Source organism: Anguilla anguilla, chromosome 2 (assembly GCF_013347855.1).
Source record: "Anguilla anguilla isolate fAngAng1 chromosome 2, fAngAng1.pri, whole genome shotgun sequence".
In the NCBI taxonomy this organism is placed as follows: domain Eukaryota; kingdom Metazoa; phylum Chordata; class Actinopteri; order Anguilliformes; family Anguillidae; genus Anguilla; species Anguilla anguilla.
Window position 1 is genome coordinate 72,356,604 of NC_049202.1, and position 144,179 is coordinate 72,500,782.

Genomic DNA, 144,179 nt, shown 5'->3' on the forward strand with positions numbered 1-144,179 from the left:
CAGTGTGGATTCTGATCCCCTGCAGGAGACATCACTCATCCATATTCTCCCAGACCCTGGGTCAAAGTGAGCATTTCCTGGTGCATCTACAGCATCTCCACAGCCCAGCAGTCTACACACCACCCCTGCATCTGGCATGTCCCAGCCCCAATGACACACTGTCCCCCACTCTCCCTGATGGTAAACCTCCACTCTCCCAGCACAGGGGCTGCCTCCATTCACCAGCCTCACATCCTCACTGCCTGAGAGAGAGAGAGAGAGAGAGAGAGAGAGAGAGAGAGAGAGAGAGAGAGAGAGAGAGAGAGAGAGAGAGAGAGAGAGAGAGAGAGAGAGAGAGAGAGAGAGAGAGAGAGAGAGAGAGAGAGAGAGAGAGAGAGAGAGAGAGAGAGAGAGAGAGAGAGAGAGAGAGAGAGAGAGATTAAACTCACTGACACTGGGAGATGCCGCTGCTCAGAAATGCCTGTATGTGAATTCCTGCAGCTCACAGGAAGGCTGTGATAGCTCTGTGTGCTTCCTCTTCCTGTGTGTCTATGGTACATATGGTGTGCTTCCCCTATCAGAGGGTTATGGGCTGCACATCCCCACCCTCTATAGTGTTCACTGCATTTTACAGATTATATCTGCATCACAATATCCAGCATTACAGCCCCTGACATGCAACATTTCACAGTATAATGAATAAATATCTTGATCTTCTTAAATATAAATGCATACAATCTGTTTAGGACTATATTAACCCAGTATCACTAAAACACATACGGTGCACAGAAGACTCTTACCAGAACACACCAGTCCCACATCGTTTCCATGGGAGCAGGATTGATTCTGTGAGGGTGCTTTGGGACAGAAGTAAATGCGAGATTCATTGCCTGAACACTGAATCTCCTCTGCCCACACCTGGCCCTCCCCCTGGCCAAATACAGCTGCCCCCCGAAGCTCTTTAGGAACTCCACAGCCCAGCTCCCTGCACACAACCTCTGCGTCCCGCTGGTCAAAGTCAGCATCACACACCGAGCCCCAGGAGCTCCCATAATGCATCTCTACTCTCCCAGAGCACAGGCCAGCCCCGCCCACCAGCCTGACGTTGCCTAGAGGTTAACAGGGAATAAAGAGAGAATCATCTGCAATGACTGGTACCTTATTCCAGAGACAACAGTGAGCACAGCTGCATGAATGCAGGACTGCACAGCTATTATACATGGAATACAGCAGTGTGATATGAGCCAATCTCACGTCCACGGCAGTGTGAGATGAGAGAATCACGTATGAACTGCAGCGTGTGATGAGCCAATCACATGTGAACTTCTGCTACAGACTTAAACTTTAAATGAATAAACATTCTGATAGCGTCAGAAAAAGAGAAATACATCAGAAACACAAAGATTCTGCTGTGACTGCGTAAGTGCTGAATTAGTTCAGTGAAAGGAGCAATACAGTAATTTACTTCATAACACCAGATTTTAAAATGTAATACTATCTTTTAGTTATGTAATAATATATGCATTTATGAAACTAATATATCCTCATTTAAATCCAAAGTCCTGTATTGGTATAAGAACATTGGTAAGAGCTGAATAACACTGAATCCTACCTGAGCAGATCACTCCAACATCATGTACATGATTACAGCCATGTATACCCCATCCTTGTGAGCGACACTTCTTCAATGTGGATTCTGATCCCCTGCAGGACACATCACTCATCCATATTCTCCCAGACCCTGGGCCAAAGTGAGCATCTCCTGGTGCATCTACAGCATCTCCACAGCCCAGCTGTCTACACACCACCCCTGCATCTGGCATCTCCCAGCCCCTATGACACACTGTCCCCCACTCTCCCTGATGGTAAACCTCCACTCTCCCAGCACAGGGGCTGCCTCCATTCACCAGCCTCACATCCTCACTGCCTGAGAGAGAGAGAGAGAGAGAGATATTAAACTCACACAGACACTGGGAGATCATGCAAACTCCACGCAGATTAAACTCACAGACACTGGGAGATCATGCAAACTCCACACAGATTAAACTCACAGACATTGGGAGATGCCACTGCTCAGAAATGCCTGTATGTAAATTCCTGCAGCTCACAGGAAGGCTGTGATAGCTCTGTGTGCTTCCTCTTCCTGTGTGTCTATGGTACATATGGTGTGCTTCCCCTATCACAGGGCTATGGGCTGCACATCCCCGCCCTCTATAGTGTTCACTGCATTTTACAGATTATATCTGCATCACAATATCCAGCATTACAGCTCCTGACATGCAACATTTCACAGTATAATGAATGAATATCTTGATCTTCTTAAATATAAATGCATACAATCTGTTTAGGACTATATTAACCCAGTGTCACTGAAACACACAGTATACAAATGACTCTTACCAGAACACACCAGTCCCACATTGTTTCCATGGGAGCAGGGTTCACTCTGTGAGGGTGCTCTGGGACAGAAGTAAATGTGAGATTCATTGCCTGAACACTGAATCTCCTCTGCCCACACCTGGCCCTCCCCCTGGCCAAACGCAGCTGCCCCCCGCAGCTCTTTAGGAACTCCACAGCCCAGCTCCCTGCACACAACCTCTGCGTCCCGCTGGTCAAAGTCAGCATCACACACCATGCCCCAGGAGCTCCCATGCTGCACCTCTACTCTCCCAGAGCACAGGTCAGCCCCGCCCACCAGCCTGACCATACGATGGGCTGCAGTTAAACAGGGAATAAAGAGAGAAGCATCTGCAATGACTGGTACCTTATTCCTGAGACAACAGTGAGCACAGCTGCATGAATACAGGACTGCACAGCTATTATACATGGAATACAGCAGTGTGATATGAGCCAATCTCACGTCTACGGCAGTGTGAGATGAGCCAATCCCGTATAAACTGCAGCGTGTGATGAGCCAATCACATGTAAACTTCTGCTACAGACTTAAACTTTAAAAGAATAAACGTTCTGATAGCGTCAGAAAAAGAGAAATACATCAGAAACACAAAGATTCTGCTGTGACTGTGTAAGTGCTGAATTAGTTCAGTGAAAGGAGCAATACAGTACTTTACTTCATAACACCAGATTTTAAAATGTAATACTATCTTTTAGTTATGTAATACTATATGCATTTATGAAACTAATATGTCCTCATTTAAATCCAAAGTCCTGTGTTGGTATAAGAACACTGGTAAGAGCTGAATAACACTGAGTCCTACCTGAGCAGATCACTCCAGCATCCCAATCATGATAACAGTCATGTACACCCCATCCTCCTGACCCACACTCCTTCAGTGTGGATTCTGATCCCCCGCAGGACACAAGACTCATCCATATTCTCCCAGACCCTGGGCCAAAGTGACCATATGGTGGTGCTTCTACAGCACCTCCACAGCCCACCTGTCTACACACCACCCCTGCATCTGTCATATCCCAGGCAATACCACACACTGTCCCCCACTCTCCCTGATGGTAAACCTCCACCCTCCCAGCACAGGGGCTGCCACCATTCACCAACCTCACATCCTCACTGCCTGAGAAAGAGAGAGAGAGAGAGAGAGAGAGATTAAACTCACACAGACACTGGGAGATCATACAAACTCCACACAGATTAAACTCACAGACACTGGGAGATCATACAGACTCCACACAGGTTAAACTCACAGACACTGGGAGATGCCGCTGCTCAGAAATGTCTGTATGTGAATTTCTGCAGCTCACAGGAAGGCTGTGATAGCTCCGTGTGCTTCCTCTTCCTGTGTGTCTATGGTACATATGGTGTGCTTCCCCTACCAGAGGGTTAGGGGCTGCACATCCCCGCCCTCTATAGTTTTCACTGCATTTTTCACTTGGGGGGGGGGGCAGAGTTTGAGTTTTAACAAACCTTTATTTCACAATACATACAGTCGTTTGGCAAAAATAAAAGCAGCTAAAATAAAGAAATCACCATATCAAAATGAACAACAATACCAAGACACAAAAAAACAAACAAAGATTAAATAGGGAAAAGGAAAAGAGAAATAAAAGTCGAACAAAGCAATGGAACGCAAGCTTCTAAAAAATAAACCTATTTGTGACACCCTCATCTTAGTATGTTGTTACATATTAAATCTCCACCCGCTAGACTACACTCAGCCTCCCCATGGCACCACCTATCCTGAGAAACCCCCAGGTCCTGTATCCTACTATTGCACTCAAAGTCAATAGAAACTTGATCTGAAGGAGGCACTGGAACCACCTATCAATCCACAACATGAGAGACAGGGCAACCTCCACTACAGCAGGGTTATGCAGCTATTGCTGCAACACCAAGGACCCTGGCCAGTTCTGAGATGGGAGAAATACGGCAACTCCTCAACATAATCAGCAGAATAACTGGCTAAGTATAAACGTATATGTATAATAAATATTCTATAATTATATTTTAATTATTGATTAAATATAATTAAATCAATAATTAAATTAGTTGATAGTTTGTCATTATGCCCCATTCTATGCAATTTATTGTTTATGTAATGAGATCACTTGCAATTAGCAGTTGGACCAATCAGGGCTTTTGTTCTTCAGTGTATGGGCTGAAGAGCACAAATCCAGATTGTATCAGTAGCATAAAATATATAGATATTTTAATCCGACAGGAGACGAGGTGCATAGAGATGTATCAACTTACTGTCCCTTAGGCTACAGAGAAATAGTATTGCCATCCCTCAAGCACAGCAATGTCCAGCATGCCAGAGGTTCTGGGGGCATTATAATATGGTACAAGTAGGAGCTTGCAGGTTCAATGAAAATAATCAAAATAGCAGACTTGCATATCTGGCTAAAAATAAGGAATGTCACATCCCTCCAAATCTCACCTATTCCTATGTACAGCATATATACACCCTCTGAATCCCTTTATTACTCAGAGGGCATGTTCCTAAATCTCTACACGGAAATCTGCAACTCCCAGGCCCAGGAGAAGGAACTCCTATGTGGAGATTTTAACTCCAGGACAAATAAACAACTTGACTTTAGTCCTTGGGAAATTGGGAATTTGTCATATATTTGGAGCAACTAATCCGTGTCACTCAATAAATTTATCCTTGCAAAAGAATTATGACAGAGCAATTAATAAAAATGGTAAGGCACTGTTGAATCTCTGTCAAAGTCTTGGTCTCTACATAATAAATGGCATGATCAGAGGGGACTCTTTAGGTAGATATACTGTACATTCAGTTCAGCTCTTGTTAACAGTGTAGTAAACTATGCCATCACGGACCTAAACCCTTCCATAAATGCATTTACTGTCAGACCACAAACACCCTTATCAGATCACAGTCAGATCACTGAGTTCATAAAGAGAACACAGCAGTCCAACACACATACATAACCTCAATCCTTTCTACAGATGGGCTCCAAACAGCACACAATTATACAAAGAGGTAATTGGCAGTGATTAAATAAAAGTTCTAATAGAAATATTTCAAAACACACAGTATCAACCCTCAAAATAAGGCGTAGACCTAGCCATAAATTACTTTAATATTTTTTTTAAGTAGCTAAAAAATCCAAGTTAAAAACCACAAATATGAAAAATGATAATAAGAATGTAATGAAAAATTGTTCGATGAAAAATGTAAAACTATGAGAAAAAAAAGCTGAGAACCAAAAACATAAAAATCCCAAAAACCAAGATTTACGCCTAAGATACTGTGAAACACTCAAACAATATAAACAAACAATTAAAAATAAAAGACTGGAACACATCAGCACGCAACTAAACAGAAATGAACAGTCAATAAACCAAACATGGAAAAAACTACGGCACACAGTGCTGTATATAAACATCTTATAGATAAACCTGGTTCTTATGTAGGACCACTGTTTATAGATTCTCAATAATGTTAAGCCTGGTTTACCATGAGTGTAAACCCCAAGTTCTTGCTGAGAATTGAAAAAGATACGCCCCCAGCAGTGTCTGCAGGAACACTGGCACACCACTAGGTTGTGCTCTATAAACCCTGGCTTTGTACGCTGTGACACAGGCTCTGTCAGTGAAGCCGATCACATGACTGAATAAGCAGATGGCACTTGTGTGACAGTGCTTATCAGAGGCGTCATAACACGCAATTCCTTGCGCCCACACCTGCCTGCACCCTGCACCTTGCACCCCCCCCCAACCCCCCCCCCCCCCCCCCCCATCGACAAAATCGGGTGACACCAACGGTCGGCCGCACTGGGTGTTACCAATCCTAATGACGCCACTGGTGCTTATCTCTCAGGGCCATTACGCCCCTACAGAATGCAGGTGCACACTTTGGCCACAAGGTGGAGAAAACCCTTCACTTTCTCAGACGTAAGAACTGTTTTGCTGCACTGAAAATAGGAAATGAGAATGCTGTAAGTGAGATGGTATTAAAAACCTGAGATTTGACATTTGCAGATATCTCAAGTGGAGTACAGATACAGATCTATTCAAAATGTAATCAGCCTTACCAGTGTCTACTTTCTACAGAAACTGAGAGCATTAGAAGTAGACTGGAACACCAAGCGTGTTTACTGCAGTTCAGTACTAAGACTTTTCACCTTCTGTTGCATTTCCTGGCTGAATGGTCACTCAGACATGAACCTCAGTAAACTCCTGTGCATCGTGAAACGCTGGCTGTGCAGAGTACGGCTCCTCAAAAGACACAGACGAGCAACAGGAGACCATTCTTCCTACCAAGCTCAGTGAATCTTTATAAGAACTCATTTATCAGTGAAAAATGAGATTTATCTGGAATGAATTTTAACCATTTAATGATATTATGTACAGCCCTGGGCGTATGTAGATGTATCATATCAGATCATACTGTTTTAATATTTTACATTAGTAACGGTGTTGTTATGCACTTATTGTACATTACTTTGAATAAAAGTGTCTTCCAATTAAATGTCATGTAATGTTTTCAGTGAAATGGTATGTTTCCACAATGAGGATTAAACATGAATTTGAATTGATAGCTTATATATATATTTATTTGACGTTAGTAGTTCAGCTCTACAAAATTCCTGTTTAACAATCACTTTTATACCTTTAGCGTTCATCCTATGGAGTACGTCCTCGTTAAATTTTTCCCGTGAAATTTCAATAATTATTTAATTTGAAAAATTTGCATGTTTTTAAATTGATAGTAAAATATTGCATGAAAAAGACCACATATTCAAACTTATGTGAGTTTCAAATAAAATAATATTTTCCATTTGCAGCCGTAAGCAGTGGTGGAGAATATTATCTGTTCAGAGTGTTATTTGAAAAGAATTACACAGGAAGTCTGACTCTGGATCAATGTTGCTTCAGTCCTGCTTTTGAAGTTGAGGTTTGAGCAGGTGTTACCACTGATGCGCTAACATGTGCCAAGTTTTTTTTCTTTTCTTTTTAAAGTTGCTGTAATAAGTTTCATGAGATGAGAGCATTTTAATAAGTGCAATATATTATTAATGTGCTGCCATAAAGGCATCAAATGTATCACTGAAGAGAGTACGTCACATTTCCTTTGTGTCTTCCGTTATAACGCACTAAAGACGGAAGAGTTCTTATAAAAATACACCAATAAAAAGCAACTTGCAACTACAAAAAGTGAAAATATTAATTAGGCCAACTTATGATATGAATTTCACGCAAAAATCAGGTATTTCTGGGAACGCCAACTAATACCTGGACTGTTTCATGACTATCAGGCGCCAAATTACATAGACACGGAAACGATAAAAACAATATTTGAAAAAGATCTTTATATTCACATATATTTATATTTACTAAAACACAAACATGATCAAACAAAAAACTTTATCTTGGCTGTATTATTCAAATATCATGTTTTATATACCAGTGAATCAAATAAAGAAACATTTCCTAAATAATTAATAATAAAATTTGTTTCATGAAAGCTTCATGAATGATGCAGAGAAATATTACTACAGTAAACTCTGGTGTTTAGAGACGGCCTGGAGCCCTGCCCTGGCCTGGAGAGCTGCCCCTCTGACCCCTTGGCCCTGACCCCCAGTCTCTGAGCCCTGACTGGGTGTGGAGAAGCTGGAGAGGAGGATAAAGCTGGTACTCACTGACTGTGGAGAGCAGGAGCAGGGAGGAGAGAGAGAGAAAGAACAGACATCTCTCCATCTTCAGCGCAAACGAACCAAACCTTCCTCAGAGCAGAGTGGATGCTCACACCTTCACCTCTGAGCTCTCAGAGAGACTGAGCCCTGTGCACACACCCGGCCCCCCTGTGAGAGAGAACACTCTTTCCCCCCCACCAATCACACTCACTGCTGCCTTATAAGAGCACTGCAGGAACACTTCAAACAGCCAAAGTGACAAATCAGCGCACGCCATTTACATTTTCTCCATATATTCCAACTCTGCGTCACTGCAGGCTGTCAGGACTCCTCCCACCAGAAGACCCCGCCCCAGTGACACACTGCGCTGACAGACACAGAAGAAGAAAGCGGCTCGTTTCTAAAAAGGATGGAGTATTCAGTGCAGTGTTTGGCTGTGCAGTCTGAAACCCAGTGCAGTCTTGGGCCTTCAGAAAAAACAAAAACCTGGTGAGAGAGAAATGGGGGGTGGACTATTGGAAAGAACTGATCATTTAGTCCACCCCCCAGAGAGACACCCATCCGTCACACATCCACCACATACAGTTGAAACAGCAAAGATTTAGATTTTCATTTGGACTTTTGCAAATTGATCATAACTGTTATTGTTTGGCTTATTTTCAGATTTTAATGTTTTTGTATGAGGCCTGTTCAGGTGATGATCTTTTAATGTGTAAGAATAATAATAAAAAAACAATGAAAGACAAAGTGCAGTCTGAACCCCTATGCAGCAAAGCCCTGATGCATTTTGTTAAAAAAATGATAATATTCCTGATACATTTTCAGTGTAAATGCAAATTACATTACATTTACATTACAGGCATTTAGCAGACGCTCTTATCTAGAGCGACGTACAACAAGTGCATCAGTTCAAGGTGCAGAGGTGCACAAAAACACACTAGAGTGAAGTAAAGATCGTAGTGCCAGAAGTGACCACAGAGATCAGGACTCCAACCCTGTAGTGTAACCTGTTCAGCAAACAAACACACAATCCTGCAAAACTAGCACTGAAATCACACTTGCCTAATCAGAATCAGACAAAACAATCCTGCCAAATACAAAACTAACGTGATCGCATTAGCCAAACTAGGTACATTGAGCTAAACTAGAGGCTAAGGAGGGGTGGGGAGAGGTGCAGCCTGAAGAGATGAGTCTTTAGTCTGCGCTTGAAGGTAGTCAGATTCTCTGCTGTTCTGACCGCCACGGGAAGGTCATTCCACCAGCGAGGGGCCAGGACAGACAGCAGACGCGAACGGGAAGTACAGACACGAAGAGGGGGAGGTGTCAAGCGTCCAGAGGTGGCAGAACGGAGGTCTAGCTGGTGTGTAGGGTCTGATGATTCTCTGGATGTATCCTGGTGCTGACCCCTTAGCTGCCTGGTATGCAAGCACCAATGTCTTAAATTTGATGCGAGCCATAACAGGCAGCCAGTGGAGGTCAGTGAGCAGGGGGGTGACATGGGAATGTCTGGGGAGGTTGTAGACCAGACAAGCTGCAGCATTCTGGATGAGCTGCAGGGGTCTGAAGGCGGATGCTGGCAGACCAGCCAGCAGCGAGTTGCAGTAGTCCAGGTGGGACAGGACCATCGCTTGAACCAGGAGCTGGGTTGCGTAGATGGTGAGGAAGGGATGGATTCTCCCGATGTTGTACAGGAAGAACCTGCACGTTCGACTCACCGCCGCAATGTTCTGCGAGAGGGACAGTCTGTTGTCCATCACCACTCCAAGGTTTTTGGCAGTGGGTGATGATGACACCACGGTGTCCCCTAGGGAAATAGAAAAGTCAAGGAGGTTAGAGGATGGAGCAGGGATGAAGATCATCTCTGTCTTACCTGGGTTCAGCTTAAGATGGTGGTTATCCATCCAGCTCTGGATGTCCCTCAGGCGAGCAGAGATACGAGCGGAGACTTGTGTGTCAGAGGGGGGGAAGGAGAGAAAGAGTTGGGTGTCATCGGCATAACAATGATAAGACAGACCATGGGCAGAGATTACAGGACCAAGAGATTGGGTGTACAGAGAGAACAGGAGGGGACCAAGGACTGAGCCCTGGGGGACTCCTGTGGCAAGGGGGCAAGGTGCCGATACTGCACCGGCCCAGGCAACTTGGAAGGAGTGACCGGAGAGGTAGGACTCGATCCAGTCTAGTGCTGTGCCACAGATCCCCATAGCTGCCAGGGAGGACAGGAGGATGGGGTGGTCGACTGTGTCAAAGGGAGCAGAAAGGTCTAGGAGTATCAGGACGGTCGAACGGGAGGCTGCTTGTGCGGCGTGAAGCGACTCACTGACCGAGAGGAGTGCAGTCTCTGTCGAGTGGCCAAGCAGCTCGTTCAATTGTTTTGGATAAAAAGGGGAGAAGAGAAGTAGGACGGTAGTTCTGGATGACGGAGGGATCCAGAGTGGGCTTCTTCAGCAGTGGGGTGATGTGGGCCAGCTTGAAGGAAGAGGGGAAACATCCAGAAGACAAGGAGGAGTTCACAAGGGAGGTGACAAACGGGAGGAAGTCAGGTGTGATAGTCTGGAGGAGAGAGGAAGGGATAGGGTCAAGAGCACAGGTGGTAGGGCGGTGGGAGAGTAGGAGCTGGGAAACATCAGAGTCAGTGAGGGGAGAGAAAGTGGAGAAACAAGGGGAGGGAACAGAGAGGGGGGAGTGGGGAAGGGGGGCGGTGGACATGAAGGAGCTGCAGATGTTGCAATCTTCTCATCAAAGAAAACCACAAAGTCATCTGCAGCGAGGGAGGACTGAGGTGGGGGAGGAGGAGTGCTTAGGTGAGAAGAGAAAATGGAGAACAGTTGATGAGGGTTAGAGGCAGATTTATGAATTTTTGTTTGATAATTCATTTTAGCAGAGGTTACAGCAATAGAAAATGCAGCTAGCAGAGACTGGTAGGCAGACAGGTCAGATTGAGCCATGGATTTCCTCCACTTCCTCTCCGCTGCACGTAGGCTGGCCCGGATGGTTCGGAGGGGGTCAAACATCCACGGACTGGGAGGGGACGAGCGTGCCGGCCTGGAGACTAGAGGACAGAGAGAATCAAGTGCTGAGGAGAGCGAGGAAGACAGAGCGGAGGATGCAGAGTCAGTGGGAAGGTTGGAGAAGGATTCAAGAGGGGGGAGTGAAGCAGTGACACTAGAAGCGAGAGAGGAGGGAGAGAGGGAGCGGAGGTTACGGCGGACCATGACAGTAGGAGTGGATGGAGGGGAGGGAGGGAGGGGAGCAAGAGGGAGGGAGAAGGAAATGAAGTGGTGGTCAGACTGGTGCAGAGGGGTCACCGTGGGATCAGAGGGGGAGCAATCCCTCAGGATGACCAGGTCTAGGAGGTGCATAAAGCAAGTAAAAGACATGAAAATAGGATGTAATAACACAGCGAAAGACTGAATTTTAGTGAAAATATGCATTTTTATTAAAGGTTTAAAAAGAATAATTATGACAATGATGGTCAAACAAAAAAGTAACAAGGTGGGCAACCCAGCAGACTGACCAACCTCTTGTTACGTCCTCTGCCTCTGCTGGTCTGGGTAGTGCAGGTGGAGGTAATTACCTAACTGCCTAATCGCTTGATTGCCTCCACCTGCCTGTGGCCCAATATAAGCCCAGTAGTATGAGGCAGGGGACAGTTTCTTTTGGGGCTTTTGTGTTTGTGGTTTGGGTAGAGAGTCTTGCTTTGAGATCTTCTTTCGTCTTTCTTTTGGGTGTGGTTTGTGGTTTGATTTGTGGTTTTGGGTTTGTAGTTTTTGTGAAGGTCGTCTTGTTTGAACTTTGTGGGTTTTCCTTTGTTTAGTTTGTGATTAGTTTGTTATTCTAATAAATGTCTGGGTTTGTGTTTTTAAATCAGTTTTTCATTGTGTTTTTGGGTAATTGGACTTGTTACGGCGTTTCGAGCCAGGCCGTAACACCTCTACACTCATTTTCACAGGAAAAATGAGGATTTTAGTTTTTCTTTCCATGGAGAAATGTACGTTCTACAACAAGACATTTGTTAATAGTGCAACATTTAACAAAATATAAGACTTTTATGGGTTCATAGTGAAACATTTAACACACAAAGCCAATGCTGTGTGTTAAAGTAATGAACTCGAAGATTTTCATTAAAATAAATGTCTGTTAAGTCACTATCTGCATTGCCGAATTAGGTAACACAATGGCGATTGAGCCTATTATTATATTAATTTATATTATTATTATTATTATTATTATTGTAATTTATGATTAAAGAACTGGGTGTCTGTGGCGACATTCCCGGGAAAAAATCACAAGCGGCGCATAGTTAGTGACGCGTTTTCCATCACCCATCAGTGGTTGGTCCGCCAGAGAGGGTAGACGGAGCTAACGCAACAGGCTTGCTCTTCAACTCACTTGTGTGTGAGCGGCGTACTGTTTTTTCCGGTGTCTGCTAGCGTTACAATAACAGAGAAAGGGGGGGTTATGGAACCCTAAAATGTTTTTGTGTAACATGAGAGGTCATATTATTTGTTGATGTAGATTTCGTATTACATTGGATGACAATGCAACGTTCTAAATTACATAGCCTAGCTATTTGCACAGCTAACGCTAGCTACCGGACCATGTCAAGAAAGGCAACATTAGTTCAGGCAAAGTTGCGCACAGTAGCCATCTCTCATATCAGGTAACGTTGCGTTAGCTAGCTAGCTAATGTAATTAACACAATCTAATGTCAGCTAACAATTAGAAAAAACGCTAGCTAATGCTACCGACTGGTACCGACCTCGCAAAACGTCTCTAAAATGCAATGCTACCTTGTTGCAACGTTGCAATGTAGCTAACTAAAGGTCAGTTTAGATTAATGATTCGCAACGAGACTGGATGCAACTTGCAAAATTCCAAGACGTCTGATTGTAAATGTTCTAACTGCACTTGGCGATTTGACAAGGTGGGTCTTTTGAGACCCCAGGCAACGGCTTCAGACGCTCTGCAACTAACCAGTTCACACCGCAGCACTTTTCTCTGCAACATTCTAAAACCGTTTTGTCTCGTTGCGAATCATTGATCTGAACTGGCCTTAACGTTACCGTTATTTACATTTCCATCAAGTTCATCAATATATTATAGGCTAATGATCGGAATAAAGCCGTCTTTACACAGAGCATTAACGCGGGGTATACGTGGTGCAGAGCTGGAACTGATTTCTGTATAAAGATGTCAAGTCAGAGAAAAGTAAATAAAAGAATACAGCAGTATGGAATAGCGTTGTTATTATTTTATTACGCTTCCTCATATGTTCCTTCAGCCTTGCCCTTTTTTGGTGAAATCTCCTCCATACAAACTCCTGTTTTTATTTTATTATTCTTTTTCTGATTGCTAATTTAACACCCAGCTCAGCTTTATTCTCGAACAGTTTAGCTAGCAAAACCAGAAACACCAGGGGCAACATTTTGCAAGGCAGTTGTTTCAAAAGTATCACAGAACAATCATTCATGAGAAAGACTGTTTATTGTGCATAAAATACATAATTGCACGAGCCACAGCGAATACCGCAAATTCTTCTCTGCAGTGTAAAGATTTTCATACCGGGCAAAAGGTGGATAAAGAACGTCTGTGGAAATTGATCATCACTAATTCTACCCCAGGTCTGCTACAGCATTGTAACCCAGCTCGGCAGTGTAAAGACAGCTTAAGTTAGCCTAATGTTAGACAATGAATGAGTATGTATATAACGTTACTTTTATAACAACCATATTTTATTCAGTAAATAGTGTGATAGTTGGCGTGGCCCAGGTGCAAACTGACTGACGTCACACAGGCGACACTGGTTGGATCCGGTTGGATCTCTGGGAAGTGAGGTGCAAAAACACACCTGCAATTACTGCTTTTCGCCATTGGTACCGCCAAAGAGAACGAAACGGAAATCTTCGAGATTGTAACTTTAACAGTGAAATCTTACCAGAGGGTCTGTCCCAGGTGGAGCAGCAGTGGCAGACTGCGGGGGAGTGCTTTGTTTGGTGGGGGTACTGGGGACAGGCCTCAGGGCTGCAGGGTGGGTGGGTGATTTACCTGATGGTGCTGCACGATGATGGGCCGTTGGGTCCCTGTCGTCCACATCTTCAAATCCCTCATCCTCCACGTGCAGCTCTTCCTCCTGAGGAGTCCAAGCTGGTCCCGCAGCACTCAGACTGAGAACGCGGCCACTCCCCCGTTCAGCTCCCCTGCAGCGCACTGACGCACAGCACGCGCATTATTCCGCTCGCCGCACTGTTCATCATACCGTTGCATCTTTCCAATGAGTAACATAAGCATCGTACCGACGGACGTTACCAATTCAGCTGATTTAATCAATTAATCCGCTTTTAATGTACGCTATTCTCTATTACTCACTCAGAGGAGGTCTCAGATACTTGACAGATAACAATCTGCGTGCTTCGTCACAATGCTTAATGAATGAGCTACAATAGCTTTTATATTTACACCCAAAAATCGTACGTATGGAAAAATAAATATTTATAGCCACTTAGCAGACATTCTAAATACATCACATTTTTCTTTAAAATACAATAAAGGTGGCTAACATTTAAGCTAATAACCGTTCCAGATGAGTTATTGTCAAGGACAACTTCAATTCAACAAGCTAACTTGAGCAGTAGGCATTTTATACTCATTATCCTTCTTCACCACGACGGCAAACGTGAACTTTCACCATAAAGAATATTTGCTGAAATACTTACGGATCAGTGGACATCGATTACTTGTATCGTTGCAAAATACATAATGAAAAAATTCATAAAATTTTGACACTAGCATCTCGGAGCTGCACTCACAGCCTTCCCGGAAGTCCTGTTCAACTTTACCGCCGTCGAACAGTAACGGCGTCATTGGGTAAATACAAGCTGAGCACCGATTGGCCAGGCCAGTGAAAGACACAGGGCCAAGTGACTTGAAAGAATTGAGGAAATATTGGGTAGCGTTGCTTTGGAATACATCTTAATTCATTTCGGTGAGGCAAGATAGCCTATATAGTTTGTAGTACCGTAACGGCGTCATTTTTATATCAATAGTTTTAATAGCAGGCCTATATTTTGGCAGTCTGAAGGAATGAGTTATAGCCGGTCTATGTCTTGTATGTGTGAGTAACTTGGCATTTTTGTACGTTGAAAACGTGTTGTTTTATGAGATATACATAGACGGCGCATTGGCCTTTGGGTCGTACGGCGACTTCGAGTCGTTTTTATATTCAATGGTTTATGGTCTACGTGGAGTACAAAAAAAAAGTTTTATCTCCAGTTACTTAGAATCTCGATAGTTAGGCAATAATCGCTGCTAGACGCTCAGGAGAGGAGTGTGTATCAACGGTTTACATGAACTGAATTACTTACGTGGTGGAAAATAATTAATTGTCATGAGGAATTGCCACAGTTAATTTTTACCTGGCAAGCTGGTAATAAATGCATTGCTAGCTAACTTGAGTAGGATTGTAAGCATCAAATAACCTTGATTGTAAGACTAGCTTTGCTTGTTAGCTGCCTACCAATGTTTTCTTGCCTGTCGTGTTTTGATTTTGAACGAATTAAACTGAACATAACCACAATCATTTTAACCTGAAAAGCTGGCTAGAAAGTAATTACTGTATTATTAACTTTAGCTGAAACGTTTTTCATTAGAACAAGCTTGATTTCTTGTTATTTGCTTGCTAGCTAACATGAGTAGGATTGCAAGCATCATTTATCATTTATGAAGGCTAGCTTTGCTTCCCTCGCGAGCGCGCGATCAAAGCACAGAAACCACGCGAGCGTCTCTTACCCGCAGCTCCTCTGCAGAGGAGAGAGAAGCTTGTCACTCAAATGCAGATAAATGAGACGTACACGATAACCAGTACAACTTCCGGCAGCTGTGTTTACGTTCGGATACTCTGCGATACTAGAGGGGGTTGAAGTCCCTCTGCAAGCTCCTCAGTGTCACAGTTAAATGTTTCACTTTGGCAGCTCTTCAGGTCAGGTTAGGTCATGTGGGCCTATCACAGTCATGCTGATTTCTCTCAGAAAGTACACCTGAGGCAACATATTCCGTGTGTAAATTATATTTCAGTTAATATTTCATACTTATTTAGGAGTTAGAGTTACAGCATCCACTTTGGGGGTTTCAGATATCTTCTTCAACACAAGATCTTTAAACAGTGTTTCGGAGAGGGAGCTGGTTGGTATCTGGGGGCCATTTTGTGCTTGATTATGAGACTTGTTGACCTCAAAATGCAACTAAACTCAAACTGTGATCACTGGGCTCTTCTTCCTCCCTCATCATCTTCTTCACTGTGTGGGGGTACCGCATGTGTCCCACCTTGTTTGAGAGGAAGGTTGCTGACATCTGCAATTCTTTCAAGATGGAGTCCTCAGACACATTAGGCAATCCTTTCCCCAGACAACTCTCCCCCTCTCCCCACTCCCCCCAATCACACAGACGAGACAAACAGCAGGAGGACTCGGTGACTCAAGCATGATGGCAGAGGAAAGGGAATACTCACACTGCATTTTGCTCCAGAGCTGAACCTCTCCGGGGTCAAACACCTATCATCTGGAGGCCTGGATGGGTGACCTCGCTCTTCTGAACCATGTATTAAATTAATATACACGGACAGTCTATTTGACCATAGTTTAATACCTCAGGCAATAATCTGCCCAAACACTGATTAATTGCTTTGACGGATCCCCCATTAGCTCCCTATTGCATTTAGCTCATCTTTAACTATTGATAGCAAGCTAGTCAGTGGAGGATGGGCACTTTCTCTGTGGACTGGTTCCACCTATGATGTTTTCACACTGGGAATCTTCTTATAATCATCGTTTCAGTCTTTTTCTTTTTTTGTTTTACCCCACTTGCTCTTAGTTTTGGCTGACAGTGAAACATGACCTCTGCTGACCTCATCTGGACACAGGTATGTACTGCATCAGCCAAGACAGGGCAGCCAACAGCAGGACATATCATGGTAAATGGTAAATCGACTGCATTTATATAGCGCTTTTATCCAAAGCGCTTTACAATTGATGCCTGTCATTCGCCAGAGCAGTTTAGGGGTTAGGTGTCTTGCTCAAGGACACTTCGACACACCCAGGGCGGGTTAGGGTTAGGGTTACCCTCCGACTGCCAGACAATCGGTCTTACCTCCTGAGCTATGTCGCCCCTGTTCATACAGACATAGAGACTTCAACATTAAAACCAGGAGAGGCGAGTTTAAGGTTATTCATCCGTGCAGTTTATTTATTTAATTAGTGGTCTCTCATTGCTCTCTTCTTGTAGGAGGGAATAGTTAAATGACAAAAGCCACACATTAACACAGACAGTGGTGGTATGGTCATTGGCCACAGGTGTCTCTCTCACCTGGAGGTCCAGGTGCCACAAACATCTGACCACCAACTCATCCTCTACATCTGAGTGATTACACACCTTTAAATCCCCACACGCTGATTCCCCAGGTTGTCACTGCAAAAGAGAACTCACCGAACTGTCTGATTAAATAAAGATTATTAGATTTTCAAAAGGGATAAGATGAGAACATCTGCATTATGGCATTGGGCCAATAGTGTATAGTGAAATTGGGACAGTTGGGGCAATATCCCTGTGACTGGGAATGGGAGATGCAGACAGGATGTGTTGGTGTTGTTAAGGTCTTGCATATTTTAACCACTAGGTGTCAGTAAAAATCCCAGTACAGTGAACATGTGGAAATGATGGCCATTGGGACAAAACCAGGCTTCTGTTGGCAAGCTCAGTATTAAAGCAGGTCAAGAGAATTTGTCCCATTAAATGCTGCAAATAATGATCAGAATAAACAAGAGTAGCGCTGTATTCTAGCTTTATTGGGCTGGAACGACAGGAGTAGCGAGTTGAACCGGGCGAGCGCGCGTGGAATGTTGAGCACGGAATTGAATATAAACCGCCAGAGATGCCGGAGTGTTCACTGAGAGAATTAATTGAGGGGAACGACTATAAAATAAAAGGGGGAAAGTACGATCTGTGAGGATAAAGAGATACGCCCAGAGGGATGGGACGGGGAGGGATTCTTAGAACGGCAATTAATTTAAATTTGGTTTAATTTTAAGAAACTTAGTTTTCCCCGGTGGTCTCCCACCCAAAGCCCACACTTGTGTAGCTTCAGCCATTCAGCAGGAGCAGGGTGCAGGGTGGTATGGCTGCTGTTCTGTTTCTCTTCCTCTATTTCAGCGTCATACATCTGCAAACAATCTAAACTGTGTACTATACCTATCCCTGCATATTTTCAAATGAATGAACAAATACATTAATGTAGAATAGAAATAAAAGGAAATGAGAGAGCAAAGTTCAATCAGTCTTTCAGCTTTATTAAAAAATATCTTATTGACACACAGCTGTTAAAAATATTGGTTATATTGCTTAAGAAGGCTAAGAAATACATTGTGAGCATTTTAGCAAAATATAATATTTCATTTTTATAAAATCTTGTCTATGAAAAACAGTATAATTCTCCAAGATCTAGCATCAACATACACATTTATATATATATATATATATATATATATAAGTAATTAAAAAAATATTTTTTGTTAAAAAAAATTAAACTAATTTGAGTAGTAATGAAAGCAGTATGAAATAAGTAGTACTGAAATAGTTTTGAATAGTAACAAAGCAGCCAGCGGAGACTTACTGCCTTGTTCATCTTCTGCTCAGATGGAAAGATGAACAAACTCATCAGCTATGTGCAATAAAAGCATATTTAAAAATGTGATCTTGCAAATGAGCATGTTGGGATGCTGGATAAGTGCTGTCTGGCTACCCTTCCATGTGTCAATCAGAGAGCCAACATGGACAGCTCTGACCTGCACATGATGAACACAGCAGCCAAAACTGAAAGGGTTTGATGTAAATACAAACAAATCTAAAGCTTAAGCTTACACAGGCTAAAGCAGAGTTTTCATTTTTACATTCCAAAAATTTTGATGCATTCATTTCATATTGAAGTGGCCAGTACTGACTTGATGTAGTTTGAGCTGTACATCATCATCTTGGTCAGAAAAAGTAACTGTCTCATTGTGTCAGTGAATGCAAGCTATTGTTCTTAATGTATAGTACCAGCATTTCCAGTGTCCTAATTTATGAATGAGCTAAGGAGTCCACAGTAAATAATTTCAGGTGAATTATTAATTCATGAATAACTGATCTAGTGGGATATGGTTTTATGACATCAAAACATTTTGCTTGAGATGTGTAGAATAAAGGAGTCCATGTAAGTTCTTCTATCCAAAATTGTGGGTGGACACTTCCAAAGTTAAAACTGTCAATCTCACAGTGCTCCTCCTCTTTCAGGAGGCCACTCCCCCACATCATCATAGTCCATCCCACTGGGAGCTGGAGGGCTTTCAGCCAGAACACTCTCCCCTACAGGGATGGATCAGGAGACAGACAGACACAGTCAGGGAAAGGCTCATTTTCAGCAAATACCTGCTGTGATCTTGTAATTCTATACTGAAAGAAAAAGTTTCAATCAAAATATTTTCATAGGGTCATGTCTACACTAAAATGTCTACTCTCAGAAACGAGTTTGCAGGTGGAATGGAATGTGCATATTCTCATAATTGCCCATGAAGCAATCTGGAAAAATGTCTTCCAAGAACCGGTATATTAAATATAATGGGATGGATTGATGAATTTTTATTAAACCATAAAAGCTTGTAGTTATTCATGTTATATAGAGTGATTCACTTTGTACCGACTCACCCACTTGAATCCAGTCCAGAGTCACGGCATCATCATAATTCTCCTCAGTGTCTGTCACATGATCCCCTGTAACAAACCACACAGACAGGAAGTAGCCCATGGCAATGATTTTCACAAATTACACAGACAGGAAGTAACGATTTTCAACACAGGATAGTGTCTTAATCTATAAAATTCATTGAACAGAATAATAAACATCATAATCTAAAATATAAATATTACATTAATAATGAATAAATCACATGATTGCAGCCAGACACACAGAAAAGCACCTGAGCAGAACACAGTGAATTCAGTGACAGACATTGTGTTTCACTCCAATATTCTGTAAAGAGAAACTCAACCTGGAAAAGCGTCTGGGCCCGGCTGCATAGTGATGACATCATCATAGTGCTCTGGTGCATCTCCCTCCACCAGCTCCCCTTAAACAGTCAGAGAGAAGCAGCAGCAGTGCTGGTTAAACTGGGCACACTGGTTATAGCGCTCATAATGGCTATATTGGTTTTGGTGGTCATACTGGTTACACTAATTATCAGGGCAACAACTTTAAATGTAATTTCCATGTCTAAGACTGAACAACAAAACAAGTCAACTGCAAGAAATGTTCTATGTAATGAAATAATTCCATTAATGTGCATGTTTTATTCATCTAAAAAGGGAGATTGGAAAATGAACACAAAAAACTAAGTACAGCATATAATAATGAATGCAATTAAATGTATTCATGAGGAGAAAATATTGAATCAACCCACCAACCAATCAAAACACTCACCTGGCACACTGTCTGGATGCTTATCCGCTGGGATGACATCATCATAGTTCTCCGGTGTGTCCTCCATCACCAGGTCCCCTGAAAGCAAGGAGACTTCTGGGGACTTGTGGCTGAATCTCAGGACTGTCAAACAGCAGGACAGTGGGGCCCTTCAGAGCAGCACTGAATAACACTTCAGCTAGCTGTGTTTGCACACTGCAGTCACGGCTGCCTGACGGTGTGGGGACAGTCTAACTGACCCCATATTTAAACCTTGGTATGTGGGTGCTGGGGAATCCACATCACTGAGTCCCACAGGAACCAACCTGACCCGGTGGTAACAGAGAGACAGAACACAGAGGAGCGCAGCACCACCTGCTGGAGGACGTCTGTAACTACCTAGAAATCTACGAGGCCTGAAGGGCACTATTTCAGTGCTCCTGAGGGGTAGAAGTAGCGGATTAACAGTCTATCCCCACGTACCCATAACGGCTGTTTAAATAAATATATGTCATGATTAAACACCATATCTACAATATGATTATATTACAGGCATTTACCAGACACTCTTATTCAGCTTTTTCATTACATAGTATCCATTTATACAGCTGGATGTATTGTGAAGCAATTCAGATTAAGTACCTTGCAGTGTCCTTTCAGGGAAATTGAACCTGCAAACTTGAGCCCAGTTCTCTCACCATTTTACTACACAGCTGTCCTGTTCAAAGCCAGTGATCCTGTTACACAAGCCACCGAAACTCTGAGGAGCACTCAGGAGTTCCACCCCTCCCAAAATCACCCTGGAGCCACAGCACCACCACCTACACCCACTGAGAGCTCCACAGTGCTCCGCCCCCTTACCTGAGAGGGAGTGTCCCTCGCCGTCCTCCACGTCTTCATACCCAGAGGGCGGGTCCTCTGATAGGCCACTCCCTGTGGACAGGAGAGAGGGTGTGTCCCGACCCCGCCCACACCACACATGCTCTGAGGAGGTCTTCTACAGAGTGTTTAAGACTTTACTGTGCAGCACGAGGAGGACAGATCTGATTCACTCACCCCACCGGGGGGCGCTGTAGGTTCCCCCTCTAGCTAGTTTGTACTCGATCTCCTCGTAGACAGCTTCATGCAGAGGGGCGTGGTCCCATTCAGACAGGGCTGTGTGAGCAGAGACAGAGAATCACAGAGTCAAAGTCTCCTCTCAGAGAGCACATTTCTCTCTGCATGAGCAGCAGAGGTACAGCACACAGCTACCGTCATACACCAGCCACCTGTCAGAGACCAGGGCCCTGTAGGACTGCTGATCTGAGATCAGTCCAACCTTTTATCACATAACGGATAACTGATTCAGGCAGACTGCAGGAATGTGATCGACGACAGGGGGGGCGCTGGTGCACAAAAAGACAAGGTCAGCATGCCAACCAAATCCCTCCCTCGGGAACACTGCAGCCAATCACGCATCACCCGGTTGTCTCCTTGCTTTCAGGGCAGCTGGTGATGGAGGACTCGGCCCCACACTGCGGGGCCCACCCACATGCACTGGCGCAGGGTCTTAACTGGGCGAGCCTCCCATCAGCCCCCATTCAGAGCTGCGTGGTTAACCCACTGAGCTGATCACTGGAGAGGCTTCTTCAGTCACACTCGGCGTGTGATGGCGGTTCACCCAGCGCCCGTCCACCCCCTACCTCTCTTCAGCGCTCTGTTCTGGAACAGCAGAACACCCAGCACTGCCAGCAGCAGGAACAACAGCGCCCCCATCACCAGGAAGGCCACTGCTGGGATAGACGGGCTGGGCGGAGCCTCCTTTGGTCCGGGCACTGGCTGTTTGGACACAACTGCCAAACGGGGAAGGCAAGGGGTTGGGCATCAGCAGAGAACATGGCACACTGCCTCTACCCTACTTACACTGACCACTGAGCTGTGTTTCCACCTACAGTACTGTACTTATACAGCCAGCCATCCAGCGACCTATTAAAGCAGAGCAACTGTCTGCATTAAGCAAACTGAGTCATTCCACAAGATACCCACTACAACATAAAAAGGTTAACTTTCCAGCGAGTAAACTTCAGTTAAGCCTGTGCTATCTGTACTAGAACGTGGGTGTTCTCTCTTCTCTGTTCAAGGACATTGGCTATTTAAATTAAGCAAACTGCTAGCTTGGTACCAGCATTCAGCAAGCTTAGAGAGCCACATCATGTTTATTGTTAGATAGAAACCTATAGGATTACATTCAGTCTTAAAGCATTAATGCAGAGGTACTGTTGCCAACAGGCAAAAAACTGCAAGAAGCAGTTGTGTGTTAACACTCAAATACTGAGTGTTACTTAGCAACCTACCCAGGCAAACAGCCACCACCATTTATATGGTAGAAATGCAAAACAGAGCATTCATGGAAAAGCTAGTCCCAACAGCTGAAATTAGTCGTGAGGTCCTCTTTTCACTGTGTAAATGACTCCTTGGGCAACTTTACCTGGCTGTGATTTTGGTTGTGTAGTCATTGCAGGAGTACCTAAAACAACAAAATTAAAATAAATTAAAATGCATTGTTTTCTTTATTGGGCATGAGAAAGGGTTTGTGTGATTGACAGGGCTCTGAGCTCAGCCTCAGGTTTTATCTCCCAAACTCTCTCCTACACCATCCAGAGGAGTCCGTACCTGCAGTGGAGCTGGACTCAGATAAAGGAACTGTAAAATAAAAATGAAGAGATTTGTTATTTATTCATTCAGTAGTTCCACTTCCTGTTCTTGCCCACTGATATTGGCTGTGACCCTGATGATGTCACATCCTCTCTGCTCATTCCACTTCTGTAAGCTGCGCTGGATACGAGCTTCTGATAAATGTAAATGTAGTTCCAAAGCATCATGTTTTCTACTTGCATTATTAGTGAGCGCATGAATAAAGTAATCATCGAGCTTTAATGCTGGGTGGATCTTTAAGCTGCTCCTGGGGTTTAGGGTGTGTGTTTCTGTCAGGGCTCCAGTGATTAATCTTCTCAGAAGCTGGCAGTCAGCCTGAGGTGATCTGGAGTCGCAGGCTCACCTGTGCAGGTGACCCCAGCCTGGTTCTGGTGTGGGCAGCGGCTGTGCTGGTGTGGGCAGTCCCACAGGTGCATCTCAGTGCCCCAGCAGTTCACCTCAGTCAGCCAGAGGGTGTCGTTCCCCGTCCCAAAAGTAGCATTACTATGAGCCTTTGCTGCTGACCCACAGCCCAGCTGTCTGCACACCACCTGGACGTCCATCATGTCCCAGGAGTCTCCACACACCTTCCACCAGGAGCCCCCGCGGAACACCTCCAGCATCCCAGAACACCCGCCTTCACCCCCCACCAGCCGGAGGGGCCAGTGACCTAGAGCAGGAGACACAGATGAGCTGAGCAGCCTCATTACGTTTAGCATCTCCTACAGACACATCTCCATTAACACTATGACTGACCTCATTACGTTTAGCATCTCCTACAGACACACCTCCATTAACACTATGACTGACCTCATTACGTTTAGCATCTACAGACACATCTCCACTAACACTATGACTGACCTCATTACGTTTAGCATCTCCTACAGACACATCTCCACTAACACTATGACTGACCTCATTACGTTTAGCATCTCCTACAGACACATCTCCACTAACACTATGACTGACCTCATTACGTTTAGCATCTCCTACACTACAGACACATCTCCATTAACACTATGACTGACCTCATTACGTTTAGCATCTCCTACACTACAGACACATCTCCATTAACACTATGACTGACCTCATTACGTTTAGCATCTCCTACAGACACATCTCCACTAACACTATCACTGACCTCATTACGTTTAGCATCTCCTCCACTACAGACACATCTCCACTAACACATTTGCATTACGTTCAGTATACACTCTTATCCAGAGCGGCTTACCACAGGATTCAACCAAAAAAACGTACTTTTGCAAGCTCTCTGATTTGCTGCTGAGGAACATGACAATTTGCTTCGTGGAACTTCATCATCCTCTTCCCCTTTGATGTGAAGAGAAATAAATAAATAAATGAACTACAAATTTTGAAAAATTTTAAAACACAAAGACAGAAACAGGTTCATTCCATATCAGAAACAAACTGCACTACTTAGAGCTTCAAAAAATCTCATTCATGGGGTTACACTAAAAACCTTAACCTTAAAAATTAACAATAGTCCATAGTTTTACCAATTTAATGTTGCAAAAACTAATAAGCTGACTTACACATTTACCAGTTTAGGGCAAATTAGCTTCATTAATGATTTCATATCATCCTCCCCATCTGCATAAATGAGTCAGTTCTACTTGAAGGTTTAATTCTGTTGTTTCTAACAGAAGTACCAGGGCCGGCCCTAGGGGTTCGGTGGATGTAAGCAAATCTTTCTGAGGGGGGGGGAGGGTTTGTTGGATTCCGTGGAGGGGGGGGGGGGTTCACTTTGTAAAATCCTTCATACATTGCATTGTTGTGAAATGTACGGGTACCATTCTGTTTAAAATTGATACCACTAATTCTGCGATAGGGGATGAATAACGTAACTGCGAAAATAACATTATTTACCTTAGATAAACACTGGACCGTGCGCCCGCCCCCCCCCCCCTCCCGCCGTGTAGCCCCCCCTAGCGGTTGAGGCCCTAAACAACCGCATAGACCATTTATGCCACGGGCCGGCCCTGAGAAGTACTAAAGTCTGCAGTAAGGAGAGTTTTATGCTGCTGTTCACAATAGGAGTGATACTGTGTTTGTAATCATGAGGTTTATTATACTGGTCCTAACAGGAGTATTAAGTCTGCAGTTGAGTGAGGTTTACCTGAGCAGGTAAGTGAAGCCACGCTGGTTTGCCCACAGGTATTATTACCCCAAGGCTTTGATGGGCACTGCCACAGAGTGGAGTCATGTCGGCGACATTTGAAATGATCCAGCCAGTTTGGAGCTGATTCCAGTCTTGACTGTGTGTTAGACACAAATCCGCTCTTCCCACAGTTCAGCTCCTGACATATGAGAGCAGCCGTGTCTCTAGTCATTTGATTGAAGCACACGTTGCCCCAGGTGCCATTGTAGAAAACTTCCAAATTCCCAGAACAGCCCTCGGCCAGTCTCATCTCCTTGAATTCTACAACAACAATGTTAGAAATCTCTTAGGGACAAAATGGTTTAAAAATAAACATAACCTTAAAATCTTGTGCCAGAAATTACAGAGGATAGAAAGGTAAATGTGTCAGATGCAGGTATAAGTCAGGATGAAAAGATGTGTGTTCTGTTAGCCACTGCTCACCTGAGATAAATCTCATCACTATGAACACATGAAATTCCTCACCAAACAGGTATCATATATTAAAACCAAATTAGTGTCAGTGTAAAAGCAAGAACTTTAGGTGCTCCACTGAGCTCCAGACCTGAACACACGACCCCCACGTCCTCCTTGTGTCCACAGTCAGTTTGTCCCCATCCGGCTGTGGGACAGTCCCACAGGGACGTCTCGTTCCCCACACAGCCCACCTCATCCAGCCAGACAGGTCCATTTCCTGGCCCAAAGAAGGAGGGTAGCGGGGTACTGAGGGCCGTCCCACACTGGAGCTGCCTGCACACCACCTGAGCATCCTCCAGGTCCCAGGAGTCATCACAAACTGTCCCCCAGGAGCCATTGTGGAACACCTCCAACCGTCCCGCACAGTCCCCCCCTCCCCCCACCAGCCTGAGAGTCCTGTGATCTGAGAGAGAGAGAGAGAGAGAGAGAGAGGGAGAGAGAGAGAAACAGAGAGAGAGAGGGAAAGAAAAATGGAGAGAGGGGGAGAGAGAGAGGGGGTGAGAAAGAGAAATAGAGAGAGTTATCTGAGTTTTTACACAAGCTCTGTCTGTTTTAAATACTCTGATTCCTAATACTTTTAAAAAATCCTTTAGGTTGAGTATACTATATCCCCCATGTCAAACAAGCAGCTAGAGACTGCAGAGAAGCTTCATTAGTAACCTGTACTCACTGGAACAGACGATGGACACCTGTTCCCTGGAGCTGCAGGTGAGGTTGTGTGGAGTGCTGCAGTTCCCCAGGTGAGCCTCTCTACCGGAGCACTGAACCCCCATCAGACACTCCCCAGTGCCCCCCGTCCCGGATGGAGAGGAGCTGTAGACCTGCACTGCAGAGCCACAGCCCAACTGCCTGCAGGCCACCGAGGCCTCACTGAAGCTCCAGGACCCCCCCACTCTGCTCCAGGTCTGCTGGTAGTACACCTCCACCTGGCCCTCACACGCACCCTCTCCAGCCAGCCGCACCATCCCGTTCAGAGCTGAGAGGGCAGAGCCTGAGGATCCCAAATGTAAGAGGGTTAGGGTTAGACTCCTCTGATAAACCCAAGTGTATTAGGGTTAGGGTTAGATTCCTCTAATAAACCCAAGTGTATTAGGGTTAGACTCCTCTGATAGACCCAAGTGTATTAGGGTTAGACTCCTCTGTTGAACCCAAGTGTATTAGGGTTAGACTCCTCTGTTAAATCTAAGTGTATGTAGGATATGTAGTGTTTAGATTTTGGTCTGGTCTCCTCATCACAAGCATCAAAGCAAATGTGATTGGGGCAATTTTAAATTCCACCGATACCCTAATCTAGGCTGACAATCTATGGGTCTCACCTCCTCAGAAGAGACAAACCATATTACACAGGACACCATATCAGGGGTTGGAGACCCTGCATGCCTAACACTTCCCATTACTTTTAGTTTGAATGCAATCTTTAGGTAGGCCAGTCCTTGCCATAAATTAGTCTGACCCCCCTTCCCTTCTCTCCTGAACCTTAACCAGGCATGACCCAATCAGGGCAAACATCCTAAAGTCATGCTGGGTAAGGTATTTAAGATGGCCACAGGAAAAAGTTTTTGTGTTGCGTTTGGTTTCAGTGCCTGGAAGAAGAGTCTTCCTCTTTTTATTTTGGTGGTGGTTCCTAAGTTGTGTGTTTTTAGCTGGTTTTCTTGTGGTGCTTATACTGGAAGTGGGTGAAACTTTGGCAAGGTCTGGTTTCTCTCAATCCGTTTCTCTCTCTCTCTCTCTCTTATCTGTCTCTCTCTCTCTTTTCTGGTATTTCTAGATTAGTTGTTTAATGTTTTGTATTACGTCTTCTGTTGGGTAATTTAGAAGTAGAGTGCCTGCATTCAATAAAGACTGTATGTTTTCAATTCATTAATATAATTGACTGCTTCTTATTGAACTCAAATATTTAATCTTAAAACCTGGTATAGAGCTTGTTTTGACATGTTGGTTGATTCCATCAGTGCACTGTAGACTGACCTATCAGTGAATTTGGCAATTTAATTGATAATTCTCATTTTAAATAATAATTATTAAATTAAATCAGAAAATATATTTTATATGTAGGTTAAGTGAGGGGTTCTAGCACGCAATATCTCTTGTGTTCAGTATTCAGAGTGCTGGACATTTTAACATGGGCATTGACTGTTGGAACCGCTGGATAAGGAAAATAAACATATTCTTAATTAATCCTTACTTGTCCGACAGTATTAGGGTTAGGGTTAGACTCCTCTGATAAACCCAAGTGTATTAGGGTTAGGGTTAGACACCTCTGTTAAATCCAAGTGCTTTACTCACACGCATTGGCACATAATTGCAGATTACACTCCGGTTAAATCCAAGGGCATTTCACTTAAAGAACATTGTATTAACACAAGATACTCGACATGTGGATTTTAAAATTGTTTTTGCCTTTTTATTTTTGTTTTACATCAGACTGCCCGTATCCATCTCAGTTTCTCTCTCCCCATCGCTCTCTATCACTGTCTCTCTCTCTGTCTTTCACTGTCTCACTGTCTGTCTCTCTCTCTCTTCTTCGTCCTCTTCCGCTCTTTCTCTCCCTCTCTCTTCCTCTCTCTCTCACTCTCTCTCTCTCTCTCACACACTCTCTCTCTCTCTCACACACACTCTCTCTCTCTCTCTCTCTCTCTCTCTCTATCTCTCAGTGCAGTAAATGTGTGCTAAATTGTGCCATGTACACAGTACAGAGAGCAGGACTCCTCACCAGAGCAGATGACTCCAGCATCCTGTCCATGTGAGAGCACAGCTCGGCTCCATGAGGAAACAGCACACTGTGAGAGGCGTGTCTCGTTCCCATGGCAATCAAACACATCGGCTCTGATTGACCCATTCCCCTCTCCAAACCAGGCCTGTCCTGGCACTGCCACTGCAGTCCCACAATTCAGCTGCTGACAGAGGACATTGGAGGCTCTCCTGTCCCAGCATGCATCACACACTGTCCCCCAGTTATCCAGGTCCTGCAGCTCCACTCGACCAGAGCAGTTATCAGGGCCGTCAGCCAGCCTGGACCCAGTGTACCCTACACACAGCACAGTGGGGTTAGCATCTGACCAACACTGAGATAATGAAGGAGACTTAGGGAAGAGGCTAACAGAATATACAGGTACATGCAAACACACTCACACACGCACACACACATACACACACACGTTCACACACACACACGCACACATACATACACAAACATGCACACACACACACAGACTCATGCATACACACACATATTCACACACACTCACGCACACATACATACACACGCACACTCACACACATGCACACACACACCTGCACGCACACACACATACACACACACACACACACTGAGGCACACAGACATACGCATACACAGACGTACAATAACACACACATGCACATACGACAAATCACACACACACACACACAAACAGACACACACACACCTGCACGCACACACACACACACACACACTCAGGCACACATGCACACGTGTACATACGACAAATCACACACACACACACACACACACCCAGAGCAGCAGCCAGAGTACTTACCCACACACGCCGCTCAGAGCATATCACTCCTGTTCTTAAATCATTGCATTGGCTCCCTGTTAAATCTAGGGTTGAATTCAAAGTGTTGCTAACTGCTTACAAAGCATTGCATGGCTTTGGACCTTCATATTTGCAGGATTTGATTGAACCTTATGTTCCCTGTCGTACCCTGCGTTCAGCTACTGCTGAACTTTTAGTGGTTCCTCGTTGCCGATTAAAAACAGCTGGGGGAAGAGCTTTTAGCTGCGCTGCACCGTGCCTCTGGAATTCAATCCCAAGCCATATCAGAGGTGCAGCTACAATTGGTTCTTTTAAATCGTATCTTAAGACTTATTTGTTCTCATGTGCCTGTTCCTCTTAGTATTGGCTTCTTATGTTATTTATTTATTTATATTTATTTATTTATTTATTTATTTATTTCGTAAAGCACACTGGAATGTACGCATGAAGGGCGCTATATAAGAGCTTATTGTATTGATTTGTGTTGTATTGTGTTGTCTTGTATTGTATTGTACACCCATACACACACACACACACACACACACACACACAGGCTACACAGATTAAACTCACACAGACACTGGGAGATCATGCAAACTCCACACATTAAACTCACAGACACTGGGAGATCATACAAACTCCACACAGATTAAACTCACACAGACACTGGGAGATCATATAAACTCCACACAGATTAAACTCACACAGACACTGGGAGATCATACAAACTCCACACAGATTAAACTCACAGACACTGGGAGATCATACAAACTCCACACAGATTAAACTCACACAGACAATGGGAGATCATACAAACTCCACACAGATTAAACTCACAGACACTGGGAGATCATGCAAACTCCACACAGATTAAACTCACACAGACACTGGGAGATGCCGCTGCTCAGAAATGCCTGTATGTGAATTCCTGCAGCTCACAGGAAGGCTGTGATACCTCTGTGTGCTTCCTCTTCCTGTGTGTCTATGGTACATATGGTGTGCTTCCCCTATCACAGGGCTATGGGCTGCACATCCCCACCCTCTATAGTGTACACTGCACATCACAGATTATATCTGCATCACAATATCCAGCATTACAGCCCCTGACATGTAACATTTCACAGTATAATGAATTAATATCTTGATCTTCTTAAATATAAATGCATACAATCTGTTTAGGACTATATTAACCAAGTGTCACTGAAACACACAGTATACAAATGACTCTTACCAGAACACACCAGTCCCACATCGTTTCCATGGGAGCAGGGTTGATTCTGTGAGGGTGCTTTGGGACAGAAGTAAATGCGAGGTTCGTTGCCTGAACACTGAATCTCCTCTGCCCACACCTGGCCCTCCCCCTGGCCAAACGCAGCTGCCCCCCGCAGCTCTTTAGAAACTCCACAGCGCAGCTCCCTGCACACAACCTCTGCGTCCCGCTGGTCAAAGTCAGCATCACACACCGTGCCCCAGGAGCCCCCATGCTGCACCTCTACTCTCCCAGAGCACAGGTCAGCCCCGCCCACCAGCCTGACCTCACGATGGGCTGCAGTTAAACAGGGAATAAAGAGAGAATCATCTGCAATGACTGGCACCTTATTCCAGAGACAACAGTGAGCACAGCTGCATGAATACAGGACTGCACAGCTATTATACACAAAATACAGCAGTGTGATATGAGCCAATCTCACGTCCACGGCAGTGTGAGATGAGCCAATCCCGTATAAACTGCAGCGTGTGATGAGCCAATCACATGTAAACTTCTGCTACAGACTTAAACTTTAAAAGAATAAACATTCTGATAGCGTCAGAAAGAGAAATACATCAGAAACACAAAGATTCTGCTGTGACTGCGTAAGTGCTGAATTAGTTCAGTGAAAGGAGCAATACAGTAATTTACTTCATAACACCACATTTTAAAATGTAATACTATGTTTTAGTTATGTAATACTATATGCATTTATGGAACTAATATATCCTCATTTAAATCCAAAGTCCCGTGTTGGTATAAGAACATTGGTAAGAGCTGAATAACACGGAGTCCTACCTGAGCAGATCACTCCAGCATCATATCGATGATAACAGTTATGTTTACCCCATCCTCGTGAGCGACACTCCTTCAGTGTGGATTCTGATCCCCTGCAGGACACATTATCCATCCATATTTTCCCAGACCCTGGGCCAAAGCGAGCATTTCTTGGTGCTTCTACAGCATCTCCACAGCCCAGCTGTCTACACACCACCCCAGCATCTGTCATATCCCAGCCCCGATGACACACTGTCCCCCACTCTCTCTGATGGTAAACCTCCACTCTCCCAGCACAGGGGCTGCCTCCATTCACCAGCCTCACATCCTCACTGCCTGAGAGAGAGAGAGAGAGAGAGAGGGGGGAGGGGACGGGGGAGTTTGAGTTTTAACAAACCTTTATTTCACAATACATACAGTCATTCAGCAACAACAAAAGCAGCTAAAATAAAGAAATCACCATATCAAAATGAACAACAATACCAAGACACAAAAAACAAACAGATTAAATAGGGAAAAGGAAAAGAGAAATAGAAGTCGAACAAAGAAAGCTAGCTTCTACAAAAATAAACCTATGACCATTTGTGACACCCTCTTCTTAGTATGTTGTTAAATATTAAATCTCCTCCTGCTAGACTACACTCAGCCTCCCCATGGCACCACCTATCCTGAAAAACCACCAGGTCCTGTATCCTACTATTGCACTCAAAGTCAATAGAAACTTGATCTGAAGGAGGCACTGGAACCACCTATCAATCCACAACATGAGAGACAGAGCAACCTCCACTACAGCAGGGTTATGCAGCTATTGCTGCAACACCAAGGACCCTGGCCAGTTCTGAGATGGGAGAAATACGGCAACTCCTCAACATAATCAGCAGAATAATTGGCTAAGTATAAACGTATATGTATAATAAACATTCTACAATTATATTTTAATTATTGATTAAATATAATTTAATCAATAATTAAATTAGTTGATAGTTTGTCATTATGCCCTATTGAATGCAATCACTTATTGTTTATGTAAGGAGATCACTTGCAATTAGCAGTTGGAACAAACAGGGCTTTTGTTCTTCAGTGTATGGGCTGAAGAGCACAAATCCAGATTTTATCAGTAGCATAAAATATATTGATATTATAATCCTCCAGGAGACATGGTGCATAGAGATGTATCAACTTACTGTCCCTTAGGCTACAGAGAAATAGTATTGCCATCCTTCAAGCACAGCAATGTCCAGCATGCCAGAGGTTCTGGGGGCATTATAATATGGTACAAGTAGGAGCTTGCAGGCTCAATGAAAATAATCAAAATAGCAGACTTGCATATCTGGCTAAAAATAAGGAATGTCACATCCATCCAAATCTCACCTATTCCTATGTACAGCATATATACACCCTCTGAATCCCTTTATTACTCAGAGGACATGTTCCTAAATCGCTACACGGAAATCTGCAACTCCCAGGCCCAGGGCCCCACACTCCTATGTGGAGATTTTAACTCCAGGAAAGGTAAACAGCTTGACTTTAGTCCTTGGGAAATTGGGAATTTGTCACATATTTGGAGCAACTAATCCATGTCACTCAATAAATTTATCCTTGCAAAATAATTATGACAGAGTAATTCATAAAAATGGTAAGGCACTGTTGAATCTCTGTCAAAGTCTTGGTCTCTATATAATAAATGGGATGATCAGAGGGGACTCTTTAGGTAGATATACTGTACATACAGTTCAGCTCTTGGTAACCGTGTAGTAAACTATGCCATCACGGACCTAAACCCCTCCTCCATAAATGCATAAATGTCAGACCACAAACACCGTTATCAGATCACAGTCAGATCACTGAGCTCATAAAGAGAACACAGCAGTCCAACACACATACATAACCTTAATCCTTTCTACAGATGGGCTCCAAACAGCACACAATTGGTACAACAAAGAGGCAATTGGCAGTGATTAAATAAAAATTCTAATTGAAATATTTCAAAACACACAGTATCAACCCTCAAAATAAGGTGTAGACCTGGCCATAATTTACTTGAATAATTTTTTTAAGTAGCTAAAAAATCCAAGTTAATATTAGATTAGATTAGATTCAACTTTATTGTCATTGACACATGTCACGAGTACAGAGCAACGAAATGAATAGTTAGATGAGAAATGGGAGAACAGGAGGAAGGAGGAGGGAAACCTCAGCACAGAGCAACGTCATAAAACATTACAACAATACTCGAAGACTTGCACATGTGGTAGGGGGTAGGGTGTCGGGGAGGGGAAGTGTCGCAGCACAGACACTGGGGGGAGCACGCAGCCGTCTGGCGCATCGCTCAAAACCCTCAGCAGACTGCACTGTAACGGGGGAGGGAGGGGGGAGGGGAGCCAAGAAGGCGTTGAGTTGGAGGTAGTGTGTGTGTTATGTATCTTTGTATGTATGTGTGTGTAAGTCCATGGACTTCATCTCCACTGCAGTCTCAACATTGTCTCTGCCGTCTGATACTGATGACGAGGACACGGCCGTTGCCCTGGAGACGACCTCGAAGAGTCCTGATCCAGAGACAAAGTTCATAGGAGCAGGGAGGTGGGGGGTAGGGCTGAGCATCTGTCTGCATAACAATCCAGGAGAGTGGACAGATATCAGCCTTCCAAGGCTGAGGTGGGGGAGCCAATGAAGATAAGGATTGTTTTGGGTTCAGGCAGACTTCTGCTTTTTTCGTCTGCCTTTAGTCCTGTGGTTCTCTCAGCGTTGTTCCAATCATCCGAATTTGTTGGCCCATTTCAGTGAGCCGAACCAACAACTTCTCCAAGTTGGTATCCATCATGCGAATTTGCGATACGATCACATCCAGTTTGCGATTGAGCTCGCTGAGTGTTGACAGCCCTGCCCGTTCCCTTAATGGCGTGCAGCTTCCCAGTTAGTGCTGCCAACGCCTTCTGAACTTTGTGATAAATCAGGATGCTGCCAGCTCCAAACAGCAGAAAGCCTGTTAGCATAATTCCAATCAAGTAAACGTCTTCAACATCCTCAACGGAAAGGATCGACAGGCACACGACCCTCCACTCCATCCAGGAGTCCATCGTGTATCCGGCTGCAAACATTCCGTCAGGGCAAGAGGGCTCTCCCTTACCCGTTCTTCTCGTCGAGAAAAATACTGTCAATTGCGTTGAGAGACCAGTTGATCAGATCCATGATTTTAGGTTTCGGAGGGAAATGCAGAGAGAGACTCCGGGTAGTTCAGGCAGAGACAGCACAAGACAAGAGAGAAGCAAGCAGGGGGAGATAAGAGCAGGGAGGGAGCAGAGGAAAAAGCGTCCGCCTTCGTTGAGAGCAGGAAGCAGAAGCATATTTTCCACAAATATGAAAAATGATCATAAGAATGTAATGAAAAATGGTTTAAAAATCCCAAAAACCAAGACAATATGAACAAACAATTAAAAATAAAAGACTGGAACACATCCGCACGCAACTAAACGGAAATGAACAGTCAATAAACCAAACATGGAAAAAACTACGGCACACAGTGCTGTACATAAACATCTTATAGATAAACCTGGTTCTTATGTAGTACCACTGTTTATAGATTCTCATTAATGTTTAGCCTGGTTTACCATGGGTGTAAACCCCAAGTTTTTGCTGAGAATTGAAAAGGATATGCCCACAGCAGTGTCTGCAGGAACACAGGCACACCACTAGGTTGTGCTCTATTACCCTGGCTTTGTACGCTGTGACACAAGCTCTGCCAGTGAGGCCGGTCACATGACTGAATAAGCAGATGGCACTTGTGTGGCAGTGCTTATCAGAGGCGTCATAACACGCAACTCCTTGCGCCCACACCTGCCTGCACCCCCCCCCCCCCCTTCCCCGCCCCCCGCACCCATCGACAAAATCGGGTGACACCAACGGTCGACCGCACCGGGTATCACCAACCCTAGTGACGCCACAGGTGCTAAAGCCCCTACAGAATGCAGGTGCACACTTTGGCCACAAGGTGGAGATAACCCCTTCACTTTCTCAGACATAAGAACTGTTTTGCTGCACTGAAAATAGGAAATGAGAATGCTGTGAATGAGATGGTATTAAAAACCTGAGATTTGACATTTGCAGATTTCTCAAGTGCAGTACAGACACAGATCTATTCAAAATGTAATCAGCCTTACCAGGGTCTACCTTCTATAGAAACTGAGATCATTAGAAGTAGACTGGAACACCAAGCGTGTTTATTGCAGTTCAGTACTAAGACTTTTCACTTTCTGTTGCATTTTCTGGCTGAATGGTCACTCAGACATGAACCTCAGTAAACTCCTGTGCATCGTGAAATGCTGGCTGTGCAGAGTACGGCTCCTCAAAAGACACAGACGAGCAACAAGAGACCATTCTTCCTACCAAGCTCAGTGCATCTTCATAAGAACTCATTTATCAGTGAAAAAGGAGATTTATCTGGAATGCATTTTAACAATTTAGTGATAGTATGTACAGCCCTGGGCGTACGTAGATGTACATTATACTGTTTTAATATTTAACATTAGTGACGGTGATGTTATGCACTTATTGTACATTACTTTGAATAAAAGTCTCTTCCAATTAAATGTCATATAATATGTTTTCAGTGAAATGGTATGTATCCACAATGAGGATTAAACATGAATTTGAAATGTTAGCTTATATATATATTTATTTGACGTTAGTAGTTCAGCTCTACAAAATTCCTGTTTAACAATCACTTTTATACTTTTAGCGTTCATCCTATGGAGTATGTCCTCGTTAAATTTTTCCCGTGAAATTTCAATAATTATTTAATTTGAAAAATTTGCATGTTTTTAAATTGATAGTAAAATATGGCATGAAAAAGACCACATATTCAAACTTATGTGAGTTTCAAATAATAAAATATTTTGCATTTGCAGCCGTAAGCAGTGGTGGAGAATATTATCTGTTCAGAGTGTGTTATTTGAAAAGAATTACACAGGAAGTCTGACTCTGGATCAATGTTGCTTCAGTCCTGCTTTTGAAGTTGAGGTTTGAGCAGGTGTTACCACTGATGCGCTAACATGTGCCAAGTTTTTTTTTTCTTTTCTTTTTAAAGTTGCTGCAATAAGTTTCATGAGATGAGAGCGTTTTAATAAGTGCAATATATTATTAATGTGCTGCCATAAAGGCATCAAATGTATCACTGATGAGAGTACGTCACATTTCCTTTGTGTCTTCCGCTATAACGCACTAAAGACGGAAGAGTTCTTATAAAAATACACTAATAAAAAGCAACTTGCAACTACAAAAAGTGAAAATATTAATTAGGCCAACTTATGATATAAATTTCACGCAAAAATCAGGTATTTCTGGGAACGCCAACTAATACCTGGACTGTTTCATGACTATCAGGCGCCAAATTACATAGACACGGAAACGATAAAAACAATATTTGAAAAAGATCTTTATATTCACATATATTTATATTTACTAAAACACAAACATGATCAAACAAAAAACTTTATCTTGGCTGGATTATTCAAATATCATGTTTTATACATCAGTGAATCACATACAGAAACATTTCCTAAATAATTAATAATAAAATTAGTTTAATGAAAGCTTCATGAATGATGCAGAGAAATACTACAGCAAACTCTGGTGTTTAGAGATGGCCTGGAGCCCTGCCCGGCCTGGAGAGCTGCCCCTCTGACCCCTTGGCCCTGACCCCCAGTCTCTGAGCCCTGACTGGGTGTGGAGAAGCTGGAGAGGAGGATAAAGCTGGTACTCACTGACTGTGGAGAGCAGGAGCAGGGAGGAGAGAGAGAGAAAGAACAGACATCTCTCCATCTTCAGCGCAAACAAACCAAACCTTCCTCAGAGCAGAGTGGATGCTCACACCTTCACCTCTGAGCTCTCAGAGAGACTGAGCCCTGTGCACACAAGCAGCCCCCATCTGAGAGAGAACACTCTTTCCCCCCCACCAATCACAATCACTGCTGCCTTATAAGAGCACTGCAGGAACACTTCAAACAGCCACAGTGACAAATCAGCGCACGCCATTTACATTTTCTCCATATATTCCAACTCTGCGTCACTGCAGGCTGTCAGGACTCCTCCCACCAGAAGACCCCGCCCCAGTGACACACTGCGCTGACAGACATAGAAGAAGAAAGCGGCTCGTTTCTAAAAAGGATGGAGTTTTCAGTGCAGTGTTTGGCTGCGCAGTCTGAAACCCAGTGCAGTCTTGGGCCTTTAGGAAAGACAAAAACCTGGCGAGAGAGAAATGGGGGGTGGACCATTGGAAAGAACTGATCATTTAGTCCACCCCCCAGAGAGACACCCATCCATCACACATCTACCATGTACAGTTGAAACAGCAAAGATTTTGATTTTGATTTGGACTTTCGAAAATTGATCATAACTGTTATTGTGTTGTTTTATTTTCAGATTTTAATGTTTTTGTATGAGGCCTGTTCAGGTGATGATCTTTCAATGTGTAAGAATTTTAAAAAACCAATAAAAGACAAAGTGCAGTCTGAAACCCTATGCAGCAAAGCCCTGATGCATTTTGTTTAAAAAATGATAATATTCCTGATACATTTTCAGTGTAAATGCAAATTACATTACATTTACATTACAGGCATTTAGCAGACGCTCTTATCCAGAGCGACGTACAACAAGTGCATCAGTTCAAGGTGCAGAGGTGCAGAAAAACACACTAGAGTGAAGTAAAGATCGTAGTGCCAGAAGTGACCACATAGATCAGGACTCCAACCCTGTAGGGTAACCTGTTCAGCAAACAAACACACAATCCTGCCAAGTACAAAACTAGCACTGAAATCACATTTGCCTAATCAGAATCAGACAAAACAATCCTGCCAAATACAAAACTAACGTGATCGCATTAGCCTAACTAGGTACATTGAGCTAAACTAAGGGCTAGGGAGGGGTGGGGAGAGGTGCAGCCTGAAGAGATGAGTCTTTAGTCTGCACTTGAAGGTAGTCAGATTCTCTGCTGTTCTGACCGCCAAGGTCATTCCACCAGCGAGGGGCCAGGACAGACAGCAGACGCGAATGGGAAGTACAGATACGAAGAGGGGGAGGTGCCAAGCGTCCAGAGGTGGCAGAACGGAGAGGTCTGGCTGGTGTCAAGGGTCTGATGATTCTCTGGATGTATCCTGGTGCTGACCCCTTAGCTGCCTGGTATGCAAGCACCAAAGTCTTAAATTTGATGCGAGCCATAACAGGCAGCCAGTGGAGGTCAGTGAGCAGGGGGGTGACATGGGAATGCCTGGGGAGGTTGTAGACCAGACAAGCTGCAGCATTCTGGATGAGCTGCAGGGGTCTGATGGCGGATGCTGGCAGACCAGCCAGCAGCGAGTTGCAGTAGTCCAGGCGGGACAGGACCATTGCTTGAACCAGGAGCTGGGTTGCGTAGGTGGTGAGGAAGGGGCGGATTCTCCGGATGTTGTACAGGAAGAACCTGCACGTTCGACTCACCGCCGTGATGTTCTGGGAGAGGGACTGTCTGTTGTCCATCACCACTCCAAGGTTTTTTGCGGTGGGTGATGATGACACCACGGTGTCCCCTAGGGAAATAGAAAAGTCAAGGAGGTTAGAGGATGGAGCAGGGATGAAGATCATCTCTGTATTACCTGGGTTCAGCTTAAGATGGTGGTTATCCATCCAGCTCTGGAAGTCCCTCAGGCGAGCAGAGATGCGAGCGGAGACCTGTGTGTCAGAGGGGGGGAAGGAGAGAAAGAGTTGGGTGTCATCGGCATAACAATGATAAGACAGACCATGGGCAGAGATTACAGGACCAAGAGATTGGGTGTACAGGGAGAACAGGAGGGGACCAAGGACTGAGCCCTGGGGAACTCCTGTGGCAAGGGGGCGAGGTGCCGATACTGCACCGGCCCAGGCAACTTGGAAGGAGTGACCGGAGAGTTAGGACTCAATCCAGTCTAGTGCTGTGCCACAGACCCCCATAGCTGCCAGGGAGGACAGGAGGATGGGGTGGTCGACTGTGTCAAAGGCAGCAGAAAGGTCTAGGAGTATCAGGACGGTCGAACGGGAGGCTGCTTGTGCGGCGTGAAGCGACTCACTGACCGAGAGGAGTGCAGTCTCTGTCGAGTGGCCAGGTCTGAAGCCGGACTGGTGGGGGTCTAGGAGGTTGTTCAGCAAGAGAAAAGAGGAGAGTTAGTTAGAAGCAGCTCGTTCAATTGTTTTGGATAAAAAGGGGAGAAGAGAAGTAGGACGGTAGTTCTGGATGACGGAGGGATCCAGAGTGGGCTTCTTCAGCAGTGGGGTGATGTGGGCCAGCTTGAAGGAAGAGAGGAAACATCCAGAAGACAAGGAGGAGTTCACAAGGGAGGTGACAAACGGGAGGATGTCAGGTGTGATAGTCTGGAGGAGAGAGGAAGGGATAGGGTCAAGAGCACAGGTGGTAGGGCGGTGGGAGAGTAGGAGCTGGGAAACATCAGAGTCAGTGAGGGGAGAGAAAGTGGAGAAACAAGGGGAGGGAACAGAGAGGGGGGGAGTGGGGAAGGGTGGCGGTGGACATGAAGGAGCTGCAGATGTCTGCAATCTTCTCATCGAAGAAAACCGCAAAGTCATCTGCAGCGAGGGAGGACTGAGGTGGGGGAGGAGGAGTGCTGAGGTGAGAAGAGAAAATGGAGAACAGTTGATGAGGGTTAGAGGCAGATTTATGAATTTTTGTTTGATAATTCATTTTAGCAGAGGTTACAGCAATAGAAAATGCAGCTAGCAGAGACTGGTAGGCAGACAGGTCAGATTGAGCCATGGATTTCCTCCACTTCCTCTCCGCTGCACGTAGGCTGGCCCGGATGGTTCGGAGGGGGTCAAACATCCACGGACTGGGAGGGGACGAGCGTGCCGGCCTGGAGACTAGAGGACAGAGAGAGTCAAGTGCTGAGGAGAGCGAGGAAGACAGAGCGGAGGATGCAGAGTCAGTGGGAAGGTTGGAGAAGGATTCAAGAGGGGGGAGTGAGGCAGTGACACTAGAAGCGAGAGAGGAGGGAGAGAGGGAGCGGAGGTTACGGCGGACCATGACAGTAGGAGAGGATGGAGGGGAGGGAGGGAGGGGAGCAAGAGGGAGGGAGAAGGAAATGAAGTGGTGGTCAGACTGGTGCAGAGGGGTCACCATGGGATTGGAGGAGGAGCAATCCCTCAGGATGACCAGGTCTAGGAGGTGCATAAAGCAAGTAAAAGACATGAAAATAGGATGTAATAACACAGCGAAAGACTGAATTTTTGTGAAAATATGCATTTTTATTAAAGGTTTAAAAAGAATAATTATGACAATGATGGTCAAACAAAAAAGTAACAAGGTGGGCAACCCAGCAGACTGACCAACCTCTTGTTACGTCCTCTGCCTCTGCTGGTCTGGGTAGTGCAGGTGGAGGTAATTACCTAACTGCCTAATCGCTTGATTGCCTCCACCTGCCTGTGGCCCAATATAAGCCCAGTAGTATGAGGCAGGGGACAGTTTCTTTTGGGGCTTTTGTGTTTGTGGTTTGGGTAGAGAGTCTTTCTTTTGTGTGTGGTTTGTGGTTTGATTTGTGGTTTTGGGTTTGTAGTTTTGGGTTTGTAGTTTTTGTGAAGATCGTTTTGTTTGAACTTTGTGGGTTTTCCTTCGTTTAGTTTGTGATTTGTTTGTTATTCTAATAAATGTCTGGGTTTGTGTTTTTAAATCAGCTTTTTGATTGTGTTTTTGGGTAATTGGACTTGTTACGGCTTTTCGAGCCAGGCCGTAACACCTCTACACTCATTTTAACAGGAAAAATTAGGATTTTAGTTTTTCTATCCATGGAGAAATGTACGTTCTACAACAAGACATTTGTTAATAGTGCAACATTTAACAAAATATAAGACTTCTATGGGTTCATAGTGAAACATTTAACACACAAAGCCAGTGCTGTGTGTTAAAGTAATAAACTCGAAGATTTTCATTAAAATAAATGTCTGTTATGTCACTATCTATTGCCGAATTAGGTAACACAATGGCGATTGAGCCTATTATTATATTAATTTATATTATTATTATTATTATTTATGATTAAAGAACTGGGTGTCTGTGGCGACATTCCCGGGGAAAAAATCACAAGCGGCGCATAGTTAGTGACGCGTTTTCCATCACCCATCAGTGGTTGGTCCGCCAGAGAGGGTAGACGGAGCTAACGCAACAGGCTTGCTCTTCAACCCACTTGTGTGTGAGCGGCGTACTGTTTTTTCCGGTGTCTGCTAGCATTACAATAACAGAGAAAGGGGGGGTTATGGAACCCTAAAATGTTTTTGTGTAACATGAGAGGTCATATTATTTGTTGATGTAGATTTCGTATTACATTGGATGACAATGCAACGTTATTAAATTACATAGCCTAGCTATTTGCACAGCTAACGCTAGCTACCGGACCATGTCAAGAAAGGCAACATTAGTTCAGGCAAAGTTGCGCACAGTAGCCATCTCTCATATCAGGTAACGTTGCGTTAGCTAGCTAGCTAATGTAATTAACACAATCTAATGTCAGCTAACAATTAGAAAAAACGCTAGCTAATGCTACCGACTGGTACCGACCTCGCAAAACGTCTCTCGAATGCAATGCTACCTTGTTGCAACGTTGCAATGTAGCTAACTAAAGGTCAGTTTAGATTAATGATTCGCAACGAGACTGGATGCAACTTGCAAAATTCCAAGACGTCTGATTGTAAATGTTCTAACTGCACTTGGCGATTTGACAAGACAGGCAACGGCTTCAGACGCTCTGCAACTAACCAGTTCACACCGCAGCAGTTTTCTCTGCAACATTCTAAAACCGTTTTGTCTAGTTGCGAATCATTGATCTGAATTGGCCTTAACGTTACCGTTATTTACATTTCCATCAAGTTCATCAATATATTATAGGCTAATGATCGGAATAAAGCCGTCTTTACACAGAGCATTAACGCGGGGTATAGGTGGTGCAGAGCTGGGACTGATTTCTGTATAAAGATGTCAAGTCAGAGAAAAGTAAGTAAAAGAATACAGCAGTATGGAATAGCGTTGTTATTATTTTATTACGCTTCCTCATATGTTCCTTCAGCCTTGCCCTTTTTTGGTGAAATCTCCTGTTTTTATTTTATTATTCTTTTTCTGATTGCTAATTTAACACCCAGCTCAGCTTTATTCTCAAACAGTTTAGCTAGCAAAACCAGAAACACCAGGGGTAACATTTTGCAAGGCAGTTGTTTCAAAAATATCACAGAACAATCATTCATGAGAAAGACTGTTTATTGTGCACGAAATACATAATTGCACGAGCCACAGCGAATACCGCAAATTCTTCTCTGCAGTGTAAAGATTTTCATACCGGGCAAAAGGTGGATAAAGAACGTCTGTAAAAATTGATCATCACTAATTCTACCCCAGGTCTGCTACAGCATTTAACCCAGCTCGGCAGTGTAAAGACAGCTTAAGTTAGCCTAATGTTAGACAATGAATGAGTATGTACATAACGTTACTTTTATAACAACCATTTTTTATTCAGTAAATAGTGTGATAGTTGGCGTGGCCCAGGTGCAAACTGACTGACGTCACACAGGCGACACTGGTTGGATCCGGTTGGATCTCTGGGAAGTGAGGTGCAAAAACACACCTGCAATTACTGCTTTTCGCCATTGGTACCGCCAAAGAGAACGAAACGGAAATCTTCGAGATTGTAACTTTAACAGTGAAATCTTACCAGCGGGTCTGTCCCAGGTGGAGCAGCAGTGGCAGACTGCGGGGGAGTGCTTTGTTTGGTGGGGGTACTGGGGACAGGCCTCAGGGCTGCAGGGTGGGTGGGTGATTTACCTGATGGTGCTGCACGATGATGGGCCGTTGGGTCCCTGTCGTCCACATCTTCAAATCCCTCATCCTCCACGTGCAGCTCTTCCTCCTGAGGAGTCCAAGCTGGTCCCGCAGCACTCAGACTGAGAACGCGGCCACTCCCCCGTTCAGCTCCCCAGCAGCGCACTGACGCACAGCACGCGCATTATTCCGCTCGCCGCACTGTTCATCATACCGTTGCATCTTTCCAATGAGTAACTCATTCATTAAGCATTGTGACGAAGCACGCAGATTGTTATCTGTCAAGTATCTGAGACCTCCTCTGAGTGAGTAATAGAGAATAGCGTACATTAAAAGCGGACTAATTGATTAAATCAGCTGAATTGGTAACGTCCGTCGGTACGATGCTTATGCTACAATAGCTTTTATATTTGCACCCAAAAATCCTACGTATGGAAAAATAAATATTTATAGCCACTTAGCAGACATTCTAAATACATCACATTTTTCTTTAAAATAAAATAAAGGTGGCTAACATTTAAGCTAATAACCGTTCCAGCTGAGTTATTGTCAAGGACAACTTCAATTCAACAAGCTAACTTGAGCAGTAGGCATTTTATACTCATTATCCTTCTTCACCACGACGGCAAACGTGAACTTTCACCATAAAGAATATTTGCTGAAATACTTACGGATCAGTGGACATCGATTACTTGTATCGTTGCAAAATACATAATGAAAAAATTCATAAAATTTTGACACTAGCATCTCGGAGCTGCACTCACAGCCTTCCCGGAAGTCCTGTTCAACTTTACCGCCGTCGAACAGTAACGGCGTCATTGGGTAAATACAAGCTGAGCACCGATTGGCCAGGCCAGTGAAAGACACAGGGCCAAGTGACTTGAAAGAATTGAGGAAATATTGGGTAGCGTTGCTTTGGAATACATCTTAATTCATTTCGGTGAGGCAAGATAGCCTATATAGTTTGTAGTACCGTAACTTGGCGTCATTTTTATATCAATAGTTTTAATGGCAGGCCTATATATTGGCAGTCTGAAGGAATGAGTTATAGGCCGTCTATGTCTTGTATGTGTGAGTAACTTGGCATTTTTGTACGTTGAAAACGTGTTGTTTTATGAGATATACATAGACGGCGCATTGGCCTTTGGGTCGTACGGCGACTTCGAGTCGTTTTTGTATTCTACCTGGAGTACAAAAAAAAAGTTTTATCTCCAGTTACTTAGAATCTCGATAGTTAGGCAATAATCGCTGCTAGACGCTCAAGAGAGGAGTGTGTATCAACGGTTTACATGAACTGAATTACTTACGTGGTGGAAAATAATTAATTGTCATGAGGAATTGCCACAGTTAATTTTTACCTGGCAAGCTGGTAATAAATGCATTGCTAGCTAACTTGAGTAGGATTGTAAGCATCAAATAACCTTGATTGTAAGAGACTAGCTTTGCTTGTTAGCTGCCTACCAATGTTTTCTTGCCTGTCGTGTTTTGATTTTGAACGAATTAAACTGAACATAACCACAATCATTTTAACCTGAAAAGCTGGCTAGAAAGTAATTACTGTATTATTAACTTTAGCTTAAACGTTTTTCATTAGAACAAGCTTGATTTCTTGTTATTTGCTTGCTAGCTAACATGAGTAGGATTGCAAGCATCATTTATCATTTATGAAGGCTAGCTTTGCTTCCCTCGCGAGCGCGCGATCAAAGCACAGAAACCACGCGAGCGTCTCTTACCCGCAGCTCCTCTGCAGAGGAGAGAGAAGCTTGTCACTCAAATGCAGATGAATGAGACGTACACGATAACCAGTACAACTTCCGGCTGCTGTGTTTACGTTCGGATACTCTACGATACTAGAGGGGGTTGAAGTCCCTCTGCAAGCTCCTCAGTGTCACAGTTAAATGTTTCACTTTGGCAGCTCTTCAGGTCAGGTTAGGTCATGTGGGCCTATCACAGTCATGCTGATTTCTCTCAGAAAGTACACCTGAGGCAACATATTCCGTGTGTAAATTATATTTCAGTTAATATTTCATACTTATTTAGGAGTTAGAGTTACAGCATCCACTTTGGGGGTTTCAGATATCTTCTTCAACACAAGATCTTTAAACAGTGTTTCGGAGAGGGAGCTGGTTGGTATCTGGGGGCCATTTTGTGGTTGATTATGAGACTTGTTGACCTCAAAATGCAACTAAACTCAAAGTGTGATCACTGGGATCTTCTTCCTCTCTCATCATCTTCCTCACTGTGTGGGGGTACCGCATGTGTCCCACCTTGTTTGAGAGGAAGGTTGCTGACATCTGCAATTCTTTCAAGATGGAGTCCTCAGACACATTAGGCAATCCTTTCCCCAGACAACCCTCCCCCTCTCCCCACTCCCCCAAATCACACAGACGAGACAAACAGCAGGAGGACTCGGTGACTCAAGCATGATGGCAGAGGAAAGGGAATATTCACACTGCATTTTGCTCCAGAGTTGAACCTCTCCGGGGTCAAACACCTATCATCTGGAGGCCTGGATGGGTGACCTCGCTCTTCTGAACCATGTATTAAATTAATATACACGGACAGTGTATTTGACCATAGTTTAATACCTCAGGCAATAATCTGCCCAAACACTGATTAATTGCTTTGACAGATTCCCCATTAGCTCCCTATTGCCATTTAGCTCATCTTTAACTATTGATAGCAAACTAGTCAGTGGAGTACGGGCACTTCCTCTGTGGACTGGTTCCACCTATGATGTTTTCACACTGGGAATCTTCTTATATCATTGTTTCAGTCTTTTTCTTTTTACCCCACTTGCTCTTAGTTTTGGCTGACAGTGAAACATGACCTCTGCTGACCTCATCTGGACACAGGTATGTACTGCATCAGCAGAGACAGGGCAGCCGACAGCAGGACATTACATACAGGCATAGAGACTTAAACTTAAAACTTAAACATTAAAACCAGGAGAGGCAAGTTTAAGGTTATTCATCCGTGCAGTTTATTTATTTAATAAATGGCCTCTCATTGCTCTCCTACATTCTGTTCTGTCTTGTGGGAGGGAGGGTATAGTTAACCAGCATGGTAAATGGACTGCATTTATATAGCGCTTTTATCCAAAGCGCTTTACAATTGATGCCTCTCATTCGCCAGAGCAGTTAGGGGTTAGGTGTCTTGCTCAAGGACACTTCGGCATGCCCAGGGAGGGGTTTGAACCAGCAACCCTCCGACTGCCAGACAATCAGTCTTACCTCCTGAGCTATATCGTTAAATGACAAAAGCCTCACATTAACACAGACAGTGGTGGTATGGTCATTGGCCACAGGTCTCTCTCTCACCTGGAGGTCCAGGTACCACAAACATCTGACCACCAACTCATCCTCTACATCTGAGTGATTGTATTTTTGTATTTGTATTTGTATTTATTTTTATTTTTCCATAGATTGCGTTGTTGCCGTTCTCGTTGTTAGTGTTAATCAGTTTAACCATCAGGGTCCAAGTTGAACTATGCGGTTGTTCCCTGTACTTGGACCAGTACTTCTCTCTAGGGGTTTCGTCATACTTGTTCCTGGTTATGGTTATACACTTTGTTGTACGTCGCTCTGGATAAGAGCGTCTGCCACATGCCTGTAATGTAATGTAATGAGTGATTGCACACATTTAATTCCCCACACGCTGATTCCCCAGGTTGTCACTGCAAAAGAGAACTCACCGAACTGTCTGATTAAATAAAGATTATTAGATTTTCAAAAGGGATAAGATGAGAACATCTGTATTATGGCATTGGGCCAATAGTGTATAGTGAAATTGGGACAGTTGGGGCAATATCCCTGTGACTGGGAATGGGAGATGCAGACAGGACGTGTTGGTGTTGTTAAGGTTTTGCATATTTTAACCACTAGGTGTCAGTAAAGATCCCAGTACAGTGAGCATGTGGAAATGATGGCCGTTGGGGCAAAACTAGGCTTCTGTTGGCAAGCTCAGTATTAAAGCAGGTCAAGAGAATTTGTCCCATGAAATGCTGCAAATAATGATCAGAATAAACAAGAGTAGCGCTGTCTTCTAGCTTTATTGGGCTGGAACGGCAGGAGTAGCGAGTCGAACCGGGCGAGCGCGCGTGGAACGTTGAGCACGGAATTGAATATAAACCGCCTGAGATGCCGGAGTGTTCAATGAGAGAATTAATTGAGGGGAACGACTATAAAATAAAACGGGGAAAGTACGATCTGTGAGGATAAAGAGATACGCCCAGGGGGATGGTACGGGGAGGGATTCTTAGAACGGCAATTAATTTAAATTTGGTTTAATTTTAAGAAACTTCGTTTTCCCCGGTGGTCTCCCACCCAAAGCCCACACTTTGTAATAAAATAAAAGGAAACGAGAGAGCAAAGTTCAATCAGTCTTTCAGCTTTATTTAAAAATATCTTATTGACACACAGCTGTTAAAAATACTGGTATTGCTTAAGAAGGCTAAGAAATACATTGTGAGCATTTTAGCAAAATATATTTCATTTTTATAAAATCTTGTCTATGAAAAGCAGTATAATTCTCCAAGATCTAGCATCAAAAAATATATATATAAAAAAGTAGTTAAAAAAATATTTTTTGTTAAAAAAAATTTAACTAATTTGAGAAGTAATGAAAGCAGTATGAAATAAGTAGTACTGAAATAGTTTTGAATAGTAACAAAGCAGCCAGTGGAGACTTACTGCCTTGTTCATCTTCTGCTCAGATGGAAAGATGAACAAACTCATCAGCTATGTGCAATAAAAGCATATTTAAAAATGTGATCTTGCAAATGAGCATGTTGGGATGCTGGATAAGTGCTGTCTGGCTACCCTTCCATGTGTCAATCAGAGAGCCAACACGGACAGCTCTGACCTGCACGTGATGAACACAGCAGTCAAAACTGAAAGGGTTTGATGTAAATACAAACAAATCTAAAGCAAAAGCTTACACAGGCTAAAGCACAGTTTTCATTTTTACATTCCAAAAATTTTGATGCATTCATTTCATATTGAAGTGGCCAGTACTGACTTGATGTAGTTTGAGCTGTACATCATCATTTTGGTCAGAAAAAGTAACTGTCTCATTGTGTCAGTGAATGCAAGCTATTGTTCTTAATGTATACAAGTACCAGCATTTCCAGTGTCCTAATTTATGAATGAGCTAAGGAGTCCACGGGAAATAATTTCGGGTGAATTATAAATTCATGAATAACTGATCTAGTGGGATATGGTTTTATGACGTTAAAACATTTTGCTTGAGATGTGTAGGATAAAGGAGTCCATGTAAGTTCTTCTATCCAAACTTGTGGGTGGACACTTCCAAAGTTAAAACTGTCAATCTCACAGTGCTCCTCCTCTTTCAGGAGGCTACTCCCCCACATCATCATAGTCCATCCCACTGGGAGCTGGAGGGGTTTCAGCCAGAACACTCTCCCCTACAGGGACGGATCAGGAGACAGACAGACACAGTCAGGGAAAGGCTCATTTTCACCAAATACCTGCTGTGATCTTGTAATTCTATACTGAAAGAAAAAGTTACAATCAAAATATTTTCATAGGGTCATGTCTACACTAAAATGTGTACTTTCAGAAAAGTTTGCAGGTGGAATGGAATGTGCATATTCTTCAATTGCCCATGAAGCAATCTGAATTCCAAGAACCAGTATATTAAATATAATGGGATGGATTGATGCATTCTTATTAAACCATAAAAGCTTGTAGTTATTCATGTTATACAGAGTGATTCACTTTGTACAGACTCACCCACTTGAATCCAGTCCAGAGTCAGGACATCATCATAATTCTCCTCTGTGTCTGTCACATGATCCCCTGTAACAAACCACACAGACAGGAAGTAGCCCATGGCAATGATTTTCACAAATTACACAGACGGGAAGTACAAATGACATAGTCAGGAAGTAACGATTTTCAACACAGGATAGTGTCTTAATCTATATAATTCATTAAATAGAATAATAAACATCATAATCTAAAATATAAATATTACATTAATAATGAATAAATCACATGATTGCAGCCAGAGACACAGAAAAGCACCTGAGCAGAACACAGTGAATTCAGTGACAGACATTGTGTTTCACTCCAACATTGTGTCTGTAAAGAGAAACTCAACCTGGAAAAGCGTCTGGGCCCGGCTGCATAGTGATGACATCATCATAGTGCTCTGGTGCATCTCCCTCCACCAGCTCCCCTTAAACAGACAGAGCAGCAGTGCTGGTTAAACTGGGCACACTGGTTATAGTGCTCATGATGGCTATATTGGTTTTGGTGGTTATAATGGTTACACTAATTATTGGGGCAACAACTTTAAAAGTAATTTCCGTGTCTAAGACTGGACAACAAAACAAGTCAACTGCAAGAAATGTTCTATGTAATGAAATAATTCCATTAATGCGCATGTTTTATTCATCTGAAAAAGGCCAAGGGAGATTGGAAATTTAACACAAAAAACTAAGTACAGCATATAATAATGAATGCAATTAAATGTATTCATGAGGAGAAAATATTGAATCATCCCACCAACCAATCAAAACACTCACCTGGCACACTGTCTGGACGCTTATCCGCTGGCATGACATCATCATAGTTCTCCGGTGTGTCCTCCATCACCAGGTCCCCTGAAAGCAAGGAGACTTCTGGGGACTTGTGGCTGAATCTCAAGACTGTCACACAGCAGGACAGTGGGGCCCTTCAGAGCAGCACTGAATAACACTTCAGCTAGCTGTGTTTGCACACTGCAGTCACGGCTGCCTGACGGTGTGGGGACAGTCTAACTGACCCCATATTTAAACCTTGGTATGTGGGTGCTGGGGAATCCACACCACTGAGTCCCACAGGAACCAACCTGACCCGGTGGTAACAGAGAGAGACAGAACACAGATAAGCGCAGCCCCACCTGCTGGAAGACGTCTGTAACTACCTAGAAATCTACGAGGCCAGAAGGGAACTATTTCAGTGCTCCTGAGGGGTAGAAGTAGCGGATTAACAGTCTATCCCCATGTACCCATAACGGCTGTTTTAATAAATACGTGTCATGATTAAACACCATATCTACAATATGATTAAATTACAGGCATTTAGCAGACACTCTTATTCAGCCATAACTTAAACAGCTTTTTCATTACATAGTATCCATTTATACAGCTGGATGTATTGTGAAGCAATTCAGATTAAGTACCTTGCAGTGTCGTTTCAGGGAAATTGAACCTGCAATCTTGAGCCCAGTTCTCTCACCATTTTACTACACAGCTGTCCTGTTCACAGCCAGTGATCCTGTTACATACGCCACCGAAACTCTGAGGAGCACTCAGGAGTTCCACCCCTCCCAAAATCACCCTGGAGCCACAGCACCACCACCTACACCCACTGAGAGCTCCACAGAGCTCCGCCCCCTTACCTGAGAGGGAGTGTCCCTCGCTGTCCCCCACGTCTTCATACCCAGAGGGCGGATCCTCTGATAGGCCACTCCCTGTGAACAGGAGAGAGGGTGTGTCCCGACCCCGCCCACACCACACCACACATGCTCTGAGGAGATCTTCCACAGAGTGTTTAAGACTTTACAGTGAAGCACGAGGAGGACAGATCCGATTCACTCACCCCACCGGGGGGCGCTGTAGGTTCCCCCTCTAGCTAGTTTGTACTCAATTTCCTCGTAGATGGCTTCATGCAGAGGGGCGTGGTCCCATTCAGACAGGGCTGTGTGAGCAGAGACAGAGAATCACAGAGTCAAAGTCTCCTCTCAGAGAGCACATTTCTCTCTGCATGAGCAGCAGAGGTACAGCACACAGCTACTGTCATACACCAGCCACCTGTCAGAGACCAGGGCCCTGTAGGACTGCTGATCTGAGATCAGTCCAACCTTTTATCACATAACGGATAACTGATTCAGGCAGACTGCAGGAATGTGATCGACCACAGGGGGCACTGGTGCACAAAAAGACAAGGTCAGCATGCCAACCAAATCCCTCCCTCGGAATCACTGCAGCCAATCACGCGTCACCCGGCAGTCTCCTTGCTTTAAGGGCAGTTGGTGATGGAGGACTCGGCCCCACACTGCGGGGCCCACCCACACGCACTGGCGCAGGGTCTTAACTGGGCGAGCCTCCCATCAGCCCCCATTCAGAGCTGCGTGGTTAACCCACTGAGCTGATCACTGGAGAGGCTTCTTCAGTCACACTCGGCGTGTGATGGCGGTTCACCCAGCGCCCGTCCGCCCCCTACCTCTCTTCAGCGCTCTGTTCTGGAACAGCAGAACACCCAGCACTGCCAGCAGCAGGAACAACAGCGCCCCCATCACCAGGAAGGCCACTGCTGGGATAGACGGGCTGGGCTGAGCCTCCTTTGCTCCGGGCACTGGCTGTTTGGACACAACTGCAAAACGGGGAAGGCAAGGGGTTGGGCTTCAGCAGAGAACATGGCACACTGCCTCAACTCTACTTACACTAACCACTGAGCTGTGTTTCCACCTACAGTACTGTACTTATACAGCCAGCCATCCAGCGACCTATTAAAGCAGAGCAACTGTCTGCATTAAGCAAACTGAGTCATTCCACAAGATACCCACTACAACATAAAAAGGTGGCCTGAGAGCAAGTGTATGGTTAACTTTCCAGCGAGTAAACTTCAGTTAAGCCTGTGCTATCTGTACTAGAACGTGGGTGTTCTCTCTTCTCTGTTCAAGGACATTGGCTATTTAAATTAAGCAAACTGCTAGCTTGGTACCAGCATTCAGCAAGCTTAGAGAGCCACATCATGTTTATTGTTAGATAGAAACCTATAGGATTACATTCAGTCTTAAAGCATTAATGCAGAGGTACTGTTGCCAACAGGCAAAAAACTGCAAGAAGCAGTTGTGTGTTAACACTCAAATACTGAGTGTTACTTAGCAACCTACCCAGACAAACAGCCACCACCATTTATATGGTAGAAATGCAAAACAGAGCATTCATGGAAAAGCTAGTCCCAACAGCTGAAATTAGTCGTGAGGTCCTCTTTTCACTGTGTAAATGACTCCTTGGGCAACTTTACCTGGCTGTGATTTTGGTTGTGTAGTCATTGCAGGAGTACCTAAAACAACAAAATTAAAATAAATTAAAATGCATTGTTTTCTTTATTGGGCATGAGAAAGGGTTTGTGTGATTGACAGGGCTCTGAGCTCAGCCTCAGGTTTTATCTCCCAAACTCTCTCCTACACCATCCAGAGGAGTCCGTACCTGCAGTGGAGCTGGACTCAGATAAAGGAACTGTAAAATAAAAATGAAGAGATTTGTTATTTATTCATTCAGTAGTTCCACTTCCTGTTCTTGCCCACTGATATTGGCTGTGACCCTGATGATGTCACATCCTCTCTGCTCGTTCCACTTCTGTAAGCTGCGCTGGATACGAGCTTCTGTTAAAAAAAATGTAGTTCCAACGCATCATGTTTTTTACTTGCATTATTAGTGAGCGCATGAATAAAGTAATCATCGAGCTGTAATGCTGGGTGGATCTATAAGCTTCTCCTGGGGTTTAGAGTGTGTGTTTCTGTCAGGGCTCCAGTGATTAATCTTCTCAGAAGCTGGCAGTCAGCCTGAGGTGATCTGGAGTCGCAGGCTCACCTGTGCAGGTGACCCCAGCCTGGTTCTGGTGTGGGCAGCGGCTGTGCTGGTGTGGGCAGTCCCACAGGTGCATCTCAGTGCCCCTGCAGTTCACCTCAGTCACCCAGGGGTCGTCCTTCCCCGTCCCAAATGTAGCATTAGTATGAGCCTTTCCTGCTGACCCACAGCCCAGCTGTCTGCACACCACCTGGACGTCCATCGTGTCCCAGGAGTCTCCACACACCGTCCGCCAGGAGGCCTCGTGGAACACCTCCAGCCTCCCAGAGCACCCGCCTTCACCCCCCACCAGCCGGAGGGGCCAGTGACCTAGAGCAGGAGACACAGATGAGCTGAGCAGCCTCATTACGTTTAGCATCTCCTACAGACACACCTCCATTAACACTATGACTGACCTCATTACGTTTAGCATCTCCTACAGACACATCTCCATTAACACTATGACTGACCTCATTACGTTTAACATCTCCTACAGACACATCTCCACTAACACTATAACTGACCTCATTACATTTAGCATCTCCTACAGACACATCTCCACTAACACTATGACTGACCTCATTACGTTTAACATCTCCTACAGACACATCTCCATTAACACTATGACTGACCTCATTACGTTTAGCATCTCCTACAGACACATCTCCACTAACACTATGACTGATCTCATTATGTTTAGCATCTCCTACAGACACATCTGCCCTTACCACAGGATTACCACAGGATTCAACCAAAAAACGTACTTGTGTAAGCTCTCTGATTTGCTGCTGAGGAACGTGACAATTTGCTTCGTGGAACTTGATCATCCTCTTCCCCTTTGATGTGAAGAGAAATAAATAAATAAATGAACTACAAATTTTGAAAAATTTTAAAACACAACGACAGAAACAGGTTCATTCCATATCAGAAACAAACTGCACTACTTAGAGCTTCAAAAAATCTCATTCATGGGGTTACACTAAGAACCTTTAAATAGTCCATAGTTTTACCAATTTAATGTTGCAAAAACTAATAAGCTGACTTATATATTTACCAGTTTAGGGCAAATTAGCTTCATTAATGATTTCATATCATCCTCCCCATCTGCGTAAATGAGTCAGTTCTACTTGAAGGTTTAATTCTGTTGTTTCTAACAGAAGTACCAGGGCCGGCCCTGGGGGGGGGGGGAGCTGTTGGATTCCGTTGAGAGGGGGGGGGGGTTCACTTTGTAAAATCCTTCATACATTGCATTGTTGTGAAATGTACGGGTACCATTCTGTTTAAAATTTATACCACTAATTCTGCGATAGGGGATGAATAACGTAACTGCGAAAATAACATTATTTACCTTAGATAAACACTGGACCGTGCGCCCCCCCTAGCGGTTGTGGCCCTAAACAACCGCATAGACCATTTATGCCACGGGCCGGCCCTGAGAAGTACTAAAGTCTGCAGTAAGGAGAGTTTTATGCTGCTGTTCCCAATAGGAGTGATACTGTGTTTGCAGTCATGAGGTTTATTATACTGGTCCTAACAGGAGTATTAAGTCTGCAGTAGAGTGAGGTTTACCTGTGCAGGTAAGTGAAGCCACGCTGGTTTGCCCGCAGGTATTCTTACCCCAAGGATTTGATTCGCACTGCCACAGAGTGGAGTCATGTGAGCGACATTTGAATTGATCCAGCCAGTTTGGAGCTGATTCCAGTCTTGACCGTGTGTTAGACACAAATCCGCTCTTCCCACAGTTCAGCTCCTGACATATGAGAGTAGCCGTGTCTGTAGTCATTTTATTGAAGCACACGTTGCCCCAGGTGCCATTGTAGAAAACTTCCAAATTCCCAGAACAGCCCTCGGCCAGTCTCATCTCCTTGAATTCTACAACAACAATGTTAGAAATCTCTTAGGGACAAAATGGTTTAAAAATAAACATAACCTTAAAATCTTGTGCCAGAAATTACAGAGGATAGAAAGGTAAATGTATCGGATGCAGGTATAAGTCAGGATGAAAAGCTGTGTTCTGTTAGCCACTGCTCTCCAGAGATAAATCTCATCACTTTGAACACCTGAAATTCCTCACCAATCAGGTATCATGTATTCACACCAAATTAGTGTCAGTGCAAAAGCAAGAACTTTAGGTGCTCCACTGAGCTCCAGACCTGAACACACGACCCCCACGTCCTCCTTGTGTCCACAGTCAGTTTGTCCCCATCCGGCTGTTGGACAGTCCCACAGGGACGTCTCGTTCCCCACACAGCCCACCTCATCCAGCCAGACAGGTCCATTTCCTGGCCCAAAGAAGGAGGGTAGCGGGGCACTGAGGGCCGTCCCACACTGGAGCTGCCTGCACACCACCTGAGCATCCTCCAGGTCCCAGGAGTCATCACAAACTGTCCCCCAGGAGCCATTGTGGAACACCTCCAACCGTCCCGCACAGTCCCCCCCTCCCCCCACCAGCCTGAGAGTCCTGTGATCTGAGAGAGAGAGAGAGAGAGAGAAAGAGGGAGAGAGAGGGAGAGAGAGAAACAGAGAGAGAGAGGGAAAGAAAAATGGAGAGAGGGGGAGAGAGAGAGAGGGTGAGAAAGAGAAATAGAGAGAGTTATCTGAGTTTTTACACAAGCTCTGTCTGTTTTAAATACTCTGATTCCTAATACTTTTAAAAAATCCTTTAGGTTGAGTATACTATATCCCCCATGTCAAACAAGCAGCTAGAGACTGCAGAGAAGCTTCATTAGTAACCTGTACTCACTGGAACAGACGATGGACACCTGTTCCCTGGAGCTGCAGGTGAGATTGTGTGGAGTGCTGCAGTTCCCCAGGTGAGCCTCTCTACCGGAGCACTGAACCCCCATCAGACACTCCCCAGTGCCCCCCGTCCCAGACGGAGAGGAGCTGTAGACCTGCACTGCAGAGCCACAGCCCAGCTGCCTGCAGGCCACCGAGGCCTCACTGAAGCTCCAGGACCCCCCCACTCTGCTCCAGGTCTGCTGGTAGTACACCTCCACCTGGCCCTCACACGCACCCTCTCCAGTCAGCCGCACTGTCCCGTCCAGAGCTGAGAGGGCAGAGCCTAAGGATCCCAAATGTATGAGGGTTAGGGTTTGACTGCTCTGATAAACCCAAGACTATTATGGTTAGAGTTAGACTCCTCTGATAAACTTTGAACATTGCTGTTTGTCTGCTTTTATAATATGTTAAATGTTGAAATTTTGTTGTGTCTGTAATCAACTGTTGCTTTCTTGGCCAGGTCTCTCTTGAAAAAGAGATTTCTAATCTCAATAAGACTCACCTGGTTAAATTAAATAAAAATAAATAAACCCAAGTGTATTAGGATTAGAGTTAGACTCCTCTTTTAAACCCAAGTGTAATAGGGTTAGACTCCTCTGATAAACCCAAGTGTATTAAGGTTAGGGTTAGACTCCTCTGATAAACCCAGATGTATTAGGGTTAGGGTTAGGCTCCTCTGTTAAACCCAAGTGTATTAGGGTTAGACTTCTCTGATAAACCCAAGTGTATTAGGGTTAGGGTTAGACTCCTCTGATAAACCCAGATGTATTAGGGTTAGGGTTAGGCTCCTCTGTTAAACCCAAGTGTATTAGGGTTAGACTCCTCTGATAAACCCAAGTGTATTAGGGTTAGACTCCTCTGATAAACCCAAGTGTATTAGGGTTAGACTCCTCTGATAAACCCAAGTGTATTAGGGTTAGACTCCTCTGATAAACCCAAGTGTATTAGGGTTAGACTCCTCTGATAAACCCAAGTGTATTAGGGTTAGACTCCTCTGATAAACCCAAGTGTATTAGGGTTAGGGTTAGACTCCTCTGTTAAACCCAAGTGTATTAGGGTTAGACTCCTCTGATAAACCCAAGTGTATTAGGGTTAGGCTCCTCTGATAAACCCAAGTGTATTAGGGTTAGGCTCCTCTGATAAACCCAAGTGTGTTAGGGTTAGGCTCCTCTGATAAACCCAAGTGTATTAGGGTTAGACTCCTCTGTTAAACCCAAGTGTATTAGGGTTAGACTCCTCTGTTAAACCCAAGTGTATTAGGGTTAGGGTTAGACTCCTCTGTTAAACCCAAGTGTATTAGGGTTAGACTCCTCTGATAAACCCAAGTGTATTAGGGTTAGACTCCTCTGTTAAACCCAAGTGTATTAGGGTTAGGGTTAGACTCCTCTGTTAACCCCACACCCTCTTAATTTACGGCAGGCAGAGACATGCTGGGCTGCCGCCTCTATTGCGATTTCCTCTTCCCCAGAATTTTTATTTATTTATTTGGTTCCGATAGGTACTGATTAGTCTGTTCAGTGAATTTGGGAAAATATTGGTTTCTGATTGGGAGGTACTTGGGGCAGGAAAGCAGGAAGTGGGCCTCTGTCTCCACCTGCCAGATTGCAATGAGCACACAGCCTGTTCTCTTTTGCCAGCCAGGTCTTTTTGTGGCAACCAATTTCAATGGCAAGGATGTGGTCACTGAGTCTGTACATTGTTAATGTGCACCTTTGCTTTTGGTTTATAACTCTAGATATTCTGACAGGGAGCAATCTTGGCCTAGAGCACAATACATTTCCAGTTTATTCTTTAATTTCTTCATGCTGTCAATGTATAGTTTTTGTTGATTTCTGTCAAAATTTCTAGATGCAGTGGGTGTGATATTTTTTGTTGTTGATATTTTGTAAAAATGTTCTTTTGATGGCCAGTTGTCCCAGGGGATCTCTGTCTGGGTAGAGCTGGTTGCTCTTCACTGCCTTCAGCTCAGTTCTCTCTATCTCTCTCTCTCTCTCTCTCTCTGTCGGTCTCTCTCTCTCTCTCAGTGCAGTAAATGTGTGCTAAATTGTACCATGTACACAGTACAGAGAGCAGGACTCCTCACCAGAGCAGATGACTCCAGCATCCTGTCCATGTGAGAGCACAGCTCGGCTCCATGAGGAAACAGCACACTGTGAGAGGTGTGTCTCGTTCCCATGGCAATCAAACACATCGGCTCTGATTGACCCACTCCCCTCTCCAAACCAGGCCTGTCCTGGCACTGCCACTGCAGTCCCACAATTCAGCTGCTGACAGAGGACATTGGAGGCTCTCCTGTCCCAGCATGCATCACACACTGTCCCCCAGTTATCCAGGTCCTGCAGCTCCACTCGACCAGAGCAGTTATCAGGGCCGTCAGCCAGCCTGGACCCAGTGTACCCTACACACAGCACAGTGGGGTTAGCATCTGACCAACACTGAGATAATGAAGGAGACTTAGGGAAGAGGCTAACAGAATATACAGGTACAAAACACACACATACACACACAAACACACACACGCACACACATACACAGACACGTTCACACATACATACGCAAACATGCACACACACTCACACACGCACACACACATACACACACACGTTCACACACACACACGCACACATACATACACAAACATGCACACACACACACACAGACTCATGCATACACACACATATTCACACACACTCACGCACACATACATACACACGCACACTCACACACATGCACACACACACCTGCACGCACACACACACGCACACACACACACACACTGAGGCACACAGACATACGCACACACAGACGTACAATAACACACACATGCACATACGACAAATCACACACACACACACACAAACAGACACACACACACCTGCACGCACACACACACACACACTCATACACACACGCACACACACACACACACACACACTCAGGCACACAGACATACTAATACACAGACGTACAATAACACACACATGTACATACGACAAATCACACACACACACCCAGAGCAGTAGCCAGAGTACTTACCCACACACGCTGCTCAGAGCATATCACTCCTGTTCTTAAATCATTGCATTGGCTCCCTGTTAAATCTAGGGTTGAATTCAAAGTGTTGCTAACTGCTTACAAAGCATTGCATGGCTTTGGACCTTCATATTTGAAGGATTTGATTGAACCCTATGTTCCCTGTCGTACCCTGCGTTCAGCTACTGCTGAACTTTTAGTGGTTCCTCGTTGCCGATTAAAAACAGTTGGGGGAAGAGCTTTTAGCTGCACTGCACCGTGCCTCTGGAATTCAATCCCAAGCCATATCAGAGGTGCAGCTACAATTGGTTCTTTTAAATCATATCTTAAGACTTATTTGTTCCCATGTGCCTATTCCTCTTAGTTTTGACTTCTTAGGTTATTTATTTATATTTATTTATTGATTTATTTATTTTGTAAAGCACCCTGGAATGTACGTATGAAGAGCGCTACATAAGAGCTTATTGTATTGTATTGTACACCCATACACACACAGGCTACACAGTTTAAACTCACACAGACACTGGGAGATCATGTCAGGATGCGTGGGGCGGTTGGACCCAAACGCAGAGGTCAAAAATACAAAAACTCCAAATGAAGGGAAACAAAGACTTTACTAAATAAACAGGGAACAAACAAAAGGCCACGAGGGGCAAAACCACAAACACAAAAAGATACTTAAGAACCTAAAAAAACCAAAACAGAACACAGGCAGGGCGGAACACAGGCAGGACAGAAAACACACAAGGCACAAACAGGACCGAAGCGGGCAGAATACATACATTCAGAAGAGGATACAAGTGGAAACAAACACAAGGAAACCAGAACATAGACAGGAACGCATGGAGCAGGAACTTGAGGAGGGGAGCACAGAACAACCAGACATAACCACAAGAATCCAGCACCTGAGTCAAGGGAGGGGGAAACTTAAATAGAACACACTGACGAGACACAGGAGGGCAACATGAACAATCAGGCCACGGAAGGGGAAGGGAAAACGAGACAGCCAGAAAACAATGATTAGACAATTGGAAACAATCATATAATTAACACAGGGGTAGCAGGACACAGAACAGAAGTGCCACCATCTGGCGGCCCAACAGGGGAAACGCAGACAGAAACGCAGGACCATGACAGATCATGCAAACTCCACACAGATTAAACTCACAGACACTGGGAGATCATGCAAACTCCACACAGATTAAACTCACAGACACAGGGAGATCATGCAAACTCCACACAGATTAAACTCACACAGACACTGGGAGATCATACAAACTCCACACAGATTAAACTCACAGAGACACTGGGAGATCATGCAAACTCCACACAGATTAAACTCACAGACACTGGGAGATCATGCAAACTCCACACAGATTAAAATCACACAGACACTGGGAGATCATACAAATTCCACACAGATTAAACTCACAGACACTGGGAGATCATGCAAACTCCACACAAATTAAACTCACACAGACACTGGGAGATCATGCAAACTCCACACAAATTAAACTCACAGACACTGGGAGATCATACAAACTCCACAAAGATTAAATTTACAGACACTGGGAGATCATACAAACTCCACACTGATTAAACTCACACAGACACTGGGAGATGCCGCTGCTCAGAAATGCCTGTATGTGAATTCCTGCAGCTGTGATAGCTCTGTGTGCTTCCTCTTCCTGTGTGTCTATGGTACATATGATGTGCTTCCCCTATCAGAGGGTTATGGGCTGCACATCCCTGTCTTCTATAGTGTTCACTGCATTTTACAGATTATATCTGCATCACAATATCCAGCATTACAGCCCCTGACATGTCACATTTCACAGTATAATGAATGAATATCTTGATCTTCTTAAATATAAATGCATACAATCTGTTTAGGACTATATTAACCCAGTGTCACTGAAACACACAGTATACAAATGACTCTTACCAGAACACACTAGTCCCACATCGTTTCCATGGGAGCAGGGTTGATTCTGTGAGGGTGCTTTGGGACAGAAGTAAATGTGAGATTCGTTGCCTGAACACTGAATCTCCTCTGCCCACACCTGGCCCTCCCCCTGGCCAAACGCAGCTGCCCCCGGCAGCTCTTTAGGAACTCCACAGCCCAGCTCCCTGCACACAACCTCTGCGTCCCGCTGGTCAAAGTCAGCATCACACACCGTGCCCCACAAGCTCCCATGATGCATCTCTATTCTCCCAGAGCACAGGTCAGCCCCGCCCACCAGCCTGACTTTTCGAGGGACTGGAGCTAAACAGGGAATAAAGAGAGAATCATCTGCAATGACTGGCACCTTATTCCAGAGATAACAGTGAGCACAGCTGCATGAATACAGGACTGCACGGCTATTACACATGGAGTACAGCAGTGTGATATGAGCCAATCTCACGTCCACGGCAGTGTGAGATGAGCCAATCCCGTATGAACTGCAGCGTGTGATGAGCCAATCACATGTAAACTTCTGCTACGGACTTAAACTTTAAAAGAATAAACATTCTGATAGCGTCAGAAAAAGTGAAATACATCAGAAACACAAAGATTCTGCTGTGACTGCGTAAGTGCTAAATTAGTTCAGTGAAAGGAGCAATACAGTAATTTACTTCATAACACCACATTTTAAAATGTAATACTATGTTTTTACCTCCCTACAATCATCTCCCCCTACCCACAAGGCGGGCAACCTCCTCGACCTGGTTTTTCTGAGGAATAGCCCTTGCACCGATATCACTGTAACCCCTCTGCACACCTCTGACCACCACTTCGTTTCCTTCTCCCTCCCCCTTGCTCCCTCTCACCCACCTTCTCCCCCCACACCCACTGTATCTGTCCGCCGCAATCTCTGCTCCCTCTCAACCTCCTCTCTTGCTTCATCTGTCACTGCTGCCCTCCCTCCTCTCGAATCCTTCACTACCCTCCCCACTGATTCTGCATCCACCTCCCTACTTTCCTCCCTTACATCTGCTCTTGACTCCCTCTGCCCCACTGTCTCTAGGCCAACACGTCCATCTCCTCCCCGCCCGTGGATGTCCAATGCCATACGCACCTCCAGGGTTGGACTCCGTGCAGCAGAGAGGAAGTGGAGGACATCCAGAGATGCTTCAGACCTCTCTGCCTACCAATCCCTCCTTGCAGCGTTCTCCTCCACGGTGACTGCTGCCAAGGTAAACTACTATCAAACCAAAATCCATAACTACCGTTCTAACCCTCGGCAACTGTTTTCTGTCTTTTCCTCTCTCCTCAGCCAGCCATCTGCACGCCCTCAGTCCTCGCTCACTGCTGACGACTTTGCAACCTTCTTTGACGAGAAGATTGCAGTCATCCGCAACTCCTTCTGCACTCCACCTCACCCTATGCTCCCCTCCCCTTGTCTCTCCACTCCTCTGCTTACGGTCACTGGCTCCCAACTCCCCACCCCCACCCTCCCCACTGGCTCCCAACTCCCCACCCCTCAACCTGTACTCTCCCCCTCCCTCACCATTTCCCCTTGTTTCTCCGACTTCTCTCCCCTCACCGATTCTGAGGTTTCACAACTCCTACTTTCCCATCGCCCCACAACCTGTGCCCTTGACCCCATTCCCTCACCACTCCTCCAGGCAATCTCACCCGAGATTCTCCCATTCATCACCTCCCTGGTTAACTCCTCCCTGACATCCGGCTGCTTCCCGTCAACCTTCAAGAAGGCCCTCATCTCCCCCCTCCTGAAAAAGACCACACTAGACCCCTCCATCATTGGGAACTACAGACCGGTATCTCTCCTTCCATTTCTGTCAAAAACCATTGAACGTGCTGCATCAAATCAACTCTCTGTGTTTCTTTCACAGAATGAGCTCCTCGATCCCCATCAGTCTGGATTCAGACCAGGCCACTCGACAGAGACCGCACTCCTCTCTGTCAACGAAGCTCTCCACGCAGCCCGAGCAGCCTCCCTCTCCTCCGTCTTATTACTTCTGGACCTATCGGCAGCCTTCGACACAGTCGACCACCCCACCCTCCTGTCCTCCCTATCTGCAATGGGGATCTGTGGCACAGTCCTCAATTGGATTGAGTCTTACCTCTCAGATCGCTCCTTCCAGGTAGCCTGGGCTGGTAAAGTATCTGCGCCACACCCCCTCATCACCGGAGTCCCACAGGGCTCGGTCCTTGGTCCTCTCCTCTTCTCTCTCTACACCCAGTCCCTTGGCCCTGTCATCACAGCTCATGGTATGTCTTACCATTGCTATGCTGATGACACACAACTGTTTCTCTCCTTCCCACCCTCTGACACACAGGTCTCAGCCCGCATCACTGCCTGCCTGAGTGATATTCAGAGCTGGATGGTCCGCCACCATCTCAAGCTCAATCCAGGTAAGACAGAGCTCATTTATATTCCGGCTCTTAACTCCCCTCTCTCTGATCTCTCTATCTCCCTAGGTAATACCATCCTCACACCATCACCCTCAACTAGAAACCTTGGCGTGGTGATGGACAACAGACTGTCCCTCACCGAGCACATTTCAGCAGTGACACGTTCATGCAGGTTCTTCCTGTATAACATCCGGAGGATCCGCCCCTTCCTCACAACTTACTCAACCCAACTCCTCGTCCAGGCAGTGGTCCTGTCCCGCCTGGACTACTGTAACTCCCTGCTTGCTGGCCTCCCAGCATCATCTATTAGACCCCTGCAACTCATCCAGAACGCAGCAGCGCGTCTGGTCTTCAACCTCCCCAGACATTCCCACGTTACCCCCCTGCTCACCACCCTCCACTGGCTCCCCGTGATGGCTCGCATCAAATTTAAAACATTAGTGCTTGCCTTCAAAGCAGCCAGGGGGTCAGCCCCTCCCTATCTACGTCAACTCATCAGACCCTACACCCCAGCTAGACCTCTCCGTTCTGCTGCCACATGTCGCCTGGTCCCTGCCCCGGCTCGCACCAGCACCCGGTCACGCCTCCTGTCTGTTCTAGCCCCACGGTGGTGGAATGACCTTCCTGTGCAAGTCAGAACAGCAGAGACCCTGGCCGTCTTCAAACGTAGACTGAAGACTCACCTCTTCAAGCTACATCTCACCTCATCACCCCCCACTACCCTCTAACATTTTTTTTCTAAAAAAAAAAAAAAAAAAAAATTAGGGTGTACAATTCACACTTATACCTAAGCAAAGTTATACCTATTGTAGCTCTCTTGCAGGAATGTTGTAAAGCACTTGTCTCTGAGTTTTGTAATGCACTTGTTGTAAGTCGCTCTGGATAAGAGCGTCTGCTAAGAACCTATAATGTAATGTAATGTAATGTTTTAGTTATGTAATAATACATGCATTTATGAAACTAATATATCCTCATTTAAATCCAAAGTCCTGTTGGTATAAGAACATTGGTAAGAGCTGAATAACACTGAGTCCTACCTGAGCAGATCACTCCAGCATCCTTTCCATGATCACAGTACTGTAAAGTCCATCCTGGTGACCGACACTCAATCAGTGTGGATTCTGATCCCGTGCAGGACACATCACTCATCCATATTCTCCCAGACCCTGGGCCAAAGTGAGCATTCCCTGGTGCTTCTACAGCATCTCCACAGCCCAGCTGTCTACACACCACCCCAGCATCTGTCATATCCCAGTCCCAATGACACACTGTCCCCCACTCTCCTTGACGGTTAACCTCCACTCTCCCAGCACAGGGGCTGCCTCCATTCACCAGCCTCACATCCTCACTGCCTGGAGAGAGAGAGAGAGAGAGGGGGGGAGTTTGAGTTTTAACAAACCTTTATTTCACAATACATACAGTCAATCGGCAACAACAAAAGCAGATAAAATAAAGAAATCACCATATCAAAATGAACAACAATACCAAGACACAAAAAAACGAACCGATCAAATAGGGAAAAGGAAAAGAGAAATAGAAGTCGAACAAAGCAATGGAACGCAAGCTTCCACAAAAATAAACCTATGACCATTTGTGACACCCTCATCTTAGTATGTTGTTAAATATTAAATCTCCACCCGCTAGACTACACTCAGCCTCCCCATGGCACCACCTATCCTGAAAAACCCCCAGGTCCTGTATCCTACTATTGCACTCAAAGTCAATAGAAACTTGATCTGAAGGAGGCATTGGAACCACCTATCAATCCACAACATGAGAGGCAGAGCAACCTCCACTACAGCTGCAACACCAAGGACCCTGGCCAGTTCTCAGATGGGAGAAATATGGCAACTCCTCAACATAATCAGCAGAATAATTGGCTAAGTATAAATGTATATGTATAATTAATATTCTAAAATTATATTTTAATTATTGATTAAATATTGTGCAGACCACAAACACCCTTATCAGATCACAGTCAGATCACTGAGTTCATGAAGAGAACACAGAAGTCCGACACACATACATAACCTCAATCCTTTCTACAGATGGGCTCCAAACAGCACACAATTATACAAAGAGGCAATTGGCAGTGATTAAATAAAAATTCTAATAGAAATACTTCAAAACACACAGTATCAACCCTCAAAATAAGGCGTAGACCTGGCCATAAATTACTTGAATAATTTTTTTTAAGTAGCTAAAAAATCCAAGTTAAAACCACAAATATGAAAAATGATAATAAGAATGTAATGAAAAATGGTTTGATGATGAATGTAAAACTATGAGAAAAAAAGCTGAGAACCAAAAACATAAAAATCCCAAAAACCAAGATTTACGCCTAAGATACTGTGAAACACTCAAACAATATAAACAAACAATTAAAAATAAAAGACTGGAACACATCAGCACACAATTAAACAGAAATGAACAGTCAATAAACCAAACATGGAAAAGACTACGGCACACAGTGCTGTACATAAACATCTTATAGATAAACCTGGTTCTTATGTAGGACCACTGTTTATAGATTCTCAATAATGTTTAGCCTGGTTTACCATGGGTGTAAACCCCAAGTTTTTGCTGAGAATTGAAAAGGATATGCCCCCAGCAGTGTCTGCAGGAACACAGGCACACCACTAGGTTGTGCTCTATTACCCTGGCTTTGTACGCTGTACACCAGTGACACAAGCTCTGCCAGTGAGGCCAGTCACATGACTGAATAAGCAGATGGCACTTGTGTGACAGTGCTTATCAGAGGCGTCATAACACGAAATTTCTTGCGCCCACACCTGCCTGCACCCCCCCCCCCCCCATCGACAAAATCGGGTGACACCAACGGTTGACCGCACCGGGTATCACCAACCCTAGTGACGCCACTGGTGCTTAAGCCCCTATAGAATGCAGGTGCACACTTTGGCCACAAGGTGGAGAAAACCCCTTCACGTTCTCAGATATAAGAACTGTTTTGCTGCACTGAAAATAGGAAATGCGAATGCTGCAAATGAGATGGTATTAACAACCTGAGATTTGACATTTGCAGATTTCTCAAGTGGAGTACAGACACAGATCTATTCAAAATGTAATCAGCCTTACCCGTGTCTACTTTCCACAGAAACTGAGAGCATTAGAAGTAGACTGGAACACCAAGCATGTTTATTGCAGTTCAGTACTAAGACTTTTCACCTTCTGTTGCATTTCCTGGCTGAATGGTCACTCAGACATGAACCTCAATAAACTCCTGTGCATCGTAAAACGCTGGCTGTGCAGAGTACGGCTACTCAAAAGACACAGACGAGCAACAGGAGACCATTCTTCTTACCAAGCTCAGTGCATCTTCATAAGAACTCATTTATCAGTGAAAAAGGAGATTCATCTGGAATGCATTTTAACCATGTAATGATATTAAGTACAGCCCTGGGCGTATGTAGATGTACATTATACTGTTTTAATATTTTACATTAGTGACGATGTTGTTATGCACTTATTGTACATTACTTTGAATAAAAGTCTCTTCCAATTTAATATCATATAATATGTTTTCAGTGAAATGGTATGTTTCCACAATGGGGATTAAACACGAATTAGAAATGTTAGCTTATATATATATTTATTTGACGTTAGTAGTTCAGCTCTACAAAATTCCCGTTTAACAATCACTTTTATACTTTTAGCGTTCATTCTATGGAGTATGTCCTCGTTAAAATTTTCCCGTGAAATTTCAATAATTATTTAATTTGAAAAATTTGCATGTTTTTAAATTGATAGTAAAATATTGCATGAAAAAGACCACATATTCAAACTTATGTGAGTTTCAAATAAAATAATATTTTCCATTTGCAGCCGTAAGCAGTGGTGGAGAATATTATCTGTTCAGAGTGTGTTATTTGAAAAGAATTACACAGGAAGTCTGACTCTGGATCAATGTTGCTTCATTCCTGCTTTTGAAGTTGAGGTTTGAGCAGGTGTTACCACTGATGCACTAACATGTGCCAAGTTTTTTTTTCTTTTCTTTTTAAAGTTGCTGTAATAAGTTTCATGAGATGAGAGCATTTTAATAAGTGCAATATATTATTAATGTGCTGCCATAAAGGCATCAAATGTATCACTGAAGAGAGTACGTCACATTTCCTTTGTGTCTTCCGTTATAACGCACTAAAGACGGAAGAGTTCTTATAAAAATACACTAATAAAAAGCAACTTGCAACTACAAAAAGTGAAAATATTAATTAGGCCAACTTATGATATAAATTTCACGCAAACATCAGGTATTTCTGGGAACGCCAACTAATACCTGGACTGTTTCATGACTATCAGGCGCCAAATTACATAGACACGGAAACGATAAAAACAATACTTGAAAAAGATCTTTATATTCACATATATTTATATTTACTAAAACACAAACATGATCAAACAAAAAACTTTATTTAGGCTGGATTATTCAAATATCATGTTTTATATACCAGTGAATCAAATAAAGAAACATTTCCTAAATAATTAATAATAAAATTAGTTTCATGAAAGCTTCATGAATGATGCAGAGAAATATTACTACAGTAAACTCTGGTGTTTAGAGACGGCCTGGAGCCCTGCCCTGGCTGGAGAGCTGCCCCTCTGACCCCTTGGCCCTGACCCCCAGTCTCTGAGCCCTGAGTGTGGAGAAGCTGGAGAGGAGGATAAAGCTGGTACTCACTGACTGTGGAGAGCAGGAGCAGGGAGGAGAGAGAGAGAAAGAACAGACATCTCTCCATCTTCAGCGCAAACGAACCAAACCTTCCCCAGAGCAGAGTGGATGCTCACACCTTCGCCTCTGAGCTCTCAGAGAGACTGAGCCCTGTGCACACACCCGGCCCCCCTCTGAGAGAGCACACTCTTTCCCCCCCACCAATCACAATCACTGCTGCCTTATAAGAGCACTGCAGGAACACTTCAAACAGCCACAGTGACAAATCAGCGCACGCCATTTACATTTTCTCCATATATTCCAACTCTGCGTCACTGCAGGCTGTCAGGACTCCTCCCACCAGAAGACCCCGCCCCAGTGACACACTGCGCTGACAGACACAGAAGAAGAAAGCGGCTTGTTTCTAAAAAGGATGGAGTTTTCAGTGCAGTGTTTGGCTGTGCAGTCTGAAACCCAGTGCAGTCTTGGGCCTTTAGGAAAGACAAAAACCTGGCGAGAGAGAAATGGGGGGTGGACCATTGGAAAGAACTGATCATTTAGTCCACCCCCCAGAGAGACACCCATCCATCACACATCTACCATGTACAGTTGAAACAGCAAAGATTTTGATTTTGATTTGGACTTTCGTAAATTGATCATAACTGTTATTGTGTTGTTTTATTTTCAGATTTTAATGTTTTTGTATGAGGCCTGTTCAGGTGATGATCTTTCAATGTGTAAGAATTTTAAAAAACCAATAAAAGACAAAGTGCAGTCTGAAACCCTATGCAGCAAAGCCCTGATGCATTTTGTTTAAAAAATGATAATATTCCTGATACATTTTCAGTGTAAATGCAAATTACATTACATTTACATTACAGGCATTTAGCAGACGCTCTTATCCAGAGCGACGTACAACAAGTGCATCAGTTCAAGGTGCAGAGGTGCAGAAAAACACACTAGAGTGAAGTAAAGATCGTAGTGCCAGAAGTGACCACATAGAACAGGACTCCAACCCTGTAGGGTAACCTGTTCAGCAAACAAACACACAATCCTGCCAAGTACAAAACTAGCACTGAAATCACATTTGCCTAATCAGAATCAGACAAAACAATCCTGCCAAATACAAAACTAACGTGATCGCATTAGCCTAACTAGGTACATTGAGCTAAACTAGAGGCTAGGGAGGGGTGGGGAGAGGTGCAGCCTGAAGAGATCAGTCTTTAGTCTGCGCTTGAAGGTAGTCAGATTCTCTGCCGTTCTGACCACCAAGGTCATTCCACCAGCGAGGGGCCAGGACAGACAGCAGACGCGAATGGGAAGTACAGATACGAAGAGGGGGAGGTGCCAAGCGTCCAGAGGTGGCAGAACGGAGAGGTCTGGCTGGTGTGTAGGGTCTGATGATTCTCTGGATGTATCCTGGTGCTGACCCCTTAGCTGCCTGGTATGCAAGCACCAAAGTCTTAAATTTGATGCGAGCCATAACAGGCAGCCAGTGGAGGTCAGTGAGCAGGGGGGTGACATGGGAATGTCTGGGGAGGTTGTAGACCAGACAAGCTGCAGCATTCTGGATGAGCTGCAGGGGTCTGATGGCGGATGCTGGCAGACCAGCCAGCAGCGAGTTTCAGTAGTCCAGGCAGGACAGGACCATCGCTTGAACCAGGAGCTGGGTTGCGTAGGTGGTGAGGAAGGGACGGATTCTCCCAATGTTGTACAGGAAGAACCTGCACGTTCGACTCACCAGCGCGATGTTCTGGGAGAGGGACAGTCTGTTGTCCATCACCACTCCAAGGTTTTTTGCGGTGGGTGATGATGACACCACGGTGTCCCCTAGGGAAATAGAAAAGTCAAGGAGGTTAGAGGATGGAGCAGGGATGAAGATCATCTCTGTCTTACCTGGGTTCAGCTTAAGATGGTGGTTATCCATCCAGCTCTGGATGTCCCTCAGGCGAGCAGAGATGCGAGCGGAGACCTGTGTGTCAGAGGGGGGGAAGGAGAGAAAGAGTTCGGTGTCATCGGCATAACAATGATAAGACAGACCATGGGCAGAGATTACAGGACCAAGAGATTGGGTGTACAGGGAGAACAGGAGGGGACCAAGGACTGAGCCCTGGGGAACTCCTGTGGCAAGGGGGCGAGGTGCCGATACTGCACCGGCCCAGGCAACATGGAAGGAGTGACCGGAGAGTTAGGACTCAATCCAGTCTAGTGCTGTGCCACAGATCCCCATAGCTGCCAGGGAGGACAGGAGGATGGGGTTGTCGACTGTGTCAAAGGCAGCAGAAAGGTCTAGGAGTACCAGGACGGTCGAACGGGAGGCTGCTTGTGCGGCGTGAAGCGACTCACTGACTGAGAGGAGTGCAGTCTCTGTCGAGTGGCCAGGTCTGAAGCCGGACTGGTGGGGGTCTAGGAGGTTGTTCAGCAAGAGAAAAGAGGAGAGTTAGTTAGAAGCAGCTCGTTCACTGCTTCTTCAGCAGTGGGGTGATGTGGGCCAGCTTGAAGGAAGAGGGGAAACATCCAGAAGACAAGGAGGAGTTCACAAGGGAGGTGACAAACGGGAGGATGTCAGGTGTGATAGTCTGGAGGAGAGAGGAAGGGATAGGGTCAAGAGCACAGGTGGTAGGGCGGTGGGAGAGTAGGAGCTGGGAAACATCAGAGTCAGTGAGGGGAGAGAAAGTGGAGAAACAAGGGGAGGGAACAGAGAGGGGGGAGTGGGGAAGGGTGGCGGTGGACATGAAGGAGCTGCAGATGTCTGCAATCTTCTCATCAAAGAAAACCGCAAAGTCATCTGCAGCAAGGGAGGACTGAGGTGGGGGAGGAGGAGTGCTGAGGTGAGAAGAGAAAATGGAGAACAGTTTATGAGGGTTAGAGGCAGATTTATGAATTTTTGTTTGATAATTCATTTTAGCAAAGGTTACAGCAATAGAAAATGCAGCTAGCAGAGACTGGTAGGCAGACAGGTCAGATTGAGCCATGGATTTCCTCCACTTCCTCTCTGCTGCACGTAGGCTGGCCCGGATGGTTCGGAGGGGGTCAAACATCCACGGACTGGGAGGGGACGAGCGTGCCGGCCTGGAGACTAGAGGACAGAGAGAGTCAAGTGCTGAGGAGAGCGAGGAAGACAGAGCGGAGGATGCAGTCAGTGGGAAGGTTGGAGAAGGATTCAAGAGGGGGGAGTGAAGCAGTGACACTAGAAGCGAGAGAGGAGGGAGAGAGGGAGCGGAGGTTACGGCGGACCATGACAGTAGGAGTGGATGAAGGGGAGGGAGGGAGGGGAGCAAGAGGGAGGGAGAAGGAAATGAAATGGTGGTCAGACTGGTGCAGAGGGGTCACCGTGGGATCGGAGGAGGAGCAATCCCTCAGGATGACCAGGTCTAGGAGGTGCATAAAGCAAGTAAAAGACATGAAAATAGGATGTAATAACACAGCGAAAGACTGAATTTTAGTGAATATATGCATTTTTATAAAAGGTTTAAAAAGAATAATTATGACAATGATGGTCAAACAAAAAAGTAACAAGGTGGGCAACCCAGCAGACTGACCAACCTCTTGTTACGTCCTCTGCCTCTGCTGGTCTGGGTAGTGCAGGTGGAGGTAATTACCAAACTGCCTAATCGCTTGATTGCCTCCACCTGCCTGTGGCCCAATATAAGCCCAGTAGTATGAGGCAGGGGACAGTTTCTTTTGGGGCTTTTGCGTTTGTGGTTTGGGTAGAGAGTCTTTCTTTGAGATCTTCTTTCATCTTTCTTTTGTGTGTGGTTTGTGGTTTGATTTGTGGTTTTGGGTTTGTAGTTTTGGGTTTGTAGTTTTTGTGAAGATCGTTTTGTTTGAACTTTGTGGGTTTTCCTTCGTTTAGTTTGTGATTTGTTTGTTATTCTAATAAATGTCTGGGTTTGTGTTTTTAAATCAGCTTTTTGATTGTGTTTTTGGGTAATTGGACTTGTTATGGCTTTTCGAGCCAGGCCGTAACACCGCTACACTCATTTTAACAGGAAAAATTAGGATTTTAGTTTTTCTTTCCATGGAGAAATGTAGGTGTGGTGTGGGGATGGCTGGTTTAAGCAGCCACACCTGCCCTGGGTCAAGCTAATTAGACCTGGCCAATTGGATAATTGGTTAAGAATTAGATAATTGGCCAGGCTAATTGGACCCAGGAACAGGAGTGGCTGCACCTGTGCGTAGTGAGGTAATCACTGCGCACAGGTTAAATCTGCCATCCCCACCCACACCAGGAGCTCTCTGTCATGACAGGGTTTTTACATCTGCTCATTTGGCGTTACCATCTTGCCAAACCCTCGTGGAATAAATGTGGACTGTTTTAACATCATCTCCCTGTGTCTCTGTGCTGGAGGGCCCCAAAGAAAGCCACTTCGGTGGCCTGTGGCAGGCGTGTTTGCCACAGTAGGTTCTACAACAAGACATTTGTTAATAGTGCAACATTTAACAAAATATAAGACTTCTATGGGTTCATAGTGAAACATTTAACACACAAAGCCAGTGCTGTGTGTTAAAGTAATAAACTGGAAGATTTTCATTAAAATAAATGTCTGTTAAGTCACTATCAATTGCCGAATTAGGTAACACAATGGCGATTGAGCCTATTATTATATTAATTTATATTATTATTATTATTATTATAAATTATGATTAAAGAACTGGGTGTCTGTGGCGACATTCCCGGGAAAAAATCACAAGCGGCGCATAGTTAGTGACGCGTTTTCCATCACCCATCAGTGGTTGGTTCGCCAGAGAGGGTAGACGGAGCTAACGCAACAGGCTTGCTCTTCAACTCACTTGTGTGTGAGCGGCGTACTGTTTTTTCCGGTGTCTGCTAGCATTACAATAACAGAGAAAGGGGGGGTTATGGAACCCTAAAATGTTTTTGTGTAACATGAGAGGTCATATTATTTGTTGATGTAGATTTCATATTACATTGGATGACAATGCAACGTTACTAAATTACATAGCCTAGCTATTTGCACAGCTAACGCTAGCTACCGGACCATGTCAAGAAAGGCAACATTAGTTCAGGCAAAGTTGCGCACAGTAGCCATCTCTCATATCAGGTAACGTTGCGTTAGCTAGCTAGCTAATGTAATTAACACAATCTAATGTCAGCTAACAATTAGAAAAAACGCTAGCTAATGCTACCGACTGGTACCGACCTCGCAAAACGTCTCTAAAATGCAATGCTACCTTGTTGCAACGTTGCAATGTAGCTAACTAAAGGTCAGTTTAGATTAATGATTCGCAACGAGACTGGATGCAACTTGCAAAATTCCAAGACGTCTGATTGTAAATGTTCTAACTGCACTTGGCGATTTGACAAGGTGGGTCTTTTGAGACCCCAGGCAACGGCTTCAGACGCTCTGCAACTAACCAGTTCACACCGCAGCACTTTTCTCTGCAACATTCTAAAACCGTTTTGTCTCGTTGCGAATCATTGATCTGAACTGGCCTTAACGTTACCGTTATTTACATTTCCATCAAGTTCATCAATATATTATAGGCTAATGATCGGAATAAAGCCGTCTTTACACAGAGCATTAACGCGGGGTATAGGTGGTGCAGAGCTGGAACTGATTTCTGTATAAAGATGTCAAGTCAGAGAAAAGTAAATAAAAGAATACAGCAGTATGGAATAGCGTTGTTATTATTTTATTACGCTTCTTCATATGTTCAGCCTTGCCCTTTTTTGGTGAAATCTCCTTTGTTTTTATTTTATTATTCTTTTTCTGATTGCTAATTTAACACCCAGCTCAGCTTTATTCTCGAACAGTTTAGCTAGCAAAACCAGAAACACCAGGGGTAACATTTTGCAGGGCAGTTGTTTCGAAAAAATATCACAGAACAATCATTCATGAGAAAGACTGTTTATTGTGCACGAAATACATAATTGCACGAGCCACAGCGAATACCGCAAATTCTTCTCTGCAGTGTAAAGATTTTCATACCGGGCAAAAGGTGGATAAAGAACGTCTGTGGAAATTGATCATCACTAATTCTACCCCAGGTCTGCTACAGCATTTTAACCCAGCTCGGCAGTGTAAAGACAGCTTAAGTTAGGCTAATGTTAGACAATGAATGTGTATGTACATAACGTTACTTTTATAACAACCATTTTTTATTCAGTAAATAGTGTGATGGTTGGCGTGGCCCAGGTGCAAACTGACTGACGTCACACAGGCGACACTGGTTGGATCCGGTTGGATCTCTGGGAAGTGAGGTGCAAAAACACACCTGCAATTACTGCTTTTCGCCATTGGTACCGCCAAAGAGAACGAAATGGAAATCTTCGAGATTGTAACTTTAACAGTGAAATCTTACCAGAGGGTCTGTCCCAGGTGGAGCAGCAGTGGCAGACTGGGGAGGAGTGCTCTGTTTGGTGGGGGTACTGGGGACAGGCCTCAGGGCTGCAGGGTGGGTGGGTGATTTACTTGATGGTGCTGCAGAATGATGGGCCGTTGGGTCCCTGTCGTCCACATCTTCAAATCCCTCATCCTCCACGTGCAGCTCTTCCTCCTGAGGAGTCCAAGCTGGTCCCGCAGCACTCAGACTGAGAACGCGGCCACTCCCCCCGTTCAGCTCTCCTGCAGCGCACTGACGCACAGCACGCGCATTATTCCGCTCGCCGCACTGTTCATCATACCGTTGCATCTTTCCAATGATTAGCATAAGCATCGTACCGACGGACGTTACCAATTCAGCTGATTTAATCAATTAATCAGCTTTTAATGTACACTATTCGCTATTACTCAGAGGAGGTCTCAGATACTTGGCAGATAACAATCTGTGTGCTTCGTCACAATGCTTAATGGATGAGCTACAATAGCTTTTATATTTACACCCAAAAATCCTACGTATGGAAAAATAAATATGTATAGCCACTTAGCAGACATTATAAATACATCACATTGCGTCACATTTTTCTTTAAAATAAAGGTGGCTAACATTTCAGCTAATAACCGTTCCAGCTGAGTTATTGTCAAGGACAACTTAAATTCAACAAGCTAACTTGAGCAGTAGGCATTTTATCCTCATTATCCTTATTCACCACGACGGCAAAGGTGAACTTTCACCACAAAGAAATACTTGCTAAAATACTTACGGATCAGTGGACATCGAATACTTGTATCGCTGCAAAATACATAATGAAAAAATTCATAAAATTTTGACACTAGCTTTACGGAGCTGTACTCACAGCCTTCCCGGAAGTCTTGTTCAACTTTACCGCCGTCGAACTGTAATGACGTCATTGGGTAAAGAAAAGCTGAGCACCGATTGGCCAGGCCAGTGAAAGGAAAATGAAGAAAAGGCTGCAGACTACACGTTTCCGAAGAAGTTCAGTGCAGTTATTTGACATGAAGCACGAACTGTTTAATACTTCATCACAACTACAGTCCTTTCTAAAACGATAGTGCTTTTAAGAAAATGGGCCCTACGTAAATATTGACCATATAGTTTAAAACTACGGTGAGGATCTATTGAGCTCGTGCTGAGAGCCTCCAAAAGTCTGTCTATGGTTTTCGGCCTTGGTAACAAATGCAGTCTTGTTTCAGAACACATCGTGCTACAGTTTGTGTCATAGACATATTGGGATGGCAGGTATGCCATCCGGGGGCATGTCCCATACCTATACAGCACAGAGAGTTTCAGGGTTTGCAGGGTTTCCCACAGAAATAACCACAACAGCCACAGACACTCAGCCCTTAAAAATATTAAATTCTGTACATTCTGACCCCATTTCAACAGACAGATTTCATAAACAACTTCACATGTCCACACAATGAAGCCCCAAACTAAGGGGATTTTGTGTTTACTCCTTTTTCTTCTTCTCATTATTATTTTCCTTCCGCCTATCCGACTTACAACATGTCTCCCCATTGAACATTTTACCGACACAGGCCAAATCTTCACCTACACGACCCAATCAAAAACTCGTATACACACGCAAAATACCCATACCTTTTTACTCTGAAACATTTCCAGTTTAAACAGCTAGTCTGCCTGTGGCCTAGTGGGCAAGGTCCCAGTTTTGGCAAGTGACTTGAAAGAATTGAGGAAATATTGGGTAGCATTACTTTGGAATACATCTTATTTCATTTCGTTGAGGCAAGATAGCCTATATTGTTTGTAGTACAGTAACTTGGCGTCATTTTGATATCAATAGTTTTAATGGCAGGCCTATATTTTGGCAGTCTGAATGAGTTATAGACGGTGTATGTCTTGTATGTGTGAGTAACTTGGCATTTTTGTACGTTGAAAACGTGTTTTTTATGAGATATACATAGACGCCGCATTGGCCTTTGGGTCGTACGTCGACTTCGAGTCGTTTTTATATTCAATGGTTTATGGTCTACGTGGAGTACAAAAAAAAGTTTTATCTCCAGTTACTTAGAATCTCGATAGTTAGGCTATAATCGCTGCTAGACGCTCAAGAGAGGAGTGTGTATCAACGGTTTACATGAACTGAATTACTTACGTGGTGGAAAATAATTAATTGTCATAAGGAATTGCCACAGTTAATTTTTACCTGGCAAGCTGGCTAGAAAGTAATAAATGCATTGCTAGCTAACTTGAGTAGGATTGTAAGCATCAAATAACCTTGATTGTAAGACTAGGTTTGCTTGTTAGCTACCTACCAATGTTTTCTTGCCTGTCGTGTTTTGATTTTGAACGAATTAAACTGAACATAACCACAATCATTTTAACCTGAAAAGCTGGCTAGAAAGTAATTACTGTATTATTAACTTTAGCTGAAACGTTTTTCATTAGAACAAGCTTGATTTCTTGTTATTTGCTTGCTAGCTAACATGAGTAGGATTGCAAGCATCATTTATCATTTATGAAGGCTAGCTTTGCTTCCCACGCGAGCGCGCGATCAAAGCACAGAAACCACGCGAGCGTCTCTTACCCGCAGCTCCTCTGCAGAGGAGAGAGAAGCTTGTCACTCAAATGCAGATGAATGAGACGTACATGATAACCAGTACAACTTCCGGCAGCTGTGTTTACGTTCGGATACTCTGCGATACTAGAGGGGGTTGAAGTCCCTCTGCAAGCTCCTCAGTGTCACAGTTAAAGGTCAGGTTAGGTCATGTGGGCCTATCAGAGTCATGCTGATTTCTCTCAGAACGTACACCTCAGGCAACATATTCCGTGTGTAAATTATATTTCAGTTAATATTTCATACTTATTTAGGAGTTAGAGTTACAGCATCCACTTTGGGGGTTTCAGATGTCTTCTTCAACACAATATCTTTAAACAGTGTTTAGGAGAGGAAGCTTGTTGGTATCTGGGGCCATTTTGTGGTTGATTATGAGACTTGTTGACCTCAAAATGCAACTAAACTCAAACTGTGATCACTGGGCTCTTCTTCCTCCCTCATCATCTTCCTCACTGTGTGGGGGTACCACATGTGTCCCAACTCTGCCACCTTGTTTGAGAGGAAGGTTGCTGACATCTGCAATTCTTTCAAGATTGAGTCCTCAGACACATTAGGCAATCCTCTCCCCAGACAACCCTCCCCCTCTCCCCACTCCCCCCAATCACACAGACGAGACAAACAGCAGGAGGACTCGGTGACTCAAGCATGATGTCAGAGGAAAGGGAATATTCACACTGCATTTTGCTCCAGAGCTGAACCTCTCCGGGGTCAAACACCTATCATCTGGAGGCCTGGATGGGTGACCTCGCTCTTCTGAACCATGTATTAAGTTAATATACACGGGCAGTCTATTTTACCATAGTTTAATACCACAGGCAATAATCTGCCCAAACACTGATTATTTGCTTTGACAGATTCCCCATTAGCTCCCTATTGCCATTTAGCTCATCTTTAACTATTGATAGCAAACTAGTCAGTGGAGGACGGGCACTTTCTCTGTGGACTGGTTCCACCTATGATGTTTTCACACTGGGAATCTTCTTATAATCATTGTTGCAGTCTCCTTTTTTTACCCCTCTTGCTCTTAGTTTTGGCTGACAGTGAAACATGACCTCTGCTGACCTCATCTGGACACAGATATGTACTGCATCAGCCAAGACAGGGCAGCCGACAGCAGGACATATCATACAGACATAGAGACTTAAACATTAAAACCAGGAGAGGCGAGTTTAAGGTTATTCATCCGTGCAGTTTATTTATTTAATTAGTGGCCTCTCATTGCTCTCCTACATTCTGTTCTGTCTTGTAGGAGGGTATAGTTAAATGACAAAAGCCACACATTAACACAGACAGTGGTGGTATGGTCATTGGCCACAGGTGTCTCTCTCACCTAGAGGTCCAGGTACCACAAACATCTGACCACCAACTCATCCTCCATATCTGAGTGATTACACACCTTTAAATCCCCACACGCTGATTCCCCAGGTTGTCACTGCAAAAGAGAACTCACTTAACTGTCTGATTAAATAAAGATTATTAGATTTTCAAAAGGGATAAGATGAGAACATCTATATTACGGCATTGGGGCAATAGAGTGTGGAGTGAAATTGGGACAGTTGGGGCAATATCGCTGTGACTGGGAATGGGAGATGCAGACAGGACGTGTTGGTGTTGTTAAGGTTTTGCATATTTTAACCACTAGGTGTCAGTAAAAATCCCAGTACAGTGAACATGTGGAAATGCTGGCCATTGGGACAAAACCAGGCTTCTGTTGGCAAGCTCAGTATTAAAGCAGGTCAAGAGAATGTGTCCCATGAAATGCTGCAAATAATGATCAGAATAAACAAGAGTAGCGCTGTCTTCTAGCTTTATTGGGCTGGAACGGCAGGAGTAGCGAGTCGAACCGGGCGAGCGCGCGTAGAATGTTGAGCACGGAATTGAATATAAACCGCCAGAGATGCCGGAGTGTTCACTGAGAGAATTAATTGAGGGGAACGACTATAAAATAAAAGGGGGAAAGTACGATCTGTGAGGATAAAGAGATATGCCCAGAGGGATGGGACGGGGAGGGATTCTTAGAACTGCAATTAATTTAAATTTGGTTTAATTTTAAGAAACTTAGTTTCCCCCGGTGGTCTCCCACCCAAAGCCCACACTTGTGTAGCTTCAGCCATTCAGCAGGAGCAGGGTGCAGGGTGGTATGGCTGCTGTTATGTTTCTCTTCCTCTATTTCAGTGTCATAAATCTGCAAACAATCTAAAATTGTGTACTATACCTATCCCTGCATATTTTCAAATGAATGAACAAATACATTAATGTAGAATAGAAATAAAAGGAAATGAGAGAGCAAAGTTCAATCAGTCTTTCAGCTTTATTAAAAAATATCTTATTGACACACAGCTGTTAAAAATACAGGTATTGCTTAAGAAGGCTAAGAAATACATTGTGAGCATTTTAGCAAAATATAATATTTCATTTTTATAAAATCTTGTCTATGAAAAGCAGTATAATTCTCCAAGATCTAGCATCAATATATATATATATATAAAAGTAGTTAAAAAAATATTTTTTGTTAAAAAAAATTAAACTAATTTGAGAAATAATGAAAGCAGTATGAAATAAGTAGTACTGAAATAGTTTTGAATAGTAACAAAGCAGCCAGCGGAGACTTACTGCCTTGTTCATCTTCTGCTCAGATGGAAAGATGAACAAACTCATCAGCTATGTGCAATAAAAGCATATTTAAAAATGTGATCTTGCAAATGAGCATGTTGGGATGCTGGATAAGTGCTGTCTGGCTACCCTTCCATGTGTCAATCAGAGAGCCAACATGGACAGCTCTGACCTGCACATGATGAACACAGCAGCCAAAACTGAAATGGTTTGATGTAAATACAAACAAATCTAAAGCAAAAGCTTACACAGGCTAAAGCACAGTTTTCATTTTTACATTCCAAAATGTTGATGCATTCATTTCATATTGAAGTGGCCAGTACTGACTTGATGTAGTTTGAGCTGTACATCATCATCTTGGTCAGAAAAAGTAACTGTCTCATTGTGTCAGTGAATGCAAGCTATTGTTCTCAATGTATACAAGTACCAGCATTTCCAGTGTCCTAATTTATGAATGTGCTAAGGAGTCCACAGTAAATAATTTTGGGTGAATTATAAATTCATGAATAACTGATCTAGTGGGATATGGTTTTATGACATTAAAACATTTTGCTTGAGATGTGTAGGATAAAGGAGTCCATGTAAGTTCTTCTATCCAAACTTGTGGGTGGACACTTCCAAAGTTAAAACTGTCAATCTCACAGTGCTCCTCCTCTTTCAGGAGGCTACTCCCCTACATCATCATAGTCCATCCCACTGGGAGCTGGAGGGGTTTCAGCCAGAACACTCTCCCCTACAGGGATGGATCAGGAGACAGACAGACACAGTCAGGGAAAGGCTCATTTTCACCAAATACCTGCTGTGATCTTGTAATTCTATACTGAAAGAAAAAGTTACAATCAAAATATTTTCATAGGGTCATGTCTACACTAAAATGTCTACTTTCAGAAAAGTTTGCAGGTGGAATGGAATGTGCATATTCTCATAATTGCCCATGAAGCAATCTGAATTCCAAAAACCAGTATATAAAATATAATGGGATGGATTGATGAATTTTTATTAAACCATAAAAGCTTGTAGTTATTCATGTTATACAGAGTGATTCACTTTGTATAGACTCACCCACTTGAATCCAGTCCAGAGCCAGGACATCATCATAATTCTCCTCTGTGTCTGTCACATGATCCCCTGTAACAAACCACACAGACAGGAAGTAGCCCATGGCAATGATTTTCACAAATTACACAGACAGGAAGTACAAATGACATAGTCCGGAAGTAACGATTTTTAACACAGGATAGTGTCTTAATCTATAAAATTCATTAAATAGAATAATAAACATCATAATCTAAAATATAAATATTACATTAATAATGAATAAATCACATGATTGCAGCCAGAGACACAGAAAAGCACCAGAGCAGAACACAGTGAATTCAGTGACAGACATTGTGTTTCACTCCAACATTCTGTCTGTAAAGAGAAACTCAACCTGGAAAAGTGTCTGGGCCCGGCTGCATAGTGATGACATCATCATAGTGCTCTGGTGCATCTCCCTCCACCAGCTCCCCTTAAACAGACAGAGAGAAGCAGCAGCAGTGCTGGTTAAACTGGGCACACTGGTTATAGTGCTCATGATAGCTATATTGGTTTTGGTGGTTATACTGGTTACAATAATTATCGGGGCAACAACTTTAAAAGTAATTTCCATGTCTAAGACTGGACAACAAAACAAGTCAACTGCAAGAAATGTTCTATGTAATGAAATAATTCCATTAATGCGCATGTTTTATTCATCTAAAAAGGCCAAGGGAGATTGGAAAATTAACACGAAAAACTAAGTACAGAATATAATAATGAATGCAATTAAATGTATTCATGAGGATACTGAAAAAATATTGAATCATCCCACCAACCAATCAAAACACTCACCTGCCACACTGTTTCGATGCTTATCCACTGGGATGACATCATCATAGTTCTCCGGTGTGTCCTTCATCACCAGGTCCCCTGAAAGCAAGGAGACTTCTGGGAACTTGTGGCTGAATCTCAGGACTGTCACACAGCAGGACAGTGGGGCCCTTCAGAGCAGCACTGAATAACACTTCAGCTAGCTGTGTTTGCACACTGCAGTCACGGCTGCCTGACGGTGTGGGGACAGTCTAACTGACCCCATATTTAAACCTTGGTATGTGGGTGCTGGGGAATCCACACCACTGAGTCCCACAGGAACCAACCCGACCCGGTGGTAACAGAGAGACAGAACACAGAGGAGCGCAGCTCCACCTGCTGGAGGACGTCTGTAACTACCTAGAAATCTACGAGGCCTGAAGAGCACTATTTCAGTGCTCCTGAGGGGTAGAAGTAGCGGATTAACAGTCTATCCCCACGTACCCATAACGGCTATTTTAATAAATATATGTCATGATTAAACACCATATCTACAATATGATTATATTACAGACATTTACCAGACACTCTTATTCAGCTTTTTCATTACATAGTATCCATTTATACAGCTGGATGTATTGTGAAGCAATTCAGATTAAGTACCTTGCAGTGTCCTTTCAGGGAAATTGAACCTGCAAACTTGAGCCCAGTTCTCTCACCATTTTACTACACAGCTGTCCTGTTCAAAGCCAGTGATCCTGTTACACAAGCCACCAAAACTCTGAGGAGCACTCAGGAGTTCCACCCCTCCCAAAATCACCCTGGAGCCACAGCACCACCACCTACACCCACTGAGAGCTCCACAGAGCTCCGCCCCCTTACCTGAGAGGGAGTGTCCCTCGCCGTCCTCCACGTCTTCATACCCAGAGGGCGGATCCTCTGATAGGCCACTCCCTGTGGACAGGAGAGAGGGTGTGTCCCAACCCCGCCCACACCACACATGCTCTGAGGAGGTCTTCTACAGAGTGTTTAAGACTTTACTGTGAAGCACGAGGAGGACAGATCTGATTCACTCACCCCACCGGGGGGCGCTGTAGGTTCCTCCTCTAGCTAGTTTGTACTCGATCTCCTCGTAGACGGCTTCGTGCAGAGGGGCGTGGTCCCATTCAGACAGGGCTGTGTGAGCAGAGACAGAGAATCACAGAGTCAAAGTCTCCTCTCAGAGAGAACATTTCTCTCTGCATGAGCAGCAGAGTTACAGCACACAGCTACCGTCATACACCAGCCACCTGTCAGAGACCAGGGCCCTGTAGGACTGCTGATCTGAGATCAGTCCAACCTTTTATCACATAACGGATAACTGATTCAGGCAGACTGCAGGAATGTGATCGACCACAGGGGGCACTGGTGCACAAAAAGACAAGGTCAGCATGCCAACCAAATCCCTCCCTCGGGAACACTGCAGCCAATCACGCATCACCCGGTTGTCTCCTTGCTTTCAGGGCAGCTGGTGATGGAGGACTCGGCCCCACACTGCGGGGCCCACCCACACGCACTGGCGCAGGGTCTTAACTGGGCGAGCCTCCCATCAGCCCCCATTCAGAGCTGCGTGGTTAACCCACTGAGCTGATCACTGGAGAGGCTTCTTCAGTCACACTCGGCGTGTGATGGCGGTTCACCCAGCGCCCGTCCGCCCCCTACCTCTCTTCAGCGCTCTGTTCTGGAACAGCAGAACACCCAGCACTGCCAGCAGCAGGAACAACAGCGCCCCCATCACCAGGAAGGCCACTGCTGGGATAGACGGGCTGGGCGGAGCCTCCTTTGATCCGGGCACTGGCTGTTTGAACACAACTGCAAAACGGGGAAGGCAAGGGGTTGGGCTTCAGCAGAGAACATGGCACACTGCCTCAACTCTACTTACACTGACCACTCAGCTGTGTTTCCACCTACAGTACTGTACTTATACAGCCAGCCATCCAGCGACCTATTAAAGCAGAGCAACTGTCTGCATTAAGCAAACTGAGTCATTCCACAAGATACCCACTACAACATAAAAAGGTGGCCTGAGAGCAAGTGCATGGTTAACTTTCCAGCGAGTAAACTTCAGTTAAGCCTGTGCTATCTGTACTAGAACGTGGGTGTTCTCTCTTTTCTGTTCAAGGACATTGGCTATTTAAATTAAGCAAACTGCTAGCTTGGTACCAGCATTCAGCAAGCTTAGAGAGCCACATCATGTTTATTGTTAGATAGAAACCTATAGGATTACATTCAGTCTTAAAGCATTAATGCAGAGGTACTGTTGCCAACAGGCAAAAAACTGCAAGAAGCAGTTGTGTGTTAACACTCAAATACTGAGTGTTACTTAGCAACCTACCCAGGCAAACAGCCACCACCATTTATATGGTAGAAATGCAAAACAGAGCATTCATGGAAAAGCTAGTCCCAACAGCTGAAATTAGTCGTGAGGTCCTCTTTTCACTGTGTAAATGACTCCTTGGGCAACTTTACCTGGCTGTGATTTTGGTTGTGTAGTCATTGCAGGAGTACCTAAAACAACAAAATTAAAATTAATTAAAATGCATTGTTTTCTTTATTGGGCATGAGAAAGGGTTTGTGTGATTGACAGGGCTCTGAGCTCAGCCTCAGGTTTTATCTCCCAAACTCTCTCCTACACCATCCAGAGGAGTCCGTACCTGCAGTGGAGCTGGACTCAGATAAAGGAACTGTAAAATAAAAATGAAGAGATTTGTTATTTATTCATTCAGTAGTTCCACTTCCTGTTCTTGCCCACTGATATTGGCTGTGACCCTGATGATGTCACATCCTCTCTGCTCGTTCCACTTCTGTAAGCTGCGCAGGATACGAGCTTCTGTTAAAAAAAATGTAGTTCCAACGCATCATGTTTTTTACTTGCATTATTAGTGAGCGCATGAATAAAGTAATCATCGAGCTGTAATGCTGGGTGGATCTATAAGCTGCTCCTGGGGTTTAGAGTGTGTGTTTCTGTCAGGGCTCCAGTGATTAATCTTCTCAGAAGCTGGCAGTCAGCCTGAGGTGATCTGGAGTCGCAGGCTCACCTGTGCAGGTGACCCCAGCCTGGTTCTGGTGTGGGCAGCGGCTGTGCTGGTGTGGGCAGTCCCACAGGTGCATCTCAGTGCCCCTGCAGTTCACCTCAGTCACCCAGGGGTCGTCCTTCCCCGTCCCAAATGTAGCATTAGTATGAGCCTTTCCTGCTGACTCACAGCCCAGCTGTCTGCACACTACCTGGACGTCCATCGCGTCCCAGGAGTCTCCACACACCTTCCGCCAGGAGTCCCCGTGGAACACCTCCAGCCTCCCAGAACACCTGCCTTCACCCCCCACCAGCCGGAGGGGCCAGTGACCTAGAGCAGGAGACACAGATGAGCTGAGCAGCCTCATTACGTTTAGCATCTCCTACAGACACACCTCCATTAACACTATGACTGACCTCATTACATTTAGCATCTCCTACAGACACATCTCCACTAACACTACGACTGACCTCATTACGTTTAGCATCTCCTACAGACACATCTCCACTAACACCATGACTGACCTCATTACGTTTAGCATCTCCTACAGACACATCTCCATTAACACTATGACTGACCTCATTACATTTAGCATCTCCTACAGACACATCTCCACTAACACTATGACTGACCTCATTACGTTTAGCATCTCCTACAGACACATCTCCACTAACACCATGACTGACCTCATTACGTTTAGCATCTCCTACAGACACATCTCCATTAACACTATGACTGACCTCATTACGTTTAACATCTCCTACAGACACATCTCCACTAACACTATGACTGACCTCATTACGTTTAGCATCTCCTACAGACACATCTCCATTAACACTATGACTGACCTCATTACGTTTAGCATCTCCTACAGACACATCTCCATTAACACTATGACTGACCTCATTACGTTTAGCATCTCCTACAGACACATCTCCACTAACACTATGACTGACCTCATTACGTTTAGCATCTCCTACAGACACATCTCCATTAACACTATGACTGACCTCATTACGTTTAGCATCTCCTACACTACAGACACATCTCCATTAACACTATGACTGATCTCATTATGTTTAGCATCTCCTACAGACACATCTCCACTAACACTATGACTGACCTCATTACGTTTAGCATCTCCTACAGACACATCTCCATTAACACTATGACTGACCTCATTACGTTTAGCATCTCCTACACTACAGACACATCTCCATTACCACTATGACTGACCTCATTACGTTTAGCATCTCCCACAGACACATCTGCCCTAATATTATGGCAGACCTCACGTAATGCTTTCTGTTTTGCCAAAGCAGAGTGGATTTGTGGCTGTGGATACAGCCTGCTCAACATTTGCATTACGTTCAGTAGACACTCTCATCCAGACCGGCTTACCACAGGATTCAACCAAAAAAACGTACTTGTGCAAGCTCTCTGATTTACTTCTGAGGAACATGAAAATTTGCTTCGTGGAACTTGATCATCCTCTTTCCCTTTGATGTGAAGAGAAATAAATAAATAAACGAACTACAAATTTTGAAAAATTTTAAAACACAAAGACAGAAACAGGTTCATTCCATGTCAGAAACAAACTGCACTACTTAGAGCTTCAAAAAATCTCATTCATGGGGTTACACTAAAAACCTTTTAAAAATTCACAATAGTCCATAGTTTTACCAATTTAATGTTGCAAAAATTAATAAGCTGACTTATATATTTACCAGTTTAGGGAAAATTAGCTTCATTAATGATTTCATATCATCCTCCCCATCTGTGTAAATGAGTCAGTTCTACTTGAAGGTTTAATTCTATTGTTTCTAACAGAAGTACCAGGGCCAGCCCTAGGAGTTTGGCAGCTGTAAGCAAATCTTTCAGAGTGGGGGGGGGGCGGCAGCTGTTGGATTCCGTCGAGCGGGCGGCAGGGGGCATTGGGGGGGGGGGGGGTTCACTTTGTAAAATCCTTCATGCATTGTTGTGAAATGTTCGGGTGCCATTCTGTTTAAAATTGATACCACTAATTCTGCGATAGGTGATGAATAACGTAACTGCAAAAATAACGTTATTTACCTTAGATAAACACTGAATCGTGCGCCCCCCACCCCCAGCCCCCCCCCACCACCCCCCCTCCCGTGGCCGTGTGGCCCCCCCTTGCGGTTGTGGCCCTAAACAACCGCATAGACCATTTATGCCACGGGCCAGCCCTGAGAAGTACTAAAGTCTGCAGTAAGGAGAGTTTTATGCTGCTGTTCCCAATAGGAGCGATACTGTGTTTGCAGTGAGGTTTATTATACTGGTCCTAACAGGAGTATAAAGTCTGCAGTAGAGTGAGGTTTACCTGAGCAGGTAAGTGAAGCCACGCTGGTTTGCCCGCAGGTATTATTACCCCAAGGCTTTGATTCGCACTGCCACAGAGTGGAGTCATGTCGGCGACATCTGAAATGATCCAGCCAGTTTGGAGCTGATTCCAGTCTTGACCGTGTGTTAGACACAAATCCGCTCTTCCCACAGTTCAGCTCCTGACATATGAGAGCAGCCGTGTCTCTAGTCATTTTACTGAAGCACACGTTGCCCCAGGTGCCATTGTAGAAAACTTCCAAATTCCCAGAACAGCCATCGGTCAGTCTCATCTCCTTGAATTCTACAACAACAATGTTAGAAATCTCTTAGTGACAAAATGGTTTAAAAATAAACATAACCTTAAAATCTTGTCCCAGAAATTACAGAGGATAGAAAGGTAAATGTATCGGATGCAGGTATAAGTCAGGATGAAAAGCTGTGTTCTGTTAGCCACTGCTCTCCAGAGATAAATCTCATCACTTTGAACACCTGAAATTCCTCACCAATCAGGTATCATGTATTCACACCAAATTAGTGTCAGTGCAAAAGCAAGAACTTTAGATGCTCCACTGAGCTCCAGACCTGAACACACGACCCCCACGTCCTCCTTGTGTCCACAGTCAGTTTGTCCCCATCCGGCTGTGGGACAGTCCCACAGGGACGTCTCATTCCCCACACAGCCCACCTCATCCAGCCAGACAGGTCCATTTCCTGGCCCAAAGAAGGAGGGTACCGGGGCACTGAGGGCCGTCCCACACTGGAGCTGCCTGCACACCACCTGAGCATCCTCCAGGTCCCAGGAGTCATCACAAACTGTCCCCCAGGAGCCCCTGTGGAACACCTCCAACCGTCCCGCACAGTCCCCCCCTCCCCCCACCAGCCTGAGAGACCTGTGATCTGAGAGAGAGAGAGAGAGAGAGAGAGAGGGAGAGAGAGGGAGAGAGAGAGAAACAGAGAGAGAGAGGGAGAGAAAAAGGGAGAGAGGGGGAGAGAGAGAGGGGGTGAGAAAGATAGAGAGAAGTTATCTGAGTTGTTACACAAGCTCTGTCTGTTTTAAATACTCTGATTCCTAATACTTTTAAAAAATCCTTTAGGTTGAGTATACAATTTCCCCCCATGTCAAACAAGCAGCTAGAAACTGCAGAGAAACTTCATTAGTAACCTGTACTCACTGGAACAGACGATGGACACCTGTTCCCTGGAGCTGCAGGTGAGTTTGTGTGGTGTGCTGCAGTTCCCCAGATGAGCCTCTCTCCCGGAGCACTGAACCCCCATCAGACACTCCCCACTGTCCCCCGTCCCAGACGGAGAGGAGCTGTAGACCTGCACTGCAGAGCCACAGCCCAGCTGCCTGCAGGCCACCGAGGCCTCACTGAAGCTCCAGGGCCCCACCACTCTGCTCCAAGTCTGTTGGTAGTACACCTCCACCTGGCCCTCACACGCACCCTCTCCAGCCAGCCGCACCGTCCCGTCCAGAGCTGAGAGGGCAGAGCCTGAGGATCCCAAGTGTATGAGGGTTAGGATTAGACTCCTCTGATAAACCCAAGTGTATTAGGGTTAGGGTTAGACTCCTCTGATAAATCCAAGTGTATTAGGGTTAGGGTTAGACTCTGATAAACCCAAGTGTATTAGGGTTAGGGTTAGGGTTAGTGTTAGGGTTAGACTCCTCTGATAAACCCAAGTGTATTAGGGTTGGACTCCTCTGATAAACCCAAGTGTATTAGTGTTAGGATTAGACTCCTCTGATAAATCCAAGTGTATTAGGGTTAGGGTTAGACTCCTCTAATAAACCCAAGTGTATTAGTTTTAGGGTTAGACTCCTCTGATAAATCCAAGTGTATTAGGGTTAGGGTTAGGCTCCTCTGATAAACCCAAGTGTATTAGGGTTAGACTCCTCTGATAAACCCAAGTGTATTAGGGTTAGGGTTAGACTCCTCTGATAAACCCAAGTGTATTAGGGTTAGACTCCTCTGTTAAACCCAAGTGTATTATGGTTAGGGTTAGACTCTGTTAAACCCAAGTGTATTAGGGTTAGACTCCTCTAATAAACCCAAGTGTATTAGTTTTAGGGTTAGACTCCTCTGATAAATCCAAGTGTATAAGGGTTAGGGTTAGACTCCTCTGATAAACCCAAGTGTATTAGGGTTAGGGTTAGACTCCTCTGTTAAACCCAAGTGTATTAGGGTTAGGGTTAGACTCCTCTGTTAAACCCAAGTGTATTAGGGATAGGGTTAGACTCCTCTGATAAACCCAAGTGTATTAGGGTTAGACTCCTCTGATAAACCCAAGTGTATTAGGGTTAGGGTTAGACTCCTCTGATAAACCCAAGTGTATTAGGGTTAGGGTTAGGCTCCTCTGTTAAACCCAAGTGTATTAGGGTTAGACTCCTCTGATAAACCCAAGTGTATTAGGGTTAGGGTTAGACTCCTCTGATAAACCCAAGTGTATTAGGGTTAGGGTTAGACTCCTCTGTTAAACCCAAGTGTATTAGGGTTAGGGTTAGGCTCCTCTGTTAAACTCACACCCTCTCTTAATTTACGGCAGGCAGAGACATGCCGGGCTGCCGCCTCTATTGCGATTTCCTCTTCCCCAGAATTTTTATTTATTTATTTGGTTCCGATAGGTACTGATTAGTCTGTTCAGTGAATTTGGGAAAATATTGGTTTCTGATTGGGAGGTACTTGGGGCAGGAAAGCAGGAAGTGGGCCTCTGTCTCCACCTGCCAGATTGCAATGAGCACACAGCCTGTTCTCTTTTGCCAGACAGGTCTTTTTGTGGCAAACAATTTTGATGGCAAGGTTGTGGTCGTTCGCTGAGTCTGTACATTGTTAATGTGCGCCTTTGCTTTTGGTTTTTAACTCTAGTGAGATATTCTGACAGGGAGCAATCTTGGCCTAGAGCACAATACATTTCCAGTTTATTGTTTAATTTCTTCATGCTGTCAATGTATAGTTTTTGTTGATTTTTGTCAAAATTTCTAGATGAAGTGGGTGTGATATTTTTTGTTGTTGATATTTTGTAAAAATGTTCTTTTGATGGCCAGTTGTCCCAGGGGAACTCTGGGTCTGGGTAGAGCTGGTTACTCTTCTCTCTCTCTCTCCCTCTCTCTCTCTCTCTCTCTCTCTCTCATTCAATTTCAATTTCAAAGTGCTTTATTGGCATGAAAAATATAGGCACTTGTGTTGCCAAAGCAGTGGTTACAACATGCAACTATATACAATGAATCTGAGAATGTGAATTTGTTATATAAAAAATATAAAAATATATACAAAAATATCAGTAAGTGATGTTAGGTGTGTGTGTGTGTCTGACTATCTGTGTGTTGTGCGCATGAGTGAATATTATGTGTCTGCTTGTACGCGTGTATGCTGTGTGTAAATGTGTGCATGAGGTGGTCACACATTGTCCCTCAGAGTATGGCAAGAGAACACAAATTGTGCTGCTAGTATGCAGCAACCTTTTTCCTCTCCTAATAAGTAGGGTAATCTATCATCATTGGGTATATCATTGAATTGGGGACATTTCTGGATCATTTTTTGGTAGAATTTTTGGCGAATTTGGTCAAATTTTGTGCATTCCATTAGGAAGTGTTTTTCAGTTTCAATTTGGTTGCATCTGCATTGTTGGCACAATCTTTTTTCTTCTGGCAACCATGATTTTCTGTGCAGGCCAGTTTCTATGATTTCTCTCTCTCTCTCTCTCTCTCTCTCTCTCTCTTTCTCCCTCAGCGCAGTAAATGTGTGCTAAATTGTGCCATGTACACAGTACAGAGAGCAGGACTCCTCACCAGAGCAGATGACTCCAGCATCCCGTCCATGTGAGAGCACAGCTCGGCTCCATGAGGAAACAGCGCACTGTGAGAGGCGTGTCTCGTTCCCATGGCAATCAAACACATCGGCTCTGATTGGCTCACTCCCCTCTCCAAACCAGGCCCGTCCTGGCACTGCCACTGCAGTCCCACACTTCAGCTGCTGACAGAGGACATTGGAGGCTCTCCTGTCCCAGCATGCATCACACACTGTCCCCCAGGTACCCAGGTGCTGCAGCTCCACTCGACCAGAGCAGTTATCAGGGCCGTCAGCCAGCCTGGACTCGGTGTACCCTACACACAGCACAGTGGGGTTAGCATCTGACCAACACTGAGATAATAAAGGAGACTTACGGAGGAGGCAGAATACATACATACAAACACACACACACACACATACATACAAACATACACATACACACTCACACACATGCATGCACACATACACACTCACACACACATGCACATACAAACACACACATACGCAAACATGCACACACAGAAACAGACTCATGCATACACACACACATATGCATACGCACACACTCACGCACACATACATACACATGCACACACATGCATGCAGACACACACACAAACACACACACACCTACACACACTCACACACACAATCATACACACACACACAATCACACACGCACACTCAGGCACACAGACACATGCATACACACACATGCACACATGTACATACGACAAATCACACACACATGCACACACACACACACACACACACACACACACACACAAACACACACACACACACACACACACACACACACACCCACACACACTCATATATATACACACACACACACACACACACCCAGAGCAGCAGCCAGAGTACTTACCCACACACATCGCTCAGAGCATATCACTCCTGTTCTTAAATCATTGCATTGGCTCCAGGGTTGAATTTAAAGTGTTGCTAACTGCTTACAAAGCATTGCATGGCTTTGGACCGTCATATTTGCAGGATTTGATTGAACCTTATGTTCCCTGTCGTACCCTGCGTTCAGCTACTGCTGAACTTTTAGTGGTTCCTCATTGCCGATTAAAAACAGTTGGGGGAAGAGCTTTTAGCTGCACTGCGCCGTGCCTCTGGAATTCAATCCCAAGCCATATCAGAGGTGCAGCTACAATTGGTTCTTTTAAATCATATCTTAAGACTTATTTGTTCTTATGTGCCTATTCCTCTTAGTTTTGACTTCTTATGTTATTTATTTATTTATATTTATTTATTTATTTTGTAAAGCATCCTGGAATGTACGCATGAAGAGTGCTACATAAGAGCTTATTGTATTGTATTGTACACCCATACACACACAGGCTACACAGTTTAAACTCACACAGACGCTGGGAGATCATACAAACTCCACACAGATAAAACTCACACAGACACTGGGAGATCATGCAAACTCCACACAGATTAAACTCACAAAGACACTGGGAGATCATACAAACTCCACACAGATTAAACTCACAGACACTGGGAGATCATGCAAACTCCACACAGATTAAACTCACAGACACTGGGAGATCATACAAACTCCACACAGATTAAACTCACACAGACACTGGAAGATCATACAAACTCCACACAGATTAAACTCACACAGACACTGGGAGATCATACAAACTCCACACAGATTAAACTCACAAAGACACTGGGAGATCATACAAACTCCACACAGATTAAACTCACAGACACTGGGAGATCATGCAAACTCCACACAGATTAAACTCACACAGACACTGGGAGATGCCGCTGCTCAGAAATGCCTGTATGTGAATTCCTGCAGCTCACAGGAAGGTTGTGTGCTCCCTCTTCCTGTGTGTCTATGGTACATATGGTGTGCTTCCCCTATCACAGGGCTATGGGCTGCACATCCCCGCCCTCTATAGTGTTCACTGCATTTTACAGATTATATCTGCATCACAATACCCAGCATTACAGCCCCTGACATGTAACATTTCACAGTATTATGAATGAATATCTTGATCTTCTTAAATATAAATGCTTACAATCTGTTTAGGACTATATTAACCCAGTGTCACTGAAACACACAGTATACAAATGACTCTTACCAGAACACACTAGTCCCACATCGTTTCCATGGGAGCAGGGTTGATTCTGTGAGGGTGCTTTGGGACAGAAGTAAATGTGAGATTCTTTGCCTGAACACTGAATCTCCTCTGCCCACACCTGGCCCTCCCCCTGGCCAAACGCAGCTGCCCCCCGCAGCTCTTTAGGAACTCCACAGTCCAGCTCCCTGCACACAACCTCTGCGTCCCGCTGGTCAAAGTCAGCATCACACACCGTGCCCCAGGAGCTCCCATGATGCATCTCTACTCTACCAGAGCACAGGTCAGACCCGCCCACCAGCCTGACCTTTCGAGGGGCTGGAGCTAAACAGGGAATAAAGAGAGAAGCATCGGCAACGACTGGCACCTTATTCCAGAGACAACAGTGAGCACAGCTGCATGAATACAGGACTGCACGGCTATTATACATGGAATACAGCAGTGTGATATGAGCCAATCTCACGTCCACGGCAGCGTAAGATGAGCCAATCCCGTATAAACTGCAGCGTGTGATGAGCCAATCACATGTAAATTCTGCTACAGACTTAAACTTTAAAAGAATAAACATTCTGATAGCGTCAGAAAAAGAGAAATACATCAGCAACACAAAGATTCTGCTGTGACTGCGTAAGTGTTGAATTAGTTCAGTGAAAGGAGCAATACAGTAATTTACTTCATAACACCACATTTTAAAATGTAGTACTATGTTTTAGTTATGTAATAATATATGCATTTATGAAACTAATATATCCTCATTTAAATCCAAAGTCCTGTGTTGGTATAAGAACATTGGTAAGAGCTGAATAACACTGAGTCCTACCTGAGCAGATCACTCCAGCATCCTCTCCATGATTACAGTAATGTTTACCCCATCCTGGTGACCAACACTCCTTCAGTGTGGATTCTGATCCCCCGCAGGACACATCACTCATCCATATTCTCCCAGACCCTGGGTCAAAGTGAGCACCTCCTGGTGCTTCTACAGCATCTCCACAGCCCAGCTGTCTACACACCACCCCAGCATCTCTCATATCCCAGTCATCATCACACACTGTCCCCCACTCTTCCTGATGGTAAACCTCCACTCTCCCAGCACAGGGGCTGCCTCCATTCACCAACCTCACATCCTCACTGCCTGAGAGCGAGAGAAAAAAAAAGGGGGTGGGGAGGGGAGGGGGAGGGAGTTTGAGTTTTAATAAACCTTTATTTCACAATACATACAGTCATTCGGCAACAACAAAAGCAGCTAAAATAAAGAAATCACCATATCAAAATGAACAACAATACCAAGACACAAAAAAACAAACAGATTAAATAGGGAAAAGGAAAAGAGAAATAGAAGTCGAAGAAAGCAATGGAACGCAAGCTTCTACAAAAATAAACCTATGACCATTTGTGACACCCTCATCTTAGTATGTTGGTAAATATTAAATCTCCACCCGCTAGACTACACTCAGCCTCCCCATGGCACCACCTATCCTGAAAAACCCCCAGGTCCTGTATCCTACTATTGTACTCAAAGTCAATAGAAACTTGACCTGAAGGAGGCACTGGAACCACCTATCAATCCACAACATGAGAGACAGAGCAACCTCCACTACAGCAGAGTTATGCAGCTATTGCTGCAACACCAAGGACCCTGGCCAGTTCTGAGATGGGAGAAATACGGAAACTCCTCAGCATAATCAGCAGAATAATTGGCAGTATATTGGCAAGTATAAATGTATATGTATAATTAATATTCTACAATTATATTTTAATTATTGATTAAATATAATTTAATCAATAATTAAATTAGTTGATAGTTTGTCATTATGCCCCATTCCATGCAATTTATTGTTCATGTAATGAGATGACTTGCAATTATCAGTTGGACCAATCAGGGCATTTGTTCTTCAATATATGGGCTGAAGAGCACAAATCCAGATTTTATCAGTAGCATAAAATATATAGATATTTTAATCCTCCAGGAGACATGGTGCATAGAGATGTATCAACCTACTGTCCCTTAGGCTACAGAGAAATAGCATTGCCATCCCTCAAGCACAGCAATGTCCAGCATGCCAGATGTTCTGGGGGCATTATAATATGGTACAAGCAGGAGCTTGCAGGCTCAATGAAAATAATCAAAATAGCAGACTTGCATATCTGGCTAAAAATAAGGAATGTCACATCCCTCCAAATCTCACCTATTCCTATGTACAGCATATATACACCCTCTGAATCTCTTTATTACTCAGAGGGCATGTTCCTAAATCTCTACACGGAAATCTGCAACTCCCAGGCCCAGGGGAAGGTACTCCTGTGTGGAGATTCTAACTCCAGGACAGGTAAACAACTTGACTTTAGTCCTTGGGAAATTGGGAATTTGTCACATATTTGGAGCAACTAATCCATGTCACTCAATAAATTTATCCTTGCAAAAGAATTATGACAGAGTAATTAATAAAAATGGTAAGGCACTGTTGAATCTCTGTCAAAGTCTTGGTCTCTATATAATAAATGGCGTGATCAGAGGGGACTCTTTAGGTAGATATACTGTACATACAGTTCAGCTCTTGGTAACAGTGTAGTAAACTATGCCATCATGGACCTAAACCCCTCCTCCATAAATGCATTTACTGTCAAACCACAAACACCCTTATCAGATCACAGTCAGATCACTGAGCTCATAAAGAGAACACAGCAGTCCAACACACATACATAACCTCAATCCTTTCTACAGATGGGCTCCAAACAGCACACAATTATACAAAGAGGCAATTGGCAGTGATTAAATAAAAATTCTAATAGAAATATTTCTAAACACACAGTATCAACCCTCAAAATAAGGTGTAGACCTGGCCATAATTTACTTGAATAATTTTTTTAAGTAGCTAAAAAATCACTTAGTTAAAAACCACAAATATGAAAAATGATAATAAGAATGTAATGAAAAAATGGTTTGATGAGGAATGTAAAACTATGAGAAAAAAGCTGAGAACCAAAAACATAAAAATCCCAAAAACCAAGATTTACGCCTAAGATACTGTGAAACACTCAAACAATATAAACAAACAATTAAAAATAAAAGACTGGAACACATCAGCACGCAACTAAACAGAAATGAACAGTCAACAAACCAAACATGGAAAAAACTACGGCACACAGTGCTGTACATAAACATCTTATAGATAAACCTGGTTCTTATGGAGTACCACTGTTTATAGATTCTCAATAATGTTTAGCCTGGTTCACCATGGGTGTAAACCCCAAGTTTTTGCTGAGAATTGAAAAGGATATGCCCCCAGCAGTGTCTGCAGGAACACAGGCACGCCACTAGGTTGTGCTCTATTACCCTGGCTTTGTACTCTGTGACAGTGAGGCCAGTCACATGACTGAATAAGCAGATGGCACTTGTGTGACAGTGCTTATCAGAGGCGTCATAACACGCAATTTCTTGCGCCCACACCTGCCTGCACCCCCCGCTCCCATTGACAAAATTGGGTGACACCAACGGTTGACCGCACCGGGTGTCACCAACCCTTGTGACGCCACTGGTGCTTAAGCCCCTACAGAATGCAGGTGCACACTTTGGCCACAAGGTGGAGAAACCCCCTTCACTTTCTCAGACATAAGAACTGTTTTACTGCGCTAAAAATAGGAAATGAGAATGCTGTGAGTGAGATGGTATTAAAATCCTGAGATTTGACATTTGCAGATATCTCAAGTGGAGTACAGACACAGATCTATTCAAAATGTAATCAGCCTTACCAGTGTCTACTTTCTACAGAAACTGAGAGCGTTAGAAGTAGACTGGATTACCAAGTGTGTTTATTGCAGTTCAGTACTAAGACTTTTCACCTTCTGTTGCATTTCCTGGCGGAATGGTCACTCAGACATGAACCTCAGTAAACTCCTGTGCATCGTAAAAAGCTGGCTGTGCAGAGTACGGCTCCTCAAAAGACACAGGCGAGCAACAGGAGACCATTCTTCCTACCAAGCTCAGTGCATCTTCATAAGAACTCATTTATCAGTGAAAAAGGAGATTTATCTGGAATGCATTTTAACCATTTAATGATATTAAGTACAGACCTGGGCGTATGTAGATGTACATCATAATGTTTTAATATTTTACATTAGTAACGGTGTTGTTATGCACTTATTGTACATTACTTTGAATAAAAGTGTCTTCCAATTAAATGTCATGTAATGTTTTCAGTGAAATGGTATGTTTCCACAATGAGGATTAAACATGAATTTGAATTGATAGCTTATATATATTTTTTTATTTGACGTTAGTAGTTCAGCTCTACAAAATTCCTGTTTAACAATCACTTTTATACTTTTAGCGTTCATCCTATGGAGTATGTCCTCATTATATTTCTTGTGCAATTTCAATAATTATTTAATTTGAAAATTTTGCATGTTTTTAAATTGATAGTAAAATATTATGAAAAATGCCACATATTCAAACTTACGTGAGTTTCAAATAAAATATTTTCCATTTGCAGCCGTAAGCAGTGGTGGAGAATATTATCTGTTCAGAGTGTGTTATTTGAAAAGAATTACACAGGAAGTCTGACTCTGGATCAATGTTGCTTCAGTCCTGCTTTTGAAGTTGAGGTTTGAGCAGGTGTTACCACTGATGTGCTAACATGTGCCAAGTTTTTTTTTCATTTTTTTTTTTTTCAAAGTTGCTGTAATAAGTTTCATGAGATGAGAACGTTTTAATAAGTGCAATATATTATTAATGTGCTGCCATAAAGGCATAAAATGTATCACTGAAGAGAGTACGTCACATTTCCGTTCTGCCTTCCGTTATAACGCACTAAAGACGGAAGAGTTCTTATAAAAATACACTAATAAAAAGCAACTTACAACTACAAAAAGTGAAAATATTAATTTGGCCAACTTATGATATAAATTTCACGCAAACATCAGGTATTTCTGGGAACGCCAACTAATACCCGGACTTTTTCATGACTATCAGGTGCCAAATTACAGACACGGAAACGATAAAAACAATATTTGAAAAAGATCTTTATATTCACATATATTTATATTTACTAAAACACAAACATGATCAAACAAAAAATTTTATCTTGGCTGGATTATTCAAATATCATGTTTTATATACCAGTGAATCAAATACAGAAACATTTCCTAAATAATTAATAATAAAATTTGTTTCATGAAAGCTTCATGAATGATGCAGAGAAATATTACTACAGTAAACTCTGGTGTTTAGAGACGGCCTGGAGCCCTGCCCTGCCTGGAGAGCTGCCCCTCTGACCCCTTGGCCCTGACCCCCAGTCTCTGAGCCCTGACTGGGTGTGGAGAAGCTGAAGAGGAGGATAAAGCTGGTACTCACTGACTGTGGAGAGCAGGAGCAGGGAGGATAGCGAGAGAAAGAACAGACATCTCTCCATCTTCAGCGCAAACAAACCAAACCTTCCTCAGAGCAGAGTGGATGCTCACACCTTCACCTCTGAGCTCTCAGAGAGACTGAGCCCTGTGCACACACCCGGCCCCCCTCTGAGAGAGCACACTCTTTCCCCCCCACCAATCACAATCACTGCTGCCTTATAAGAGCACTGCAGGAACACTTCAAACAGCCACAGTGACAAATCAGCGCACGCCATTTACATTTTCTCCATATATTCCAACTCTGCGTCACTGCAGGCTGTCAGGACTCCTCCCACCAGAAGACCCCGCTCCTGTGACACACTGCGCTGACAGACACAGAAGAAGAAAGCGGCTCGTTTCTAAAAAGGATGGAGTTTTCAGTGCAGTGTTTGGCTGTGCAGTCTGAAACCCAGTGCAGTCTTGGGCCTTTAGGAAAAACAAAAACCTGGCGAGAGAGAAATGGGGGGTGGACCATTGGAAAGAACTGATTATTTAGTCCACCCCCCAGAGAGACACCCATCCATCACACATCTACCATGTACAGTTGAAACCGCAAAGATTTTGATTTTGATTTGGACTTTTGTAAATTGATCATAACTGTGTTTGTGTTGGTTTATTTTCAGATTTTAATGTTTTTGTATGAGGCCTGTTCAGGTGATGATCTTCTAATGAGTGCAATAATTAAAAAAAAAAAAAACAATAAAAGACAAAGTGCAGTCTGAAACCCTATGCAGCAAAGCCCTGATGCATTTTGTTTAAAAAACGATAATATTCCTGATACATTTTCAGTGGACATGCAAATGCATAAAGCAAATAAAAGACATGAAAATAGGATGTAATAACACAGCGAAAGACTGAATTTTAGTGAAAATATGCATTTTTATTAAAGGTTTAAAAAGAATAATTATGACAATGAAACCCAGCAGACTGACCAACCCTCTACACTCATTTTAACAAGAAAAATAAGAATTTTAGTTTTTCTTTCCATGGAGAAATGTAGGTTCTACAACAAGACATTTGTTAATAGTCCAATATTTAACTAAATATAAGACTTCTATGGGTTCAATTCATAGTGAAACATTTAACACGCAAAGCCAGTGCTGTGTGTTAACAGTAAAATCTTACCTGAGGGTCTGTCCCAGGTGGAGCAGCAGTGGCAGACTGGGGAGGAGTGCTCTGTTTGGTGAGGGTACTGGGGACAGGCCTCAGGGCTGCAGGGGGGGGTGGGTGGATTACCTGATGGAGGAGCGGGATGATGGGCCGTTGGGTCCCTGTCCTCCACATCTTCAAATCCCTCATCCTCCACGTGCAGCTCTTCCTCCTGAGGAGTCCAAGCTGGTCCCGCAGCACTCGGACTGAGAACGCGGCCACTCCCCCCGTTCAGCTCTCCTGCAGCGCACTGACGCACAGCACGCGCATTATTCCGCTCGCCGCACTGTTCATCATACCGCTGCATCTTTCCAATGAGTAACATAAGCATCGTACCGACGGACGTTACCAATTCAGCTGATTTGGTTGGTACGGTGGAAAGTAGTTCCGGGTGACAGTAGTTCCGGATTCCAAAATAAAAAGTAAAACTGCCGATTATTTATTTAACATTAAAAATGAAATGATGGAAAACTCTATATGCAATGGGCGGCCCCCTGAACATTTTTTTGGGGCAATTTTTGAGGGACTGGAGGAATGTGGATCGGAGGAGTGGTGGGACACACACACAAACACACAAACCACTCTCCAATTATAGTAATAGGATTAGTCAGCTTATAATGCTTTTCACTCAGAAGTCTCAGTTGAATGGCAGATAGCAATCTGTACGCTTCATCACAATGCTTAATGAACAAGCTACCATCTGACTTGCACCAATACTTTCCATATTTACACCCAAAAGTCCTGCGCATAGAAAAAGTATATTTATAGCCACTTAGCAGATATTATAAATACTTCACATTGCTTCACATTTTGCTTTGAAATAAAATAAAGGTGGCTAACAATACAGCTAAAAAGCGGCTGACCTGCGTTATTGTCAACATCAACTTAAATTCAACAAGCTAAGAACTTGAGCAGCAGGCTTTTTATCCTCGTTATCCTTCTTCACCACGTGCGCAATCGTGAGCTTTCACCACAGATAAATATTAGCAAAATACTTACGGATCAGTGGACATCGATTACCTGTATTGTTGCAAAATAAATTGTGAAAAAAATCGTTAAAATTTGCCGCTAGCTTCACGGAGCTGCTGCACTGACAGATTTCCCGGAAGTCCCGTTCGACTTTACCGCCGTCGGAACCGTAATGACGTCATTGAGAAACGAAAAGCTGAGCACCGATTGGCCAGCCCAGGGAAGGGAAAATGAAGAAAATCCTGCAGACTACATAAACGTTTTCTGGGAAGTTCAGTGCAGTTATTTGACATAAAGCACTATCTGTTTCATACATCACCACAACTACAGTACTTTCTAAAACGATTATGCTTTTAAGAAAATAGGCCCTACGCAAATATTGACTATATAGTTTCAAAGAACGGTGAGTATCTGTAGAACTCATGCTGGGAGCCTCCAAAAGACTTTCAAAGACTGAGTTTTCGTCATTGCTAAGAAAATGCGGTCTTGTTTCGGAACACATTGGGCTACAGTTTGTGCACCGCTGCTGAAATGATCGGTACAGAAATCAAAGCTTCCGTCTCGCATGTTTGTGGTGTGTCAGACACAGCTGTGACCTCGTGCTGATGGATATTTGCGGTGAGATGGTACTCTGTCACCACGTGGTGCTGAATGGACAGCGGTCACTCCTGTGTCCGGGCTGAGTTATATGACCTTTGGATTGAAATAGTGCTGCACTAAATAATGCACCCGTTATATTTGGAATCAGTGAAAATATACCACACAATAAACTGATTTCGTGCTCTAAAAATGGAACTTATTATGATAAGATTTATATTTTATAAGCTCCCAGGCATGGAACTGACACCACCCTGTATGCCAGAGTATAAACACAAACACACGTACATTCAATTTCTCCTGTGGAAGAACCCTGCTGCATTTGTTTATTTCAAACATACACACACTCGCGTAGGTATAGCCGTTATTTTCCTGCCACAGGAAGCTACAGAACTGCTGTAAAATACCAGGGCATATCTTACTTATCTGATTACCTCTAGAAAAAAATAAAAATAGCGGACGCTGTGGCTCATAACCTTCCGAAGCGAGCGCGTGATCAAAGCACAGAAACCACGTGAGCGTCTCCTACCCGCAGCTCCTCTGCAGAGGAGAGAAAAACTTGGCACTGAAATGCAGATGAATGAGACGTACACGATAACCAGTACAACTTCCGGCAACGTTCAGATACTCTGCGATGCTGGAGGGGGTTGAAGTCCCTCTGCAAGCTCCTCAGTGACACAGTTAAATGTTTCACTTTGGCAGCTCTTCAGGTCAGGTTAGGTCATGTAGGCCTATCAGAGTCATGCTGATTTCTCTCAGAAAGTACACCTCAGGCAACATATTCCGTGTGTAAATTATATTTCAGTTAATATTTCATACTTATTTAAGAGTTAGAGTTACAGCATCCACTTTGGGGGTTTCAGAGATCTTCTTCAACACAATATCTTTAACCAGTGTTTAGGAGAGGGAGCTTGTTGGTATCTGGGGGCCATTTTGTGGTTGATTATGAGACTTGTTGACCTCAAAATGCAACTAAACTCAAACTGTGATCACTGGGTTCTTCTTCCTCCCTCATCATCTTCCTCACTGTGTGGGGGACCACATGTGTCCCAACTCTGCCACCTTGTTTGAGAGGAAGGTTGCTGACATCTGCAATTCTTTCAAGATGGAGTCCTCGCACACATTCGGCAATCCTCTCCCAAGACAACCCTCCCCCTCTCCCCACTCCCCCCAATCACACAGATGAGACAAACAGCAGGAGGACTCAGTGAATGAAGCATGATGTCAGAGGAAAGGGAATATTCACACTGCATTTTGCTCCAGAGCTGAACCTCTCCGGGGTCAAACCCCTATCATCTGGAGGCCTGGATGGGTGACCTCGCTCTTCTGAACCATGTATTAAATTAATATACAGGGGCAGTCTATTTTACCATAGTTTAATACCTCAGGCAATAATCTGCTCTTTTTTTTTTTTTACCTCACTTGCTCTTAGTTTTGGCTGACAGTGAAACATGACCTCTGCTGACCCCATCTGGACACATGTATGTACTGCATCAGCCATCAGCCAAGTCAGGGCAGGCTACAGCAGGACATATCATACAGACATAAAGACTTAAACATTAAAACCAGGCGAGGCGAGTTGAAGGTTATTCATCTGTGCAGTTTATTAATTTAATTAGTGGCCTCACATGGCTCTCATAGCTTTTGTTTTTGTATTGTTGGAGGGTATAGTTACGTGGCAAATGCCATACATTAACACAGACAATGGTGGAAAGGTCATTGGCCACAGGTGTCTCTCTCACCTGCAGGTCCAGGCACCACAAACATCTGACCACCAACTCATCCCCTACATCTGAGTGGTTACACACCTTTAATTCCCCACACGCTGATTCCCCAGGTTGTCACTGCAAAAGAGAATTGAGCAATGAATTAAATGTCTGATAAGTAATTGGACATTGGGGCAATAGAGCATGAGTTTGGGGCAGATAGGGTAACAATATCCCAACGGCTGACAATGGTAGATGCTGGCAAGACTTGTCGGTGTTGAAAAGGTCCTGCATATTTTCACCACTAGATGTCAGTAAACTCACACTAAAATCCTAGTTCGGTGTAATCATTAATCAAGTAATCATGTAAACATGGAAAGCACCTAATTATTTACTTAAAAACAGAGCAAACTGTTCATTTGAAGCGAATGTTCATTCAGGTTTGTAGGTTTTCACTGTGTGCATAAGCAGCTGCAGTAGGCTGAACAGGAACATGCGGAAGATGGTCATGAGGCCTGCATTTTATAAATATCTACTGGTTTTGAGGCAAATTTCAACAAATGCAATAAGTCAAAAAAAAATGCTGATAACCACATCTGCCGAAGTTTAACTAATAATTCTAAACTGAAACACTCAAGATGGTGGTTTAACTGAATTAAATCCAATTAACAACCCCACAAGCTAAAGCTATTTAGCCAACTTGCTAAAGCTGGTTGCTTACCACTATGCTTCTACAGGTTGAATGAGGAGTCATGCAAAGCCTCCAAAGAAAAGCATTAAAAGGCCTTCAACCTAGGACAAACTTTTACAATAAATTTAAAACATTATAATTCAATAGATTTCCTGAGGGAAAATGGTGGAACTCCCAAATACCCATAAAACTGTAAAAAATAAAAAATAATTAAAACATCAAAGTGTATACAAGAATCTACAGTTTCAATTTTTCAAAAATGAAAATATCAATATGACAATATGACATGTTTTGTCAGTTTTTGCAATTAAGAGTAATAGACACCAGGTTGAGAGGACTCCAGTGGGTACCTGTTTCACTCCACCACTGACTGGTGTGAAGGTAGGTATCTTTTCTCTAATTCCCCTTATTTTAAGGCATTGACCAAAATCCTAAAGAAATGTTTCCAACACTCAATCTATGTTATACAGAATTTAAGTTCTTCTCTTCTTCTTCATTCAGAACCCAGCGATTGGGATTACATGTCAAATTTGTATGGATTCCTGCTCATGTAGGAGTACTTGGCAATGAGCTGGAAGATAAATGAGCAATAAAAGCTTTGAAATCAAGCGATATGCAGTTTCGGGTCAGTATTAGCTAATCAAAAGCCAAAGCGTCATTTTAAAAAGAGGTGTCACCTTGTGTGGAACAGAGAAAGCAAGGGTTGGCATTTATTTGCATTCTTTCAAGTCAATTGGCCCTGTGTGTATAAGAATGCAATACATAGACAGGCCAAACATATGTGTGGATGGCTTTCTCACAGTCAAGACTGATTGATTAGGTGTCTATATGTCCAATTTGTATTGGTATGAATGTATTTCGCTGGCCAGCCTTTCTGTTGCGTGAATGATTGTATGTTTCTTGGTATAAATGTCTGTTCGTAAATGTGAATGTAACATGCTGCGAGGGAAATGTCCCCATGGGGATAAAGAAGTTATCTGTGTATGTATGCACAATATGTATTTTACATGCAGTATTTATTGTACGTAGCAAATATACACTTGTACATTTACTCAAATTCAGTTCAGAAGCAAGTATAAACATATGTTTTCTGGAGAAATATGCTTCCTGTAGTTACTGACCAGCAGTTTTCTACATGAATTTCAATGTGTTCCATGAGGCAATTCGAAATATTTGAGACTTTGATCTGACAAAGTTTGCATGACATTGTAAAACGGTAAGATTACAAAACACAGGGCCAAGTGACTTGAAAGAATTGAGGAAATATTGGATAGCATTGCTTTGGAATACATCTTATTTCATTTCGGTGAGGCAAGATAGCCTATATTGTTTGTAGTACCGTAACTTGGCGTCATTTTTATATCAATACTTTTAATGGCACGCCTGGATTCTGGCAGTCTGAATGAATGAGTTATAGACGGTGTATGTCTTGTATGTGTGAGTAACTTGGCATTTGTGTACGTTGAAAACGTGTTCTTTATGAGATACTATTCACCCCGGGACAGTAGGGGGCGATAAGCACTTTACAAAATTTAAGTCCGCCGTCAATAAGCGGAAAAAAACGCGCGTGGGATCATTCTTATGTAGTTCCTATTCCATGCAGTTCAGTGAATCATTCGTCGCCTAGAATTGCATTACATCAAGGTAAACAAGGAGAGTCATCAATGTGTAGGGGTAAGACTAAAATCTTAATGCTTTAACAGTTCTGCTAGTCTTTTATTATTATTATTTTTTTTTTACCAGCAAGCTTCAGATCATGTTACTATTCTTTTCACCAATGTCACCAATGCACGTCTGGCAAAAGCTGCAAAACAAACGAGATTGTAGAATTCATTTTAGAGTTTTAAAACGTCGTATTGGTCCAGCGTTACTTATCTATGAGATGTTAGTAAGATTACTGTTAGCTAAATGTATGAAACAAAATATGTCCCTACCCTTCCAGTTCAGCAAAGGTATCCGTGGAGCATGTGGAAGTCTAAAAAATATGCTGATATGGGTTGTACCACCAGTATTGTTCATTTGGGCAGTATATGATGTAATGCAATTGAGTCAGTGAATTAATTCATTTTAAACGAAATAGCAACATGACTAAACTAAACAGTGCCATGTTGTGATTCGGTGAAAACAACAGTGGAGAATCTGTAATTGAAGGTGCACAAAAGAAAAAGAAATCAAGCAGAGATTATAGGCAAAATTAAATTATGGCAGTTTAGCTCGTCGACAACCGAACTTGCGCAGGAACAAAACAGAACTAGTTAAATCATAGTGTTTTCAAAAACCAGCGGGCCCCTTCATCTCAAGTAGCCTTTCTCTCGCCGCCATATTGAAAAAGGAACGTGTACAGTAATTTCCTGCCAGCATATCGATGGCAACATGGTGAAGAGGACGTGCCTGGAAACTTAAGTAGTAACATATGTGATTATCACTAACGATATAACTGTGCATGCCTTTCTGAAGTTGTAAACTGTAGAAACGTTTTCATTTACAGTAATCAAATTTGGAATTTTCCTGGAAGACCAAGAGAAGGATTTCCTAATACATAACTGTTAGGGAATATTATGTTATTAATACTTAATTCTTTAAGTTTGCGCGAGACACGACATTTTGCTATTGCAATGTCACATATTAATACGCACAGCAGTTTTGGCTGTGGGGATAGCTTAACTCCAGTAAAATATTTAAATAAAGTCATGGAATAGTCATGGCGAATTTCTTTAAAATCACAGAAAACTGAAAAAAAAGAGTTTTTTTGTTGTTTTTTTTTTACATTAATATATAAAAAAATATCTGGGCAGTTGCTGCTTGTAAAAAATACAAGTGAATACATGAGCTGGTGTGTTTAATCACTTCAGTCCATCATGGAAGGGGCATGCGTTTGCCTTTAACTGGTGCTAGTCATGCACTTCTTTTGTGCATGGCAAAATAAAAATTTGCCAAATGAAATTATTTCAAGCAAAAGACGGTTGACAGGCACCTTGTTCTCTACCTTGAAACTACTGTTTTGCGGAAGTAAATTGCACAGCAACCTTTAATAATTCTCATATACATTCTGGCAATCCAGCCTTTGTTATTTCTCATGTTACTGTCGTGATCTTGAGTCATGTCCTTTAAGTCAGGCCCAGTTCATTTGTTGGTGGACAACCAATTTTGATTTTTGAGTTGCATTGCTATCGATGATGGCGGCTAAATAGAATTAAATTCACGGGAACTCTGCAGCCCAAGGCAGGACAAATGAATGGACTGAGGGAAATGGCCCTTCTGCCATGGCCAGCCCAGTCTTCAGGCTGCTGTACCAGGTTTTGCGCTGGGCTGGTTTTCTGCATTTTCTCTGGCAGGAGGGTTTGTTTTCTCACTGACAAACAAAGCTGAAACGCACACGAATGCAAACGTGCACATGTGGCTTGTAAGAAAGGGCTGTCGTCCACTCTGCAATAAGAGAACACGAAAAAGAACTTGCATTGAAGTTAAAACTGTTTTTGGAAAAAAAAAAAAATAATAAAATAAAAAACCTGAGACATGGGTTGTATTCCAAACTGTAAACTTGTGTTCTCTGTTCTTGTGTTCCTGTTAGAACACGCCTCCGGGTACTTAAAGTCAATTGAATTTGAAATGTGCATGCACTTTGATGTCACCACTACTGACCTAACCTTTGCAAGATACACATTGACACTACAAAAATCCGTAAATAAATTATACGTACACTTGTATGCAAAATCCTCCTGCCCTCTGTCTTCAATGTTCTTGGCTGAGGTAAAAGTTCTTATTCGCACTCAAGGACAGAGCAGAAAACGCAATGGCTGCTGGGAAGGGGAAGCATGGAAAAGTCTGCTTTCAAGCAAACTTTGTTTTTTTTAGTCCTCCCAGGAACATGAAGAGAACTTCCAGTAAAATCTTGCGTTCTTTCCTTGCTAGTGTGTACTTATTCTTACTTTCCTTCCAGTTAAAATTCTGCATTCTACACCAGCTACAGATTTTAAGCTAGACATGCCATTCCAACTTCATACTATTCAGCTTGGTTCAGAGCACCGTGCTTGTTCAAATCGTTTTTGAAAATCCAAATAGTTTTACAAATGTTTAAAGTTTTCCGGGAAAAATCCCCATAGAGAAACAATGGGATGAAAATGACAAGTTAATCTGAGTTTCCAACTCCCCTGACTATTTTTCCTCCTCACCTACCATGTGCTCTGGGTAGAACACAAGTATAAGGTTTTGAATACAGCCTTGGTATCACCCAGGGGGAGAGGAAGGGTTCTTGGTTCTTCCTCATACTGCAAGAGCATCCTCTGTGGTCAGCCAGGCATCTGCAGGACTGCAGAGTGTAAAGAATGTGTCACCTGCTGCAGTACGACCTGTTTGATTACAGCTAAATCCTTTCCGTTTCCCTCCAGGAGCTGCACTTCTGCACACCTTTGAGCAGCAGTATGATGCAGGCCGGAGTCTGTCTGAGACAGGACACCGAGGCAACACTACCAGAGCTCACTCAGCAGTACAGGATCAGACAGAAGGAAGAGGAATTCAGTGGACTGGAGTCTATCCACATGGCAGAGTCAGAGACAGAGTGTGCTGCACCAGGACTCAACACACTGGAGCCAGAGTGTGTTACAGCACACAGCAGGGTCAGTGATGTACAACATACACACACATCACTGATTAAAACAGAAACTGATCTGGGCTCCACCCACACTGGAGATCTTAAGATGGAGAGCCTCGACCATACAGAGCTGGGATGTGTAACCCATCTGCATCCTGACCAAATCAAAACGGAGACAGATGATGGAGGTTACCTGAAGGCAGAACATATCAGTGACTTGAAGGATTTTAAATGTGTTCATATTAAATTTGATAAGATTGAATCCAGTGAAATTTTAGTGAGTGATCTCATGAATACTGTGATGAATGGGGCTGGTGTTGGTCACAAAGGCCAGACTGAATCAGGGCAATGTGCAGGACAGCCAAGCCCAAATTGTAAAAAAGAGGAACCTTACGGCCTACTGACCCATTGTGGAGACTTAAATGATCACTGTGACATGAACAGTGAAAATAAGCTGACCAGAATTGTCCAGAAAAGTGCAAATAGTAGCAACAAACCTGTAAACGGTCAGAGAACAAATGTGATCATTGAACCCATGATAATTCAATCAAGTAAAACACAAAGCCTTTTGAAAATCTTTCAAAAAAACGCTGTGCATAGAAATGAATGTGAAATTCATGCAGGTCAAAAGCCATACAAATGTACACAATGTGAGAAGTGTTTTACTACAAAATCTTATTTAAATGTACATCAGAGAATTCATACAGGTGAGAAGCCTTACCAGTGTGCACATTGTGGGAAGTGCTTTTCCATAAAGTATCTATTAAAATGCCACTGGGCAATTCATACAGGTGAGAAGCCATACAAATGTACACAATGTGAGAAGTGTTTTAGAACAAAATCTAATTTAAGTGTACACCAGAGAATTCATACAGGTGAGAAGCCTTACAAATGTACACAATGTGGGAAGTGTTTTAATAGAAAAGCTTATTTAAATGCACATTTGACAATTCATACAAGTGAAAAGCTCTACAAATGTACTCATTGTGAGAAGTGCTTTGCAAATATGTATCATTTACGTAGCCACCTGAGAATTCACACAGGTAAAAAGCCATACAAGTGCACGCAGTGTGAGAAATGTTTTATATCAAAAGCTAAATTAAATACACACCAAAGATTTCATACTGGTGAAAACCTGTACAGTTGTACACAGTGTGGGAAGTGCTTTTTTGTGCTATCTGATTTAAATGCCCATGAAAGAATTCATACCATTGAAAAGCCCTACGAATGTATTCCTTGCGGGAAGTGCTTTTCCCAAATATCTCATTTAAATCAACACCTGAGAATTCATACAGGTGAGAGGCCTTACAAGTGTACACAGTGTGGGAAGGGCTTTTCCCAAATGCGTGTTTTAAGTAACCATAAGAGAATTCATTCAGGTGAACGACCATACAAGTGTACACATTGTGGGAAGTGCTTTTCCACAAGATCTCATTTAAAGAACCACCAGATAATTCATACAGGTGAAAAACCATACAAGTGTACACAGTGTGAGAAATGTTTTACTACCAAATCTTATTTAAGTGTACACCAGTTAATTCATACAGGTGAGAAGCCTTACCAGTGTGCACATTGTGGAAAGTGCTTGTCCACAAAGTATCAATTAAATTGCCACTTGACAGTTCATACAGGTGAGAAGCCTTACAAATGTACCCAATGTGAGAAGTGTTTTATGTCAAAAGCTAACTTAAATATACACCTGAGAATTCATACAGGTGAGAAGCCCTGCAAATGTATTCATTGTGGGAAGTGCTTTTCCCGAATATATAATTTAAATCGCCACCTGAGAATTCATACTGGTGAAAACCTGTACAATTGTACACGGTGAGGGAAGTGCTTTTCTGTGCTATCTAATTTAAATGCCCACAAAAGAATTCACACCATTGAAAAGCCCTACGAATGTACTGTGTGGGATTCGATTTTCAGAAATGTTTGATTGAAATAGACACCTGAGAGTTCATACAGGTGAAAAGCCATACATGTGTACACAGTGTGAGAAGCGTTTTAATAGTAAATTTTCTTTAAATAGAGACCTGAGTATTCATACAGGTGAAAAGCCCTACAAATTTATTCATTGTGGGAAGTGTTTTCCCGAAGTAGGTCACTTAAAAGGACACCTGAAGATTAATTCAAGGGAAAAGCCCTAAACATTGAAGTGTGGTAAGGGCTTTTCCACACTGCCTCATGCCAACCATGTACTGTACGTAATGCTAGTTTTAGATGATTGTCACCTGAGAATACATACGAGTCTTTCAAATGCACTCAATGTGTAAATAAAGTTCTCCTTTTCATGGCAAAGGACAACTCTAACAAGTAAATAGCCTGACAAATGTATTCATGGTGGGAAGTGTTTGAGGAAAGCATCCATTACATGATGTAGTTTGCATAGGAAACATTCCTGATGTACATCAAATTGTGGGTTTTTAATTTGAATTCAAGGAGTGAGGAAGAATTTGGTACCCTAACAATTTTGGAGTGTTTGTTGTGCATTTTGTATATGTAAAATGTAATTCCTTGTAGATTGAAGTGTGGTATTTTGCCATTATGAAATTGACTGCAACATAATCTGTTTGAAAGAACCAATGTGAAATCTTTGGATATACTGTCAAAAGAAACATGGTTTTGTGTATTGCAAACTTGTTTTCTGAAAATAAACTTACTGGCATTTCCAATTCTTTTACTGCCATTGTAGAAGCTGTAATGCGCCTGTCAATTAAAGCCGATTATTAGACCTCACGCATTACAGCGATATCAGTTGAGCATCTTTGTTTTTCTCTTTATTTTTTCTTTATTAACATTGCACTGTCAATTTGGCCTCTGCGAAGGACCTTGTAAATTCCCTGTTCAAGATGGTTCTGATGAACATATGTTCTCTGTCGAAGAAGACTATAATTGAAAAAAAAAAAAACTTCAATGCATTTCAGGGTTAAATTCCCTATTCATGATGGACTTGGGGAAGACCCAGTTTGGTCGAGACATCTGTTTTGATAATTAAATGGCTACAGTGAGTTTGCTTATTTCTATTGGTTTGGATTCTGCCCCGCACCTGTATCTACCTTATGCTGGATGTGCTTGTTAATTTTGTCCTTCTAGATTGGCTCAGGCAGTGGGTGGGTATATCCGGAACTGGGCTGCCTTTTATCTGTCCAACAGGAAATCGGGATCACCGTTGGGGAGTTAGTTTTGTCATGTGCTTGCTGAAGTGCAGTGTGCCCCAGTGATCAATTTTTGGTCCAGTTTTGTTCTCATATACATTTTCTGTCATTGTTATGCAAATGGAAACCTCTCTGTATTTTAAGGCAAATTATTTGATTTGGCCAGTTTATTAACATCTTTCAGGACTGGATATCACAAGGTTTTCTCCAATTCTGACAAAATGGAATCTCTGGCCCTGTTCAGACCTGGCATTAATATGCGTCTTGGGTGATCTGATCACAAGTGGACAGCTCAAACTACAGGTGTGAATGCACCCAAGACTCATTGAGGACACATTGAGATCCGATCACTCAGACCACATTCGGAGGTGGTCTGGGTCGCATATGGCCACATTCTTTTAGCAGTGTGTACACCAGTGCGTCCTGGGCCACACTGAAGGACAGCCTAGTCAACTGACGTCCTCTGCGTAAGCGGAAGTACGTACTCACTTGCGCACGAACAGCGTTATATTAAAGCGTGAAACAACAAGAAGAAGCCACAACAACAGGCAAAATGGATTCTCGTGGATGGAGTGCACACGAAACACGCTGTCTGATTTCCATTTGGGCCGAAGAGTCAGTACAACGGAAACTGGATGATTCTTATCGCAACCGGGCGATTTATGAGATTTCAAAAAAGACGGAGGGGAATGGTTACAGTCGATCATGGCAGCAATGCCAACGTAAAATCAAACTCCTCAAGACTGCTACTTCTTTTAATTTCCGGCAGACTAGGCACAGGTAGTGCATTCCTGCTTCTCGCCGGTTAAAAACAACAACGCATTTGGCCTTTGCAAACGGAAATGATGTACGTGTTTATTCGCATATTGAGCGGGGAAGTGAGATCTGATCACAAGTGGTCACTCGAGACGCATGTGGAGACGCATTGTGATGCCGGGTGTGAACTGGCATCCGTCTCGACTGAATCTAGACGCAACCTGGATACAAAGTACAGGTCTGAACAGGGCCTCTCATTACAGGCCCACACCACATAGCATCTCAGATTCAGCTGTGTATTGGTTTGTTTGTATCTGATTTAAGGCCCGTGAGAGCTAAGGAGTAAAAATGTGAGGGTTGCAGTGTGATTGTGTTTCTACGAAGTGATTTACAGGGGGAGTTTGTCTGTCACCCTTGTCGGCTGGTTGAGCACCCCGAGAGCAAGATCCTTGATCTCGATAGCCAGTGTGCTGGACTCCGTAGTTCGTAATTGGTAACGTAATACTACGTAATACAGGAACTTCAGCCGTGAACTGCCCAAATACAGACAATTCAAGTGCCCCCAGAGACAATAACATTCTAGATCACTATTATTCCACACTAAAGGGTGCATATCACGCCCTCCCGTGTGCAGCCCTGGGTCTCTCTGATCACTGTTTGGTCCATCTTATCCCCACCTACAGGCAGAAACTAAAATCTGTCAGGTCTGTAGTGAATACAGTGAAAAGATGGACCAGTGAGGCCAAGGACACACTACAAGCCTGCTTTGATTGCACTGACTGGAGTGTATCTGAACAGGCAACCACTGATCTGGATGAGCTGGCGGACACTGTAACATCCTATGTCAGTTTCTGTGAGGACATGTGCATTCCCACAAAGACTCATACCAGATACAATAACGACAAACCCTGGTTCACCACCAAACTCAGACAGCTTCACAGGTCCAAGGAGGAGGCATACAGAAGGGGGGACAGAGCCCTGTATAACCAGGCAAGAAACACATTGACAAAGGGAATCAGGGCAGCCAAGAGGGGCTACTCTGAAAAGCTGAAAAACAGGTTTTCGGCCAATGACCCTGTGTCAGTGTGGAAAGGCCTGCGGGACATCACCAACTACAGGAAGTCATCCTCCTCCACCATTGGTGGAGGCAGCTGGCTGAGGACCTTAACATGTTCTACTGTCGCTTTGAAAGGCCAATGATCACACCCCTCCCCCGCCCCAATTCATACCTAGCACTCACACCTGGCACTATGCCTCCCCACACAGCCCCCACCCCCTCCTGTACAAACTCTCACCCAGCACATACAACAATGCGCCCCATCCCACCCCCCTGCCCCCCTGCCTGCACTGAAGATCTATGAAGAGGACGTCTGCAGACTCTTCCAGAGACAAAAAAAACCAGGAAGGTAGCAGGGCCGGACCGAGCCTCACCCGCCTGCTTGAAGGCCTGTGCTGAACCACTAGCACCTGTCTTCACCAGGATTTTCAATAAGTCAATGGAGCTATGTGAAGTTCCCTCCTGCTTCAAGCAGTCCACAATAGTTCCAGTCCCCAAAAAACATAGCATCACAGGACTAAATGACTACATACCTGTTGCACTAACCTCTGTAGTCATTAAGTCCTAGTGTTGGCCCACATGAAAGCCATCACAGAACCCCTGCTGGACCCCCTGCAGTTTGCCTATTGGGCCAACAGGTCGGTGGACGATGCAGTCAACATGGGATTACTCCAAGTTCTCCCAGCTCACTGTGCCTGCCTCTACCTGTCAGTGGATTACCAGCTTCCTCGCCGACAGGAAGCAGAGAGTGAGGCTGGGGAAACTCACGTCCTGCAATAATAAACATTTAATGACACTGCATTGTGTCCGGTGGGCTACTCACAACTTGTGTCTCCATATCGTCCCTTAGTTAACAAGAACATTGCCGTTAGAAGGCATAGGAAGTGTATGGGCTTCATGTTTAAAGTGATCAATCATACCAGTGAATACATTAGCATAAGTCTCCACCCCATCCCCGCCCCACACTGACAAAAATCAATTCTACGCTATGCTTCTCATTGTTTTACTCGCCATGTTGAAATTTGCGCGCGCGAAAGTGGTTTTGTGCTCGCGCAGTGAATATCTGCGCGCGTGGCTGCTTGTTTTACTCGCGCAGTGAATATCTGCTCACGCTGATTTTTGGCATTAAATTGACGCCATACTGCTGCCTGCTACGGTAGGTGCAGCGGCGCTCAAAGCATAGCAAGCGGAACAGCCAATGAATGAGCGAGATCGAATGGACCGTTGCCTCGAACTATAGGACGTCAATGAATGAGCAAGTTGAATCGGACTTGACTCGAAACAGACAGCCTGCACTCACTGAACGAGATCGAATCAATCGTTCTATCGAACTAGGATGTCTGCTACTTGCCCCTCAAAAAGAACGACAAATTGTTGGTCTGTCACATGTCTGTAACATCATATTGAGCTTACATAGCCTACCTACATACAAGTAGGATGCAGAATCAATGTATTAAAATGAATATTTTATCTTTATTAATGTAAACTTATACATGATGAATGGTAATGCATTGAAGAGAAGTTTGGTGGGGCGTGCACCACTAGTTGTCGAACGTGCATGTACTATAACGAAGTGTCACAGGGAAACTGACGCCATTTTTTAGAAAAAGTATCAACAGGTTCAAAAGGTTCGATACATTTACACGTATCAACTCGAAGGAACCGATTCCTTGAAAAGAATCGGTCCGCCCACCACCAGTCTGGATCCCTACGGTATAACCGATGGGGGCGTTGCCGGATCACGTTTACTGAGGCACGACCAGTTTGTACCCGATTTTACCACAAACTGCCGTATATAAATACATGACTAGGAAACATGGGCGGGGTTTGCGATCGCTGACGGGGGTGGGGGGTGAGGGCTATTTAATTGTGAACCTATAGGCGGAATGACTGAAAGCCGTTTTTATAAGCTTAATTACTTTGGCAATGTTGATTGCACCTACATGTTTTTGCAGACAAAACATTTGTAAAAGTTAAGGATAGATGGTATTCATGTTTTATTTACCACTGGTAATGTAATGGTATCGCAAATGAAGATGCTGTCACTGTTACACTTCGTATTGAGAGAGTTGGTGGCCTGTGCCCCAGCAGTGCCCACAGAGCCGAGTAACCCCTCTGGTAGAGGATATCACAAAATGGTTCCCTGAGTAATGGGCAGATATAAACGTGTATTTGGTTGAGAAACCTATCATAAGCACATACACAGCCATAAATGCAACTGTCTGATATTTTCTGTATATAAGTAGTTGAGAGAAAGATGTATGCGTCATCTCTCTCCCCGTCACACCGGTTATCTTAATAACAAAGCCGTACTTCCGTTGCCAAAATGCGCATGCACGTATTTCGATGATGTAGGCCTTGAAAGGGTCAATTTTTGGGTTTGAAAATGTCGTACAGGTCCAGCATTAGTCATCAACGAGAAGGTCAGTAAGATTACAATGAGTTAAATGTGTCACTAAAAATGATAGCTATCTTGTAGGACCATCCCGGTTGTTCAGTAAATTTATATGATGAAATGCTAGAAATTTGCTGTATCAAACAGTGGATGCAAGGTAGATTCCCAACACTGGGGGGAAAAAAAGTCAGTTTTGAGAAAAATATAATGTATTTAATATTTTTTTAGAAAGTTTCTGGAGCCAATGTGCAAAAAAAGTGCATTAACTAAAATTAAAAAAACTGGCTTTCCAACAGTTTTTCCCTGAATTTAACAGTGCAATGGAATTTTGATGTGATTTGGTGAAAACCTGTAATTGAAGGAGTATACTTAAACAAGCAGAGTCTATGCCAGTTTAGCGTGTTGTCAACAATAAGACTTGCACAGGACCAGAACGAGGACTAGTTAAATAGTACTGTGTTCATATACAAGCGGTTTTTAATTTCCCTTACAGTAACCGTCAAAAGGAAGTGATGCAATTGAGTCAACCTGTTTCCTGTTAGCATAGCGATTGCAATCTGTGGCCGTGTTCGAAACAGCCTACTTGCCTACTATTGATTATATAAGTTTAGTACCCTGGATGAGATAGCTGTTAAGTAGGCATAAATTTTCTCTAAACGTAGTGTACCTAAAAATCTCTTGATGGTATACTTATTCCTGGGGTTTCACTGAGTGTATTCAGAAGCGCACTTTCTTGAGGAGTCATGACAACATCCATATTTTGTTTGACAAACCACCCTTTTGTAATTCACAAGTTCTTTGGTGGGTGTTTAATCTAATGTTCAAGGAGAGAAAAAACGTGGAACACCAGGATGGCACAATGGCTGTGACAAACTGAAATGGTCCCTTCATAACACGTGTTTGTGACTTCTTAAAAAATGTCATTTTAATTCCATGTAAATATAAAGTATTACTTCTTGCACATTGAAATGTAATATATTGTGATCAAGAAAATTGACACTGGTGTAATTTGTCCAAAAAGAACCAATGTAAAAAAAACTGTTTTGATATACTGTTCACAGAATCGTGGTATTTATTTATTTTTAATATATATTAAAAACTTGTTTTCTGAAAATGAACTTGACAGTACTGGCATTTCCAATTATTTTTCTGCCAATGTAGAGACTGTAATGTGCACATCAACTGAAGCTGGTCATTAGACTTCAGACTACATACATTATCTTTATCAGCTGAGGCTCTTTGTTTTGCTTTTTAGGCAATTAGCCTACCTACCATGTCTTTGGAATGTGGGAGGAAGCTGGATTACCCAGAGGAAACCCACACAGACACAGGGAGAACATGCAAACTCCACATAGAAAGGCCGAAGCTGGATTCGAACCCAGGACTTTCTTGCTGTGTGGTGACAGCACTACTCACCGCACCACTGTGCCGCCATTTTCTTACTTCTTTAACATTGCATGTGAACCGCACATTGGATTCGGCCTCTTTGACAGCCATAGTACATTCCCCAGTCAAGATGGCTTTAATCATCCTATGTTCTCTGTCCAATAAGACTTTAATTTTAAATAACATTAGGGTAGAGACAGGGACGAAAGAGAAACAAAACAAACAGCCCACACGGCATATATATAGAGGCAAAGTGTCCATTGTTAGTCCGGGGGCAACATAAGCATTTTAACTCAAAGCTAAAACCAGGGGCCTCGTTTATAAAAATGTTCTTAGATTTATACTTGAACTTAGTCTTAAAATCATTTCTGACGGCGTGCTTACCTTCGATTCATAAAAGATACTGAGCATAAAAAACCTTGCTTACGCAGGTTCTAAGAAGCCCATTTGTAACTTACGAACCATCTATAAATCTCAAATTAACTTAAAATTGACGGCACCTGAACGTGCTTTACAATAAGCGATTTCCCCTTAAATAATGCTAGCACAAATGAGGGTTTAGTCAGGAATAACCACGGACCAAAAGAGAAAAGCAAACTTTTCGGAAGATCATCATGCGCAAAAAAGTCATTCCGGTCTCTGAAAACTCTCTCCCTTCTAAAAGCATAGAAGGGAGAACAGCAAAAGCAACAACGCAAGAACAGCCATGGTTACTTTTTTCTAATTTGACACCATATTTATAGGACAACGCATCCTGTTTTTAATTCAAAACACCTTGCATCTGGCAATTAATTCCTCACACCTTTAATTGATAATTCCTATCAAATTGTTCATTAAGCTAATGCAAAGTTCACCACAGGCTTGGACGCATATGCGTCCCAAACTGCAATACCCCTACATAACCAGCAGGAAAATCACTTACGTCAAGTCTAGGATTTGCGTAGAGATAAGATCATTTCCACGTCAAAGTAAGGTTTTATAAATAACTACTTATACGTGGTTTTCTGCGTAGGTCATACTTCAGATCAAAATTGATCGTAAGTCCGTTCTATAAATGAGGCCCCATGTCTTCTTTCAGAGGAGCAGTGTACCCCAGTGGTCCTGGACTACCCGTGTTTAGCTGCTCCTAGTTCTTTTGCCGTTTGTAAATCCAGAGGGAATTCCTGGACGTTTGATGTCTAATGAGCGATGCGTTCATCTCAATGCAGTTAAATTTGTTTCGCGTAAATTGGTATGCAACAAATTCCCACGGTTCATTTAATTTCCCTTTTTTATTCACACTTTCTCCATAAGCATCATTCGCCTAAATATTTCCTCATTGTCATCGGTCACCTTTGGCAAGAGAGAACCTGAATTTATTCATGGGGTGTCAGTTGAGTGATGGACAGGCAAAAGTTATTCAGACTCAATGGGTAAACCGTTTCTCAGGGATAGAGTCAAATGTGCAGTATTTACATTACAGGTCACTGAATATGAACACTTTCGCATCACATTTTCTTTGGATCCAGGGGTCTATGAAAATACAAAAAAGAAGCGGGGTTATCTTGGTCTGTGAAACAAGCAAGGTGCTTTCTTGCTGTGGGATGCGTCTAACTAAAGTCTTTGGTTTGCTGGTTTTCCCCAAGATTTGGAACTTAATCTTCAAATCTTCTAGTTTAAAAAAAAGAAGAACTGCAAGGTATGTTCACTCCTTGTTTTTTTTTGTTTGTTTGTTTTGTTGTTGCTGATTTTAAGTTCTGTAATTTGTTTTCAAACAGTGTCCCAATAAAAAGGGTTTTAAAAGCGACCCCCTCTCTCTCTCTCACGTGCACACACACACACACTGTTCATGACACCCATAATTGATGGCAGACTGAATTTTACGGAGATTGGTTTAGAAAATATTTATAAACACAATATTAATTTACACTATACACAAGTTGGTCGCGTAATGACAAAAACGCAACATTCTCCTGGCATTTCACAGATGAATGCAAACGCCTATTGTAGAGCGCCGTTGCTGAATGTTCGCGGTAATGTTAAGAGCTCTTCCTCAAGGTTTGGCTTCTTCTGACGTCTGGGGGGCCGTGTCCACCAGATCCTTGTATCCCAATTTCTCCATCGGCTCCTTGGCCATTAGCTGTCTGTCGGAGGCAAAGCGAGAAGGAAATGGAGCAGGATACAGTAGCAGCTACGACCACGACACTGAAAATTCCCCTCGGGAAATTAACGTCCTTAAAACAAGAATACATTACTGTCCATTAAACTTAACACAATACTTCAGCTCTATGCGTGCTACAAAGAGCAGTATATGGAAATGTTAAAAAAAAATAACACTGGTTAAAAGGACAAGGCATTTAACCACATAAGTTAATGGGGAAACAAATTGGGGGTCATCTTTAATGTGTAAACACGAGTGAAAAAATGTCCGAATGAAGTAAAAGAACAAAGCACGTACAGAGTGAAGCAAGCTCATTGTCGCTAGCTTGACACTCCTGGAAAGAACACACCAACCCACCTTTCCATCCTGCATTCCAGGTACTCTTTGGACTGTAGCCGGCATAAGGAGTTATCATACCCATTCTCTCTCAAGCACTTCATGAATATCTCTTTGAAAGGTTTACACTCTCCTAGAATTCCGCAAACAACACAGAAAAGAAAAGAAGGAAAGAGGAACTCAATCATTCTCTAAAAAAGGGATATTCTCCCAGTTTCGACAATACCATCAACAAATAACAATCTAAATCGCTGCAGAATATGTCATCTGACGTTGTAAGCCATGCAGGTTGGTCTGACAGTTAGCCTGATTTGCTAGCTGGGTAGTGGGCCCGTCTGATTCGATGGATTACGGAAAATGCCACAAGTACTTAAAAGCTGTCAGTAGTACAAATTTGCTACGAAGTCATGTCGCCATTTGCGAGCTAACGTTAGCCAAAATATCCAAAGCTATGATTGCTAACTATGATAACTAACTTAACCGTGTCGCCCAGTTAGTTCAGCTAACGCTAGGCTAAACGACAAGCTAACGAGCTAGCAACTTACCGAAGTGATCTAAAGGAAAAGATCCTTTGTCTGGAGGACGAGGCTTAAATGATTTAGAACTAAAATTCATTGCAGTCGACATGATTCCTTGGTATTTAACCAGCTATACCTAACTTCGTTCTCAATGAAACAGCAGCCCACTGTAGCTGTTGTGACCTCGCAGCCATCACACAGACGAAATAATCAATGACCGAACATCGATTGTTTTCTCTTTTCTTAAAGAGACAGTGCATCTTTTGGAAATAACCTGTATTCAGATTCCATACAAGGTTTGCAGGACATTCGAAGAGCTGGCGTGCAAGTGTAGAGATGTATGAAGTGCATTCTGGGCACAAAGTGGTTTCAAAAGAGCTACAGAAAATGCCCTTGTTCAGAGTGTAAGTGAAAAAATCTATCGACAGACTGACTAACATGTATTCACTAAAAAGATTTTAGAAAATGGACACTTAATGACTGGTATGGACATTCTTATAATGTACTTCCTAGGAGACACACTTCTGTAGTAGCCAATTCTATGTTGTTTAGTGATCCAGAAACTAAATGTTTATAATTAATTGAATGGCGTGCGGTGGGTTTATAATTGGTGGGTTCATTGTAAGTCACTTTGATTAAGAACGTCGGCTAAATGCCAAAAATGTAACTGTAAATGCAATATTAAATTGAAAAGCTAATGAAAGCAAAATGCAGGACACCAGAATGCAAGCATCTTGCATGAGCCCCTGTGAAGTCAATGCCTGAAGGCCAAGGACCATTTGTCATGATATTGTCCAAAAATTACCTCTGAATGCACACACAAACTTATGCTGGTTATGCACATATCTGTGTCAAGTTCAATTCCCAGCAGGTGGACCTCTTCAATATTCATAGGTAAAAAAAAAAAAATTTTAAATGAAAAAAAAAACAAAAAACAAAGAAATGCTGAGGTGGTTGCTTTGTTAAGAAACTGGTTTGAGACTGGACACAGAGACTGGTTTCTGTGGAAATGGATATGGACATACAGGTGCTGCACAACTCCTTTCCTATCTTTCCAACAGACCACCTTGAGCTGAAAACAGCCAGTGTATTGAATGAAAATGTATGCAGGGGACTCTGATCTTCACTACTGTATGATATATGATAATGCATGATATTTATATGATTAACAAAAAGCATGACATGTGCTGCTGGAACTTATTTTGAATCTTTGGAAACTCAGTGGAAATATTGTTTTGTGTGTTAAATTGTCAGTGGATATATAAACCGGTAGCCTATGATCAAACTGGAGGAGGTGTGGGTTTCTTTGTAAAGAGATGCAGAGGTGTAAACCATATGATAAGAGGCAAGGGCGTCTGTGAGGGGGCAGCGTGGTTGTGGTGCTGGCTGCAGGTGGAGAGATGGGGGAGTGGTTAAACCGGCAGGCAGTCGCAGCTGTGTGCAGTTATGTGATCAGTGCTAACCTTTATATAATATGTGCTGCCTGCAGTGAGACCGGGGGATGGATGCACACAGCCACGGTCATGGAGATTAACGACAACGACAACTATATAGTATTGTGACCCATGCACTTAATAAATTGTGCGCATCGTACATCTCCGTGCCTGACGGTTCAGTGGGGCTTGTTACAGCATCATTTATGGCTGAATAGGGAGGAACTAGCAGTTAATAAAATGGGGTGGGGACCAAAGTGTGTTATTTCACAGTGCGGTTCAACAAATATCTCTGATAATTAAATATTGGACTTGTGAATGACTCTGTCACCGTGAAGAGATAGCACCAGCATCCTCAGATCTAAGAGAGGATGATTGTTGTGAAGTGTTCCTTACAAAAATGTGTGTTATTATCAAGTTTTTTTCTGCGACACCTCCAGTTCATGGTGGGCTTAGGAGTGGATTTAAAAGGGTATTCTCATAATCTTTATTGCGCAGGCTACCTTTACGGGGGATTGCACGTTTTCACCACTGTTTGACCATGTGGTCTGTCAGTGGTCGAAATGCATACAGATTTCATCGGTCTTATCCAGAGCCCTGTTCCTGGAGATGAAAGCATATTATCGCTGGTTATGTACAGAAATGGCTTCGGCTTGCAGTTTTTTTTTTTGGCCAAAATATGTACGTATGAAGGCCGAGCATGGAAGCAGTTTAATGCAGTAGCTCCTTGCTGTTACCCTGTACATCCTCAGGGGGGCAGCAACAACACACGAACAGTGACTATGGTACCCCTGCCAATTATTAGGCTACGAGCATACAGGCATGCACAGGCACGACTGTATGTGATCAAAATTAACAAACAAACGAATGAAGGGCACAGTTCTTCTTAAAACCTGAGATCAGACATAAGACTAAATCAGAAGACAGATAAAATGCATCGCCATAAAACAGAAGGAAATTGACAGACGGTCTTATCCAAAAACATCGCTGCAAGTGCTTTACTTCAGGCATCCTGTTGCGGCAGAACCCTGAATAAAGTGTATACTAATATAAGGGAAAGGCTGTATAAAAAAATAAATAAATAAATAAAAGGCAGCTAATAGCGTGACATTTCCCCAAGAAACAGGCCATTATATAAGAAAATACTGATAAACTTTGCAACTGGTCCATGGCGACCACACTGTTGCCTATCTCCAGTTCATAAGCGAGACATTTGCGAAACATTTACCGGGTCTCAACAGGATCTAAGCCCTCTAAAATCAGTCGCTGCCAAGCGAATACCGAATGTCATCGCTACATCCCTGCCGCCTGACTGCCGGAACAATAAATCAGCTAGCCTATACTCTCTCGAAAAATGATGAAAGGAAAAACTCTTTTTGAATGCTAAAAGCACGATTCGCCTTCAGACAGATGAAACAACTATTCAGTGAGTGTGAAATTTCGGAATGCGGCCAAACGAAGGATGTGTACAGGACTGCCATGCATTACATTACATTACATTACAGGCATTTTATCTTCGCGGTGCCGTAGCCTAGGGGAGAGCGGGGTTGGTTGGCACACTTTTCACTCTCTGTCATATTTCTCAGGCGTGCCATATGTTAAAATAGTCTAACCAATACCAACTGAAAGATTAAGATCTCAGCTTAAAAAAAACAGATACATTTAATGTTCACAAATGATTCCTAAAATGATTTTATTCATGATTAAAGTCCAGTTGTGCACTTGTGCCAACCAGCCCCAACACGGGGTTGGTTGGCACATGCAATGGGGCTGGTTAGCACAAAGTTAAAATGCAATGAAGTGACACATAAAAATAATTTGAGCATTTAATTCAAATCAGAACCAGAAAACACAAGCTGGAAGGTTAGCTTTTTAACCTCCCTGGGTGATGGGCCATAATAAATGTCAGCTGACTTGGACAGATACTCAACCTGCTCCCTTTCCAAATCTGGGGAAAATATTTGCCTGTTCCTGATGGAACCAACAGCTACACCTAGCTCCTGCTTGCCTTCAGTCTCATCCTGGCTGATCTTGTGGCAGTATCTGGTTGTGCAGAATGGTACATTGAACTCCTTCGCTGTACTCCTGATACTTTTGTTTTGAGTCTTCACCTGTCTGACTGCCTCTAGCATAATGTGTGCTGGTGTGTTTCCTCTGTATGTTTTTCTTTAAAATTTTCTGACCACTTTGACCCCTACAAAATTTTTTTAAATGTTTAAAAATGTTTCCAGATACAAAATTCATATTTAATACATAATAAGTTTATGTTCATGAACAATGAACATACAATCCTGATAAAAATATGATGCATAATTTATAATATTATAACATACAACATCTAATAGTATTATAATATTCGTTATGTTTAACTTATGTAAAATGCATAAATGAATACATTTGTAACCAATTGGCTGTACCGGGGTTGGTTGACACATGTTGCCAACCCACCCCACCTACATTAGGACACACCTCTGTACTAAAATGATGTTAGCCAGCTAGCATCACTCACCACAGACTTTCAAATTTCATATCAAAATATAGCTGATTCCTATCTCTATCAACTGAAATTAATACATTTTCTATATCTCTATCTAACACAGTTTTATAATGTATTTAGTGGGGGGACCTTCTTTTTTTGTTTTGACACTGCAAAATTGAAAAGTTGTCCTCACCTCAACAGTTAGCGACCTTCAGATGTTTTGACAGAGTTGATATGTTCAGGTCAAGAAGATAATCATTTTAATGTTAGATTTTTGTGGCAGCACCCTATAGTGGCCTGGAAATGAACTGCATGCCAACCAACCCTTGTGCCAACCAACCCCGCTCTCCCCTACTTGTTAACTTGTTTCTTAATTAATTCTGATTTAGCTACTTTCTAAATCATAATTACAGTTATTCTCTACAGTGTTCTCTACGGTTATTCGAGACAAGAACAACTTATTCAACAGAATCGACCACCATTGTACATCATACGTTTTATTATCATGAATTTCACTGTAGGTACATTAAGGCTAAACAAAATTATTATTATTATTATTAAAACGTTACATTTCCAGGCAGATAAAAATACACCGTTGTGTCTATCCACCCATTTAAACACGTCATATAGTGTATGCTATTAGCGTTTTTTAAATTTTTATACCAGAAATCACAACTGCATAGGGCCAACAGCCTGGACCTGTTTGCGACAGACTGCTAAAACACTACATTATACAAACACCAGTGACCACTTTATTTTAGCATGAGTCCCAAAAAAAAAAAGAAAAAAAGAAAAGACGGCCGGGTCAATACCCAGGTTCACACATTCAAACTGATTAAAAAGACACCTACCATGGCATTTAGCGACTAGATAGCGCTACATGCATCTTATCTCATTATTATGAGACCTCGCATATTATAATTTTTTTTTTTTCACTAAGAAGAAATACATACCATTGGTTTTCAAAGACTCTAATACAATACCGTAGTTCTATAAATAATTAATATATCAAACTCGTTTCCCTTCAATGGTCATTGGTTTTCAAAATGTGGTCACGCTTCTCTTCAACATTAAAAGCTCACGAATACAAAACGTGGGCGTCAATCTATGCATTTTTAATTTAGTACTTCTACTTCATCCTATAGCGGCGCTCTAGGCTATAAATGCGGCTACCTACTTCTGTACTGTACATCACTTTTTTGTCTAAGGCATTAATAAAACAAACATTTACATTAGACTACATGTCATACTATAAGCTCTTAAAATTAATTTATTTATATTTGTCGGGAAAATCGACGTTTTTCTCGCCTTTTTTGTTTTGCATGATATGTTTTACGTCCTCGGGACCGCAGGGAGCGGGGTGAAGATTCTGCGTAGACCCCCTGCCTGCCCAGGTAAACGGCACAGTTACTGGTTGTCGCGTCCAACCGCCAGAAAATTGTGTGCTAACTGCGATGACGTCAGTGGCGGCTCCTGGCTGCCAAGCTGGAAGCGGTTTGATGGAGAATCTACGATCGGTTGTGTCGTAGACGTGCATATTTAACTAGACAGGCAGGCACGCCTTCTGCTAACCAAAGCTTGTGAAGCTCGGGAAGTAAGTTTGTACTGCCCACGTTGATGGAAAGACATTGGAGCACCCATTACATTAAAGCAGTGCTTCCCAAACTCGGCCCTGGCTCCCACTGTATCCTGGTTTTGTCTACATTCGCAATCCCATAATATTAACAAGTCGGTAATTTTTCTTCATTAGGTGCTTTTCATGTTCAGACGGATTTACTTTGTTGAACCAAAGGTCTATTATGTCGGCTTTGTTTTGCGCGCCACGAAGACTAAATTTCCGATGTTGATATTGTGCTACGTTGTGCTTATTGTGCTACATTGCGAACAATTACATTAAGAGGAGACTTTTTTGATCAAATGAATACACATAGATAAATCAATAGGCTCCTAATTAGGTTGTTGGACACGTGTTTAATTTATTTTATACTATTCTCCTGAAACTTATAAACACAATGCAGGTTCTACTCATTATCATTTTCTTTGCCTTTGAATTCTTCATTATCTTGCAGATAGTTAGTTTTAGTGGCCAGGTGTGCAAACTTTCACCAATTAGGAACCTACTGATTCACCTTAGTCTATAATTTTAAGTTTTGCCCTTTTTTGCAATTGTTTGCAATATAACACAATGAGCAAAACATGAACATGGGAATTTTTTTCTTTATGGCATGCTTTGCTATTTCTGACATAATGTGGCTTAAGATAGTAAATCATCCCTCTAAACGGGAAAAGCACACAAATAAGAAAAAATAACAGCTTGTTAAAATTCTAGTATTGCGACTGGTTGAAACAAAAACCAGCATACACGGGGGGCACAGGACCGAGTTTGGTGCATTAAAGTGAATGGGAAATATCAGACTTGTGGAGGCAAAATAAAACTTCCCCCGGTGGTATTTTGAAATTTAATTAACAATCGTTACGTTTCATATGAAACGTAGATTGTGAAAATATGTGACCTGCAATGAAATATGTAGCTACATTTTAATATTTCCCAAAAACCGTTGTTTAACAAACTTCTCCACAATATCACATTTATAAGCACAAAAGACTTGGTTTTCTGCATTGAATTCAACGAGCAGAAAGCGCTTTTGCGTGCGCAGTAGAGGCGGTTTCCCGATACTTCCTACACTTCACCGCCCGGCTCCTCCTACCCTCTCCAGCTGTTATGCACTCTATGGGCTATGTGATCACTCAAGAGACGACTGGTAACAAGTGGTCAAGCTTTACGTTTTGAGGTTCCACATTAAGCATGGTGGTACAACATACCTCACAGTGACAGGATAAACTCACACATTGCTAAACAACAGTCATATGTGATTTGCAGAATGATACTACAGTGTACAGCTACATACATACATACATACATTTATACATACATATATTTATACAACGGCTTGCCTGAATACTCAATTCTGATTGGCTGGGAAGTGTGCATTATTTTTCCATAAAGGGCCTATGCCTGGCTATGAAGTGGCACAGACAAAAGCTTGATCACTGTTCTAAATTAACGGTCAACAAATCAACGGTCTTCCTAGATAAAACGAACGTGGACAATGATAATTTTCTGCTGTAGATTGCTAACGAGCCAGCTTGTTACACTATCATCCTTTAAACAGTGTTAAGGGATGTGTCCCGCCACTGCCAAATGACGCATAGCCAGCTTGTTGTCTATGACTGGCTACGTTTACAAGGACACTCATATTCCGATATTACTCTGAACAAGACAATATCCAGAATTAAGATATGGGTCATGGAAACAGCATTTTCTGATGAAATACCATGAAGAAGGCCCTATTCCAAATGATGACATGAGGCACACGCCAATATTATTTTGGTTATTGGAGTGCCATTTGGGCGTATACAGCTTACTCAGAATATCCATCTCAATCGGGGGTTTCACAACCGTTTGCAACACATACGATCTGTGGGTGTTGTTTTCAGTCAGCACCGCTGTTACTAGGTTACGTAGTGTTTGAAGTGGGCCGGTGCTTACTGGTACGCAGTAAAGGCACTTCTACACGTTTCTAATGTGATTAGCACTTATTCTAAGAGGCTTCAATTCTGACAATAGCTGACGCCTCCCTTTTTGGAATTTAGAATCCTGAGCTTGAATTCTGTTCTAACTTGATGCGATTTACAAACCGCTTGCCACACTGTAGATCACCTCTTGTAAAAAGGCCTTTCTTGGCCCAGCGATATATATTTCTATGAATGTTGGCAGCTGCAATGGAACCTGTCTTTTCAACGTTAGCTGGGCTCAAAAATGGGAATTTCCAGAACGTAGGCTATACCACACTGGGACTTCAAAATTTTGCTCATAGGAGTATTGAGACTTATTTTTTTTTCCACTTCAAGAACCGAGGCTACCCATTGCTTTTTAATAGGAAGCAGACAGCTAGCTGCGGTTCACAGGGAGCAAGGAATGGATTATTAGAGATGTGTGCAATGGGACTATATAGGGCAACTGAATGTAGGGTATTTACGGTATAAGAGGTGTGTGCAATGGGTCTATATAGGGCAACTGAATGTAGGGTATTTACGGTTTGCAGTGGTAGTGTTTTTGTCACCAGGCATTTGCAAGGGGCAATTGCTGAAATGTTTGTACAGCACATTTCTGAGGGTTGTTTGGTCCTGGGGTATCTAGCTGGGGTATTTGTGTCCGGTGTTGACCTGGGGGTAAGGGTGAAGATAAACTGTGTGGAATATGGGCATAGGGGGTATTTGATTGTGGGGTTATCTGCACAATGTGTTTATCTGGGGCATTTGCTGGGGTAAAGCTCTAATGGTGCGTTCACACACAGTAAATGGAGGCGGGTCAGTTTGGAAAAGTGATGTTTCATCATGTGACAGGAAGAGAAGCTGCAGAGACAAGCACTCACCAGACCCACATCAGGTCAGCGCAAGAAGGCATCATAAACCCTGCAATCAGAGCTCAATGCTGCCTCCACTGGGGAGGCTGAGCCACAGCAGCATGAATATTCACATACAAAACTACCTATTTGACTCTAAAAAGATAGAACTTAAGAGTAGATCTTTCTCTGCCGCTCACTCTTTATTTCACACATGCACACACACACACACACATGTGCGTGGACACACACACAAACACACACAATTACACACGAAGTGAACATACCCGCCACAAAATTTTAATGAGGGTGAGAAATCATCAGAAAGTCTGTAGTTAATGTTACAGCTGAAAATCAAACTCCAGAATCCTCAGTCCTGCCCAGTCTTTTAAACTTTCCCCCAAAAGAATGTATGTATGCATGCACACACACACACATGAACACACACACACACACATATACATGTACATCTATACACGCACACACTAACACACGCTTATACACACGCACACATATGCACACACACACACACACACAGGCACGTGTGGTTGGTGGTTTAGGATCCGCAGCAGCTGGTGGCCTTGGTCATCTCCTTGTTCACGTACTCCTGGAGCTGAAACTTTGGTTCACTCAACTCCTTCAAGGACCTGTGCTTCAGCTCTCTGTGTGTGAGAGAGAGAGAGAGAGAGAGAGGGAAGGAGACAGAGAAAGAAAGAGAAAGGGAAGGAGACAGACAGAGAGAGAGAGAGAGCTTGCATTTGCACAAGTCCTATAAAGTCAATGTTGTATTTAAAATGTAAGGGACCCTTATTGAAAACATAAATTAATTTCTATGCAGGAGGTCGATGCGCTCCTGGACGTGAGTCAGTCTCCCTGGATCACCCTGAGGAGACGGGTGGGGGGGGGTTTGGAGCTCATTAGCTCAGGGATCATAGGGGGAGCACCGAAGCGCTGTGGTCCTGACTCACTTGGCCGCGGCGGTGAAAGCCAGGTCCACATTGAGCCCAGACTTGGCGCTGGTCTCCATGAAGGGCACCCCGAACTCCTGCCACAGAGACAGACACATTCCTCAGACGCTGCTACCGTCACAGCGTTCGTCCACGTCATAACGTATTCAATAACAGCCAAACGCGACGCTGTGTTGGGGAGTTTCTCCTCCCTGTTTGAGTGTTTTTCTTCCCACCAAGCAGTTTCTTTTTCTCACCTCAATTTCTTATTTTTTGGGGGTTCAGGCCTATTTTTTTTAATTTATTTTTTTTGCCCAATTTTCTTTTCTATTTCCACTGTAAAGCAATTTCTCAGTTTAAAAAAAAGCTATATAAATGAAACAGAGTTGAATTGCACCGAATGAAAAAAATTATATTTTTTCAGAGCTGGTGAAAACACATTTCAATAATACCAGTGCATAGTTTTCTTTAAAAGACGAAATGCATAATACTATAAAATATGAAATGTATGAGAGTCACGTGATTGAAGGGATACCTGAAGGAATTTTTTTGCTTGTAATTGCATTTTGTGAGAGTACAGTGCATGTAACAGGTGCGGTGTTTGATCTGACAGGCGTAAATGGCGGAGGGAGGAGGTACAGGATGTACGCGTCTCCACGCCTCCCGCAACCCAACATCTGGTCCCTACCCCCAGTCTCAGAACCACTGTTAAAACCTCCCCAACTCGGTAAAGCCGTAGCCAGCCTTTGCTATAACTGGACGCATTCAGCAGGGGGCGCTGTTGCCATGTCGCAGCAGGGCCACTCGAGGACAGACCACAGAAATCAAAGTGCAACACAGTGAGAATGAAATGAGAGCAGCTCTTGCTTTAATGTTTCACCCAAAAGGTAAATCAAACTGCTAAACGTAACCTGACTGAGAAACCCGACCTCTTTTGACCCCGTGGACATTACACTGCAGTGCTTGGCAACAGTACACGACACTGTTCACTTTCAGATTGCCTTCTATTCGCCACTGACAGGAGAACAGGGCTTCACTACAGTCAGAACAGGTGGAGCAACCTAATGCTATCAGTGGCTCACCGATTTGCACCAATCATTCTGTTGCGCCACAGAAAGCGAAATCCTGATTGGTTCGTGCAAATGAGCGATTGACAGGTCAAGGTGTGCCATCACAGGGCTCACAAAACCCCACTCCATGTGCTGCTATGACACAATTTTTTGTCCTGCATACAAAAGTAATAAGGTTTGACTTGGAAAGAAACCACTGACCAGTAGAAATGAACTTTAACCCATTTAAGTTGTGAGATCACAAATACAGTGTATGTGATTAGAATGCCATTAACTGAACATTCTAATGCTGATGTCACAATCACAGCTGGCGACTGAAAGCAATGGAGTTGCTAGAACACTGACATGTAAATTTTGAAAACACATTCCAAAACACCTACTCTTCAAAGGGTTAAAAAATTGAATTGCTTCACGAATGCTGTAGAGGAGTTCTGCAGTTCCCACAGATCAAGCGAACAGGAGAGCAGCCCGACCCACCCGAGTTTCCATGCTGGTGTGAAACACGTTCACAGTGACATCACCACAGTGTTACTTACAATGCTGTAACAACGTAGTGCGCTGAGTCAGGGGAAGAAAGATTTGTGTGCGAGTGTGTGTGTGAGTGGGGTGTGTGTGTGTGCGCGTGTGTGTGCATTCCAGACTCACCTTGGCTAGTTTCTCCCCCTCCTCTCTCCTCACCACTCTCTGATGTGTGGAATCAGCCTGAAAGACATCAGAATTAACACTAATCCCAGCACTGACCAAAGGACTGACCCCTGCACTAATCCCAGCACTGACCAGGGGACTGACCCGCGCCTTAATCTCAGCACTGACCATTGCACTAATCCTACCACTAACCTGTCCACTGACCTCTGAACCAATGTCAGCATTGACCTCTGCCCTACTGACAACACTGTCAGCACTGACCAGAGCACTGACCTCTCCCTATTCCTCGCAATTCCTTTTTATGCAAGATCAGCAGGTTTAACATATTATTTACACTTGGTTCACAGTTTTATAGAAAATAGCAATATAGTTATGTGCTGTATGCACTCATAATAAATCCATATGCAGGCTATTCTAAACCATGCATATTCATGTCAGCTGTGTCCCTGGATCTGAGTGTAATATTTCACTCCATCTCACACAAGTAGCGAGTTAGCCTCTAATCTCCACCTGCTCAGACATCATCACTCATACTCTACCTGTCTGATATCTACCTGTATTCTGCTCCATTCATCCCGGGGTAAAACTAAGCGCTCCGGAAGGTGACTTCAAGTCGAGGCTGGAGCAGGTGCGCATATTAACGAAGGCACATTTATGGGGCAGAATTTTAATGACGCGCGTGAGCGGGAAGAGCCAAAATGGCCGTGCGTCCCACTCTCGCTCCAGGCTGTCTCTCAATCTCACAGCTATCATCCGTCCACGCCCGTCCACTGCCCAATCTATCAGGCTGCTGTTTGGCCTCAGCACGGATAACTGCATCCACGCCATCCATCACCCTGTCCTTCCCCTGTGCTCGGGGCGCTATGGAAGAAAACATCCCCGCCCGCCTCACCTTGTTCCCCAGGAGCATCAGCACCACATTCTGCTGGGCGTACTCATGGATCTCTGTCAGCCAGGCCTGTGGAAGGGGGGGAAACGGAGAGAGGGGAAGTGTGAGGAAGCTGGGACAGGAAGTGGGGGTGGAGAGTGGGAGGAGCCAGGAGGCTGGGACAGGAAGTGGGAGAGGAGAGTGGGAGGAGCCAGGAGGGTGGGACAGCAAGTGATGGAGGATGGTAGGAGGGGCTAGGAGGCTGACAGGACGTGAGGGAGAAGGGTGGGAGGGGCTAGGAGGCTGGGACAGGAAGTGATGGGAGATGGTAGGAGGGGCCAGGAAGTGAGGGAGGAGGGTAGGAGGAGCCAGGAGGCTGGGACAGGAAGTGGGGGAGGAGCGTATGAGGGGCCAGGAGGCTGGGACAGAAAGTGGGGGACGATGGTCAAAGGGGTCAGCAGGCTGGCTTGCTCCATCGAGCCACACCACCATCACAAATCATTTAATTTACTTGAGCACGCACGCTCATTTGCAGCAACGCCCTGTGAATGTCTCCTTCAATCACCATCACTGCCCTAGACTGAAGTAAATGCAAGGATGAATAGGACGGAGTGTAGCACAGTGGGTAAGGAACTGGACTTGTAACCGAAAGGTCGTAGGTTCGATTCCCGGGTAGGACACTACCGTTGTACCCTTGAGCAAGGTACTTACCCGAAATTGCTTCAGTATATATCCAGCTGTATAAATGGATACGATGTAAAATGCTATGTAAAAAAGTTGTGTGAGTCGCTCTGGATAAGAGCGTCTGCTAAATGCCTGAAATGTAAAAAATGTAAATGTAAAATGTAATATCTGAAACCATATGGGAAGCAATTCAGTTGATATTGCCCGTTGTTATTTCCTACTCCAGATTGGTTGTTTGGTCTCATTTCTCATTAACGAACAGCGCTCCTGATCCATGCTCGTGAGTTCCGGGGTGCTCAGAATCTTCTGGAAACTAGACCTGTCCACATCCTGGGCGGATTGGCTCCTCGACGATCAATTAAAGTTCCGACTGGTCCATTTGCCAAAAAAGGCCCTTCGACAAGCATGCTGGCATCACCTCATTTTATCTCAATTAAAAAAAAAAGCATTTTTAGAAATAGAAGACATACACGAAACAAACAGCAAAGTACCATCATAGTAGAGGAGAGGGACCGTCATTTGGACTTCGTTATTTAATCTCGGGGGGGGGGGGGGGGGGGGGCAGGACATCAGCCAGCAAGAGCACACCTTTCATTCGTATTCAGGAGACACCCACAGCAAACAAGGAAAATAAAGAAATAAATAAATCAGCTCCCTGTCCTTTCAGTGTATGGAAAAAAAAAAAAGCTTAAAGACTAAAAACGTGAGATAATTTCAGTAGGCCTTCCTTTTTCAGGAGGGGTGAAGTCCAGGCCTGTGCCTGTGAAGCTGCACTGGAACCACTGGAGAACCCGAACCCGGTTCTGACCCAGGAGAACCCCGTGTGGTGCACGCAGTGCTGCATACAGCGCTCATTCTCAAAAAAGAACCAGGTACAGAACCCAACCGCTCCACGCCTGTGTTCTTGAGTCTTGTCATCTGGTGTCTTGGCTTAGTATCCCTCTCTTTTTCTCTCTTTTTCTCTCATTACACTTTGTCATTTTGGCTGCCCGTCCCCTAGAAAGTGCTCCTTTGGCTGAAACGCTCGGCAATTCGGGCCGCTGCAGGCATCGATCTTCTCTCTTTGCAGCGAGGTGCAGATCCTCCACGCGTCTCGTTTCTGAACACTCTTTTCTGTAGAGTCGGTGTAATTGTGTTTATCGGTGTCGTTCGCTGCCCGCCGCACCAGAGCTGAGTCCGAGACGCGAGCCAAACACCGCAGAACACCAGGCTCAGAAACGGCACACGCTTAAGTACCCGCCGGGGCTTTCAAAACTGCTGCAGCAGTTTAACTGCGCTCAGTCTCGCGTCACTTTTTAACCATGCAAGGTGTGAGATCAGCAACGTGTGATTAGAACGCGGTATTTCCCACACAATGAATTTGAATTAGGACGGTCCACCCAAACAGAGTTGCGCCCTGTTGAATTAGTGCAGCTAATTGGCTAGCAGCTGTTTATTAGGCCCGGAACACAAATAACCAAAATGCTCATCGAATAATAACCGACCATAGTCAACGAGTCCACAGACGAACACCCAAGCTCCAACTCCTGGCAGTTTCGCCATAAAACCACCACCCTTAGCCTTCATGGCTTGGACTTTTAATAAGACCCAACGATTAGGCGGCAGTGTAGTATAGTGGCTAAGGAGTTGGTCTTGTGGTCTAAAGGTCATGGGTTCGAGTCCCCGCTAGGACACTGCCATTGTGCCCTTGAGCAAGGTACTTAGCCTGCAATGCTTCAGTGTATATCCAGCTATATAAATGAATACAATGTAAATTCTAGGTAAAAAGTTGTGTAAGTCGCTCTGGATAAGTGCGTCTGCTAAATTCCTGTAAAAAAATTAATAAAATTAAAATAAAAAATAAATTAGGCAACGCGTGTTCAGCTAATTTGAATGAGCTTCAGCTGCCACCCTGTAGAGCCAACGCTGTCCACTAGAGGGCAGCGTCCCATGTCCCTTCCTGGCACCAACACGTTTTAGCACTGGTATGGGCAAAATATAAACGACAGCCATCCCTATGCCATCGCTCCATAAATCTTTTCTGCAGACCAATGGCGCACCAAGCTTTTATGGTACCGCAAGCTCTTCAGCACGTCTTGTTTCTGCAAGAACGCTTTCCTCGGGACCGTTCGCTGCAAGGCCTCTTCTCACGGTTGAAGCGTACGCTCCGCTGCAAGCTGACTCCGCCAGATGCTGAGCGAGCACTTCACTGGACTTCCTGTCCCGCAAGGAAGTGGCATTTTAGGCACCTGGTTAGTTGCTAACCAGGGCAGCAATAGTGGACTAGGGGGCGGGTGACCAACATGGATGCAATTCACCCAACCCCCCCCCTCCCCAGATCGATGCCAGCTGCTATTCACATACAGGTCCCTACATGCACCTGGGGGTTTGATGCCCCATCACGGCGCCCTGGTCCCATCTCTCTCTCCCCCCATCTGAAAAAGCACATAAGGTGGGAAGACTATCTGTTATCTTTTGAAAAAGAACGAATTTTCTCCTCAAAGGTAAACGACAACACACAATAAGGGACTGGAGGTCAGAGATAATGCACAATAACAGACTGTAACACCCTCCACCCCCCCTTCCCTCCCCACACTTGTTATTTACCGCAGAGGTTGATATGCACCCCCCCCCCCCAACCTAAAAACCAAATCACAGATTTCCATGCCTGAAACTCAATGTTCTCCAGTCAGCCTCCCTGTGAGCTTTCCTTATGCATATTAATATGACTCAGCGTGGCCTTTCAGTCTGCCTCGTTGTTCTGATAAGGACCTGGGGAGAAAAAACACAGACCTGGGGGGGGGGGGGGGGGCAGGGAGAAAGCAAGCAATGCCAAAAAGAGAAGAAAAGTTCCCGCTTTATGGCAGCGGAATCCTGTACGGCTGCCGTAGCAACAAATAACCACGGCAACAAGGAAGAGAGAACGGTGAGCCCAGGTGTAACTGGCTGAAGTGCAGCCTCTTCTGCACAGTGCAGTAGAGGGGGTTACTGGGGTAGGGTAAGTCTCCTGTCTGTTCTGGCCCCACGATGGTGGAATGACCTCCCTGTGGAGGTCAGAACAGCTGAGACTGTGACCCATTTCAAACGACGACTGAAGACCCACCTCTTCAGGCTGCACCTCTCCCCATCCCTCCCTTCCCCCCTGTAAATGACTAAACTTAGGGTTGTAACTAGGCAGCTGTTTCATAGGTGACTTAGGCGCATCAACTGTCTTAACGACTACTTGTATTTTTATTTATTTTTATTTTTCCATAGATTGCGTTGTTGCCGTTCTCGTTGTTAGTGTTAATCAGTTTAACCATCAGGGTCCAAGTTTAACTATGCGGTTTGTTCCCTGTACTTGGACCGGTACTTCTCTCTAGGGGTTTCGTCATACTTGTTCCTGGTTATGGTTATACACTTTGTTGTACGTCGCTCTGGATAAGAGCGTCTGCCAAATGCCTGTAATGTAATGTAAGTCAGGGGGTAGGGTAACTGGGGTAGGGTAAGTCAGGAGGTAGGGTAACTGCAGTCAGGGGTAGGGTAACTGGGGTAGGGTAAGTCAGGAGGTAGGGTAACTGCAGTCAGGGGTAGGGTAACTGGGGTAGGGTAAGTCAGGCGGTAGGGTAACTGCAGTCAGGGGTAGGGTAACTGGGGTAGGGTAAGTCAGGCGGTAGGGTAACTGCAGCCAGGGGGTAGGGTAACTATAGTCAGGGGGTAGGGTAACTACAGTCAGGGGTAGGGTAACTGCAGTCAGGGGTAGGGTAAATGCACAGTTGGGGTAGGATAAGAGAGAGAGGGAGGGGGAGAGAGAAAAAGAGAATCTAAACTTGGGCACAATAATTCCCACTGCACAGAATGTGGACAGAAACACTAATTCTTACCCAATTAGGGGAAATGAGAAAATCCTGAAAGAAAAAAAGCAAAGAAGCATAACCACAACACATCTTAAACTTGCGCATCCACTCCTGCCAAGGCGATGTACCGTGCAGCATCTATCTTTGTCTAATTGCCTTTCCTCAATGAGGACTGCACAATGGAGACAGCACTGTTAAAAGGCTGATGGAAAACCTGTCCACTAAATCATCCTGACACACAAAGGAAACACCACCACAGATGTTCTGTAAGTACACCAGTATTTCTTTTTTTAAATAGCTGTGCAAGTCAGGGCTGTATATAAATCAAATTCCCGCCCCCATTCTGGAATGCCGCATAGCGTGCGCAAACCACCCTGCCCGTTCGGGTAGCGCTGGGACATCCATGGACCTCCTCCGAAACACGCGCTGCCCAACCAGCCGCTTCTTTTCGCACCGCCAACCACTGCCAAGCCAACCACACAGAGCGGAGTCAGAGGAGGACCATTCATACGCAGCTTCGACCTGCAGTCTTACGAGCGCCCTTATCGGTCAGCAGGGGTCGCCCAAGAGCCATGAAACGTGGAATTTTCTGGGCAACGACAGGCGCCAACTGGGCATTGCCCTGTGGAGCTAAAATGTGCCACACCGTGGTGGCTTACCCGAGTGAACCACCCAGCAGCCCTGCAAACCAGACGTTTGACTCCCGCGTTCCTTGGGTCCCGCATGCTGGCTTTTTTTCGAGGAGGTTTCCGGTCAGTATCGGGCTAGTTCTGTGGCTACAGATCTCATGGCCTCCAGTCTTCATGGAACATTCATGACGAAGGTTTTGAAGGTGATTGATTCCACCGGCAAAATCAAGTCAGGACACACTGAGCTTTAGAACTGAACCTGAATACAAGAGCCCACCGTCCGGGCTAGCGCGGCATGAGTCCGCGGCTCAACCTTCCGGAACCTTCTGCGACATTCCGAAACCCCTTTTCGGTCGGCATGGAGACGGGATGGCCGATGAATGGCTGAGAGTAGGGGAGAGCCGCGGGAAACCCTTCTTTAGCCCCAACGGTGATGAAAAGAACCATAACGGCATTACAATCGAGCGTGGCAGCCAATCACCGGACCCCCTGTCCTCCTGTGAATAGCCTGTAATCTTACAGCAGAATAGAGGAACATGGAGGAAAAAGAAAAAAAAAAACTTTCAAATGCTAAGAATAATTCCTGCATTCCTTCCAGGACACAAAGAAAAGAGCGATAAGCAAAAATGACTAAGATCTGGCCTTCAGCGTCAACCATAACCTCCAGCTTCCTATTCTATGATTGCTGTTCGATTAATGCAATTGATTGATTGGCCAGGGCCTCCCCCCTCACCTGCTGCCCCAGGTATAAATCAGTCACTTACAATGACTGTGAAATGTCAAGGCTTCCAGGATGCCTGTAAAGGTGCATTGTTTTGGTTCCTATCCAAAACGATTGAACGAGCTGCTTCTAATCAACTCTCCTCTTTTCTCTCACTGAACAACCTCCTAGACCCCTACCAGTCTGGCTTCAGACCTGGCCACTCGACAGAGACCGCACTCCTCTCGGTCAGTGAGTCGCTTCACGCCGCACAAGCAGCCTCCCATTCATCTGTCCTGATCCTCCTAGACCTTTCTGCTGCCTTTGACACCGTCAACCATCCCATCCTCCTGTCCTCCCTGGCAGCTATGGGGATCTGTGGCACAGCACTAGACTGGATTGAGTCCTACCTCTCTGGTCGCTCCTTCCAAGTCACCTGGGCTGGTGCAGTATCAGCATCTCGCCCCCTTGCCACAGGAGTTCCCCAGGGCTCTGTCCTTGGTCCCCTCCTATTCTCCCTGTACACCCAATCTCTTGGTCCTGTAATCTCTGCCCATGGTCTGTCTTATCATTGTTATGCCGATGACACCCAACTCTTTCTCTCCTTCCCGCCTTCTGACACTCAGGTCTCTGCTCGCATCTCTGCTTGCCTGAGGGACATCCAGAGCTGGATGGATAACCACCATCTTAAGCTGAACCCAGGTAAAACGGAGATGATCTTCATCCCTGCTCCATCCTCTAACCTTCTCGACTTTTCTATTTCCCTAGGGGACACTGAGGTGTCATCACCACCCACTGCCAAAAACCTTGGAGTGGTGATGGACAACAGACAGTCCCTCTCCCAGATCATCACGGTGGTGAGTCGAAAGTGCAGGTTCTTCCTGTACAACATCCGGAGAATCCGTCCCTTCCTCACCACCTACGCAACCCAGCTCCTGGTTCAAGCGATGGTCCTGTCCCGCCTGGACTACTGCAACTCACTACTGGCTGGTCTGCCAGCATCCGCCATCAGACCCCTGCAGCTCATCCAGAATGCTGCAGCACGTCTGGTCTACAACCTCCCCAGACATTCCCATGTCACTCCCCTGCTCACTGACCTCCACTGGCTGCCTGTTATGGCTCGCATCAAATTTAAGACCTTGGTGCTTGCATACCAGGCAGCTAAGAGGTCAGCACCAGGGTACATCCAGAGGATCATCAGACCCTACACCCCAGCCAGACCTCTCCGTTCTGCCACCTCTGGACGCTTGGCACCTCCCTCTCTTCGCGTCTGTACTTCCCGCTCCCGTCTGCTGTCTGTCCTGGCCCCTCGCTGGTGGAATGACCGCCCCGTGGCGGTCAGAACAGCAGAGAATCTTACCACCTTCAAACGCAGACTGAAAACTCATCTCTTCAGGCTGCACCTCTCCCCACCCCTCCCTAGCCTATAGTTTAGCTCACTGTACCTAGTTAGGATAATATGATTATGTTAGTGTATCTGGCAGGATTGTTTTTGTCTGATTAGGTGTGATTAGATGTGATTCCAGTGCTAGTTTGTACTTGGTAGGATTCTTGCTTGCTGAACAGCTTACTCTACAGGGTTGGAGTCCTGTTCGATGTGGTCACTTCTGGCACTACGATCCTTACTTCACTCTAGTGTTTCTTTTGCACCTCTACAACGTGAACCAATGCACTTGTTGTACGTCGCTCTGGATAAGAGCGTCTGCTAAATGCCTGTAATGTAATGTAATGTAATGTGCTGATGTAGTTAAGTCTGTCCATGATCACCAGCACGCCATACAGACCACAGAATTAAAGACATCATCTCTGTCACAGGCGATGAGTCCTTAGCATTAGTGTTAGGGTTCGGCTGAAGGGTCAGGGGCACTGTCATCAGAGCAGTCTCGTTCCCAACATCGTCATATGTTGACGTTTGGGCAGATGTCCTCAGCGTCAACTCCGGACACCCTAGGTACCCCCACTGACTTTAAGAGAAACCCTCTGCGTCTTCATGTTGAAATAAAACTTTGAGGTAAACTTTAATCAGACCTGTTTCCACTGGAGAGAAACCTGAGCAGATAAACTGTACCCCGCCCACCTCTCCCCATTCCACCCTGCTAGGCCCCGCCCCCTCTATTCCACGGGGGGGGGGGGGGGCAGACTCTTCTGAATCACTCCCCTGGGTCTTTTTTAACATCAAACATCTTTCTCTTCCCCCCGCCCCCTCCGTCCTATTTTTCCTTCCACACCTCCTCTTTGTATTTTGACATGCTTTGTATTTTTGACTCAGGGCTGAAGCAAATTAATGTTTATTTTTAACTGTATTTTTTAAACTGTAATGCAGGTGACACAAGGTTGTGGACTTTGAGCTTTTACCTTTCAAACCCAACCTCCATCAGAAGATCGAGCCTCGGGGCTGAAGCAAACTTAAAGTCAATCAATGTTATTTAAAATTTATATATATATATATATATATATATATATATATATATATATATATATATATATATATATATATATAATATATTTCAAAAATGAAAAGTAAAAAAATAGCATTAATTGACTTCTAATTTGCTTTGCCCCCAAGGCTCGATCTTCTGATGGAGGTTGGGTTTGAAAGGTAAGAGAGCTCAAAATCCACAACCTTGTGTCACCCACAGTGAGCAACACACTTCTAAATCTCACAAACTGTGCATGAGAACGGGGACAAGACAACCCACCCATAGCGCTGCACTTGTCTCGAGCTGAGGCTTAGATCCAGATCCACAACCAGAAGGCTACAGGTTTTAATCCCCTTAGGGACACGGCTGCTGTACCCTTTTTACATAAGCTGTATATTCGGCAGAATATTAAAAACAAACCTTGGGAACAATGCATTGCATTATTGGGTTATATTAGCTTGTAATTGCACTGGTATTCGCATGGCATTCCTCTGTTATTACCATGTTATTCCACTTTTTTTTGCACTACAGGGTTTTCTTCATTACTCCAGAAGCATGCAAGATTTTATTCCAGGTCCCCCGCCCCCCATTTACCTCTGTGGGTTATGGTTAGGGTTAGGATAAGGAGTAGCCGGAGGACACCGTCCACGGCCACGGATTACACACAAACTCCACACAGAAAGGCCTTGATGGGGAGAACACACAAACTCCACACAGAAAGGCCCAGTCGAGGAGAACACACAAACTCCACACAGAAAGGCCTCGATGGGGAGAACACACAAACTCCACACAGAAAGGCCCAGTCGAGGAGAACACACAAACTCCACACAGAAAGGCCCAGTCGAGGAGAACACACAAACTCCACACAGAAAGGCCCAGTCGAGGAGAACACACAAACTCCACACAGAATGGCCTCGATGGGGAGAACACACAAACTCCACACAGAAAGGCCCAGTCAAGGAGAACACACAAACTCCACACAGACTGGCCTCGATGGGGAGAACACACAAACTCCACACAGAAAGGCCCAGTCAAGGAGAACACACAAACTCCACACAGACTGGCCTCGATGGGGAGAACACACAAACTCCACACAGAAAGGCCTCGATGGGGAGAACACACAAACTCCACACAGAAAGGCCCAGTCAAGGAGAACACACAAACTCCACACAGAAAGGCCCAGTCGAGGAGAACACGAAAATTCCACACAGAAAGGCCCAGTTGAGGAGAACACACAAATTCCACACAGAAAGGCCCCAGTGGGAAGAAGACACAAACTCCACACAGAAAGGCCTCGATGGGGAGAACACACAAACTCCACACAGAAAGGCCCAGTCGAGGAGAACACACAAACTCCACACAGAAAGGCCTCGATGGGGAGAACACACAAACTCCACACAGAAAGGCCCAGTCGAGGAGAACACACAAACTCCACACAGAAAGGCCTCGATGGGGAGAACACACAAACTCCACACAGAAAAGCCCAGTCGAGGAGAACACACAAACTCCACACAGAAAGGCCCAGTCAAGGAGAACACACAAACTCCACACAGAAAGGCCTCGATGGGGAGAACACACGAACTCCACACAGAATGGCCCAGTCGAGTTGAACACGCAAACTCCACACAGAAGGGGGGGGGATTTGAACTGGGTCAGATGAGTTTGTCTGAAACGCAGCTAACTGATCTGAGATCAGTCCCCGGCTGGTCCGCCACACGCTGTTTACCCAGGCGGCTCGACACCGCCTGACAGCCTGAACCGACGGGAACTGAAGAGGTGTAAAATAATGTCTGTTTCTGAGTGTGTGTGTACTTGTTTTTTTTTAACCCCCAGTGAGGTGATGGAGGAAATCGAAAACAATCAGAGGCTCCAGAGGTCCTTCGGCCGGACTCCCGGGCGGGGCAGGGCGGGGGGGGGACGCACATTCATCATGTTGGAACCCTGCCAGGGATGTGCAGCGGCAGGAGGAGCAGATCGATCCAGAGGCAGAAAATATTTTTGACAGATGGGGTTAGAATATGTACCGCTTTGGCTATCATCTGTCCCCTTCCTCTCCAAACGCACACACACAGAAAAACACACACACACAGAAAAAAAAAAAACACACACACACGCACGCACGCACATGCACACACACACACACAGAAAAACAAACACACACACACACACACACTCACACACACACTCGCACAGACACACTCACACACAGGGTGGAATGCAATGGAAAACAGTGCCATATGCAATACCCAGAGGACAGCGAGAATCAGGAAGGCTGGTTGGACAAAGTACAGGGGATCACTCACAGAGAGGAGCCCAGTTTCTATTGCGTCACTCACAGAGAGGAGCCCAGTTTCTATTGCGTCACTCACAGAGAGGAGCCCAGTTTCTATTCCATCACTCACAGAGAGGAGCCCAGTTTCTATTCCATCACTCGCAGAGAGGAGCCCAGTTTCTATTCCATCACTCACAGAGGGGAGCCCAGTTTCTACCGTGTCACTCACAGAGAGGAGCCCAGTTTCTACTGTGTCACTCACAGAGAGGAGTGGAGCTGCTTCTGCTGCTGCTACTGCTACAACTAGACCTACTACTGCTTCTGCTGCTACTTCTACTGCTACTACTGCTACTGCTGCTGCTGCTGCTGCTGCTGCTGCTGCTATTGCTACTGCTGCTACTGCTGCTTCTGCTGCTGCTACTGCTACAACTAGACCTACTACTGCTTCTGCTGCTACTTCTACTGCTACTACTGCTACTGCTGCTGCTGCTGCTGCTGCTGCTGCTACTGCTGCTACAGGCAGGAAATACTTGCTACGATGTCTCCTCCTCTCCAGCGGGTAAAACACACAAGGGCCAGGTGGTCCTACGTCACATTTAGGTTGCACACACCCGCACCCCTCTCCCGCGTTCTCACCCCATGAAACATCCGGAAAGTTCTGCCACCCTCCGTCTAGGTCACACTTTTAGAGGAGCAAACAACTCACAGGTCACGCCGTGGGTACCTTCAAGGAGACGGTGACAAATGTGGTCCTCTCGCCAACTCCAAATGTTCCCCCGATTTTTTTTGTTTTGTTTGTTTTTTGGCAGACAAGAGTCCTGAACGGAATTCAGATCCGCTGCTGGCATTTCTTTCCCCAAGCTCACCGTCTGAATCAGAGCCTCCCAGACCGTCCCACGCCTCCTGCCCGGATGGGCAAAGGAACCTCAGGGATGCGGACCTTCAAATTTCCATTTTAAAAAGTGCACTTGTCATTTTCAAAGTTATGAATGCTTAAGGGCTGTGAACCACCTCCGCTCCAATGCAATTCCAATTTGTTGTTCTTGGGTTCCAGAACCCTAAATCCCGCTTTGTGACATCATCGTTCATCAGGAACAGGCAGTTCAATTTTGCTGGTTTTTTAATAGGGTTTTCGGAGGTATTTCAGGGGTGACTTAAATAGGACAGCTCAGTTAACCTGGACTACAACCACAACTGCAACCTGAACCCAACTACAACCTGAACCACAAATACAGGCTGAACCAGAACCACAACCTGAAGCACAACTACAACCTGAAGTGCAACAACAGTCTTGGTAAATGGTAAATGGACTGCATTTATATAGCGCTTTTATCCAAAGCGCTTTACAATTGATGCCTCTCATCCGCCAGAGCAGTTAGGGGTTAGGTGTCTTGCTCAAGGACACTTCGACACACCCAGGGCGGGGTTTGAACCCTCCGACTGCCAGACAATCGGTCTTACCTCCTGAGCTATGTCGCCCCCTTTACTGAACCACAACTACAGCCTGAACCACAACTACAGCCTGAACCACAACTACAGGCTGAACCACAACCACAACCTGAACCACAACTACAGCTTGAACCACAACTACAACCTGAAGCACAACTACAACCTGAAGTGCAACAACAGTCTGAACCACAGCTACCATCTGAAGTGCAACTACAGCCTGAACCACAACTACAGGCTAAACCACAAACACAACATGAACCAGAACTACAACCTTAAGTGCAACTACAGCCTGAACCAGAATCACAGTCTGAACCACATCTACAGGCTCAACCACAACCACAACATGAACCAGAACTACAACCTGAAGTGTAACTACAGCCTGAACTACAGCCTGAACCACAACTACAGTCTGAACCACAACTACAACATGAACCAGAACTACAACCTGAAGCACAACTACAACCAGATGTTTCCTCTCACACTGGGAGCTGTGCTTTCCCTCAATGAAAGACCAGAGCAAATACACATCACACACAGATCTCACACAGTGTGTGTTTATGCTGCAGATGTAGGCATTACCATTCGCAGGTATTGAAAATTATTTTAATCAATTATACATGTAGGCGCATGTATTCGGTCAAATGCACATGCAGATACATACACATGCACACACACACATTAACATTGTGACTCAAGAGAATGTCAACCTAATGAATCACAGTAGCTTTTAAATGTTACATCAAAAGCATTACCCTTTCTACAGTGAGTGCTAAAATCAATGCTTATCTTTTCACTACAGTAATTATGGCATCATACCATGCTATCCACATAAATATCATAAATATTCTACATTATAGTACAATCATTTTGATTGTACTACAGATGCTGTTATCCACAGGGACACACCATATCATCAACAATGTATAGCAACACATAGCAAGTTGTGGAAAGTTTATGCAAATCTCAGAATCTGGAATTCCTTAACTGGTGGTGTTTTGTTTTATGTCCGAGGCTGACTATAGCCTGAATTGCCCTCTGGTGGGGGTAATAAAGATTTTACGAAGCATTCAAAGTTTAATCATTATGTATGTGGCAGCCAGCCAGAGATGAAAATATCAGCCATCCACCCCTGTCTCCAGGCTCTCACCTTCCCGATTCGAGTTAATAGAAAACAT

General features: G+C 44.0%; 6 protein-coding genes and 3 long non-coding RNA genes across 19 annotated transcripts in view; 3 read left to right on the forward strand and 6 right to left on the reverse strand.

Annotated features, from left to right (window-relative positions):
* Nucleotides 1–3,734, reverse strand: part of LOC118220420 (deleted in malignant brain tumors 1 protein-like) — a 27,883-nt gene extending 24,149 nt beyond the window's left edge. The window contains exons 1-6 of the mRNA XM_035404282.1: nucleotides 3,643–3,734; nucleotides 3,198–3,512; nucleotides 2,380–2,694; nucleotides 1,592–1,906; nucleotides 780–1,088; nucleotides 1–242 (exon numbers count right to left, since the gene is read on the reverse strand). The exon at nucleotides 1–242 is cut by the window's left edge and continues 73 nt beyond it. Of these exons, the coding sequence (XP_035260173.1) occupies nucleotides 1–242; nucleotides 780–1,088; nucleotides 1,592–1,906; nucleotides 2,380–2,694; nucleotides 3,198–3,408 (1,392 nt within the window). The 5' untranslated portion in view covers nucleotides 3,409–3,512; nucleotides 3,643–3,734. The remainder of the gene's footprint in view (nucleotides 243–779; nucleotides 1,089–1,591; nucleotides 1,907–2,379; nucleotides 2,695–3,197; nucleotides 3,513–3,642) is intronic.
* Nucleotides 3,735–16,513: 12,779 nt separating this feature from the next.
* On the forward strand, nucleotides 16,514–19,761 carry LOC118219678. The gene is made up of 3 exons (XR_004763814.1): nucleotides 16,514–16,653; nucleotides 16,927–16,975; nucleotides 19,381–19,761. It is a non-coding gene; the product is annotated as an uncharacterized LOC118219678 (long non-coding RNA).
* On the reverse strand, nucleotides 19,218–99,995 carry LOC118219585 (scavenger receptor cysteine-rich type 1 protein M130-like). The gene is made up of 22 exons (XM_035402865.1): nucleotides 98,978–99,995; nucleotides 93,174–93,488; nucleotides 92,357–92,413; nucleotides 64,031–64,345; nucleotides 60,579–60,899; nucleotides 31,440–31,754; nucleotides 30,624–30,938; nucleotides 28,567–28,881; nucleotides 26,524–26,844; nucleotides 25,942–26,256; nucleotides 25,356–25,658; nucleotides 24,476–24,547; nucleotides 23,580–23,885; nucleotides 23,195–23,224; nucleotides 23,010–23,048; nucleotides 22,225–22,374; nucleotides 21,599–21,697; nucleotides 21,404–21,475; nucleotides 20,564–20,641; nucleotides 20,136–20,213; nucleotides 19,792–19,857; nucleotides 19,218–19,452 (listed from the first exon to the last, which is right to left on the reverse strand). Exons 1-22 carry the CDS (start codon nucleotides 99,219–99,221, stop codon nucleotides 19,358–19,360), a joined length of 4,221 nt encoding a protein of 1,406 aa, XP_035258756.1. The 5' UTR covers nucleotides 99,222–99,995; the 3' UTR covers nucleotides 19,218–19,357.
* On the forward strand, nucleotides 44,630–48,752 carry LOC118219679. Its single transcript, XR_004763815.1, has 3 exons — nucleotides 44,630–45,776; nucleotides 46,043–46,091; nucleotides 48,590–48,752. It is a non-coding gene; the product is annotated as an uncharacterized LOC118219679 (long non-coding RNA).
* On the reverse strand, nucleotides 69,466–74,945 carry LOC118219674. 11 transcript variants are annotated; one of them, XR_004763804.1, is made up of 4 exons: nucleotides 74,768–74,945; nucleotides 73,987–74,259; nucleotides 70,578–70,738; nucleotides 70,206–70,238 (listed from the first exon to the last, which is right to left on the reverse strand). It is a non-coding gene; the product is annotated as an uncharacterized LOC118219674 (long non-coding RNA). The 11 variants fall into 11 exon arrangements; XR_004763809.1 differs by lacking the exons at nucleotides 70,206–70,238; nucleotides 70,578–70,738 and adding an exon at nucleotides 69,466–69,489 and having other exon boundaries at nucleotides 74,768–74,909; XR_004763807.1 differs by lacking the exons at nucleotides 70,206–70,238; nucleotides 70,578–70,738 and adding an exon at nucleotides 69,591–69,631 and having other exon boundaries at nucleotides 74,768–74,909.
* On the reverse strand, nucleotides 78,896–84,522 carry LOC118219631 (antigen WC1.1-like). Its single transcript, XM_035402959.1, has 10 exons — nucleotides 84,124–84,522; nucleotides 83,740–83,769; nucleotides 83,555–83,593; nucleotides 82,748–82,897; nucleotides 82,124–82,222; nucleotides 81,929–82,000; nucleotides 81,089–81,166; nucleotides 80,649–80,726; nucleotides 80,279–80,344; nucleotides 78,896–79,949 (listed from the first exon to the last, which is right to left on the reverse strand). Exons 1-10 carry the CDS (start codon nucleotides 84,476–84,478, stop codon nucleotides 79,882–79,884), a joined length of 1,035 nt encoding a protein of 344 aa, XP_035258850.1. The 5' UTR covers nucleotides 84,479–84,522; the 3' UTR covers nucleotides 78,896–79,881.
* Nucleotides 99,996–104,441: 4,446 nt separating the features above from the next.
* Nucleotides 104,442–110,180, forward strand: LOC118219599 (gastrula zinc finger protein XlCGF26.1-like). The gene is made up of 2 exons (XM_035402900.1): nucleotides 104,442–104,527; nucleotides 107,242–110,180. Exon 2 carries the CDS (start codon nucleotides 107,275–107,277, stop codon nucleotides 109,270–109,272), a length of 1,998 nt encoding a protein of 665 aa, XP_035258791.1. The 5' UTR covers nucleotides 104,442–104,527; nucleotides 107,242–107,274; the 3' UTR covers nucleotides 109,273–110,180.
* Nucleotides 110,181–118,061: 7,881 nt separating this feature from the next.
* On the reverse strand, nucleotides 118,062–119,408 carry LOC118219668 (cytochrome c oxidase assembly protein COX19-like). Its single transcript, XM_035403009.1, has 3 exons — nucleotides 119,215–119,408; nucleotides 118,691–118,802; nucleotides 118,062–118,316 (listed from the first exon to the last, which is right to left on the reverse strand). Exons 1-3 carry the CDS (start codon nucleotides 119,294–119,296, stop codon nucleotides 118,226–118,228), a joined length of 285 nt encoding a protein of 94 aa, XP_035258900.1. The 5' UTR covers nucleotides 119,297–119,408; the 3' UTR covers nucleotides 118,062–118,225.
* Nucleotides 119,409–127,471: 8,063 nt separating this feature from the next.
* LOC118219649 (ras-related protein Rab-26-like) overlaps nucleotides 127,472–144,179 on the reverse strand; it is a 23,580-nt gene continuing 6,872 nt past the window's right edge. Inside the window, exons 2-5 of the mRNA XM_035402986.1 lie at nucleotides 131,060–131,125; nucleotides 130,168–130,224; nucleotides 128,474–128,550; nucleotides 127,472–128,167 (exon numbers count right to left, since the gene is read on the reverse strand). Coding sequence (XP_035258877.1) covers nucleotides 128,062–128,167; nucleotides 128,474–128,550; nucleotides 130,168–130,224; nucleotides 131,060–131,125 — 306 coding nt within the window. The 3' untranslated portion in view covers nucleotides 127,472–128,061. The remainder of the gene's footprint in view (nucleotides 128,168–128,473; nucleotides 128,551–130,167; nucleotides 130,225–131,059; nucleotides 131,126–144,179) is intronic.

Excerpts from the sequence above, each read along its gene's own strand:
- LOC118219631 (XM_035402959.1), bottom strand. The coding sequence starts at position 84,478 with ATGCTAAACGTAATGAGGCTGCTCAGCTCATCTGTGTCTCCTGCTCTA. Across the intron at positions 82,898-83,554 it reads ACAACCAAAATCACAGCCAG|TTGTGTTCAAACAGCCAGTG; the intron begins GTAAAGTTGCCC and ends CCCGTTTTGCAG. Across the intron at positions 81,167-81,928 it reads CGAGGGACACTCCCTCTCAG|GGGACCTGGTGATGAAGGAC; the intron begins GTAAGGGGGCGG and ends CCTTGCTTTCAG.
- LOC118219585 (XM_035402865.1), bottom strand. The coding sequence starts at position 99,221 with ATGCTTATGTTACTCATTGGAAAGATGCAGCGGTATGATGAACAGTGC. Across the intron at positions 60,900-64,030 it reads TGCTGGAGTGATCTGCTCAG|CTCCAGTCCCTCGAAAAGTC; the intron begins GTAGGACTCAGT and ends TTCCCTGTTTAG. Across the intron at positions 20,214-20,563 it reads GCATCCAGACAGTGTGCCAG|GGGAGCTGGTGGAGGGAGAT; the intron begins GTGAGTGTTTTG and ends TGACTGTTTAAG.
- LOC118219599 (XM_035402900.1), top strand. The coding sequence starts at position 107,275 with ATGATGCAGGCCGGAGTCTGTCTGAGACAGGACACCGAGGCAACACTA.
- LOC118219668 (XM_035403009.1), bottom strand. The coding sequence starts at position 119,296 with ATGTCGACTGCAATGAATTTTAGTTCTAAATCATTTAAGCCTCGTCCT. Across the intron at positions 118,803-119,214 it reads TTTTCCTTTAGATCACTTCG|GAGAGTGTAAACCTTTCAAA; the intron begins GTAAGTTGCTAG and ends GCGGAATTCTAG. Across the intron at positions 118,317-118,690 it reads CTGGAATGCAGGATGGAAAG|ACAGCTAATGGCCAAGGAGC; the intron begins GTGGGTTGGTGT and ends TGCCTCCGACAG.